At 47.3% G+C, this 144,179-nt stretch overlaps 1 protein-coding gene across 1 annotated transcript; it reads left to right on the top strand.

Moving 5' to 3' along the window:
• The first annotated feature begins 39,908 nt into the window (after positions 1 to 39,908).
• Positions 39,909 to 117,362, top strand: LOC116982597 (fibroblast growth factor 18-like). The gene is made up of 5 exons (XM_033035880.1): positions 39,909 to 40,741; positions 40,895 to 40,931; positions 95,643 to 95,820; positions 110,087 to 110,193; positions 117,028 to 117,362. Exons 1-5 carry the CDS (start codon positions 40,710 to 40,712, stop codon positions 117,298 to 117,300), a joined length of 627 nt encoding a protein of 208 aa, XP_032891771.1. The 5' UTR covers positions 39,909 to 40,709; the 3' UTR covers positions 117,301 to 117,362.
• The last annotated feature ends 26,817 nt before the right edge of the window (positions 117,363 to 144,179 follow it).

Here is a 144,179-nt window from a genome sequence, read left to right as displayed (position 1 = left end):
GGGAACATGTTTCCTGCCTCTAGCGTGTCCAAACCCTTTACAATCTTATTTGTTTCAATGAGATATCCTCTCATCCTTCTAAACTCCAGAGTGCACAAGCCCAGCTGCTCCATTCTCTCAGCATATGACAGTCCCGCCATCCCGGGAATTAACCTTGTAAACCTACGCTGCACTCCCTCAATAGCATTCGGATGACATGGCCAGCCCATCAGGCCATGCTGTATCACTGCTGTTCCTATACTCTATCACTATGCTGAGATCCCATGAGCTAAGAGTGTTGAATTGTCGAAGGTACACAAAAATGCTGGAGAAACTCAGCGGGTGCAGCAGCATCTATGGAGCGAAGGAAATAGGCGACGTTTCGGGCCGAAACCTTTCTTCAGTGTTGAATTGTGGAATGATGAAATTATAGATCCACTAACACAAGAACATAGAAATAAATATTACATTCATTCTCACTCCATCCCATCCCCCACCCAAGTCATACCAGCTTCAAAGTCGTCTCGTTGTGTCTCTTTGTCTGTACTCCTTATCATCTAACACACAGCTAACAATGGCCTGTTTCCTTTCTCATCATTATCTTTTTCCACCTCTTTCATTCATTTCTTCTATAATTCTCTACATCACCGTCTATATCTCTCGATTCCTTTCCCCTGACTTTCAATGAAGAAGGGTCTCGATCCGAAACGTCACCTATTCCTCCTATCCAGAGACGCTGCCTGACCCGCTGAGTTACTCCAGCTCTCTGTGTTTATCTTCGGTTTAAACCAGCATCTGCAGTTCCTTGCTACAAAAAAATCGATAATCTGTATCACTAGGTTGCCAGATCATAATAGCGCAAAACTGAAGACATGGACTCACAGTGATACAGTGTGGAAACAGGCCCCTCGGCCCAACCTGCCCACACCAGCCAGCATGTCCCAGCTACACTGGTCCCACCTACCTGCATTTGGTCCATATCACCCTAATCCTGTCCTAAACATGTATCTTAAATGTTGGGATAGTCCAAGCCTCAACTACCTCCTCTGGCTGCTTGTCCCATGACTTTTGTGAAAAAGTTACCCTTCAGATTCCTATTAAATCTTTTCCCCTTCACTTTAAACCTATGTGCTCCGGTTTTCCATTCCCCTATTCTGGGCAAGAGACCCGATCTATTCCTCTCGTGATTTTATACATCTCTATAAGATCACCCCTCATCCTCCTGCGCTCCAGGGAATAGAGTCGCAGCCTACTGGGACTATGTAGTGTAACCAAAACAAAGTTCATTGTAGATTGGTGCTGAGGTTGGGTTGTGGATAGGGTTGTGCAGTGTTCCAGAGGCTGGGAAGAAGATGTCCTTGAACCATCTCAGGCTCCTGTACCTTCTTCCGGATAGTAATGATGCGATGAGAGCATAGCAGGAGTGGTGTGGGTACGGTATAGACAATAGACAATAGGTGCAGGAGTAGGCCATTCGGCCCATCGAGCCAGCACCGCCATTCAATGTGATCATGGTTGATCATCCCCAATCAGTACCCCGTTCCTGCCTTCTCCCCACATCCACTGACTCCGCTATCTTTAAAGGGCCTGTCCCACTTTCACGACTTAATTCAAAACCTGTGCCGAGTTTAAAGGACCTAAAAAAAAAATCAAGATCGTGCTAATCCCACGAACTCCTATGACTATGTTCACGAACTCCTACGAGTTTGTCTACGAATTCCCACGACTATTTCGATGCCCTCATTACGAGTAAAAAGTTGCAATTTGTTTCATCCCGACCATTTTTTAACTCGTGGATATTTTTTATCGGGCTGGAAAAACCGTCCCGACTTACCTGATGCCACGAGTACCTGCGGCTGGCATAGCGGGTCGCTACGGTATATCTACGAACTCCTACGGACTCATTACGAACATTCTGCGAGTTTGAATCAAGGGGAAAACTCTGGAGAATTCGTGAATAACTCGTGAAAGTGGGACAGGCCCTTAAGAGCCCTATCTAGCTCTCTTGAAAGCATCCAGAGAACCTGCCTCCACCGCCCTCTGAGGCAGAGAATTCCACAGATTCACCACTCTCTGTGAGAAAAAGTGTTTCCTCGTCTCCGTTCTAAATGGCTTACCCTTTATGCTTAATAAGTGACAGAGTCGTTCTTGATGATATTAAGTGCCTTTTTGAGTGTCCCTTCGACGGTGGGGAGGTCAGTACCTGTCATGGACCGGAAAAGGCCCAACAGAGGATGTACTTCCTGCGGCAGCTGAGGAAGTACAATCTGCCACAGGCAATGATGGTCCAATTCTACACGGCCATCATAGGGTCTGTCCTCACCTTCTCCATCATGGTCTGGTTTGGCTCAGCCACCAAGCACGACACCTGGAGGCTGCAGCGAATCGTCCGATCAGCAGAGAAGATTATTGGCTGCAACCTTCCCTCCATTGATGAACTGTACACTGCAAGGGCCAGGAAGCGAGCGGGCAAGATCATCTCTGACCCCTCTCACCCTGGCCACAAACTCTTTCAATCACTTCCCTCTGGAAGGCGACTCCGGACTGTCAAAGCTGCCACAGCCAGACATAAAAACATTTTTTATCCACGAGTAGTTGCTCTACTCAACAGCCAAAAATCTGTAGCCTCCCTTTGATCTGGTATTTTGTTGGTTCACATGCTTGATCAATGGTGTTTTATCATTAATGTTTTATTATTATTAATGTTTAGTGTTTTCTGAGTCATTCGTAACTGTCACTGTATAGAAACATAGACAATAGGTGCAGGAGTAGGCCATTCGGCCCTTCGAGCCTGCACCGCCATTCAATATGATCATGGCTGATCATCCAACTCAGTATCCAATCCCTGCCTTCTCTCCATACCCCCTGATCCCTTTAGCCACAAGGGCCACATCTAACTCCCTCTTAAATATAGCTTTTTATTTATTTATTTATTTATTTTTCTTTCTGAAACACAAGGCCAGGTTATGTTGTTACTTGTGGGCGGAGCACCAAGGCAAATTCCTTGTATGTGAACACTTGGCCAATAAACTTACTTAGTTACTTACTTACTTAAAATGCCCCCCAATTTCTGTATCAGTTTTAGTTTCAGTTTATTTTATTGTCACGTGTACCGAGATACAGTGAAAAGCTTTTGTTGCGTGCTATCCAGTCAGCGGAAAGACAATACATGATCACAGTCGAGTCGTTTACAATGGGTGGTTCTGTGATGAAGGAATCACTTTTATTGCAAGGTGAAGCCTGCAAAGCCCGATCAAAGATAGTCCGAGGGTCACCAATAAGGTACATGGGAGGCCAGGAATGCCCTTTAGTTGTGGTAGGATGGTTCAGTTGCTTGAAACCAGCCGGGAAGAAACTGTCCCTGAATCTGGAGGGGAATCTCTTTCGTTCCGAGGAGTTTGAGTTGTGAACCATTCATAATGCTTTAGAGTTTACACTTTAGAAATACAGCACTGAAACAGGCCCTTCGGCCCACTGAGTCCGCACCGACTTGCGATTACCCCGTACACTAGCACTATCAATAGACAATAGGTGCAGGAGGAGGCCATTCGGCCCTTCGAGCCAGCACCGCCACTCAATGTGATCATGGCTGATCATCCACAATCAGTACCCCGTTCCTGACTTCCCCCCATATCCCCTGACCACTATTTTAAGAGCCCTATCTAGCTCTCTCTTGAAAGTATCCAGAGAACCTGCCTCCACCGCCCTCTGAGGCAGAGAATTCCACACTCACCACTCTCTGTGAGAAAAAGTGTTTCCTCGTCTCCGTTCTAAATGGCTTACCCCTTATTCTTAAACTGTGGCCCCTGGTTCTGGACTCCTCCAATCGGGAACATGTTTCCTGCCTCTAGCCTGTCCAAACCCTTAACAATCCTACACTAAGGACTACCTTACAATTTCACCAAAGAAAATTAACCTGCAAACCTGTACGTCTTTGGAGTGTGGGAGGAAACTGGAGCAGCCAGGGGAAACCCACGCAGGTCACGGGGAGAGCATGCAAGCTCCGTACAGAAAGCACCAATATTTGGGATCGCACCCGGATCTCGGTCACAGCGAGGCAGCAATTCTACTGCTGTGCCACTGTGTCTCCCTGGGAGTGTGTGACAGGACAGAGTAGAGGGAGCTTCACTCTGTATCTAACCCATGCTATCCCAGCCCTTTTTTTTTACAAATGCTTTATTCCAAAAACAAAATCAACATACTAAGTAGTACAGCATTCGTACCAAAAGCTGGCTGTATCGGCAGTTTACAAACAAAACGAAAATTCAACTTAAAATCCCGCCATCCTTGTCTATAATACAATCGACCTCCCGCGGTGACCAGCGTTCACGGAAGGCCCCCAGCGTCCCCGTGGACACCGCGTGTTCCCTCTCCAGGAACACGTGGGCATGGACGTAACCCCGGAAAAGGGGCAGGCAGCCGAGCGCTATACGGCCATCGACTGCCCGCTGCCTCGACCTTGCTATTGAGGGAGTGCAGCGTAGGTTTACAAGGTTAATTCCCGGGATGGCGGGACTGTCATATGCTGAGAGAATGGAGCGGCTGGGCTTGTACACTCTGGAGTTTAGATGGATGAGAGGGGATCTCATTGAAACATATAAGATTATTAAGGGCTTGGACACGTTAGAGGCAGGAAACATGTTCCCGATGTTGGGGGAGTCCAGAACCAAGGACCACAGTTTAAGAATAATGAGTAAGCCATTATTCGGAGACGAGGAAACACTTTTTCTCACAGAGAGTGGTGAGTCTGTGGAATTCTCTGCTTCAGAGAGCGGTGGAGGCCGGTTCTCTGGATGCTTTCAAGAGAGAGCTAGATAGGGCTCTTAAAAATAGCGGAGTCAGGGGATATGGGGAGAAGGCAGGAACGGGGTACTGATTGTGGATGATCAACCATGATCACATTGAAGGCTCGATGTGGCTCGAAGGGCCAAATTGCCTACTCCTGCACCTATTGTCTATTGTCTATTAAATTAAATTAAATTAAATTTCTTTATTTATATAGCACATTTTAAGTCAACTTGCATTGACCCCAAAGTGCTTCACATAATTACATCCACACACACAGGCAAAGGTGGGTGAAGTGTCTTGCCCAAGAACACACACAGGCAAAGGTGGGTGAAGTGTCTTGCCCAAGGACACAACGACAGTATGCACTCCAAGCGGGATTCGAACCAGCTACCTTCCGGTTGCCAGCCGAACACTTAGCCCATTGTACCATCTGTCGACCCACGAATGGCCATCTTGACCTGGCCCAGGAGCAGACCGACAGGGAGATCCCGTCCTCCCTCCCGACCCTCCCCCCCTGTGCTCTCCCAGCCCTGGGAGTGCGTAATGGAATTAAACCTGGGTCTCTTGCGCTGTAAGGCAGCGACTCTATTGCTATGGCCACTATGCTCTCCAACGTACACTTGTGCTTTCAGCGCCAAACCAAATCTCCTCAAAGTTTAGTTTAGTTTAGTTTAAAGATATAGATCGGAAACAGGCCCTTCGGCCCACCGAGTCCGCTCCGACCAGCTAACCCTGCGCATTAACACTATCCGACACACACTATGATCCTACACACACTTGTCTACATGTTCACATATTCTGTTGTGCTGCAGCAAGTAAGAATTTCATTGTCCCATCCGGGACATATGACAATAAAACACTCTTGACTCTTGGCAATTTACACTTACACCAAGCCAATTTACCTACAAACCCGCGCGTCTTTGGAGTGCGGGAGGAAACCGGAGATCTCGGAGAAAACCCACGCGGGTCACGGGGAGAGCGTACACAGACTCTGTACAGACAGTTCTGAGGAAGCTGAAGATTAAAAGAGTTATATAAATGCGAGTAGGTGAGACATTGTGCATAATCCCTTCAAGTTCATTTGATTTGGGTCCCATTCCCTGAAAATGGGAAATTGCATATGTCCCTCTGATATTTAAGAAAAGGTGAAACAGATCAGCCGGGCAATTACAGAGCAGTTAGTCTAACAGCTGTTGTGATGAGATTTCTCCAGTCTATAATTAAGGATGGAACGAGTGAATGCCTTGAAGATTTTCAGCTGATCAGAGGGAGTCGGCATGGATCTGTAAGGAGTCGATTATCCGTGACAAACCTGACAGAACTAAAGTGTCCGGCTGTCGAAAACATTGTTCATACAGAAGGATTTTATTCCTTGGAGTGGCAGGAGGCTGAGGGGTGATGATGTAGAGGTGTATAAAATCATGAGGGCAATAGACTCATAGAGTGATACAGCGTGGAAACAGGCCCTTCGGCCCGACTTGCCCACACCGACCAACAGTGTCCCATCTACTCTAGTCCCACCTGCCCGCGCTTGGTCCATATCTCCCTAAACCTGTCCTATCTGTACAGCTGGGCTTGTACACTCTGGAGTTTAGAAGGATGAGAGGGTATCTCATGGAAACCTATAAAGATTGTTAAGGGCTTGGACACGCTAGAGGCAGGAAACATGTTCCCGATGTTGGGGGAGTCCAGAACCAGGGGCCACAGTTTAAGAATAAGGAGTAAGCCATTTAGAACGGAGACGAGGAAACACATTTTCTCACAGAGGGTGGTGAGTCTGTGGAATTCTCTGCCTCAGAGGGTGGTGGAGGCAGGTTCTCTGAATGCTTTCAAGAGAGAGCTAGATAGGGCTCTTAAAAATAGCGGAGTCATGGGGATATGGGGAGAAGGCAGGAACGGGGTACTGATTGGGGATGATCAGCCATGATCACATTGAATGGCGGTGCTGGCTCGAAGGGCCAAATGACCTACTCCTGCACCTATTGTCTATTGTCTATTGTCTATTGGCTATTGTCTATTGTCTATGCATGGAGTCTGAAGAAGGGTTTCGGCCCGAAACGTTGCCTATTTCATTCGTTCCATAGATGCTGCCGCACCCGCTGAATTTCTCCAGCACTTTTGTCTACCTTCGATTTTCCAGCATCTGCAGTTCCTTCTTAAACACTATCCATGGACCTGCCTGACAAGATAGATCGCTAACAGTCAAAAGAGTCAAATGTGTTTTCTTTTCATACAACCTGAAAAAGAACAATGAAATTCTTACTAAAGATGGACACAAAATGCTGGAGTAACTCAGCGGAACAGGCAGCACCTCTGGAGAGAAGGAATGGGTGATGTTTTGGGTCGAGACCCTTGTTCAGACTCAACCTTGACCTGCAACGTCACCCATTCCTTCTCTGCAGAGATGCTGTCTGCCCCGATGAGTTACTCCAGCAATTTGTGTCTATCTTTGGTTTAATGCAGCATTCTGCAGTTCCTTCCTCCACGATGAAATTCTTACTTGCAGCAGAACAACGGATGTGTGAACATTTGTAAAACCTGTAATAATCAGCACAAATAAATGTCATATATATATATCTCTAACTTCAAGTAACCCCTGCATTCCCTCGTTCTCCGTCTAGACTATTATCTGAATGGTGGCCGATTAGGAAAAGGGGAGATGCAATGAGACCTGGGTGCCATGGTACACCAGTCATTGAAAGTAGGCATGCAGGTGCAGCAGGCAGTGAAGAAAGCGAATGGTATGTTAGCATTCATAGCAAAAGGATTTGAGTATAAGAGCAGGGAGGTTCTACTGCAGTTGTACAGGGTCTTGGTGAGACCACATCTGGAGTATTGCGTACAGTTTTGGTCTCCTAATCTGAGGAAAGACATTCTTGCCATAGAGGGAGTACAGAGAAGGTTCACCAGACTGATTCCTGGGATGGCAGGACTTTCATATGAAGAAAGACTGGATAGACTCGGCTTGTACTCGCTAGAATTTAGAAGATTGAGGGGGGATTTTATAGAAACTTACAAACATCTTAAGGGGTTGGACAGGCTAGATGCAAGAAGATTGTTCCCGATGTTGGGGAAGTCCAGAACAAGGGGTCACAGTTTAAGGATAAGGGGGAAGTATTTTAGGGCAGAGATGAGAAACTTTGTTTTCACACAGAGAGTGGTGAATCTGTGGAATTCTCTGCCATAGAAAGTAGTTGAGGCCAGTTCATTGGCTATATTTAAGAGTGTGTTTGATGTGGCCCTTGTGGCTAAAGGGGGTATGGAGAGAAGGCAAGTACAGGATATTGAGTTGGATGATCAGCCATGATCATATTGAATGGCGGTGCAGGCTCGAAGGGCCAATGGCCTACTCCTGTACCTATTTTCCCATGATTCTATGTTTCTCTATCCTAAGCTGAACTCAACCATGCCAACCAAGATGCTTGTGCAAGCTAGTCCCATCCACACACCATATTCCCCAAAATCTTTCCCACCCAGGTCCCCGTGCTAAATCAGTTTAGTTTATTGTCACGTGTACCAAGGTACGCTGGAGAGCTTTTGTTGCGCGCTAACCAGTCACCGGAAAAACAATACGTGATTACAATCGAGCCATTTACAATGTACAGATACATGATAAAGGGAATAACGTTTAGTGCAAGGTAAAGCTGATCAAAAATAGTCCGAGGGTCATCAAAGAGGTAGGACCACTCTCTGGTTGTGGTAGGATGGTTCAGTTGCCTGATAACAGCTGGGAAGAATCTGTCCCTGAATCCGGAGGTGTGTGTTTTCACACTTCTGTACCTCTTGCCTGATGGGAGAGGGGAGAAGAGGGAGTGGCCGGGGTGAGACTGGTCCTTGATGATGCTGCTGGCCTTGCCGAGGCAGCGTGAGGTGTAGATGGAGTCAATGGAAGGGAGGTTGGTTTGTGTGATGTTCTGGGGGCTCTGGGGGTAGGAGGGTGATGTGGGTTGGACGCTCCAGGTGGTAACTAGGCCTCAGCTCTCGTTGGTTGCGCTGGGCCTCGCTGCTCGGTCCGCGCCCAGCCAGGAGTCAATGCAGTTGGCCTTTGGGTGCTGGGAGTCGAAATACGGACAGTTTAGTTTAGTTTAGAGATACAGCGCAGAAACAGGCCCTCATATTTCACTTGGGTAACTTACAGCCCAGAAGTATGAATATTGATTTCTCTAGTTTAGTTTAGTTTAGTTTAGTTTAGTTTAGTTTAGAGATACAGCACGGAAACGGGCCCTTTGGCTCATCGAGTCCGCGCCGACCAGCGATCCCCGCACACCAACACTATCCTACACACACTACCTTCTGAACCTACTGAATTTTGTAGTCGGCAGGGCAGTACTCTGCATATCTAATTGTGCAGTCTAATTGTAGTCCTGTAGGTCTGTGTCCAAGATGGCTGCCGTGAAGAGAGAGTGGACGCTGGCGCGCTTTGGCTGCCGCTGCTCTCTTTTCACACTGTGTTTTTGATTTTCTGTTTTTGGATTGAATTCTGTTTTTAATTTGTGTCACTGTGATGTCTTTAATTACTTGTTTTATTCCGATTATATGTTTTATTTCGATTACTATGTAAGGTGTCCTTGAGATGTATGAAAGGCGCCCATTAAATAAAATTTATTATTATTATTATTATCACCAACGTGGACAATTTGACATTTTTTTTAATCAAGCCAATTAATCAAGCCAATTAATCAAGCCAATTAACCTACAAACCTGTACGTCTTTGGGATGTGGGAGGAAACCGAAGATCTCGGAGAAAACCCACGCAGGTCACGGGGAGAACGTACGAACTCCGTACAGACAGCACCCGTAGTCGGGATCGAACCCGGCTCTCTGGCGCTGTGAGGCAGCAACTCTACCGCTGCTCCACCGTGACTGCCTAGGGACAATGTACACTTATAACAAGCCAACTAACCTACAAATTAGCCTGTACATCTTTGGATTGTGAGAGGAATCCGAAGGTCTTGGAGAAAACCCACGCGGTCACGGGGATAACGTGCAGACTCCGTACAGACAGCACACGTGGTCGGGATGGAACCCGGGTCTCCGGCGCTGCAAGCGCTGTACGGCAGCAACTCTACCGCTGCGCCACCGAGCCACCGCCCTGTGAAAAGATCTGAAAGGAGTCACAGTTAAAGTAAGAAATGTTGCCGTCGGAGTGGAGACTTAAGAGCGTGGATCGATTGTAATATGTGATCGTAGATCTGCTTCTGTGGCCGGCACGCAAATAGTCACCTGGATTGGGCGCCATCTTGGAGGCAATCTGTTTTCCAAAGTGCTGCTACAGTTTTCGTCCCAAACACCTCTCCCGGCACCTTGCCCCCACCGCCTTCTGAGTGAAAAACTGTACCTGTCCAACTATCTCCTAATTTGAGGAAGGACATTATTGCTATTGAGGGAGTGCAGTTAAGGGCAGTTAAGATTGTTAAGGGCTTGAACACACTAGAGGCAGGAAACATGTTCCCGATGTTGGGGGAGTCCAGAACCAGGGGCCACAGTTTAAGAATAAATGGTAAGCCATTTAGAACGGAGACAAGGAAACACTTTTTCTCACAGAGAGTAATGAGTCTGTAGAATTCTCTGCCTCAGAGGGCGGTGGAGGCAGGTTCTCTGGATGCTTTCAAGAGAGAGCTAGATAGGGCTCTTAAAAAATAGTGGAGTCAGGGGATATGGGGAGAAGGCAGGAACGGGGTACTGATTGGGAATGATCAGCCATAATCACATTGAATGGCGGTGCTGGCTCGAAGGGCCAAATGTCCTGCACCTATTGTCTATTGTCTATAAAGGAGATAAGGAGGAATTTATTTCGTCAGGGGGTGATGAATCTGTGGAATTAATTGGAGGCTAAGTCAATGGATATATTTAAGGTGGAGATTGAAAGGTTCTTGATTAGTCCGGGTGTCGGGGGTTAAGGGGGGAAAAGCAGGAGAATGGGGTTTGGGGGGAAAGTCAGATCAGCCATGATTGAACGGCGGAGTGGACTCGATGGGCCAAATGGCCCATTTCTGCTCCTATGACCTATTGAACATGAGATGGTGGGCAGATAGCTGGACAATCTAACACCCTATTCTTGGGTCTGGGATGGGAGAACATCTGATTGTCCCTCACATCTGTAAACTCCAGGCCAGCCATCATTTGTCAGCTGGGAACGCACTCTCCAACCACCTGGTGCGGGACCACATTTCCAATTTGCTGCATTCCTAACACGGAACAAATTCTTTCCCATCAACAAGAAACAGATGACAGGCCTGCGACATTTATTTAATTTAAAACAATTTTTTAAAATTATTATAGAAATACTTTTATTCAAAAACTTAAAATAGACATACAGAGTATTAACACAATCAAAGACTGCCTATGTTGACAGTTTACAAACAAACAATCATTAGACAATAGACAATAGACAATAGGTGCAGGAGTAGGCCATTCGGCCCTTCAAGCCAGCACCGCCATTCAATGTGATCATGGCTGATCATCCCCAATCAGTACCCCGTTCCTGCCTCTCCCCATATCCCCTGACTCCGCTATTTTTAAGAGCCCTATCTAGCTCTCTCTTGAAAGCATCCAGAGAACCGGCCTCCACCGCCCTCTGAGGCAGAGAATTCCACAGACTCACCACTCTCTGTGAGAAAAAGTGTTTCCTTGTCTCCGTTTCTGAGGCGCAACTTTCATCATTGTTCAACTTCTGTCAAGGAGAAGCTATACTTCACCCTCGTTAGACCTCATTTGGACTACGCAGTTGCAGCATGGGACCCTTACACAAATAAAAACATTTCTTCCATCGAACGTGTCCAAAGACAGGTCGCTCGATTTGTTACTAACACCTATGAGAGAGAAGCGAGTGTCACCAAACTTCTGAATTCTCTGGGGTGGAACCCTCTCCAAGACAGACGTGAAGCTCACCGTTTGTCCTGTTTTTACAAAATGTTAAATGGTCAGCTCGACATAGACTACAAGACCTACACCAAACCCAAACCAATTAGGAGCAGACGAGGGCATTCGATCCAATTTGTGACCCCAGCTACAAAGACAGATGTGTACAGCAATTCGTTCTTCCCCCGCACAATTAAAGCATGGAATAATCTCCACCCAACTATAGTTACACAACCAGATGCAACTACATTTAAAGTAGCTCTTTCTTCCCAATAACCCTTTCTGGCTTAAGCCCTCCCTTCACCACCCCCAGTTTAAATTCCATTTGGAATATTTTGGAGGACCAAGAAACCAAGAACCAAGATTCCCTTTACCATATATCTGTACACTGTGAATGGCTCAATTGTAATCATGTATTGTCTTTCTGCTGACTGGTTAGCACGCAACAAAAAGCTTTTCACTGTACCTCGGTACATGTGACAATAAACTAAGCTGAACTGAACTAAATTAAACCACCCACAATGTACAGATACAGGATAAATGGAATAACGTGAATACTGTTTAATGCTGGGCAAAGTCCGATCAATGATAGTCAGAGGGTCTTATGGTTCTTTGGATACTGAAGGATGGAATAATGGGTCGACTGGGCTCGTATTCACTGGAATTTACAAGGATGAGAGGTGATCTTATAGAGACAAATAAAATTATTTAGCGATTGGACAGGCTGGATTCAGGAAACATGTTCCCGATGTTGTGGGAGTCCACAACCAGGGGTCACACAGTTTAAGAATAAGGGGTAGGCCATTTAGGACAGAGATGAGGAAAATCTTTTTCACCCAGAGAGTTGTGAATCTGTGGAATTCCCTGCCACAGAAGGAAGTGGAGGCCGATTCGCTGGATGTTTTCAAGAGAGAGTTAGATTTAGCTCTTAGGGCTAACGGAATCAAGGGATATGGGGAAAAAGCAGGATCGGGGTATAAGAGCAGGGAGGTTCTACTGCAGTTGGAGAGCAGGGAGGTTCTACTGCAGTTGTACAGGGTCTTGGTGAGACCACACCTGGAGTATTGCGTACAGTTTTGGTCTCGTAATCTGAGGAAAGACATTCTTGCCATAGAGGGAGTACAGAGAAGGTTCACCAGACTGATTCCTGGGATGGCAGGACTTTCATATGAAGAAAGAGTGGATAGACTCGGCTTGTACTCGCTAGAATTTAGAAGATTGAGGGGGGATCTTATAGAAACTTACAACATTTTTAAGGGGTTGGACAGGCTAGATGCAGGAAGATTGTTCCCGATGTTGGGGAAGTCCAGAACTAGGGGTTACAGTTTAAGGATAAGAGGGAAGTCTTTTAGGACCGAGATGAGAAAATCATTTTTTACACAGTGAGTGGTGAATCTGTGGAATTCTCTGCCACAGAAGGTAGTTGAGGCCAGTTCATTGGCTATATTTAAGAGGGAGTTAGATGTGGCCCTTGTGGCTAAAGGGATCAGGGGGCATGGAGAGAAGGCAGGTACAGGATACTGAGTTGGATGATCAGCCATGATCATATTGAATGGCGGTGCAGGCTCGAAGGGCCGAATGGCCTACTCCTGCACCTATTTTCTATGTTTCTATGTACTGATTGTGGATGATCATTGCAGATCATGTTGAATGGCTGTGCTGGCTTGAAGGGCTTGAAGGGCCGAATAGCCCATTCCTGCATCTATTTTCTTTGTTCCCATGCGTCTATGAAGCCAGTGCGTGAATATGTGGCTGGGGGGGAGGGGTGTGGGGGGGGGGGGGGGGTAGATTGGGAGCGAGGGGGGAAAGAGTTGACGGAGACGTTGCTGATTGTTTGTGGTGCGTGAGAAGGAGCCGGGTGCCGTGCCCGTGCCTCCAGCGTCCGGCGATAATGTCCCTCCCGCAGCCCCGTGACAACAGCTGTGCAGCACCATCTCTGCACAGATAGCCTATACTTATGTCAGCAAATCCAGACTCTCCAAACCAGAAACACACTGCTGCGACTGGGTCAACCCGAAACGTCGCCCGTTCCTTCTCTCCCGGAGGTGCTGCCTGTCCCGCTGAGTTACTCCAGCATTGTGTGTCATATCTCCGAAACATCATCTATCCAAAGATGCTGCCCGACGCATGTTGATAAGTGATAGGAGCAGAATTAGGCCATTCGGCCCATCAGGTCTTCCCCGCCATTCAGTCATGGCTGATCTATCTCTCCATCTCAACCCCATTCTCCTGCCTTAGCCCCATAACCCCTGACACCCGTACTAATCAAGAATCTGTCAATCTCTGCCTTAAAAATATTCATTGACTTGCCCTCTACAGTCATCTGTGGCAATGAATTCCACAGATTCACCACCCTCTGGCTCAAGAAATTCCTCCTCATCTTTCCAAAGGTACGTCCTTTAATTCTGAGGCTGTGTCCTCTGGTCCTAGACTCTTCCACCTGTGGAAACATCCTCTCCACATCCACTCTATCCAGGCCTTTTACCATTCGGTAAGTTTCAATGAGATCTCCCCTCATCCTTCTAAACTCCAGCGAGTACAGGCCCAGTGCCGTCAAACGCTCATCATATGTTAACCCACTCATTCCTGGGATTATTCTTGGAAACCTCCTCTGGACCCTCTCCAGCGCCAGCACATCCTTCCTCAGATACGGGGCCCAAAATTGCTCACAATATTCCAAATGTGGCCTGACCAGCGCCTTATAGAGCCTCAGCATTACATCCCTGCATTTACATTCTAGTCATCTCAAAATAAATGCTCGCATTGCGTTTGTCTTCCTTACAAACCGATTCGCCTTGCAGATTAACTTTTTGGGAATCCTGCACCAGCGCTCCCAAGTCCCTTTGCACCTCCGATTTCTGGATTCTCACTCACTGAGTTACTCCAGCACTTGGTGTCCTTTTTATGTAAAGCAGCATCTGCAGTTCCTTGTTTCTTGAACCCAACCCAAGTTGTTTGGTTGAGTTTGTCCCATATTCCTCACCAACCTGTGCCCTCTAATCTCAAATACTAGAGGGCGTAACTTTAAGGCGAGAGGGGAAAAGTTTTAAGGAGATGTGCAGGGCACGTTTCTTTACACATGGGGTGGCGAGTGCCAAGAACACACTTCAGAGACTGAACGGACCCAGGTCTGCACGGTGGCACAGCGGTAGAGTTGCTGCCTCACAACGCCAGAGACCCGGGTTCGATCCTGACTACGGTGCTGCCTGTGCAGAGTTTGTAGGTTCTCCCCGTGACCTGTGTGGGATTTCTCCGGGTGCTCCGGTTTCATCCGACATTCCAAAGACTTGCACTTATCTTCATCTTTATATTGGACTGTATTTTGCCCTAAACGTCATTCCCTTTATCCCATAGCTGTAGACTGTTGATGGCTCGTTTGTAATCATGCATAGAGTTTAGAGATTTAGTTTAGAGATACAGCACGGAAACAGGCCCTTCGGTGAGTCCGTGCCGACCAGCGATCTCCGCACACTAAAGCCCCTGTCCCACTTTCACGACCTAATTCACGACCATTTTTTACTCGTGGACATTTTTCATCAGGCTAGAAAAAACGCCCCGACCTACTTGATGCCACGAGTACCTACGACTAGCATCACGGCCTTCTACCACCTACCTATGACCTACCTACGTCCTTGTGACGACCATGCTGAGAGGATGAGTCAAGGGCAAACTCGGCAGAGGTCGTGAATTAGGTCGTGAAAGTGGGACAGGCTCTTTACACTATCTTACACACACTGAGGACAATTTACAATGATACCAAGCCGATGAACCTGTACGTCTACGGAATGTGGGAGGAAAGCGGAGATCCCGTAGAAATCCAACGCAGGTCACGGGGAGAACGTACAAACTCCGTACAGACAAACACCCGTAGTCAGGATCAAACCCGGGTCTTTGGCGCTTTAAGGCAGCAACTCGGGGAGAAACTTTTTCCAGATTTTTCTCCGTGTCGCATCTACGTCTCGCCCTGCGGCCTACAACGTGGAGTGGTGCGGCCTTTCCTGGAGACCGGCCCGGAGCTTCAAGCCGCGGGCGGGGAGTGGACTTACCATCGCGGAGCCTGGGATCTTTTGCCGGGGATCGCCAGTGTTGGAGCTCCGACCGCGGGGCCTGTGGACTTTAAAACCGTGAAGCAGCGGCCGACTCGGGAGCTCCATCCAATGTTCCGATCCATCCCGACGCCGGAGTTTCGATCATCCCGGATAGTAGGATAGTAAAAGCTTCTTTAGGTATGTGAAGAGGGAAAAATTAGTTAAGACCAAAGTTGGACCCTTGAAGACTGAAAAAGGTGAATTTATTATGGGGAACAAGGAAATGGCAGATGAGTTGAACGGGTACTTGGGATCTGTCTTCACTAAGGAGGACACAAACAATCTTCCTGATGCACGAGTGGCCAGAGGACCTGGGGTGACGGAGGAACTGAAGGAAATCCACATTAGGCAGGAAATGGTGTTGGCTAGACTGATGGGACTGAAGGCTGATAAATCCCCAGGGCCTGATGGTCTGCATCCCAGGGTACTTAAGGCGATGGCTCTAGAAATCGTGGAAGCATTGATGATAATTTTCCAATGTTCTATATATTCAGGATCAGTTCCTGTGGATTGAAGGGTAGCTAATGTTATCCCACTTTTTAAGAAAGGCGGGAGAGAGAAAAAAGGAAATTATAGACCAGTTAGCCTGACATCGGTGGTGGGGAAGATGCTGGAGTCAATTATAAAAGATCAAATAGCCGCACATTTGGATAGCAGTAACAGGATCGGTCCAAGTCAGCATGGATTTACAAAGCGGAAATCCTGCTTGACTAATCTTCTGGAATTTTTTGAAGATGTAACTAGGAAAATGGACAATGGAGAGCCAGTGGATGTAGTGTACCTGGACTTTCAGAAAGCATTTGATAAGGTCCCACATAGGAGAATGGTGGGCAAAATGAGGGTACATGGTCAAGTCAAGTTTATTCGTCACATACACGTACGAGATGTGCAGTGAAATGAAAAGTGGCAATGCTCGCGGACTTTGTGCAAAAATACAAACAGACAAACAAACAAACAAACTACAAACACAATCACATATTCTTTTACATATTAAATATTGTGGGCGGAAGGAAAAAGTTTCAGTAAAGTTAGTCCCTGGTGAGATAGGAGTTTACAGTCCGAATGGCCTCTGGGAAGAAACTCCTTCTCAACCTCTCCGTTCTCACCGCATGGCAACGGAGGCGTTTGCCTGACCGTAGCAGCTGGAACAGTCCGTTGCAGGGGTGGAAGGGGGTCTCCCATGATTTTATTGGCTCTGGAGTTGCACCTCCTGATGTATAGTTCCTGCAGGGGGGGCAAGTGAAGTTCCCATAGTGCGTTCGGCCGAACGCACTACTCTCTGCAGAGCCTTCTTGTCCTGGGCAGAGCAATTCCCAAACCAGATGATAATATTTCCGGACAAGATGCTTTCCACAACCGCTGAGTAGAAGCACTGGAGGATCCTCGGAGACACTCTGAATTTCCTCAATTGCCTGAGGTGGTAAAGGCGCTGCCTTGCCTTACTCACGAGTGCTGCGGCGTGTGATGTCCATGTCATATCCTAAGAGATGTGGACTCCCAGGTATTTAAAACAGTTCACCCTACCCATAGTATCCCCATTTATCCTCAATGGTGTGTACGCCTTCGGATGATGTGCCCTCCTAAAGTCCACGATCAACTCCTTAGTTTTTTTGATGTTCAAGAGGAGGCTGTTGGGGGTAGAGTGCTGACATGGATAGAGAAGTGGTTGGCAGACAGGAAACAAAGAGTAGGGATTAACGGGTCCCTTTCAGAATGGCAGGCAGTGACTAGTGGGGTACCTCTAGGCTCCGTGCTGGGACCGCAGCTATTTGCAATATACATCAACGATTTGGATGAAGGGATTCAAAGTAACATTAGCAAATTTGCAGATGACACAAAGCTGGGTGGCAGTGTGACCAGTGAGGAGGATGCTATGAGATGCTATGAGAATGCAGGGTGAGTGGGCAGATGCATGGCAGAGCAGTTTAATGTGGATAAATGTGAGGTTATCCACTTTGGTAGCAAAAACAGGAAGGCAGATTATTGTCTAAATGGTGTCAAGTTGGGAAAAGGGGAAGTACAACGGGATCTGGGGGTCCTTGTTCATCAGTCAATGAAAGTAAGCATGCATTCTGAGCAAAGAGGTCCTTCTGCAGTTGTACAGAGCCCTAGTGAGACCACACCTGGAGTATTGTGTGCAGTTTTGGTCCCCTAATTTGAGGAAGGACATTCTTGCTATTGAGGGAGTGCAGCGTAGGTTTACAAGGTTAATTCCCGGGACGGCGGGACTGTCATATGTTGAGAGAATGGAGCGGCTGGGCATGCATACTCTGAAGTTTAGAAGGATGAGAGGTTATCATATTTGAATCATGTAAGATTATTAAGGGTTTGGACACGCTAGAGGCAGGAAACATGTTCCCGATGTTGGGGGAGTCCAGAACCAGGGACCACAGTTTGCTACTGTTTCCTCCCACACGCCAAAGACGTACAGGTTTGTAGGTTAATTGGCTTAGTATAAATGTAAATTGTCCCTTGTGTGTGTAGGATAGTGTTAATGTGCGGGGATGAAGTGACAATAAACAATGGACAATAGGTGCAGGAGTACGCCATTCGGACGTTCGAGCCACCACCGCTGGTCGGTGCGGACCCGGTGGGCCGAAGGGCCTGTTTCTGGGCTGTACCTCTAAACTAAACCAAACTAAAAAAAAACGCTTTTCACTGTGCCTCAGTACATGTGACAATAATCTAAACTGAATAACTGAAGACAGACACAATACAAGATACATTTAGTTGTCACATGTGCCAGTTGGCACAGTGAAATGTGATCACCTAAAAACTGATAAACTTATAACTGAAGATAGAGACAAAAAGCTGGAGTAACTCAGTGGGACAGGCAGCATCTCTGGAGAGAAGGAAGGAATGGGTGACGTTTCGGGTCGAGACCCTTCTTGCCAAAGATCCTATAGCGGAGCAATATAGACCACTCCTGCTAAATGCAATGGGCTGACGTGTAGTACGCAACGGAGCGGAACGTGGGCCTTTTTTTCATCCATTTCAGTAACCAGACCCGACCCGACCCGCAGTGTAATCAACGTTGCGGGGGAACAGTTTGTGTTAATAAATTGAAATTCCGAAATTGAGGAGAAGATTTTTACCAAATAACTTTTATTTTTACGAGGATGTTTCCGTAACCGGCTTCCGTCTCCGCACTAGTTATCCTACGGGACCTTTGGTGCAGAGACGGAAGCCGGGTACGGAAATGGGGCCGAAAATTCCCCACGAATCTGCCCATGACCGTACCACGTCTTATTCGTCGAGTGGACCATCTCGCTCGCTATAGGATCTCTGCTTCTTGCTACAAATTTTGACAACCATCTTCACTATCTGCAAAACCACCGTTTTCTGAACCCATTCAGTTTGCTCTCCCCCCCCCCCCTGCTGATCATCATCCGCTGTTGAGTGTCAACCATGCACTAATGGTTATAAGATTGGGCTGTTAAAAGATAAGCCCTTTTCTTATGGGATAACTAGCGTTACAATGCAGGGAGTCTTTTGCTAGCCCCAACCTGCAGCTCCCAATGTATAATACCAGGACCAATCCATTATACCTGTCTAACACCTCCTTTAAAATATATATTAAAAAAAACACATAGCTTTGTTCTGACAATACACAAATAACCGGAGGATGAAGCCCTGTAATCTCCTCAGCACTTGCCTTGGGCGAGCTGATATTCCAAAGGAGAAATCACAAAGTTCTTAAGCTCTCTGTCTGGTTCTCTTGCGGTTTTTTTTTGTGTCAAATTTACAGATGTTAGTTTGTAAACCAGACACCACAATGAAAGTTGGCAGTGGGCAGCTTGCCAAAGACTTGAAAGGGCGATCCATTCTTCTGTCGTTCTGGTTACCTTCAGCTGTGGCTGACACCGACCAGAGTGGTCTTTTTTTTATTTAGTGTCGTTTGTAGTTTGGAGGCACGGCCGGTGCAGAAACAGGCCCTTCTGCCCACCGAGCCCGTGCCGACCGGCGATCCGAGCCCGCGCGCGGCTGACTCTATTCCACACGCACACGTTGGGGACAATTTGCAATTTTCACCAAAGCCAATTAACCGACAAACCTGTGTACCCTCGGAGTTGGGGACGAAACCGGAGCACCCGGAGGAAACGTAGAAACATAGACAATAGGTGCAGGAGTAGAGGCCATTCGGCCCTTCGAGCCTGCACCGCCATTCAATATGATCATAGCTGATTATCCAACTCAGTATCCTGTACCTGCCTTCTCTCCATACCCCCTGATTCCTTTCGCCACAAGGGCCACATCTAACTCCCTCTTAAATATAGCCAATGAACTGGCCTCAACTACCTTCTGGGGCAGAGAACTCCACAGATTCACCACTCTCTGTGTGAAAAATGTTTTTCTCATCTCTGTCCTAAAGGATTTCCCCCTTTATCCTTAAACTGTGACCCCTTGTCCTGGACTTCCCCAACATCGGGAACAATCTTCCTGCATCTAGCCCAGGCAGGTCACGGGGAGAACGTACAAACTCCGTACAGACGCCACCCGCAGTCAGGATCGAACCCGGGTGTCTGGCGTTGTGAGGCAGCAACTCTACCGCTGCGCCACTGTGATGCCCATATTTGTTTTTTATACACTGAACCTTTGTCATTTATTACGGCGTTTACAGAGTACTGTGTTTACATATCTGCTGCAGGTCAGAATTTCATTGTGATGTTTCAGAACATATTGACTTAACTCTTGAGAAAATGGATAAGTGACGTTTCGGGTCAGGAACCCTTCTTCAGACAATGTAGTGCGTGCCACAGACAAGGGATATGGGGGTAAAGCAGGAACGGGGTACTGATTTTGGACGATCACATCCCCCGACGTTGGGGGAGCAGAACCAGGGGCCACTGTTTAAGAATAAGGGGTAAGACGTTTAGAATGGAGATGAGGAAAAACTTTTTCACACAGAGAGTGGTGAGGCTGTGGAATTCTCTGCCTCAGAGGGCGGTGGAGGCGGGTTCTCTGGATGCTTTCAAGAAAGAGCTAGATAGGGCTCTTAAAGATAGCGGAGTCAGGGGATATGGGGAGAAGGCAGGAACGGGGTACTGATTGGGAATGATCAGCCTTGATCACATTGAATGGCGGTGCTGGCTCGAAGGGCCGAAAGGCCTACTCCTGAACCTATTGTCTATTGTCTATTGAATAGTGGTACTGGCTCGAAGGGTCGAAGGGCCTACTCCTGCACCTATTTTCTATGTTTCTCTGGCAATGTAATGCCCAACCTGGGCTGCTTTCTTATAGTAAAACACAAAGTGCTGGAGGAATACAGAGTGCTGAAGTGCAGAAGGTTTGACGTCACTGGGACTATAGTTTAATTCAGTTTAGTTTCGAGATACAGGGTGGAAACAGGCCCTTCGGCCCACCGTATCCACACCACACAGAGATCCCTCCTACGCACACCAGGGACCCTGACCTCCCCCTTTCGGATACGGAATGGTCTGTCCTCACCTTCATTCCTCTCCGCCCCCACCTCAGCGTGTTCTGGTTCCACTTACCTACTCCAACCTCACCCCCTCTCATCGTACAGCTCTCCGCTCACACCTTGTCTATTGTCCATGTCAGCCGTCGCATACAACACATAATCCTCCGAAATCTCCGCCACCTCCAACGTGATCCCACCACTAGCCACATTTTCCCATCTCCACCCCTTTCTCCAACCAGGAAGCGGCCGTTCCAGGTGGCCCAGCCACCGAAAGGACTCTCCCGACGCCGGGGCAAGACCACCCGGTGAGAACGGCCAGGGACATCGGGCCTCCGTAGAGGCAATTGCGGTGGCCTCAATAGGCTTGACTTTGGGGTGAACATGGGGTGGGGACTGGACATTGTGCCTTCCCCCACAGTGCTATCCACTGTGGGGGGATGATTTTTTTGTCTAATTGTAGTCCTGTAGGTCTGTGTCCAAGATGGCTGCCGTGAAGAGAGAGTGGACGCTGGCGCGCTTTGGCTGCCGCTGCTCTCTCTTCACACTGTGTTTTTGATTTTCTGTTTTTGGATTGAATTCTGTTTTTAATTTGTGTCTCTGTGATGTGTTTATTACTTGTTATATTCCGATTATATGTTATTCCGATTACTATGTAAGGTGTCCTTGAGATGTCTGAAAGGCGCCCATTAAATAAAATTTATTATTATTATTATTTCTGACCCCATTGTTCTTTATCTCTCCACATCACCTCTCCACATAGCTCTCGTTTCCCTTATCCAATCAATATCAATATCGGTTTTATTCATCACATTGCACATAAAGTGCAAGTGAAATGAATTTGCCAGCAGCGGTACAATGATAAAAGAACACACAATACACAATAAAAATGTAACACAAACATCCACCACAGCATTCTTCACTGTGGTGGAAGGCACAACATTTGGCCAGTCCTCCTCCACTTTCCCCCCGTGGTCGGGGACCTCCACCCTCAGCAGCCGTCGCTGTGGGCGTCCAGATGTACAGATAAGGTAAAGTCCAAATAAAGTCCAGGTAAATCCTGAACCGTTGCTTCCCCACCGGAGACCGCGGCGTCAGGTTGGTGTAGGCCGCAGGCCGGCGGTCGAAGATTTAAAGTTCCCGCCGTGCCGTAGCCACAAGCACCGCAGACTGCAGGGCCGGCGGTCGAAGCTCCTCTCCAGGGATCCCCGGCGAGGGACCCCACTCCCCAGTCTGAAGATGGGTCTCGACCCAAAACATCACCCATTCCTTCTCTCCAGAGATGCTGCCTGTCCCGCTGAGTTACTCCAGCTTTTTGTGTCTATCTCCAATTTACACCAAGCCAATTAACCAACAAACCTGTAGGTCTTTGGAGTGTTGAAGATCTCGGAGAAAACCCACGGGGCCACAGCGAGAACGTTCAAAATCTGTACAGACTGCACCCGTAGTCAGGATCAAACCCGGGTCTCTGCCGCTGCAAGCACTGTAAGGCAGCAACTCTACCGCTGCGCCACCGTGCTGCCCTGTACACGCTGGAGTTTAGAAGGATGAGGAGGGGACTTCATTGAAACTTACCAAATAGTGAAAGGCCTGCATAGAGCGGGTGTGGAGAGGATGTTTCTACTAGTGGGAGAGTCTAGCACAGCCTTAGAATAAAAGGACGTACCTTTCGAAAGGAGATGAGGAGGAATAGCTTTTCAATGTACCTCGGTCCACGTGACAATAAACTAATCTGAATTTCTTAAGACAGCGGGTGGTGATTCTACGGAAATAGACAATAGACAATAGGTGCAGGAGTAGGCCGTTTGGCCCTTCGAGCCAGTACCGCCATTCAATGTGATCATGGCTGATCATCCACAATCAGTACCCCGTTCCTGCCTTCTCCCCATATCCCCTGACTCCGCTATTTTTAAGAGCCCTATCTAGCTCTCTCTTGAAAACATCCAGAGAACCTGCCTCCACCGCCCTCTTTGGCAGAGAATTCCACAGACTCACCACTCTCTGGGAGAAAAAGCGTTTCCTCGTCTCCGTTCTAAATGGCTTACTCCTTATTCTTAAACTGTGGCCCCTGGTTCTGGACTCCCCCAACATCGAGAACATGTTTCCTGCCTCTAGCCCTTTCCAGTCCAAGCCCTTAATAATCTTATATGTTTCAATGAGATACCCTCTCATCCTTCTATACTCCAGAGTGTACAAGCCCAGCTGCTCCATTCTCTCAGCATATGATGGTCCCGCCATCCCGGGAATCATTGACATAGATGGGTGTGGAGGCCAAGTTGGGGGGGATTTTTAAAGTGGAGATTGACAGGTAAAGGTGTCAAAGGTTACGAGGAGAAGGCAGGAGAATGGGGTTAAGAAGGAAAGCTAAATCAGCCATGATTGAATGGCGAAGTAGGCTTGATGGGCCGACTGGCCTAAATCTACTGCTATGTGGTGTGAGCGTATGATCTCAGCGGATCAGGCAGCATCGGTGGAGCAGTTATCTGGACTACTCCTCCTCCCAACTTGCCTCGTGCAAAGACGCCATCCCTGACTGTCAATATCTCCATCTGCACCACATCTGCTCCCAAAATCAGGCTTTCCAATCTCGGACATCCAAGATGTCCTCTTTCATTACTGAAAGTAGTTCCCCCCCCCCCCCTTTCTGCCATAGAGGGCACCCTCACCGCATCCTGGAGTTCTACTCTCGACAGCGTAACCATAGAGCTCCTCTGGGTAGTGACAGAGTTGGTTTCAATAAAAATTGTAAATTGTCCCTACTGTGTAAGGGGTTCGCTGCTCGGCATGGACTCGGTCACGAGGTCATGATGGTCCAATTCTACACGGCCATCGTAGAGTCTGCCCTCACCTTCTCCATCGTGGTCTGGTTTGGCTCAGCCACCAAGCACGACACCTGGAGGCTGCAGCGAATCGTCCGATCAGCAGAGAAGGTTATTGGCTGCAACCTTCCCTCCATTGATGAACTGTACACTGCAAGGGCCAGGAAGCGAGCGGGCAAGACCATCTCTGACCCCTCTCACCCTGGCCACAAACTCTTTGAATCACTTCCCTCTGGAAGGCGACTCCGGACTGTCAAAGCTGCCACAGCCAGACTAGTTGCTTTACTCAACAGCCAAAAATCTGTAGCCTCCTTTTGTTTGGTTCACATGTTTGATCAATGGTGTTTTAATAGAACAATACAAACATAGAAAATAGGTGCAGGAGGAGGCCATTCGGCCCTTCGAGCCAGCACCGCCATTCATTGTGATCATGGCTGATCGTCCCCTATCAATAACCCGTGCCTGCCTTCTCCCCATATCCCTTGACTCCACTAGCCCCTAGAGCTCTATCTAACTCTCTCTTAAATCCATCCAGTGACTTGGCCTCCACTGGGTGAAAAGGTTTTTTCTCACCTCAGTCCTAAATGACCTCCCCTTTATTCTAAGACTGTGGCCCCTGGTTCTGGGAACATTGGGAACATTTTTCCTGCATCTAGCTTGTCCAGTCCTTTTATAATTTTATATCTTTTCTATAAGATATCCCCTCATCCTTCTAAACTCCATTAATGTTTACTATTAATGTTTAATGTTTTATGTGTCATTCGTAACTGTCACTGTATGTCATGTTGTCAGTTGCGGGCGGAGCACCAAGGCAAATTCCTTGTATGTGAATACATGGCCAATAAACTTATTCATTCATTCATTCATTCATTCATTCATTCATTTATAAGTGACAGGAGCAGAACAAGGCCCAAAGGTTTTCTTCACCAACCTATCTTTGTGTGAATGCCACGTTCAAGGAACTATGTGCCTGCACTCCTAGATCCCTCTCCTGCTCCACAACACTCCCCAGGGCCCAACCATTCACTGCGAAGGCCCTGTCCTGTTTTGACTTCCCCAAAATCTAAATCTATGACTCCATGACTGTATGGCTCCGTGGATTGTCTCCTTGTTGTGGTGGAGAAGCTTGTGTGGTTCTGAGAGTGATGCCGTCTGGAGCTATCTACGCTACTGGTAGGGCCACCCATGGCGGTAAGGTCGAGGGGGAGGTCTCTGACAAAGAGCAATCCAACCAAGACCTCAACGGTGGAACAGGCGGAGGACGATGGCTGACCTTAGTGGAGCGTCACGACGGCTGGGAAGGCGGATGAAGGCAGCGGCAGAAAAGGGTCTCTGGTCGTCTTGGACTCCATACCACTGGATCCTGACCCAGATCTGTCAAGGACCGTGGGGTGGCTGTCTGTGCACCAGTCTCCCCACATTTACTGTTTGTGAGTTCAGGTAATCAGTCAATTTATAGCAGTCAACAGAGAGCTATAATATCAATCAAAGGTTGGCTTAGTTTGCCAACAGGAATTCACGTTTTGCATTGTGTGCAAATGTTTTAAATGTTGCGTTCAATCCACATTCACGCTTTTGATCTTGATGTAAATAGTTTTTTAAGATATCTAAAGTAGGTGAAAATTAAATCTCTGTTGACGTTTGTTACAATTATTGCCACTTAACTTGCAATCTGTTTTGCCACAGTGGAGTACTTTACCCCTTAATGAGACACGGAGACAGATACATGCACGGGGACAGTCACACACTGAGGCACAGACACACACACACACTGAAATATACACACACACACATACATACACAATCACACACACACTCACACAGATACATGCACAGAAACACACACACACTGAGACACAGACACACACACAGAAATACACACACACACTACACACACACACACTCACTTACACACTTACTCACACACACACACTCACACAGATACATGCACAGAAACACACACACACTGAGATACAGACACACACACACTACACACTCACAGTTACACTCACACACACACTACACACTACACACACACACACACACACACACACACACACACACACACACACACACACTTACTCACACACACACTCACAGATACATGCACAGAAACACACACACACACACACACACACACACACACACACACTTACTCACACACACACACTCACAGATACATGCACAGAAACACACACACACTGAGATAGACACACACACACTACACACTCACAGTTACACACTCACACACACTCTACACACACACACACACACACACACACACACACACACACTCACACTTACACACTTACTCACACACACACACTCACACAGATACATGCACAGAAACACACACACTGAGTTACAGACACACACACACTACACACTCACAGTTACACACTCACTACACACACACACACACACACACACACACACACACACACACACACACACACACACACACACACACACACACACACACACGCACACACACGCACACACACACACACACTCACACCAGATTAATAAATAGAGAAGCTTAGAGAATAAACATACAGAAATATGTAGAAACAAAGAACTGTAGATGCGGGTTTATACCAAAGTTTGTGAAAGTGCTGTAAGTGGAGTAATTCAGTGGGTCAGACAGCATCTCTGGAGAAAAAGGGATGGGTGACAATTTGGGTCGGGACCCTTCTTCAGACTGGGGGGTGGGTGAAGAATTAAAAATATATGTGCTGACTGCAGACATAGGTTTAAGCTGAGGGGGGGAAAGATGTAATAGGGATCCGATGGGTAACTTTTTCACACAAAGGGTGGTGGGTGTATGGAACAAGCTGCCAGAGGAGGTAGTTGAGGCTGGGACTATCCCAATGTTTAAGACTGAGGTGAGAAAAAACTTTTTCACCCAGAGAGTTGTCAATTTGTGGAATTCCCTGCCACAGAGGGCAGTGGAGGCCAAGTCACTGGATGGATTTAAGAGAGAGTTAGATAGAGCTCTAGGGGCTAGTGGAGTCAAGGGATATGGGGAGAAAGCAGGCACGGGTTATTGATAGGGGATGATCAGCCATGATCACATTGAATGGCGGTGCTGGCTCGAAGGGCCGAATGGCCTCCTCCTGCACCTATTTTCTATGTTTCTATGTTTCTCGAAACACTTTGACAGATAAATGGATAGGACAGGTTTAGAGGGAGGTGGGCCAAACCCTGGCAGGTGGGACTAGTGTAGTTGGGGCAGGTTGGGCCAAAGGGCCTGTTTTAACAGCTCTAATAACTCTAAGCCTCTATGACAAGAGATACTGTCACATACAACATGAATCGACAGGCAGATATATATGAACATACACACACGCACACACTGAAACAAGTGTTTCACATACAACAACATGTATAATAACTGACACAAAAGTCATCTTGATTAGTACGGGTGTCAGGGGTTATGGGTAGAAGGCAGGAGAATGGGGTTGAGAGGGATAATCTCTGACCCCTCTCACCCTGGCCACAAACTCTTTGAATCACTTCCCTCTGGAAGGCGACTCCGGACTGTCAAAGCTGCCACAGCCAGACATAAAAACAGTTTTTACCCACGAGTACACAAAATTGCTGGGGAAACTCAGCGGGTGCAGCAGCATCTATGGAGCGAAGGAAATAGGCGACGTTTCGGGCCGAAACCCTTCTTCAGACTGATGGGGGGTGGGGAAAGAAAGAAGGAAAAAGGGAGGAGGAGGAGGAGGAGCCCGAGGGCGGGCGGATGGGAGGGTGGGAGGAGACAGCTAGAGGGTGAAGGAAGGGGAGGAGACAGCACAGGCTAGCTAAATTGGGGGAATTCAATGTTGATGCCATAAGGACGCAAGGACCCCAGACGGAATATGAGGTGCTGTTCCTCCAATTTCCGCTGTTGCTCACTCTGGCAATGGAGGAGACCCAGGACAGAGAGGTCGGATTGGGAATGGGAGGGGGAGTTGAAGTGCTGAGCCACCGGGAGGTCAGGTAGGTTATTGCGGACTGAGTGGAGGTGTTCGGCGAAACGGTCGCCCAACCTACGCTTGGTCTCACCGATGTAAATCAGCTGACATCTAGAGCAGCGGATGCAGTAGATGAGGTTGGAGGAGATACAGGTGAACCTTTGTCGCACCTGGAACGACTGCTTGGGACCTTGAATGGAGTCGAGAGGGGAGGTGAAGGGACAGGTGTTGCATTTCTTGCGGTTGCAACGGAAAGTGCCCGGGGAGGGGGTGGTGCGGGAGGGAAGGGAAGAATTGACGAGGGAGTTGCGGAGGGAGCGGTCTTTGCGGAAGGCAGACATGGGGGGAGATGGGAAGATGTGGCGAGTGGTGGGGTCACGTTGGAGGTGGCGGAAATGGCGGAGGATTATGAGTAGTTGCTCTACTCAACAGCCAAAAATCTGTAGCCTCCCTTTGATCTGGTATTTTGTTGGTTCACATGTTTGATCAATGGTGTTTTATCATTAATGTTTTATTATTATTAATGTTTAGTGTTTTCTGAGTCATTGGTAACTGTCACTGTATGTCATGTCATGTTGTTACTTGTGGGCGGAGCACCAAGGCAAATTCCTTGTATGTAAATACTTGGCCAATAAACATACTTACTTACTTTAAAAAAAAGATCAGCCATGATTGAATGGCTTGATGGGCCGAATGGCCTAATTCTGCTCCTAGAACTTATGATCTTATGATCTGTATGTTAACAGATGCGTGTATAAAGACACAGTGGTGCCCACACATGAATACACATACGTGTACACAGGCAGGTCATTGTACTGTGTAGGAAGGAACTGCAGATGCTGGTTTGCACTGAAGAGGCCCAATGCAAATTGGAGGTACACCACCACATATTTCGCTTGGGCAGCTCACACCCCAGCGGTATGAATATTGACTTCCCTAACTCTAAGTAACCATTGCTTTCCCTCTCTCTCTCTCCCTTCCCCTCCCCCACCCTAGTCCTCCGACTACTTTCACTATCCTCCCGATTTATTTTACTGTTTGTAGTGTTGGGCGAGTCCAGAACCAAGGGCCACAGTCTAAGAATAAAGGGGAGGCCATTTAAGACTGAGGTGAGAAAAAAGTTTTTCACCCAGAGAGTTGTGAATTTATGGAATTCCCTGCCATAGAGGGCAGTGGAGGCCAAGTCACTGGATGAATAAGGAGTAAGCCATTTAGAACGGAGACGAGGAAACATTTTTTCTCACAGAGAGTGGTGAGTCTGTGTAATTCTCTCCCTTAGGTGGAGGCAGGTTCTCTGGATGCTTTCAAGAGAGAGCTAGATAGGGCTCTTAAAAATAGTGGAGTCAGGGGATATGGGGAGAAGGCAGGAACGGGGTACTGATTGGGGATGATCATCCATGATCACATTGAATGGCGGTGCTGGCTCGAAGGGCCAAACGGCCTACTCCTGCACCTATTGTCTATTGTCTATTGTCTATTGTAGCTCGGCAGGTCAGGCAGCATCTCTGGAGAACATGGGCAGGTAACATTTGGGGTTGGGACCCTTCTTCAGACCAAGGAAAGACATAAAGTGCAGGGATAACTCAACAGGTCAGGGACAGTTTAAGAATAAGGGGTAAGACATTTGGAACGGAGATGAGGAAAAACTTTTTCACCCAGAGAGTTATGAATCTGTGGAATTCTCTGCCTCAGAAGGCAGTGGAGGCCAATTCTCTGGATGCTTTGAAGGCAGGAACCACGTACTGATTGTGGATGATCAGCCATGATCACAGTGAATGGTGGTGCTGGCTCGTAGGGCCGAATGGCCTACTCCTGCACCTATTGTCTATTGACTATTGTCTATTGTCTACAGCATCTCTGGAAAACATGGATAGGTAACGCTTCGAGTCGGGACCCTTCTTCAGACTGACTCAAACGAACAATAGCTCGGTGACAGGTACACAAAGGCCTACAGCGGTCTTCAAAACCATACATAGAGGCACATAGGGAGAGACTTTAAAACATCCTGATTTAAAGTCAGGTTGATTTGAACCCATAGGTAGAGTTGCTGCCTTACAGTGCTTGCAGCGCCAGAGCCTCGGGTTTGATCCCAACTACGGGCTCTGTCTGTACGGAGTTTGTACTTTCTCCCCGTGACCTGCGTGGGTTTTCTCATCGTCTTCAGTTTCCTCCCACACCTCAACGACGTACAGGTTTGTAGGTTATTTGTCTGAAGAAGGGTCTCGACCCGAAACGTCACCCATTCCTTCTCTCCAGAGATGCTGCCTGAACCCGCTGAGTTACTCCAGCATTTTGAGTCTACCTTCGATTTAAACCAGCATCTGACTTTCTTTCCGACATGGGTTTGTAGGGTAATCGGCTTGGTGTATGTGTAAATTATCCCCAGTGTGTGTGTAGGAAAGACATTTGTTATTCCGATCTAGCTGAATTTGTAAAATGCATGTGTCCTTCCAGACATTAGAATTTCAGATGCAATGTTTCCTGTCAGTTTTAGTTTAGTTTAGTTTAGTTTAGTTTAGAGATACAGCGTGGAAACATGCGCTTCGGACCACCGAGTCTGCAACGGCCAGCGATCACCCCCGCTGAGTTTCTCCAGCATTTTTGTCTGCCTTCGATTTTCCAGCATCTGCAGTTCCTTCTTAATCACCCCATATGCACTAGTGTATTAGTTATAGATCAGTAGGTGGATATATGTTTAGCTCTTCAACCCCCCAACCTCCCCCACCCCCCCCCCCCCCAAACCCTTTACTTGATTCCGACCCTAAACATCATCCATCCTTTTTTTTCCCAGATACTGCCTGACCAGCCGAGCTACTCCACATTTTGTTTCCTATTCTCAAATTGCATTGTGTATGTTGCCGTACATATTGTAGAACGTAGAGCATAGAGATGTACTGGAACAGTCTGAAGAAGGGCTGGATCCGAAACGGCACATATCCATGATCTCCAGAGATGCTGCCTGACCCGCAGAGCTACCTGTCACCTGTCCCACTGAGTTACTCCAGCATTTTGTGTCTATCTGCAGTTCCTTGTTTCTACACAGACGCTGCCTGACCCGCAGAGTTACTCCAGCACTTTGTGTATTTTTTTTTTGTAAACCGACATCTGCAGTTCCTTTTTACTCCACAGATGCTGCCTGACCCGCAGAGTTACTCCAGCATTTTGTGTCTTACTTGTTTGTAAACCAGCATCTGCAGCTGTTTGTATCTCTTTTTTACTGGAACAGGCCCTTCGGCCCACAAAATCTGTGCCGAACATGTTGCCAGGTCAAACTAGTTTCCTCAGCTATCTTGTCTATCTTTCATTCATATTTTCTCCATGTTTTCTGCTCCCTGGTGTTTTTCTCCTTGCACTACTAGTTGTATCTGTGAATTACTTGAGTGGATTAATGTATCACAGAGTCATAGAGTGATAAGTATGGAAACAGGCCCTCCAGCTCAACGAACCCACACCGGCTAACATGTCCCAGCTACCCTAGTCCCACTTGCCTGCGTTTGGTCCATATCCCTCCAAGCCTGTCAGTAGACAATAGACAATAGGTGCAGGAGTAGGCCATTCGGCCCCGCGAGCCAGCACCGCCATTCAATATGATCATGGCTGATCATCCCCAATCAGTACCCCGTTCCTGCCTTCTCCCCATATCCCCTGACTCCATTATCTTTAAGAGCCCTATCTAGCTCTCTCTTGAAAGCATCCAGAGAACCTGCCTCCGCCGCCCTCTGAGGCAGAGAATTCCACAGACTCACCACTCTGTGTGAAAAAGTGTTTCCTCGTCTCCATTCTAAATGGCTTACTCCTTATTCTTAAACAGTGGCCCCTCGTTCTGGACTCCCCCAACATCAGAAACATGTTTCCTGCCTCCAGCGTGTCCAAACCCTTAACAATCTTATATGTTTCAATAAGATATCCTCTCATCCTTCTAAATTCCAGAGTATACATAGAAACATAGAAAATAGGTGCAGTAGGAGGCCATTCGGCCCTTCGAGCCAGCACCGCCATTCATTGTGATCATGGCTGATCGTCCCCAATCAATAACCCGTGCCTGCCTTCTCCCCATATCCCTTGACTCCACTAGCCCTTAGAGTTCTATCTAACTCTCTCTTAAATCCATCCAGTGACTTGGCCTCCACTGCCCTCTGTGGCAGAGAATTCCATAAATTCCCAACTCTCTGGGTGAAATTCTTTTTTCTCACCTCAGTCTTAAATGGCCTCCCCTTTATTCTAAGACTGTGGCCCCTGGTTCTGGACTCGCCCAACATTGGGAACATTTTTCCTGCATCTAGCTTGTCCAGTCCTTTTATAATTTTATATGTTTATATAAGGTATCCCCTCATCCTTCTAAACTCCAGTGAATACAAGCTTAGTCTTTTCAATCTTTCCTCACATGACAGTCCCGCCATCCCAGGGAGCCATGTCAGCAGCGCGTTAGTTTTTTCAACTTTTTTTTATTTTTTAGTATGTTTTAAAGTATGTGTTTGATGTTTCTCGGTGTGTTTTGTGTGGGGGGGTGGTGTGGGGGGGGGTGAGGGGGAAACCGCTTCGGTCGCCTCCTCCATGGAGAGGCGACTTTTTCCAGGTCGCCTCCCCCGTGGCCTAACATCAAGGATCGGCGCGGCCTTTCCACTGAGACACGCCCGGGACTTCAGCGGCGGGCGCAGCGTGGACTCTCGGCGTGGAGCGGGCGAGCCCTCGCTGGGGCTCGCCGGAGGGGAGCGCTCGGTTTAGCAAGCCCGGGGCAGCCGGCAGCCTGAAGCCGCAGTCTGCACAGTTCCAGCTGGTGCGGCGTCTACAGCCCGGGATCCCTCGTGGGGGACCCGGGGGAAGAAGAAGCCATCACTGCCGGCCCGCGGCCAACTTCTACCGCGGGCCCGGCGTGAACTTAACATCACCCCTGGAGGGGAGCTTCGACCGCCGGCCCTGCAGTCTACGGTGCTTCTGGCTGCGGCGGAGACTTTAAATCTCGACCGCCGGCCTGCGGCCTACACCAACTTAAATCCTCCGTCTCCGGTGAGGAAGAGCTGATCCTAGACTGACTCTGGACTCTCGTCCTGTACACGGGGGGGAAATGGAGGAGGACTGGCCAAATTTTGTGCCTTCCACCACAGTGATGAATGCTGTGGTGGATGTTTGTGTTACATTTTTATTGTGGTTGTGTGTTCTTTATTATTGTACTGCTGCAGACAACCCAAATTCCACCGACCCTGGTTGTGTGGCAATAAATTCTATCTATCTAAATTCTATCTATCAGTCTCGTGAACCTACGCTGCACTGCCTCAATCACAAGGATGTCCTTCCTCAAATTAGGACTCGCCCAACATTGGGAACATTTTTCCTGCATCTAGCTTGTCCAGGATGTTGGTAGAAATTGGTAGAGTCATACGGCATGGAAACAGACCCTTGGACCCAACTCGCCAGCTACACAAGTTCCACCTGCCTGTGTTTGGCCAATATCCTTCTAAACCTTTCCTATCCATGTACCTGTCCAAATGTATTTTAGATGTTGATAAATATTGATTTGATTTGACCGGAAAGCAGGTAAACAAAACATTTTCATTGTATCTCAGTACACGTGATAATATTAAACCAATACATATAAATAAACATGTATACATGTGTGTGTGTTTGTAAGAATCTTACACAAATATCATATTATAGAAAACAGACAATACTTGCAGGAGTAGGCCATTCGGCCCTTTGAGCCAGCACCACCATTCTGATCATCACCAATCAGTACCCCGTTCCTGCCTTCTCCCCATATCCCCTGACTCCGCTATCTTTAAGAGCCCTATCTAGCTCTCTCTTGAAAGTATCCAGAGAATCGGCCTCCACCGCCCTCTGAGGTAGAGAATTCCACAGACTCACAACTTCCTGGGTGAAAACGTTTTTCCTCGTTTCCATTCTAAATGGCTTACCCCTTATTCTTAAACTGTGGGCCCTGGTTCTGGACTCCCCCAACATCGGGAACATGTTTCCTGCCCCTAGTGTGACCAAACCCTTAATAATCTTATATGTTTCAATAAGATCCCCTCTGACCCTTCTAAACTCCAGAGTTTACAAGCCCAGCCGCTCCGTTCCCTCAGAATATGACAGTTCCGCCATCCCGGGAATTAACCTTGTAAACCTATGCTGCACTCCCTCAATGGCAAGAATGTCCTTCCTTAAATTTGGAGACCAAAACTGCACACAATACTCCAGGTGTGATCTCACTAGGGCTCTGTACAACTGCAGAAGAATCTCTTTGCTCCTATATTCAACTCCTCTTGTTACGAAGGCCAACATGCCATTCGCTTTCTTCACTGCCTGCTGTACCTGCATGCTTACTTTCAGTGATTGATAAACAAGGATCCCCAGATCCCGTTGTACTTCCCCTTTTCCCACTTGACACAATTCATATAATGTTTTTGCCACCAAAGTGGATAACCTCACATTTATCCACATTAAACTGCATCTGCCATGCATCTGCCCACTCCCTCAACCTGTCCAAGTCACCCTGCATTCTCATAGCATCCTCCTCACAGTTCAAACTGCCACCCAGCTTTGTGTCATCTGCAAATTTACTAATGTTACTTTTAATCCCTTCATTGTGACGAATAAAACTGATTGATTGATTGATTGATTGATATAAATAATTGATGTATATTGTAAATAGCTGCAGTCCCAGCACCGAATATTGCGGTACCCCATTAGTCACTGCCTGCCATTCTGAAAGGGACCCGTTAATCCCTACTCTTTGTTTCCTGTCTGCCAACCACTTCTCTACCCATGTCAGCACTCTACCCCCAATAACATGTGCTCTGATTTTGCCCACCAATCTCCTGTGTGGGACCTAATCAAATGCTTTCAAAAAAAGTCCAGGTGCACTACATCCACTGGCTCTCCCTTGTCCATTTTCCTAGTTGCATCCTCAAAAAATTCCAGAAGATTAGTCAAGCATGATTTCCCCTTCGTAAATCCATGCTGACTCGGACCGATCCTGTTACTGCTATCCAAATGTGCTGCTATTTCATCTTTTATAATTGACACCAGCATCTTTCCCACCACCGATGTCAGGCTAACTGGTCTATAATTCCCTTTTTTCTCTCTCCCGTCTTTCTTAAAAAGTGGGATAACATAAGCTACCCTTCAATCCACAGGAACTGATCCTGAATATATAGAATATTGGAAAATTATCATCAATGCTTCCACGATTTCTAGAGCCATCGCCTTAAGTACCCTGGGATGCAGACCATCAGGCCCTGGGGATTTATCAACCTTCAGTCCCATCAGTCTATCCAACACCATTTCCTGCCTAATGTTCCTGCCAACACCATTATTATCTAAATGGTGGCCGACTAGGAAAAGGGGAGATGCAGCGAGACCTGGGTGTCATGGTACACCAGTCATTGAAAGTGGGCATGCAGGTGCAGCAGGCAGTGAAGAAAGCGAATGGTATGTTAGCTTTCATAGCAAAAGGATTTGAGTATAGGAGCAGGGAGGTTCTACTGCAGTTGTACAGGGTCTTGGTGAGACCACACCTGGAGTATTGCGTACAGTTTTGGTCTCCAAATCTGAGGAAGGACATTATTGCCATAGAGGGAGTGCAGAGAAGGTTCACCAGACTGATTCCTGGGATGTCAGGACTGTCTTATGAAGAAAGACTGGATAGACTTGGTTTATACTCTCTAGAATTTAGGAGATTGAGAGGGGATCTTATAGAAACTCACAAAATTCTTAAGGGGTTGGACAGGCTAGATGCAGGAAGATTGCTCCCGATGTTGGGGAAGTCCAGGACAAGGGGTCACAGCTTAAGGATAAGGGGGAAATCCTTTAAAACCGAGATGAGAAGAACTTTTTTCACACAGAGAGTGGTGAATCTCTGGAACTCCCTGCCACAGAGGGTAGTCGAGGCCAGTTCATTGGCTATATTTAAGAGGGAGTTAGATGTGGCCCTTGTGGCTAAGGGGATCAGAGGGTATGGAGAGAAGGCAGGTACGGGATACTGAGTTGGATGATCAGCCATGATCATATTGAATGGCGGTGCAGGCTCGAAGGGCCGAATGGCCTACTCCTGCACCTAATTTCTATGTTTCTATGTTTCTAATGTGGATTTCCTTCAGTTCCTCCGTCACCCTAGGTCCTCTGGCCACTACTATATCACGAAGATTGTTTGTATCCTCCTTAGTGAAGACGGATCCAAAGTACCTGTTCAACTCATCTGCCATTTCCTTGTTCCACATAATAAATTCAAGGGACCCACATTTATCTTAACTATTTTTGTCCTCTTCACATACCTATACATTATGTGTAATATTTATATTATGAATATAAATTATTCTTGTAATATTATACATAAATGTATATTGAATATAAGTTCATCTTACATCTTATAAATCCAATATGTGTGAGTGTGTGTGTGTGCTGGTTTACACCGAAGATAGACACAAAATGCTGGAGTAACTCAGCGGGACAGGCAGCATCTCTGAAGCGAAGGAATTTGGGTGACATTTCGGGTCGACACCCTTTCTTCAGACGGAGAGTCAGAGGAGAAGGGAACGAGAGATGCAAACGGTGCTTAGGACAAATGAATGGAAGGAATGCCGAAATCAATGATAATCAGGGAAATGTGGTCATATATATGCTTTAGACGATAGGATTGGAATCCACATTACGTACTTATAGCATCAGGTGCAGCAGGCAGTGAAGAAAGCGAATGGTATGTTAGCATTCATAGCAAAAGGATTTGAGTATAGGAGCAGGGAGGTTCTGCTGCAGTTGTACAGGGTCTTGGTGAGACCACACCTGGAGTATTGCGTACAGTTTTGGTCTCCTAATCTGCGGAAAGACATTCTTGCCTAGAGTACAGAGAAGGTTTACCAGACTGATTCCTGGGATGTCAGGACTTTCATTTGAAGAAAGACTGGATAGACTCGGCTTGTACTCGCTAGAATTTAGAAGATTGAGGGGGGATCTTATAGAAACTTACAAAATTCTTAAGGGGTTGGACAGGGTAGATGCAGGAAGATTGTTCCTGATGTTGGGGAAGTCCAGAACAAGGGGTCACAGTTTAAGGATAAGGGGGAAGTCTTTTAGGACCGAGATGAGAAAAAAAGTGGTGAATCTCTGGAACTCCCTGCCACAGAGGGTAGTCGAGGCCAGTTCATTGGCTATATTTAAGAGGGAGTTAGATGTGACCCTTGTGGCTAAGGGGATCAGAGGGTATGGAGAGAAGGCAGGTACGGGATACTGAGTTGGATGATCAGCCATGATCATATTGAATGGCGGTGCAGGCTCGAAGGGCCGAATGGCCTACTCCTGCACCTATTGTCTATGTTTCTATGTTTCTATGCATCCTTTAACTCGATTTCTAAGTCATTGATTTTCAAACAGGGTGTTAACCAATATTTGACAATCGCATAAGAGCAACATTTAAAATGAGACACAGCAGGTGAAACTCCCCCAGCCGCTCTCCCTTGAAAGGGTCCCAACCCGAAAAACATTGTCTGTCCATTCCCTCCACATGGGCTGCCTGTTCCGCTGAGTTCCTCCAGCAATTTGTGCTTTAGACGATATTGTAAAAGGTCTGTTTCCGCGCTGTATGGTTCCATGAAGCTGTCCCCAGAAGCTCAGGCAAACGGCATGTAATATCTGTAGAAAGAACTGTGGCGCAGCGGTAGAGTTGCTGCCTCACAGCGCCAGAGACCCGGGTTAGATCCTGACCTCGGGTGTTGCCTGCGTGGAGTCTGTGACCGCGTGGGTTTCCTCCGGGTGCTCCGGCTTCCTCCCACACGCCAAAGACGTGGAAGGTTTGTAGATTAATTGCCTTCTGCAAATTGCCCACCAGTGTGTGGAGAGTCGATGAGAAATTGGATAGACGTAGAATTAGTGTGTAAAATAGTGTGTAAAATCTTAGAATAAAAGGGAGTTCATTTAAGACTGAGGTGAGAAGAAATTTTTTCACCCAGAGAGTTGTGAATTTGTGGAATTCCCTGCCACAGAGGGCAGTGGAGGCCAAGTCACTGGATGGATTTAAGAGAGAGTTAGATAGAGCTCTAGGGGCTAGTGGAGTCAAGGGATATGGGGAGAAGGCAGGCACGGGTTATTGATTGGGGATGATCAGCCATGATCACAATGAATGGCGGTGCTGGCTCAAAGGGCCGAATGGCCTCCTCTTGCACCTATTTTCTATGTTTCTATGTAAAAAGACACACAGTGCTGGAGGAACTCAGCGGATCAGGCAGCTTCTCAGGAGAACATGGTCTCGGCCCGAAATGTTGCCCATTTCCTTCGCTCCATAGATGCTGCTGCACCCGCTGAGTTTCTCCAGCATTTTTGTGTATCTCCGGAGAACATGGTGGGTGACATTTGGTCCTCCTTCAGACCTCTTTACAACGAATGGGGAAAGATTTAATAAGAACCTGGGGGGCAACTTTTTTACACAGAGGGTGGTGGGTATATGCAACAAGCTGCCAGAGGAGGTAGTTGAGGCAGGGACCATCCCAACGTTTAAGAAACAGTTAGATAGGTATAGGGATAGAACAGGTTTGGAGGGATATGGACCAAACACGGGCAGGTGGGACTTATGTAGCTGGGACATGTTGGCCGGTGTGGGCAAGTTAGGCCAAAGGGCCTGTTTCCACACTGTATCACTCTGTGATTCCATAACTCAAAAGGATCTCTGGAGAAAAAGAATAGGTGACATTTCGAGTCGAGACCCTTCTTCAGTCTGAAGAAGTCCCGACCCAAAAGATCACATATCCATGTTCTTCTGTGATAGAAACATAGAAACATAGACATAGAAAATAGGTGCAGGAGTAGGCCATTCGGCCCCTTGAGCCTGCACCGCCATTCAATATGATCATGGCTGATCATCCAACTCAGTATCCCGTACCTGCCTTCTCTCCATACCCTCTGATACCTTTAGCCACAAGGGCCACATCTAACGCCCTCTTAAATATAGCCAATGAACTGGCCTCAACTACTTTCTGTGGCAGAGAATCCCACAGATTCACCACTCTCTGTGTGAAAAATATTTTTCTCATCTCGGTCCCAAAAGATTTCTCCCTTATCCTTAAACTGTGACCCCTTGTTCTGGACTTCCCCAACATCGGGAACAATCTTCCTGCATCTAGCCTGTCCAACCCCTTCAGAATTTTGTAAGTTTCTATAAGATCCCCCCTCAACTTCTAAATTCTAGCGAGTACAAGCCGAGTCTATCCAGTCTTTCTTCAAATGAAAGTCCTGACATCCCAGGAATCAGTCTGGTAAACCTTCTCTGTACTCCCTCTATGGCAAGAATGTATTTCCTCAGATTAGGAGACCAAAACTGTAAGCAATACTCCAGGTGTGGTCTCACCAGGACCCTGTACAACTGCAGTAGAACCTCCCTGCTCCTATACTCAAATCCTTTTGCTATGAATGCTAACATACCATTCGCTTTCTTCACTGCCTGCTGCACCTGCATGCCTACTTTTAATGACTGGTGTACCATGCCATCCAGGTCTCGTTGCATCTCCCCTTTTCCTAATCGGCCACCATTCAGATAATAGTCTACTTTCCTGTTTTTGCCACCAAAGTGCATAACCTCACATTTATCCACATTATACTGCATCTGCCATGCATTTGCCCACTCACCCAGCCTATCCAAGTCACCTTGCAGCCTCCTAGCATCCTCCTCACAGCTAACACTGCCCCCCAGCTTCGTGTCATCCTGCCCGACCTGTTGAATTGAGTCTGAAGAAGGGTCTCGACCCGAAACGTTGCCTGTTTCCCTTGGCTCCATAGATGCTGCTGCACCCGCTGAGTTTTCTCCAGCAGTTTTTGTCTACCTTTGAATTACTCCAGCACTCTGCGTCTATCTTGGGTACAAACTAGCATCTGCAGTTCCTTCCTATTGCAACCTGATGCAAATTAATTCCTATTTCCACTTTCATCTGTGTAGTTCTGCCCCTTTCCTTAACCACACACATACACACACAAAACCACGTAAGTTTACGATGTTATCGCAGGTACAAATGAACTCACATTCGCAGTTACCTCCCCTCGGGGAAAAAAAAACAGGGACTAATCGCTTTCCATCAGAACAAGCCGCTGCCGAAAGCTTAGAGACAGTCGCCGTCTCCAGTCCCAGCCTTCTAAAGTGGCCCGGCTACAATTCTCAGATGTTATTTGGATGAGAGAGAGAACAAAACAACATACTTCAGAGAGTGAATTTGGTTCATCGGGGGCAATAACAGCAACAACAACAGCAACAGAAAGAAGAGGGAAAAAAGGGGGAAAAAACGAAGCACAATCGGTGCAGAGAGTGCAAGAGGAAAAACTAATAATGACATTTCGTGGGAGATTCGAGTGAGTGAATGGCTTTGCCAGCGCCGGAGAGAGCAGCTTCTTAAATCATCTTTGAAGGAAAAACCCAGGCTAAAACTTGGATTTTTTTTTTTTAGAAAGGGAAACTTAGACACACCAACCAACACTACAGGTTGGCAATTCATCGCAACTAGTTGAACAAATATTTACCCGCTTGTTTGGATAGCTTTTATTATTTTTCCTCCCGCACTTAAGCGAAGCAGCGGCGCTTAACCAGAATGTTATGTGTGTGTGTGTGTGTGTGTGTGTGTGTGAGAGCGTGTTTGTGTGTGTTTGTGTTTTAGTCTCATTTCAACCCCACACATAGATTAGGGAGCAACCGAAAATCTTTTCGGAAGATCTTTCAAACTGGGAGAGGAAAGTTTGGATTTGTGCTTCCAAAACACTAAAGTGAGAATATCTTCCCGATATCTTGGACTTAAAACCTGACACGGATCTTCATTCCCGGGAGATGGCTCGCCTACCCCCGAGAATCATGTGGCTGTAAGTTTGATATTTTCACACATTGCGTGGCGTTGTATATGTTTGTTTTATTTATATAAACATCACTGGTTATTTTGTCTGGGGGCCGGTCTGGGTTTTATTTGAGAAAATGTTGCAATTTTAGTGTTGATACATTTCTCTTCTGCTCTCCAGATTCCTGCACTTGCTTACCCTTTCGTCCCTAATCCAGGTGAGAGGTTATTTGTGTTTTAAAACATTCTTTCTCTGTGTGAGTGTATTTGTTTTTAGTGTTAAAAAGTTAACGCCCGCCTGCGCTGGTATCAAGTGCGTTGTGTAATATTAATCCGGGCAGCATACATAATTCTGGGCAAAGTGTAGGATAGAGACTGCAGATCCTGGTTTAAACCGAAGACAGACACAAAATGCTGGAGTAACTCAGCTGGGACAGGCAGCATCTCTGGAGAGAAGGAATGGGGGTGACCTTCCTTCAGACTGGGCAAGAAGGGTCTCGACCTGAAATGTCACCCATTGCTTCTCTCCAGAGATGCTACCTGTCCCAGCTGAGTTACTCCAGCATTTTGTGTCCATAGTTCTGGGGAACACGAGCGGTCGCTTTTGGCCGTCTTTCGTGTGTGTCAAGGCGCAAGGGCTCTTGTGTGGGAAGGGACTGCAGGTGCTGGTTTAAGCCGAAGGTAGACTCGAGAATGCTGGAGTAACTCAGCGGGTCAGGCATCATCTCTGGAGAGAAGGAATGGGCTGATCTCTGCCTCCTAACCCCATTCTCCTGCCTTCTCCCCATAACCCTTGACACCCTCAAGAATTTGACACCCTGCCTTTTCCCCATAACCCTTGACACCCTCAAGAATCTCTACCTTAGAAATATCCACTGACTTGGCCTCCACAGCCTTCTGTGGCAATGAATCCCACAGATTATGATTAAATAAATTCCTCCTCACCTTTCTTAAAGAGCACCCTTTAATTCTGAGGCTATGAGGGGACGAGAGAGTCTGAAGAATGGTCTCGACCCGAAACATCACTCATTCCTTCTCTCCAGAGATGCTGCCAGTCCCGCTGAGTTACTCCAGCGTTTTGTGTCTACCTTTGTGAAAGCACTTGTCAGTTTACTAATCTGTGGTCAGAACACAAGGACGCAGGGATATATATTCATCCGTTCCTCTGCAATGGGAACGGGCAGCGCGGACCAAACCTTCATTAAAGTTTCCAATCGAGTTTGTGTCGGTCAAAGTGAAAGGGGGGTTCCCCTGACACGGGGAGGTATTAGCAGGTGGATTGGAGCCCAGCTCTCATGACCAAAGATCCAAGGCATTCTCGATGCGTTCAGAGGCGGGATGGAGACACAAACAAGATAGACACAGAAAGCCCGGCACTCTGGCAGAGAGAGAGAGAGAGAGAGAGGTAGATAGGTAGGTAGATAGATAGATAGATAGATAGATAAAAAGAAGGGGTTCGGCCCGAAACGTTGCCTATTCCCTTCGCTCCATAGATGCTGCTGCACCCGCTGAGTTTCTCCAGCATTTTTGTCTACCTTCGATTTTCCAGCATCTGCAGTTCCTTCTTAGACAAATAGACAGACAGACAGACAGACAGACAGGCAGACAGACAGACAGACAGACAGACAGACAGACAGACAGACAGACAGACAGACAGGCAGACAGACAGACAGACAGACAGACAGACAGACAGACAGACAGACAGACAGACAGAGAGAGGCAGACAGAGAGAGAGACAGCGATACAGAGACAGACACAGAGCCAGAGACAGAGGGACGGGGAGAGACAGAGACAAAGAGATAGATAGATAGATAGATAGATAGATAGATAGATAGATAGATAGATAGATAGATAGATAGATAGATAGATAGATAGATAGATAGATAGATAGATAGATAGATAGATAGATAGATAGATAGATAGATAGATAGATAGATAGATAGAGAGAGAGACAATGAGAGAGAGGCAGAGAGAGAGAGAGAGAGAGAGGGGGGGGAATAGAGGGAGACAGACAGCCAGAGAGAGAGAGAGAGAGAGAGGGAGAAAGAGATACAGACAGAGAGAGACGGAGAGTGAGATAGATAGATAGGTAGATAGAGTGAGAGAGAGAGAGAAGAGAGAGCGAGAGAGAGAACGTACAGACACACATAATGACACTTGACTGGCAGAGAGACAGGCATGTACACACACATACATGACACGCGACAGGCACATAGAGGCAGGCATGTACACACACATACATGACACGCGACAGGCACATAGAGGCAGGCATGTACACACACATACATGACACACGACTGGCACATACAGGCAGGCATGTACACACACATACATGACACACGACTGGCACATACAGGCAGGCCCACGGGATTGCGATATAAAGACAGATATGAACACATATACACCGGCATATCGACTCAAGCACAATAAACTGCAGAGTTGCTTACAACAACAAAAAATACAAAGTGCTGGAGTAACTCAGCGGGACAGGCAGCGTCTGTGGAGAACGAATCTATCTGGTGACTGAGTCTAAAGGAAGGGTCCCGACCCGAAACGTCGCCTATCCATATTCTCCAGAGATGCTTGAATTAGACATAAAACGCTTGAGTAGCTCAGCATCTCTGGAGAGAAGGAATGACGTTTCGGGTTGAGACCCTTCATCAGGCTGAGAGTCAGGGTTGTGGGAGTATTTTCCTGATAGTATTTTACTGTGCAGACCAGCCTACAGAGTTCACCAAAGAGACGGGGACACATCACACGGGGTGAATGAGGCATAAAACTCAGATGAAGGTGTAAATAACTAATACACATTTTTTGAGGTTCTGTGGTCCTACCACGACTGGGCGTTTGTGAATATTTAGATTATATTGCCCTCAGAGACGGCAGCAGTGTGTACACGATAACGCAGCTGGTAGAGTCGCTGCCTCACAGCGCCAGAGACCCGGGTTCGATCCCGACCTCAGGTGCTGTCTGTACGGAGTTTGTATGTTCTCCCCGTGACCGCGTGGGTTTTCTCCGGGTGCTCCGGTTTCCTCCCGCACGTCAAAGGCGCGCAGGTTTGTCGGTTAATTGGCTTCTGTAAATTGTACCCTTTTAGATACTCTTAGAATAAAGGGGAGGTCATTTAAGACTGAGGTGAGAAAAAAAGTTTTCACCCAGAGAGTTGTGAATTTATGGAATTCCCTGCCACAGAGGGCAGTGGAGGCCAAGTCACTGGATGGATTTAAGAGAGAGTTGGATAGAGCTCTAGGGGCTAGTGGAGTCAAGGGATATGGGGAGAAGGCAGGCACGGGTTATTGATTGGGGGCGATCAGCCATGATCACAATCGAAGGGCCGAATGGCCTCCTCCTGCACCTATTTTCTATGTTTCTATGTTTCTACCCAATGTGTGGGATCGAACCAGTGTATGGGGTGTTCTGTTCGCTGGTCGGTTTTTCAACACTGTATCTCCAAAGCTGCCGCCTTCCAGCACCGGAGACCCGGGTTCAATCCTGACCTCGGTTGCTGTCTGTTTGTGTGGAGTTTGCACGTTCTCCCCCTGACGCGTGTGAGTTTCTCCTTTCCCCACGCCTGGACCTTGACCAATTGGTTGGTGAAATGACCACTGTTAGTCGCCCATAGTGTGCGGAGTCAGGAGAATTTTTTTCGGGGGGAAATGGTGCAAAACTGGCCTTATGGGGTGGCATGAGGAACTGGAGATGCAGGAGTCTGAAGAAGTGAGATACACAATGTTGGAGTAACTCAACGGGTCCGGCAGCATCTCTGGAGAAAAGGAACAGGAGAGGTTTCGGGTGAAGACCCTTCTTCAGACATTATTAGGTGTTTGATAATCAGTACTTCATGTGTGACTGTGTCTCTATGCGTACAAGGTTTAGTTTAGTTTATTGAGGTACAGTGAAAATCTTCTTCAGACCCAAAACGTCGCCTATCTTTTCCCTCTACAGATTCCCTATTCCCTGACCCGCTGAGTTACCCCAGCCATTTATAGAAACATAGAACATAGAAAAATAGGGGCAAGAGTAGATCATGTCATCATGGTTCCTCATCCACAATCAGTACCCTGTTTCTGCTTTTCCCCCCCCATATCCCTTGATTCCGTTAGTCCTAGGAGCTGAATCTAACTATCTCTTGAAAACATCCAGTGAATTGGCCTACATTGCCTTCTGTGGCAGAGAATTCCACAGATTCACAACTCTCTAGGTGAGAAAGTTTTTCTTCATCTCAGTCCTAAATGGCCTACCCCGTATTCTTATCTTAAACAGTGACCCCTGGTCCTGGACTTCCCCAACATCGGGAACATTTTTCCTGCATCTAACCTGTTCAATCCCTTAAGAGTTTTATATCTTTCTATAAGATGCCCACTCATCCTTCTAAATTCCAGTGAATACAATTCTTTCATCATATGTCAGTCCACCATTCCGGGAATTAACCTGGTTATTCTTATTAATTGTATTTTAGTCAAGTCTTATTTGAAGTTTTGGAGATATAAGAACAGCAGATGCTGGAATCTTGAGCAAAGCACAAAGTGCTAGAGTTATCTAGTAATCAGTGCATTATTGGTGTGTGTTTGTGTCTCTGTGATCAAGGTTTAATTTAGTTACGTTTTGTTCATTGAGGTACAGTGAAAATCTTTTGTTGCGTACTATGCAGTCAGCGGAAAGACTATACATGATTACAATCGAACCATCCACAGTGCACAGATACATGATCAAGGGAATAAGGTGAATAACATTTAGTGCAAGATAATGTTCAGTAAAGTCCGATCAAAGATAGTCTGAGGCGCATACAGTGATAGACACAAAAAGCTGGAGTAACTCAGCGAGTCAGATAGCATCTCTGGAGAAAAGAATGAGGTGGCGTTTCGGGTCGACACCCTTCCTTAGACTGAGAGTCAGGGGAATGGGAAACGAGAGATATAGATGGTGATGTAGAGAGATATAGAACAAATGAATGAAAGATATGCAAAAAGTAACGATGATAAAAGGAACAGGCCATTGTTAGCTGTGGGCTAGGTGAGAAAGAGTTACTGACAACGAGACTCAACAAGACAACTTTGAGACTAGTCTAAACCCAGGATTCCTTCTTCTCCCCGCTCCCGTCCGGCAGAAGGTACAGAAGTTTGAAAGTGCACACCACCAGACTCAGGAACAGCTTCTTCCCCTCTGTTATCAGGCTTCTGAACTGTCCTTCCATAAACATAGAAACATAGAAACATAGGAAATAGGTGCAGGAGTAGGCCATTCGGCCCTTCATAGAAACATAGAAACATAGAAATTAGGTGCAGGAGTAGGCCATTCGGCCCTTCGAGCCTGCACCGCCATTCAATATGATCATGGCTGATCATCCAACTCAGTATCCCGTACCTGCCTTATCTCCATACCCTCTGATCCCCTTAGCCACAAGGGCCAAATCTAACTCCCTCTTAAATATAGCCAATGAACTGGCTTCAACTACCTTCTGTGGCAGAGAATTCCACAGATTCACCACTCTCTGTGTGAAAAATGTTTTTCTCATCCAGGTCCTAAAAGATTTCCCCCTTATCTTTAAACTGTGACCCCTTGTTCTGGACTTCCCCAACATCGGGAACAATCTTCCTGCATCTAGCCTGTCCAACCCCTTAAGAATTTTGCAAGTTTCTATAAGATCCCCCCTCAATCTTCTAAATTCTAGCGAGTACAAGCCGAGTCTATCCAGTCTTTCTTCATATGAAAGTCCTGCCATCCCAGGAATCAGTCTGGTGAACCTTCTCTGTACTCCCTCTATGGCAAGAATGTCTTTCCTCAGATTAGGAGACCAAAACTGTATGCAATACTCCAGGTGTGGTCTCACCAAGGCCCTGTACAACTGCAGTAGAACCTCCCTGCTCCTATACTCAAATCCTTTTGCTATGAATGCTAACATACCATTTGCTTTCTTCACTGCCTGCTGCACCTGCATGCCTACTAAGCTAGGGCACTGTCCGATTCACCTCTACCCCATCGCGGACATTGGACTTTGTCTGTGGAACTGATGCGCTACAATGCTGAGAACTACCTGCTACACCCTGTATCTTCCTCTTTGCTCCACCTATTGTACTGGAGTTTGACTTGATTGTGTTTTTGTATGGTATTATCGGATCGTTGATTTGAGTAAATCTGTTCGCTGTACCTTGGTACACGTGACAATAAGAAATCTACACCAACACACAGATAATATATAATTAACAAAAAATGTCCCCAAATAAATAACCATAATACCAGTAAAAATAAATCTGTACTCTGCAGTGAATCGAATTATTTATTATGTTTAAGAAGGAACTGCAGATGCTGGAAAATTGAAGGTACACAAAAATGCTGGAGAAACTCAGCGGGTGCAGCAGCATCTATGGAGCGAAGGAAATAGGCAACGTTTCGGGCCGAAACGTTGCCTATTTCCTTCGCTCCATAGATGCTGCTGCACCCGCTGAGTTTCTCCAGCATTTTTGCGTACCATTATTTATTATCTTCTTCTGCAGTTGTATAGGGCTCTGGTGAGACCACATCTGGAGTATTGTGTACAGGTTTGGTCTCCTAATTTGAGGTAGGACATCCTTGTGATTGAGGCAGTGCAGCGTAGGTTCACGAGATTGATCCCTGGGATGGCGGGACTGTCATATGAGGAAAGATTGAAAAGGCTAGACTTGTATTCACTGGATTTTAGAAGGATGAGGGGAGAATCTTATAGAAACATATAAAATTATAAAAGGACTGGACAAGCTAGATGCAGGAAAAATGTTCCCAATGTTGGGCGAGTCTAGAACCAGGGGCCACAGTCTTAGAATAAAGGGGAGGTCATTTAAGACTGAGGTGAGAAAAAACGTTTTCACCCAGAGAGTTGTGAATTTACGGAATTCTCTGCCACAGAGGGCAGTGGAGGCCAAGTCACTGGATGGATTTAAGAGAGAGTTAGATAGAGCTCTAGGGGCTAGTGGAGTCAATGAATATGGGGAGAAGGCAGGCACGGGTTATTGATTGGGGACGATCAGCCATGATCACAATGAATGGCGGTGCTGGCTGGAAGGGCTGAATGGCCTCCTCCTGCACCTGTTTCTATGTTTCTATGTATTATCTATGGAACTGATGCGCTACAATGCTGAGAACTATATTCTGCACTCTGTATCTTCCCCTTTGGTCTACCTATTGGTCTGGAGTTTGACGATTGTATTTAGGTATAATATTACTTGATTTGATTGGATAGCTTGCAAAACAAAGCTGCTCTTCACTGTACCTTGGTGCACGTGACGATAATAAACTTAAACATATACACAAATAATCTAAATGCACATTAAAAAAATCAATAAATTATTAACAGCAAGGCGGCTCGGTGGAGCAACGGTGGTGTTGCAGCCTCACAGCGCCAGAGATCCGGGTCTGATGCTGACTATTGCCCCTGTCTGGAGACTTTGCGCCCCACCCAAGGTTTCCGTGCGGTTCCCGGAGGTTTTTGTCAGTCTCCCAACCTGCTTCCACTACCTGCAACCTCCGGCAACCACCTGCAACCTCCGGGAACCGCACGGAAACCTTGGGTGGGGCGCAAAGCCTCCAGAGGTTTCCGTTCAGGTTTCCTAAGTGGGACAGGGGCTTTAGGGTGCTGTCTGTACGGAGGTTTCCTCCCACACTCCAAAGACGTGCAGGTTTGTAGGTTAATTGGTTTGGTTTGAATGTAAAAACTGTCCCTAGGTGGGCCAAATGGCCTGTTTGCACACTGTATCTCCAAACTAAACTAAACTAAACTAAACAATACCAGTGCAAAAGAAAACTATAGTGCAACCAAAGATGAAAAAGTCTGAAGAAGGGTCCCGATCCGAAACGTCGCCTATTCCTTTTCTCCAGAGATGCTGCTTGACCAGCTTTTGTGTCTGTTAAAGATAGTCCATAACGTCTATGGAACTGATGCGCTACAATGCTGAGAATTGTACTCTGCACTCTGTATTCCCCTTCGTCTGTCTATTGAAGTTGAGAATGACGTGATTGTGTTTATATATAGTATTATCTGATCAGATTGGATAGCATGCAAAAACAAGTGACAATTTTGCCACACAAGTGACAATAGTCATAAACCTAACATTGTACCCTAGCCGTGTACTGTACCTCAGTACAAGTGATAATAATAAGCCTAAACCTACAATGGGCCTCGTAATAACAAGGAACTGCAGTTTAGTTTAGTTTATTGTCACGTGTCCCGAGGTACAGTGAAAAGCTTTCATTGCGTGCTAATCGGTCTGCAGAAAGACAATGCATGATTACAATCGAGACACTTACAGTGAATAGAGAGATAGAGTGCAGCGATTGTAACCGCTGATTGTGGATCTGCTTCTGTGGGTAGCACGCAAATAGTCGTCTGGGTTGGGTTGGCTTTCGAATTTTATGCCAAGGACTAGACTAAGTGGGACACGTTGGGAACCAGTCACACGGGAGACCTGGTCCCCCAACGCAAGAAGGGGGTGGTGTGGGGGGGGGGGGAGTGATGGCGTGGGGGCAGGCGGGTGGTGTGGTGGGGAGGGATGGTGTGGGGGGGAGGGATGGTGTGGGGGGGAGGGATGGTGTGGGGGGGAGGGGGTGGTGTGGGGAGGGGGTGGTGTGGGGGGAGGGGGTGGTGTGTGGGGAGGGGGTGGTGTGTGGGGGAGGATATGGTTTGCACGTTCTCCCCGTGACCTGCGTGGGTTTTCTCCGGGTGCTCCGGTTTCCTCCAACACTGCAAAGACGTGCAGGTTTGTAGGTTAACTGGCTTTGTTAAATTGTAAATTGTAACTAGTGTGTGTAGGATCGTGTTAGTTAAAATTTTTAGTTGAGAGATACAGAATTATCTTTAGTTTAGTTTAGTTTAGAGTTAGTTTAAATGAGTTTAGTTTAGTTCAGAAAAAGAGGCCCTTTGGCTCGCCGGGTTCCAGCGATCCCTGCTTGCTAACGCTATCTTACACACACTAGGGACAATTTTTAATTACACCAAAGCCAATTAACCTACAAATCTGCACATCTTGTAGTCTGGGAGGAAACCGGAGCACCCGGAGAAAACCCACGCAGGTCACAGTGAGAATGTGCAAACTCCGTACACACAACACCCGTAGCCAGGATCGAACCCGGGTAACCGGCGCTGTGAGGCAGCAACTCTACCGCTGTGCCACCGTGACATTAGTATATGGGGATCGCTGGTCAGCGTGGACTCGGTGGGCCGAAGGGCCTGTTTCCGTACTGTATCTTTAAACATGATAAATAAAATATAAATATTTATATATATAAATATAATTTAAAGAACATACAAAATAAAGTTCTTCACTGTAGCTCAGCACACGTGACAGTAATGAAACCTCAAGTCAAACCCAATTGCCATACCTTAAATGTTCTGCAGGTAATTAAATAGGCGAGATATTGTCTGGGACATAATGCTCAGTCTGAAGAAGGATCCTGACCTGAAATCATCTGTCCATTTCCCTCCACAGATGCTGCCTGACCCCTTGAGTTCCTCCAATACTTATTGGAGTCATAGAATTATACAGCGTGGAAACAGGCCCTTCGGCCTGGAGTTATAGAAGGATGAGAGGGGTCTCATTGAAACATATAAGATTGTTAAGGGCTTGGACAGGAGACATGTTCCCGATGTTGGGGGAGTCCAGAACCAGGGGCCACAGTTTAAGAATAAGGAGTTAGCCATTTAGAACGGAGACGAGGAAACACTTTTTCTCAGAGAGAGTTCAAGTTCAAGTTCAAGTGAGTTTATTGTCCCTGTATAGGACAATGAAATTCTTGCTTTGCTTAAGCACACAGAAAATAGTAGGCATTTACTACAAAACAGATAAATGTGTCCATATACCATGATATAAATATATACACACATGAATAAATAAACTGATAGTGCAAATAACAGAAAGTGGTTGGTAATAATCAGAGTTTTGTCCGAGCCAGGTTTAATAGCCTGATGGCTGAGGGGAAGTGGTGGTGAGTCTGTGGAATTCTCTGCCTCGGAGGGCGGTGGAGGCTGGTTCTCTGGATGCTTTCAAGAGAGAGCTAGATAGGGCTCTTAAAAATAGCGGAGTCAGGGGATATGGGGAGAAGGCAGGAACGGGGTACTGATTGTGGATGATCAGCCATGATCACAATGAATGGCGGTGCTGGCTCGAAGGGCCGAATGCCTACTCCTGCACCTATTGTCTATTGTCTATTGTCTAATACACTTTAGTACATGTATCGCTATACATAAGCAATTAGATACATCTTAGATCAGCATCTCAGATACAGTACAAGTGTACAGCAGTAGTGCACTGAGTATAGAGTTTGGGCGGCCATTTTGAAGTCCCAGTTGTTGTAAGTGCAGGGATGTTGACCTGACAATGAAGGCCCGTTGTCATGGCGACTTTGCAGGGTCGGCCTGGCCAAGCGTCGCCGTGGTGCCATCCGCCGCTGCTCCACCGCTGTAGGCCGCGTGCGGTCCACGTGCTCGGCCTCTTGGTCCAGGCGAGCCCCAGGCTGCTGCAGGGCCTCCAGCGGCCCACTCCCCTGTCGAGGCATATATATCTACCTTTGACGCCACTTTCAAGGAACTATGTACCTGCACTCTTAGATCCCTCTGCTCCACAACACTCCCCAGAGCCCTGCCATTCTCTGTGTAGGATGCTCTGTGTAGTTACTCCAGCACTTTATAGACAATAGACAATAGGTGGAGGAGTAGGCCATTCGGCCCTTCGAGCCATTCAATGTGATCATGGCTGATCATCCCCAATCACTACCCCGTTTCTGTCTTCTCCCCATATCCCCTGACTCCGTTATCTTTAGGAGCCCTATGTAGCTCCCTCTTGAAAGCATCCATAGAGCCGGCCTCCACCGCCCTCTGAGGCAGAGAATTCCACAGACTCACCACTCCCACTTTGTGGGGTTTTCTTGTAATCCAGCATCTGTAGTTTAAGAAGGAACTGCAGATGCTGGAAAATCGAAGGTACACAAAAATGCTGGAGAAACTCAGCGGGTGCAGCAGCATCTATGGAGCGAAGGAAATAGGCAATGTTTCGGGCCGAAACCCTTCTTCAGACAGCATCTGTAGTTCCCTGTAGCTCAAACTATGATTAGCCTCCACTACTACATTTATAACTTACCAACCCAATAACCTAGTTTATATCGCTTATTGACTTTGCATGCAAATCTTTCGTAAACCCAGCTGACAATTCCACCCCATTGTGCAATGTCTTGAACTATTCAGACTAATTTATAAAAGTCCTCTATTGTTTCAGTGCCTTCCTGTCTAACTTTGATTTAATCGACAAATTGAGATTGTTCCAAATTAATTTTAAGAAACAAATAACTCATATTTCTAAAAAGCCTTAAGTGGCCTTGATGTATCATAAGAAATGATGGGTTTTACAAGTTGTGCCTCTATGCAAGAAATACACCAACCAATCTGTACACAACAAGATACCAATAGCAGTATTTAATATTATATTATTGTTATTATTATTATTATCATCTTCTTACAAGTACCGAGATACAGTGAGAAACTTTGAATGCTAGGGAAGTCAATTCACACCGTACAAAATTCTTAAGGGGTTGGACAGGCTAGATGCAGGAAGATTGTTCCCGATGTTGGGGAAGTCCAGAACTAGGGGTCACAGTTTAAGGATAAGGGGGAAATCCTTTAGGACCGAGATGAGAAAAACATTTTTCTCACTGAGAGTGGTGAATCTGTGGAATTCTCTGCCACAGAAGGTAGTTGAGGCCAGTTCATTGGCTATATTTAAGAGGGAGTTAGATGTGGCCCTTGTGGCTAAAGGGATCAGGGGGTATGGAGAGAAGGCAGGTACAGGATACTGAGTTGGATGATCAGCCATGATCATATTGAATGGCGGTGCAGGCTCGAAGGGCCGAATGGCCTACTCCTGCACCTATTTTCTATGTTTCTATGCTTCTATACTCAGCGCGGCTCTGTGGCGCGGCAGGGAGATAGAGTCACAAGTCATAGACAGACACAAAATGCTGGAGTAACCCAGCGGGTCAGGCAGCGTGTCTGGTGTGAAGGACTCCACAGACTGAAGAAGTTGTCCAACCCAAAACGCCATCTGTTCTTTTTCTCCGGAGATGCTGCCTGACCCGCCGAGTTACATCCAGCATTTTGTGTCTATCTTCGGTTTAAAACAGCATCTACACGTGGAGACATAGAATCATACAGCGTGGAGACAGGCCCTTCGGCCCAACTTACCCACACTTGCCAACATGTCCAATCTACACTAGTCCCACCTGCCTGCGGTTGTCGTATGTGTAAATTGTCCCTAGTCTGTGTAGGATGGTGTTAGTGTGCAGGGATCGCTGGTTGGTGGTGGACTCGGTGGGCTGAAGGGCCTGCTTCCAATAGACAATAGACAATAGACAATAGATGCAGGAGTTGACCATATGGCCCTTCGAGTCAGCACTGCCATTCAATGTGATCATGGATGATCATCCCCAATCAGTACCCCGTTCCTGCCTTCTCCCCATATCTCCTGACTCCGCTATTTTTAAGAGCCCTATCTAGCTCTCTCTTGAAAGCATCCAGAGAACCGGCCTCCACCGCCCTCTGAGGCAGAGAATTCCACAGACTCACCACTCTCTGTGAGAAAACGTGTTTCCTTTTCTCCGTTCTAAATGGCTTACTCCTTATTCTTAAACTGTGGCCCCTGGTTCTGGACACCCCCAACATTGGGAACATGTTTCCTGCCTCTAGCGTGTCCAAGCCCTTAACAATCTTATATATTTCAATGAGATACCCTCTCATCCTTCTAAACTCCAGAGTGTACAAGCCCAGCCGCTCCATTCTCTCAGCATATGACAGTCCCGCCATCCCGGGAATTAACCTTGTAAACCTACGCTGCACTCCCTCAATAGCAAGAAGGTCCGTCCTGTATCTCTAAACTTGCCCACACCAACCAACATGTCCCATCTGTACTAGTCCCACCTGCCTGTTTTTAGCCCATAATCCTCCTAAACCTATCCTATCCATTCCCCCTAAACCTATCCCATCTATCCATGTACCTGTCCAAGTCGCTGCCTCAACTACCCCCTCGGCAGCACGTTCCAATATGCACACCACCCTTTGTGTAAAAAAGTTACCCTTCAGGTTCCTATTAAATCTTTCCCCCCCTAACCTTACACTTGTCTCACCTTCTCACGTTTAGTCCATACCCCTCTTAGGTTCCCTTCGGTCGTGGCTGACCATGGGTGTCTCCAGGGTGCTATTCCCTATATGGAGGACGCCTGTGCGTGACTTTGTTTAACGTGGGGAGACTGGTGCACAGACAGCCACCCCACGGTCCTTGACAGATCTGGGTCAGGATCCAGTGGCATGGAGTCCAAGACGACTGGAGACCCTTTTCTGCTGCAGCCTTCATCCGCCTTCCCAGCCGTTGTGACGCTCCACTAAGGTCAGCCATCGTCCTCCGCCTGTTCCACCGTTGAGGTCTTGGTTGGATTGCTCTTTGTCAGGGACCTCCCCCTCGACCTTACCGCCATGGGTGGTCCTACCAGGAGCATAGACAGCTCCAGACGGCATGTGTTGTCCATGTCAGATTCTCTGTGATGTGGACTCCCAGGTATTTAAAGCTGCTCACCCTATCCACAGTAGTCCCATTTATCCCCAGTGGCATGTACGTCCTCGGATGTTGTGCCCTTCTAAAGTCCACAATCAGCTCCTTAGTTTTAGTGACATTCAAGAGGAGGCTGTTGTCCTGACACCAGAGTGCCAGATCAGCCACCTCCTCCCGGTAGGCCTTCTCATCTTTATCGGAGATCAGGCCCACCACCACAGTGTCATGATGGAGTTGGAGCTGAACCTGGCCACACAGGCATGTGTGTACAGGGTGTACAGTAGGGGGCTGAGGACGCAACCCTGGGGGGGGATCCTGTGGTCAGGGTGAGGGGGTTGGAGGTACGTCTCCCCATCTTGACCACCTGCGGCCTGGCGGTGAGAAAGTCCAGGACCCAGGCACACAGGGGAGTGTTCAGCCCCAGTTCCAGCAGCTTCTCGGCAAATCTGGTGGGGACTATGTTGAAAGCTGAACTGAAATCAATGAACAGCATCCTCACACAGCCCCCCTTCTGGCTGTCAAGGTGAGAGAGAGCGGTGTGCAGAACCTGGGAGACCGCATCGTCCGTGGATACACAAAAATGCTGGGGAAACTCAGCGGGTACAGCAGCATCTATGGAGCGAAGGAAATAGGCAACGTTTCGGCCCGAAACGTTGCCTATTCCCTTCGCTCCATAGATGCTGCTGCACCCGCTGAGTTTCTCCAGCATTTTTGTGTACCTTCGATTTTCCAGCATCTGCAGTTCCTTCTTAAACGCATCATCCGTGGATCTGTTTGGATGGTATGCGAACTGCAGCGGATCCATGGTACGAGGGAGGAAGGCGCGGATGTGGTTCTTGATCAGCCTCACGAAGCATTTCATGACCACCGAGATGAGGGCCATTCAAGTCAGCAGTGGACTATGGCTCCATGATGCCATGGGGCATCTTGATGGACATGGGCAAGTTGGGCCGAATGGATTGTTTCCATGCTGTACGACTCACTCATTTAGTTTAGTTCAGAGATTCAGCGCGGAAACGGGCCCTTCGGCCCACCGAGTCCACCCCGACCAGCGATCCCCGCACACTAACACTATCCTACACACACACACACACACTAGGGACAATTTACAATTTACACTTATACCAAGAGCCAAGAGAGTCAAGGGTCAAGAGTGTTTTATTGTCATATGTAGCAGATAGAACAATGAAATTCTTACTTGCTGCAGCACAACAGAATATGTAAACAGAGTACACTGTAAACAAGATGATAAACAAGAGAGAAAAAAAAGTTCTGTGTGTGTGTACGAACACATACTCACATCTACACATATACAACAGACAATACTCTCTAGAATTTAGGAGATTGAGAGGGGATCTTATAGAAACTTACAAAATTCTTAAGGGGTTGGACAGGCTAGATGCAGGAAGATTGCTCCCGATGTTGGGGAAGTCCAGGACAAGGGGTCACAGCTTAAGGATAAGGGGGAAATCCTTTAAAACCGAGATGAGAAGAACTTTTTTCACACAGAGTGGTGAATCTCTGGAACTCCCTGCCACAGAGGGTAGTCGAGGCCAGTTCATTGGCTATATTTAAGAGGGAGTTAGATGTGGCCCTTGTGGCTAAGGGGATCAGAGGGTATGGAGAGAAGGCAGGTACGGGATACTGAGTTGGATGATCAGCCATGATCATATTGAATGGCGGTGCAGGCTCGAAGGGCCGAATGGCCTACTCCTGCACCTAATTTCTATGTTTCTATGTTTCTAATAGACAATAGGTGCAGGAGTAGGCCATTTGGCCCTTCGAGCCAGCACCGCCATTCAATGTGATCATGGCTGATCATCCCCAATCAGTACCCTGTTCCTGCCTTCTCCACATATCCCCTGACTCCGCTATTTTTAAGAACCCTATCTAGCTCTCTCTTGAAAGCATCCAGAGAACCTGCCTGCATCGCCCTCTGAGGCAGAGAATTCCACAGACTATACGTATGTATATAGATCATATATTAATATATATACACGCACACACACATGCGTACACACAAAAAACAAACTATAAAAGTGCAATAATAACAACAATAGTCTATGTAGCTCAGAGCTTATTTGAGGTTGTCGTGTTTAATAGCCTGATGGCTGTAGGGAAGAAGCTGTTCCTGAACCTGGACATTACAGTTTTCAGGCTCCTGTACCTTCTTCCATGGGTGTACCAGGGGTGAAGTGAGTGCATGGCCAGGATGGTGTGGGTCCTTGATGATTTTGTCTGCCTTTTTGAGGCAGAGACTACGATAGATCCCTTCGACGTTGGGGAGGTCAGAGCCGGTGATGGACTGGGCAGCGATCACCACTTTTTGCAGTCTTCTTCACAGCCAATTAACCTACAAAACCTGTACGTCTCTTTGGGGATGTGGGAGGAAACCCACGCAGGCCACGGGGAGAACGTACAAACTCCGTACAGACAGCACCCGTAGTCGGGATCGAACCCTAGTCGGGGTCTTGAGTGCTGAAAGCGCTGTGAGGCAGCAACTATACCACTGTGCCACCGTGCTGCTCACAATGACTCTATTTCAGCTGTCAGTGGTTATGGGGAGAAGGCAGGAGAATGGGGTTAGGAGGGAGAGGTAGATCAGCCATGATTGAATGGGGGAGTAGACTTGATGGGCCAATTAGCCTAATTCTACTATCACTTCAGATCTTGTGACTGATTCTAAGAAACGAGTTTCACTGTGCATTTACACTTCGCACATGTGACGATAAAAGATCTATTGACTTTTCAGTGAGAAAAAATTAACAATCCATTCTTTGAGATGGTTGGTTCAGGCTTACTGTTAATTGCAATTAAGTTTAGTGAACTAGTTTAGTTTAGTTTGCTATTGCCATGTCTGACGAGGTACAGTGAAAAGCTTCAGATTGCAAGCTATCCAGTCCACAATGTACAGATAAAGGATACATGGGACAACATTTAGTGCAAGATAAAGTCTGAGACAGTCCGAATAAAGATAATCTGAGGGTCACCAACGAGGTAGATCGTAGTTCAGCACTGCTATCTAGTTGTGGGTAGGATGGTTCAGTTGCCTGATAACAGCTGGGAAGAAACTGTCCCTGAATCTGGAGGTGTGCGTTTTCACACTTCTGTACCTCTTGCCCGATGGGAGAGGGGAGAAGAGGGAGTGGCCGGGGTGAGACTGGTCCTTGATTATGCTGCTGGCCTTGCCGAGGCAGCGTGAGGACCCATGGAGGTTGGACGAGGGAGCACGACTGAGAACAAAGAGTGACTATTGGGGACTACGTTGAACACTTTGTAACTGTTGACGGCCTTTACGTGGCAACTCTTTGCATACGCTGTGTGTGGTTGTCAAGACAAAGAATTATACTGTAACATGTGCTAATAAAATATCAACCAATCGATGGATCGATGAATCAATCAATCAATCAATCAATCAATCAATCAATCAATCAATGGTGTAATCAATCAGTCGATGGGTCAATCAATCAATCAATCAATCGATGGAGTAATCAATCAATTAATCGATCAATCGATCAATCATTCAATAAATTAATCGATCAATCATTCAATCAATTAATCGATCAATCATTCAATCAATTAATCGATCAATCATTCAATCAATTAATCAATCAATCAATCAATCAATCAATCAATCAACCTATCAATCAGGCATAAATGGAGTCAATGGAAGGGAGGTTGTTTGAGTAATAATCTGTTCTTTGAGATAGTCTTTGCAGTGACTAGTGGGGTACCGCAAGGCTCAGTGCTGGGACCCCAGCTATTTACAATATATATTAATGATCTGGATGAGGGAATTGAAGGCAACATCTCCAAGTTTGCGGATGACACTAAGCTGGGGGGCAGTATTAGCTGTGAGGAGGATGCTAGGAAACTGCAAGGTCACTTGGATAGGCTGGGTGAGTGGGCAAATGCATGGCAGATGCAGTATAATGTGGATAAATGTGAGGTTATCGACTTTGGTGGCAAAAACAGGAAAGCAGACTATTATCTGAATGGTGGCCGATTAGGAAAAGGGGAGATGCAACGAGACCTGGGTGTCATGGTACACCAGTCATTGAAAGTAGGCATGCAGGTGCAGCAGGCAGTGAAGAAAGCGAATGGTATGTTAGCTTTCATAGCAAAAGGATTTGAGTATAGGAGCAGGGAGGTTCTACTGCAGTTGTACAGGGTCTTGGTGAGACCACACCTGGAGTATTGTGTACAGTTTTGGTCTCCAAATCTGAGGAAGGACATTATTGCCATAGAGGGAGTGCAGAGAAGGTTCACCAGACTGATTCCTGGGATGTCAGGACTTTCATATGAAGAAAGACTGGATAGACTCTGCTTATACTCGCTAGAATTTAGGAGATTGAGGGGGGATCTTATAGAAACTTACACAATTCTTAAGGGGTTGGACAAGCTAGATGCAGGAAGATTGTTCCCGATGTTGGGGAAGCCCAGAACAAGGGTTCACAGCTTAAGGATAAGGGGGAAATCCATTAAGACAGAGATGAGAAAAACATTTTTCACACAGAGAGTGGTGAATCTCTGGAACTCTCTGCCACAGATGGTAGTTGAGGCTAGTTCATTGGCTATATTTAAGAGGGAGTTAGATGTGGCCCTTGTGGCTAAAGGGATCAGGGGGTATCGAGAGAAGGCAGGTACGGGATACTGAGTTGGATGATCAGCCATGATCATATTGAATGGCGGTGCAGGCTCGAAGGGCCGAATGGCCTACTCCTGCACCTATTTTCTATGTCTATGTTTCTATATTGCTTCAGGGAAGTTATTGGAAAGAAACCTTAAGTTTCTTTGCATCCATTCCAGGTGAATCTTTACATACACTTCACAGGGCAGACAGGACGTAAACCACCATCAGTATCTCCAGCAGTGCAGTGCTCCTTCAGTAGTTCAGTCCAGTCCAGTTTAGTTTATTGTCACGTGTACCGAGGTACAGTGAAAACCTGTTGTTGTGTGATAGCCAGTCAGCGGAAAGACAATACATGATTACAATCGACCCATTCGCAGTGTACAGATACATGATAAGGGAATAACGTTTAGTGCAAGGTAAAGCCAGCAAAGTCCGATCAAAGATAGTCCGAGGGTCACCAATGAGGTAGATAGTAGTTCAGGACTGCTCTCTGGTTGTGGTAGGGTGGTTCAGTTGCCTGATAACAGCCGGGAAGAAACTGTCCATGAAGAAGGGTCTCGACCCGAAACGCCACCTATTCCTTCGCTCGATAGATGCTGCCTCACCCGCTGAGTTTCTCCAGCATTTTAGACTACCTTCTGAATCTGGAGGTGTGCGTTTTCAGAACCACACTGAAGTGTCAGCTAGTTATTACTTTTCGTTCACAGGGATGCTGGTGTCTGGGGTCAGGCCAGCGTTTGTGCTCATATCTACCAGTCTTTGGGAATGGAGATGAAGAGGACTTTTTTTCTTCTGGAGGGTAGTGAACCTCCAGATTCAGGGACTGTTTCTTCCCAGCTGTTATCATGCAACTGAGCCATCCCATCACCAACTAGAGAGCAGGCCTCACCCACCATCTCCCAACCATTGAAGACCCTCGGACTATCTTTAATCGGACTTTACTGGACGTTATCTTGTACTAAACACTATTCCCTTTATCCTTTACCTGTACACTGCAGATGGCTTTGTTGTAAACATTTCTAGTCTTTTCGCTAACTGGTTAGCACGCAACAAAAAGCTTTTCACTGTACCTCGGCACCCGTGGCAGTAATGAACTAAACTGTGGAATTAAATGCCACAGACAGCGGAGGAGGCCAAGTCGTTGGATTCTAGTCCACAGCCAACAATGGACCATTGTGGGCTCCACCTTTCTTTGATCATCGCTACTTTTTTGCTCATCTTTCATTCATAGAAACATAGAAAACAGGTGCAGGAAGAGGCCATTCGGCCCTTCGAGCCATCACTGCCATTCATTGTGATCATGGCTGATCGTCCCCTATCAATAACCCGTGCCTGCCTTCTCCCCATATCCCTTGACTCCACTAGCCCCTAGAGCTCTATCTAACTCCCTCTTAAATCCATCCAGTGACTTGGCCTCCACTGCCCTCTGTGGCAGGGAATTCCATAAATTCACAACTCTCTGGGTGAAAAAGTTTTTTCTCACCTCAGTCTTAAATGACCTCCCCTTTATTCTAAGACTGTGGCCCCTGGTTCTGGACTCGCCCAACATTGGGAACATTTTTCCTGCATCTAGCTTGTCCAGTCCTTTTATAATTTTATATGTCTCTATAAGATACCCCCTCATCCTTCTAAACTCCAGTGAATACAAGCCTAGTCTTTTCAATCTTTCCTCATATGACAGTCCCGCCATCCCAGGGATCAATCTCGTGAACCTACGCTGCACTGCCTCAATCACAAGGATGTCCTTCCTCAAATTAGGAGACCAAAACTGTACACAATACTCCAGATGTGGTCTCACCAGAGCCTTGTACAACTGCAGCCCTATAACTGGACCTCTAAACGAAACTAAAAAAAAAGCTTTTCACTTTATCTCTCGTTTCCCTTTCCCTGACTCTCGGTCTGAAGAAGGGTTTCAACCCGAAACATCGCCTATTCCTTTTCACCAGAGTTGCTGCCTGACCCACTGAGTTCGGTTTTTGGTGTCTATCTTCGTATTTTTAAAAGCGTAGGTTCTTGATTAGTGAGGGCATCAGAAGTTACAGGGAGAAGGCAGGAGAATGGGGTTAAGAGGGGAAGATAGATCAGACATGATTGAATGGGAGGAATAGGGACAGACTTGATGGGCCGAATGGCCTAATTCTGCTCCTGCGTTGTATGATCCTATGGTCTTATGGAAGGCGATGGTGAGTTACCATCTTGGACCTCTGTAGTCGTCTGGTGAAGTTGCCCTCAGGTTGCTGTTGGGGTGGATGTTCCTGGAGTTCGAGCCAGCGATGATGAATTCATACAGCATGGAAACAGGCCTGTTGTACAACTAAAATATAACATCCCAACATCTAAGTGTAGGAAGGAACTGCAGATGCTACTTTAAACCGAAGATAGACACAAAAAGCTGGAGTAACTCACCGAGACATAGAAACATAGAAACATAGACAATAGGTGCAGGAGTAGGCCATTCGGCCCTTCGAGCCTGCACCGCCATTCAATATGATCATGGCTGATCATCCAACTCAGTATCCTGTACCTGCCTTCTCTCCATACCACCTGATCCCTTTAGCCACAAGGGCCACATCTAACTCCCTCTTAAATATAGCCAATGAACTGTGGCCTCAACTACCTTCTGTGGCAGAGAATTCCACAGATTCACCACTCTCTGCGTGAAAAATGTTCTTCTCATCTCGGTTCTAAAGGATTTCTCCTCTATCCTTAAGCTGTGACCCCTTGTCCTGGACTTCCCCAACATTGGAAACAATCTCCCTGCATCTAGCTTGTCCAATCAGTTAAGAATTTTGTTTAAGAAGGAACTGCAGATGCTGGAAAATCGAAGGCATACAAAAAAGCTGGAGAAACTCAGCGGGTGCAGCAGCATCTATGGAGCGAAGGAAATAGGCAACGTTTCTGGCCGAAATCCTGCCTGAAGAAGAAAACGAGAAGCTGGTGCGACTTGGGTGGGGGAGGGATAGAGAGAGAGGGCTACCTGAAGTGAGAGAATTCAATATTCATACCACTGGGCTGTAAGCTGCCCAAGCGAAATATGAGATGCGTGTGGGACAGGCCCTTAACACTATCCTACACATGGTCGGGACAGTTTACGATCTTTACCCGCACGTCTTTGTTTCTTTACCCGCACGTCACGAGTGTGGGAGGAAACCGGAGCACGCGGAGAAAACCCACGCAGGTCACGGGGAGAACGTACAAACTCCGCACCCGTGTTCAGGATGGAACCCGGATACGGATAATATATCTGATCAGGCCCAGGGGATTGATCTGCCTTCACACGCACTAGGACGTTCAGCACCTCCTCGACCCTCATACAGTCGATACTCTAGTCCGTAGAATGGACGGTCCCATTTACTGTCCCAAGTTCCCCAGTCTGCATGACTTTCTCCATGGTGAAAACAGAGGAGAGACACTAATTGAGGACCTTGTCCCATCTCCCGTGGCTCCACGCAGAGGTGACCACTTTTGTTGGGTGGCCGATTAGGAAAAGGGGAGATGCAACGAGACCTGGGTGTCATGGTACACCAGTCATTGAAAGTAGGCATGCAGGTGCAGCAGGCAGTGAAGAAAGCCAATGGTATGTTAGCATTCATAGCAAAAGGATTTGAGTCTAGGAGCAGGGAGGTTCTACTGCAGTTGTACAGGGTCTTGGTGAGACCACACCTGGAGTATTGCGTACAGTTTTGGTCTCCAAATCTGAGGAAGGACATTATTGCCATAGAGGGAGTGCAGAGAAGGTTCACCAGACTGATTCCTGGGATGTCAGGACTTTCATATGAAGAAAGACTGGATAGACTCGGCTTGTACTCGCTAGAATTTAGAAGATTGAGGGGGGATCTTATAGAAACTTACAAAATTCTTAAGGGGTTGGACAGGCTAGATGCAGGAAGATTGTTCCCGATGTTGGGGAAGTCCAGAACAAGGGGTCACAGTTTAAGGATAAGGGGGAAATCTTTTAGGACCGAGATGAGAAAAACATTTTTCACACAGCAGTGAGTCTCTGGAATTCTCTGCCACAGAAGGTAGTTGAGGCCAGTTCATTGGCTATATTTAAGAGGGAGTTAGATGTGGCCCTTGTGGCTAAAGGGATCGGGGGTATGGAGAGAAGGCAGGTACAGGATACTGAGTTGGATGATCAGCCATGATCATATTGAATGGCGGTACAGGCTCGAAGGGCCGAATGGCCTACTCCTGCACCTATTTTCTATGTTTCTATGTTTCTGAGAGGTTGGACAATCTTGGATTGTTTTCTCCGGAGTGTTGTCGACTGAGGGGAGACCTGAGGGAAAGATATACAGTTATGAGAGGCACAGATAGCGAGGACAGATCTATTTTCCCCCAAATGGAAATTTCAACCACTAGAGGGCATAGCTTTAAACTGAGAGGGGGAACGAAAAGGGGATGTGCGGGGCGGGTTTTTTACACAGAGGGCGGTGAGTGCCTGGAGCATGCTGCCAGGAGTTACAACAGACAATAGACAATAGGTGTAGGAGTAGGCCATTCGGCCCTTCCAGCCAGCACCGCCATTCAATGTGATCATGGCTGATCATCCCCAATCAGTACCCCGTTCCTGCCTTCTCCCCCAGATCCCCTGACTCCGCTATATTTAAGAGCCCTATCTAGCTCTCTCCTGAAAGCATCCAGAGAATCGGCCTCGATCGCCTTCTGAGGCAGAGAATTCCACAGACTCGCAACTCTCTGTGTGAAAAAGTTCTTCCTTGTCTCCGTTCTAAATGGCTTTCTCCTTATTCTTAAACTGTGGCCCCTGGTTCTGGACTCCCCCAACATCGGGAACATGTTTCCTGAATCTGGGGGTGGTGGAGGCTGATACGATAGTCCTCACGCTGCCTCGGCAAGGCCAGCAGCATAATCAATGACCAGTCACACCCCGGCCATTCCCTCTTCTCCCCTCTCCCATCAGGCAAGAGGTACAGAAGTGTGAAAATTCAGGGACAGTTTCTTCCCAGCTGTTATCAGGCAACTGAACCATCCTATCAACAACTAGAGAGTGGTCCTGAGCTACCATCTAACTCTTTGAAGCCCCTCGGATTATCTTTAATCTGACTTTTTTGGACTTTATCTTGCACTAAACGTTATTCCCTACATTCCGCTTCTGCGCACTGTAAAATGGCTCGATTGTGATCATGGATGGTCTTTCATTTAACTGCATCGCACACAAAACAAAAAGCTTTTCCCTGTACCTCGATGCACGTGACAATAAACTACACTAATCTAAACGAAATCAAACTAAACAAACTAAACTATGAGGAGATATGTAGGATGGAACTGCAGATGCTGGTTTACACCTTCTCTCCAGAGATGCTGCCTGTCCCGTTGAGTTACCCCAGCATTCTGTGCCTGTCCCAACTTCTATACTTGTTACCCTGACTGATGAAGGCCAATGTGCAGAAAGCCTTCTTGACCACAACTATGCTTCTTCAGACTGGTGACGTTTCGGGTCGAGACCCTTCTTCGGACCAAAGATCCTATAGCGGAGCAAGATAGACCACTCCTGCTAAATGCAATGGGCTGACGTGTAGTACGCAATGGAGCAGAACATGGGCCTTTTTTTCATCCATTTCAGTAACCCGACCCGACCCGACCCGACCCGACCCGCAGTGTAATCAACGTTGCGGGGGAACAGTTTGTGTTAATAAATTATAATTCTGAAAATGAGGAGAAGGTTTTTCCCAAAGAACTTTTATTTTTACGAGGATGTTTCCGTAACCAGCTTCCGTCTCCGCACTAGTATCCTATGGGATCTTTGGTGCGGAGACGGAAGCCGGTTACGGAAATGGGGCCGAAAATTACCCATGAATCTGCCCATGTCCGTACTACGTCTTTTTCGTCGAGTGGTCTATCATAGAAACATAGAAACATAGACAATAGGTGCAGGAGTAGGCCATTCGGCCCTTCGAGCCTGCACCGCCATTCAATATGATCATGGCTGATCATCCAACTCAGTATCCTGTACCTGCCTTCTCTCCATACCCCCTGATCCCTTTAGCCACAAGGGCTAAATCTTGCTCCGCTACAGGACCTTTGCTTCGGACTGATATACTTCGGGATAATTCGTACGAACAAGAAATGACATGAGTAAGCTTCACAAATGTAAATAGTTACACAGATGTGTTGATAATGTTGCAGAGGGCAGAGAGTGCTTTTCTGCTGTTTTTGCAAAGTGTATTCTTTGAAACGGACGGACGGGGGGGGCGGGTGGTCTCAGTGCCAAGAGGGAGGGAGACCGTCGAAGGGAGTTCCGTGCGTGCAAGGAATTCCCAGTTTAAGGAAAGGAAGGGATGGCGTTCCTGGTCTCTCTCTCTCTGTTGCCCTGGCGGGTGGGTTTTGTGGCGAGTGTCATGTGCAGTGGTGTGCGACACATTTGCGATCCATTAAGGCCCCGATAAGATCAGCTGCCCTCCCCTGTCCTTCTGTGATCTATCAGCTCAGAAGGCTGTAATTGAGGCTGGTGTTGTGGATGTTTCTAAATGACGGGTGGGGGAGGGGGTTGGGGGGGGGGGGGGGGGCGGGGAGAGGTGTGGGTCGGAGGGTACCAAAGGTCGGTCGGTGACACTAAACTGAACACTGATTTAGTTTGTGTAAGAAGGAACTGTAGATGCTGGTTTAAATCGAAGGTAGACACAAACCTCTGGAGTAACTCAGCGGGACAGTCAGCATCTCGGGAGAGAAGGAATGGGCGACGTTTCGGGTCATAGAAACATAGAAACATAGAAATTAGGTGCAGGAGTAGGCCATTCGGCCCTTCGAGCCTGCACCGCCATTCAATATGATCATGGCTGATCATCCAACTCAGTATTCTATACCTGCCTTCTCTCCATACCCCCTGATACCTTTAGCCACAAGGGCCACACATAACACCCTCTTAAATATAGCCAATGAACTGGCCTCAAATAGGTGCAGGAGGAGGCCATTCGGCCCTTCGAGCCTGCACCGCCATTCAATATGATCATGGCTGATCATCCAACTCAGTATCCCGTACCTGCCTTCTCTCCATACCCCCTGATCCCCTTAGCCACAAGGGCCACATCTAACTCCCTCTTAAATATAGCCAATGAACTGGCCTCGACTACCCTCTGTGGCAGAGAGTTCCAGAGATTCACCACTCTCTGTGTGAAAAAAGTTCTTCTCATCTCGGTTTTAAAGGATTACCCCCTTATCCTTAAGCTGTGACCCCTTGTCCTGGACTTCCCCAACATCGGGAGCAATCTTCCTGCACCCTTCTTCAGACCCTTCTTCAGACTGATGTCAGGGCGGGACAAAGATAGAATGTAGGCGGCGACAGTAAGACTGGTGGGAGAACTGGGAAGGGGGAGGGGATGGAGAGAGAGGGAAAGCAAGGGCTATTTGAAGTTAGAGAAGTCAATGTTCATACCGCTGGGGTGTAAGCTGCCCCCAGCGAAATATGAGGTGCTGTTCCTCCAATTTGTGTTGGGCCTCACCCTGACAATGGAGGAGGCCCAGGACAGAAAGGTCAGTGTGGGGATGGGAGGGGGAGTTGAAGTGCTGAGCCACCGGGAGATCAGGTGGTTAAGACGGACTGAGCGGAGGTGTTCAGCGAAACGATTAGTTTTGTTCAGTTTAGTTTTGTTTAATTTAGTTTAGTTTTGTTAAGTTTTGTCTCAATAGACAATAGACAATAGGCAATAGGCAATAGGTGCAGGAGTAGTCATTCGGCCCTTCAAGCCAGCACCGCCATTCAATGTGATCATGGCTGATCGTTTATTTTAGAGATACAACGCGGAATCAGGCCCTTCGGCCGACTGGGTCCGCGCCGACCAGCGATCCCCGCACAGAAACACTATCCTACACCCACTCGGGGCAATTTTACATTTACACCAAGCCAATTAACCTACAAACCTGCACGTCTTTGGAGTGTGGGAGGAAACTAAAGATCTCGGAGAAAACCCACGCAGGGCACGGGGAGAACGTACAAACTCCGTACAGACAGCGCCCGTAGTCGGGATCGAACCCGGGTCTCGGGCGTTGTAAGCGCTGTAAGGCAGTTACTCCTGCATTTTATATCTGTCTTCAGTAGTCAGTGTAGGGTACAGTTTAGGGGTCACAGTTTAGGGGTTACATAGGGGTCACAGTTTAAGGATAAGGGGGGAAATCTTTTAGGACCGAGATGAGAAAAACATTTTTCACACAGAGAGTGGTGAATCTGTGGAATTCTCTGCCACAGAAGGTAGTTGAGGCCAGTTCATTGGCTATAATTAAGAGGGAGTTAGATGTGGCCCTTGTGGCTAAAGGGATCAGGGGGTATGGAGAGAAGGCAGGTACAGGATACTGAGTTGGATGATCAGCCATGATCATATTGAATGGCGGTGCAGGCTCGAAGGGCCGAATGGCCTACTCCTGCACCTATTTTCTATGTTTCTAACTCTACCGCTGCGCCACCGTGCCGCCTTATTGTTTCGACTTAATGTGTAGGAAGGAACTGCAGACGCTGGTTGACACCGAAGATAGACACAAAATGCTGGAGTAACTCAGCGGGTCAGGCAGCATCTCTGGAGAGAAGGAATGGGTGACGTTTCCATGTCACGAGCAGATTAGATGAGCATGGATGGGGTATCTGGTTGACACGGACAAATTGGGCCAAAGGGTTTGTTACAATCAGCTAACAATGAACCATTCTACATTTCCTTGATCATCGTTCCCTTTGATCTGCCGTTTTCACACCTCACCCTTCCATATCTCTGCGTCTTCCTCTCCCCTGACTCTCAGTCTGAAGAAGAGTCTCGACCTGAAACGTCACCCATTCCTTCTCTCCAGAGATGCTGCCTGTCCCGCTGAGTTAAGGGCCTGTCGATCTTGGCCGTCATTTGCGCGCCATTTACGCGACCTGGTAGCGTGTGGGTAGCGCGGGACGGGCGCATGGAGTGGCGTGGAGGAGTGTGGAGTTGCGCGCGGTACTGCGCAGCGTGACAGGATTTCATCACAGGAACACTTTTTCTCACAGAGAGTGGTGAGTCTGTGGAATTCTCTGCCTCAGAGGGCGGTGGAGGCAGGTTCTCTCGATACTTTCAAGAGAGAGCTCGATAGGGCTCTTAAAGATAGCAGTCAGGGGATATGGGGAGAAGGCAGGAACGGGGTACTGATTGGGGATGATCAGCTATGATCACATTGAATGGCGGTGCTGGCTCGAAGGGCCAAATGGCCTACTCCTGCACCTATTGTCTATTGTCTATTGTCATTGTGTGCAGTTCTGGTCGCCCCATTACAGGAAGTATGTGGAGGCTTTGGAGAGGGTGCAGAGGAGGTTTACCAGAATGCTGCCCGGAATCATGCATTTCAGCTACAAGGAGAAATTGGATAAACTTGTATCATTTTCTCTGCAACGTCAGATGTTGAGGGGAAAAGTTGATAGAAGTATATAAAATTATGAGAGGCGTAGATAGGGACGAGAGTCACAAACCTTTTCCCAGGATGGAAATGTCCCCACACTAGAGGGCATAGCTGTAAGGTGAGAGGGGGGAAATATCATGGCGGTGTGGGGGCTTGGAACACATTGCCAGGGGTGAAGGCAGATACGAGAGTGGTGTTTAAGAGGCTTTTAGACAGGCACATGGAAGTGCGGGGAATAGAGGGATGTGGATCACGTGCAGGCAGATGAGATGAGTTTAACTTGGCATCATGTTCGGCACAGACAGTGCGGGTCGAAGGGCCCGTTCCTGTGCTGTACTATTCTCTGTTCTGAACTAGTATCTAAACTAACCTGCTTAACTAACTAGGTTTTATTGAGCATTGGTTTTGATTTTGTGTTTTTGCACTATTATTGTTTGTTTGCTAGTTTTATGTGTATGTATGCGTGTATGTATGTGTGTATGTATGTGTGTATGTGTGTGTGTATGTATGTATGTATGTATGTATGTATGTATGTATGTATATATGTGTGCATGTAAGTATGTGTGTATGTACGTATGTGTGTGTATGCATATGTGTGTGTATATATGTGTGTATGTATGTATATGTATATGTGTGTATGTATGTGTATGTATGTGTGTATGTATGTATGTATATGTGTGTATGCATGAGTGTATGCATGTATATATGTAAATATGTATATATGTATGTATGTACGTACATTATGTATGTATGTACATATGTATGTATCTACGCATGTATGTATGTATATATGTATGTATGTATGCTTTTGCGTGTGTATGTATGTATATATGTATGTATGTATGTGTGCTTGTGTGTGTATGTATGTATATATATATATGTGTGTATGTGTGTATGTATATATGTATGTAGGTGTGTATGTATGTATGTATGTATGCATGTATGTATGCGTTTATGTGTGTATGTATGCATGCATGCATGTATGCATGTATGCATGTGTGTGTGTGTATGTATGTGTGTGTGCGTGTGTATGTATGTGTGTGTGTGTGTGTGTGTGTGTGTGTGTGTGTGTGTGTGTGTGTGTATGTATGTATGTATTTATTTATGTACCAAGAGTCAAGAGTCCAGAGTGTTTTATTGTCGAGTGTCCCAGATAGAACAATGAAATTCTTACTTGCAGCAGCACAACACAATATGTAAACATAGTACACTGTAAACAATGTAATCACCTAGAACAATGTCCCGTGTACAGTGTGTATCTACATAGAAACACACCTATACATACATACAGTTTCAGTTGAGTTTATTGTCCCGTGTACCGAGGTACAGTGAAAAGCTTTTGTTGCGTGCTAACCAGTCAGCGGAAAGACAGGACATGATTACAACCGAGCCATTCACAGTGTACAGATACAGGATAAGGGAAAAACATTTAATGCAAGGTAAAGCCAGTAAAGTCCGATCAAAGATTAGTTCCAGGGTTACCAATGAGGTGTATTGTAGTTCAGGACCGCTCTCTGGTTGTGGTAGGATGATTCAGTTGCCCGATAACAGCTGGGAAGAAACTGTCCCTGAATCTGGAGGTGTGCGTTTTCACACTTCTGTACCTCGTGCCTGATGAGAGAGGGGAGAAGAGGGAGTGGCCGGGGTGAGACTGGTCCTTGATGATGCTGCTGGCCTTGCTGAGGCAGCACGAGGTGTAGATGGAGTCAATGGAAGGGAGGTTAGTTTGTGTGATGGTCTGGGCTGCATCGACAAGTCACATACATACACGCACACGCATGCACGCGCAGGCCCATTACAGAGCTTACAGCGCCAGGGACACTGGTTAGATTCTGACTACAAAAGCTTTTCACTGTACCTTGGCACACGTGACAATAATAAACGAAACTAAAATAGACTAAACTAGACTACGGGTGCTGTCTGCACGGAGTTTGCACGTTCTCCCTGTGGCCTGCGTGGGGTTTTCTCCGAGATCTTCGGTTTCCTCCCACATGCGAAAGACGTACTGGTTTGTAGGTTAATTGGCTTGGTGTAAATGTAAATTGTCCCTAGTGTGTGTAGGATAGCGTTAGTGCGCGGGGATGGCTGGGGGACGCGGACTCGGTGGGCCGAAGGACCTGTTTCCACGCTGTATCTCTAAACTAAACTAAGGTAGCTTCTAACGATGAATATATTTGGTGAAAGCACTAGGAAGCCACAGTTTGAGGTAGATATAGAAACATAGAAATTAGGTGCAGGAGTAGGCCATTCGGCCCTTCGATTCACAACCAGTGGTCTAGCAAACACCCTACAACCTCAGCATGTTTACAAATGTTTATTTAAAGAGCAAAACACAAAGTGCTGCTGTAACTTGTCATGAAATGCTTTGAGAGGCTGGTGAAGAAACACATCTGCGCCTTCCCCCCTCGCAACATGGACCCGTTGCAGTTCGCATACCGTCCGAACAGATCCACGGACGATGCGGTCTCCCAGGTCTTGCACACCGCTCTCTCCCATCGGGACAGCCAGAAGGGGGGCTACGTGAGGATGCTGTTCATAGACTACAGTTCAGCCTTCAACACGATAGTCCCCACCAGACTGGCCGGGAAGCTAATGGAATTGGGGCTCAACACCTCCCTGTGTGCCTGGGTCCTCGACTTTCTCACCGCCAGGCCCCAGGTAGTCAAGATGGGAGGAAATACATCGGTCCCTCACCCTGAGCACAGGATCGCCCCAGGGTTGCGTCCTCAGCCCCCTATTGTACTCCCTGTACACACATGACTGTGTGGCTAGGTTCAGCTCCAACTCATTAATTAAGTTTGCTGATGACACTGTGATGGTGGGCCTGATCTCAGACAACTACGAGAAGGCCTACCAGGAGGAGGTGGCTGATCTAGCACTCTGGTGCCAGGACAACAGCCTCCTCTTGAACACCAAAAAAACGAAGGAGCTGATCGTGGGCTTTAGGAGGGCACATCATCCGGGGACGTACACACCATTGAGGATAAATGGGGATCCTGTGGATAGGGTGAACTGTTTTAAATATCTGGGAGTCCACATCTCCGAGGATATGACATGGGCATCACACGCCTCAGCACTCGTGAGTAAGGCAAGGCAGCGCCTTTACCACCTCAGGCAATTGAGGAAATTCAGAGTGTCTCCGAGGATCCTCCAGTGCTTTTACGCAGCGGCGGTGCAAAGCATCTTGTCCGGGAATATTACCATCTGGTTTGGGAATTGCTCTGCAAAGGACAAGAAGGCTCTGCAGAGAGTAGTGCGTTCGGCCGAACGTACTATGGGAACTTCACTCGCCCCCCTGCAGGAACTATACATCAGGAGGTGCAACTCCAGAGCCAACAATATCATGAGAGACCCCTTCCTTCCACCCCTGCAACGGACTGTTCCAGCTGCTACGGTCAGGCAAACGCCTCCGTTGCCATGCGGTGAGAACGGAGAGGTTGAGAAGGAGTTTCTTCCCAGAGGCCATTCGGTCTGTAAACGCCTATCTCACCAGGGACTAACTCTACTGAACGTTTTTCCTTCCATTATTTATTATGTAAAAGAATATGTGTGTTATGATTGTGTTTATAGTTTGTTTGGTTGTTTGGTTGTTTGTCTTTTTGCACAAAAGTCCGCGAGCATTGCCACTTTCATTTCACTGCACATCTCGTATGTGTATGTGACAAATAAACTTGACTTGACTTGACTTGACGAACTAAACGATTCAGGCATCGTCCGTGGAATGAATGAACAGGCGATGTTTCGGGTCAAAACTAGGCTGACTGTCCATTTCCCACCACATTGTGAGTCACAGTTACACAGCACGGAAACAGGCCCTTCAGCCCAACTCATCCGAACTAGATCCCCGTCTAAGATAGTCCCATCTGCCTGCCCGCGTTCGGCCCGTATCCCTCTATAACTCGCTAGTACTCGGCTTGTACTCGCTAGAATTTAGAAGATTGAGGGGGGATCTTATAGAAACTTACAAAATTCTTAAGGGGTTGGACAGGCTAGATGCAGGAAGATTATTCCTGATGTTGGGGAAGTCCAGGACAAGGGGTCACAGTTTAAGGATAAGAGGGAAGTCTTTTAGGACCGAAATGAGAAAAACATTTTTCACACAGAGAGTGGTGAATCTCTGGAATTCTCTGCCACAGAAGGTAGTTGAGGCCAGTTCATTGGCTATATTTAATAGGAAGTTAGATGTGGCCCTTGTGGCTAAAGGGATCAGGGGGTATGGAGAGAAGGCAGGTACGGGATACTGAGTTGGATGATCAGCCATGATCATATTGAATGGCGGTGCAGGCTCGAAGGGCCGAATGGCCTACTCCTGCACCTATTTTCTATGTTTCTATGTAACCTTTCCTTCCATGTGCCTGTCCAAGTGGCATGGAGTCACAGCGAGGAAATAGGCCCTTCGGCCCAACTTGCCCATGATGCCCCATCGGCCGAGCCCGGCCACTGAAGACAGATCCGGTCCCTCCCTCTTCTCCCCTCCCCCATCCAACAAGAGTTACAGAAGAGTGAAAATGCACACCTCCAGATTCAGGGACAGTTTCTGCCCAGGCAACACGGTGGCGCAGCGGTAGAGTTGGTGTCTTACAGCGCTTTCAGTGCCAGAGTCGCGGGTTCGATCCCGACTACGAGTGCTGTCTGTACGGAGCTTGTATGTTCTCCCCGTGACCTGCGTGGGTTTTCCCTGAGATCTCCAGTTTCCTCCCACACTCCAGAGACGTACAGGTTTGTACAGTGGCGGACTGGGTCTAACAATATTGGTTGCCAGGAGACAAAGGGGGCCCACTTCATCAGAGGCCATCGGGCAAGCTGACACCCTGGCCAGTCCGCCACTGGGTTTGTAGGTTAATTGGCTTGGTGTAATTGTAAATTGTCCCCAGTGTGTGTAGGATAGTGTTAGTGTGCGGGGATCGCTGGTCTGTACGGACTCAGTGGGCCGAAGGGCCTGTTTCCACTCTGTATCTCTTAACTGAACTAAACTCAGGCAACTGGACCATCCTACCACAACTAGAGAGCAGTCCTGAACTACTATCTACCTCATTGGAGACCCTCGGACTATCTTTGATCGGACGTTACTGGCTGTATCTTGCACTCAACCTTATTCCTTTATCATGTATCTGTACACAGTAAACGGCTCAATTGTAATCATGTATTGTCTTTCCGCTGACTGGTTAGCACGCAACAAAAGCTTTTCACTGTACCTCGGTACACGTGACAATAAACTAAACTGAGCTGAACTGAACAGAAGTGAACCAGAGAGGAGGGAACCTGATCTAGTCTAATCTGTCCGTGTTTGGAAACATAGAAACATAGAAAATAGGTGCAGGAGGAGGCCTTTTGGCCCTTCGAGCCAGAACCACCATTCATTGTGATCATGGCTGATCGTCCCCTATCAATAACCCGTGCCTGCCTTCTCCCCATATCCCTTGACTCCACTAGCCCCTAGAGCTCTATCTACAGTAACTCTCTCTTAAATCCATCCAGTGACTTGGCCTCCACTGTCCTCTGTGGCAGGGAAATCCACAAATTCACAACTCTCTGGGTGAAAAAGTTTCTTCTCTGGGTGAAAAAGTTTTTTCTCTGGGTGAAAAAGTTTGGCCCATATCCCTCTAAACTTCTTCGATCAACGTATCTGTCCAAATGTCGTTTAGATGTTTAGTGTATTTTAGTATATTTTTGTTTAGTTTAGTTTAGTTTAGTTTAGAAAGATGGACATGTTTACAGCGTGGAAACAAGCCCATTGGCTCAAAGAGTGTACACCAACAATCGAGCACCCGTTCACACTAGTTCTATGTTATCCCACTTTCTCACCCACTCCTTACACAACAAGCAATTTTACAGACACTCAATTAACCTACAAACCCGCACCTCTTTGGAGTGTGGGAGGATGTTGGGGGAGTCCTGTACCAGGGGCCACAGTTTAAGAATAAGGGGTAAGCCATTTAGAACGGAGACGAGGAAATACTTTTTCACACAGAGAGTGGTGAGTCTGTGGAATTCTCTGCCACAAAAGGCAGTGGAGGCCTATTCATTGGATGTTTTCAAGAGAGAGTCAGATTCAGTTCTTATGGCTAAAGGAATCAAATGATATGGGGAAAAAGCAGGAAGGGGGAACATTCTAGTAAATCTCCTCTGTACTCTCTCTATTTGTTGACTTCCTATAATTAGACGACCAAATTTGTACACCTAAGTTGTGAGTGTGAGTGTGGAATTCTCTGCCTCAGAGGGCGGTGGAGGCCGGTTCTCTGGATGCTTTCAAGAGAGAGCTAGATAGGGCTCTTAAAGATAGCGGAGTCAGGGTATATGGGGAGAAGGCAGGAACGGGGTACTGATTGTGGATGATCAGCCATGATCACAGTGAATGGCGGTGCTGGCTCGAAGGGCCGAATGGCCAACTCCTGCACCTATTGTCTGTTGTCTATTGACACCGAAGCACCCCTCGGTCACAGGGGGAACGTTCAAACTCCACCCATTGTCAGGATCGAACCCGTGTCTCTGGCACGGCAAGCGCTGCAAGGCAGCAACTCTACTGCTGCGCCACCGTGCCGCTCGAGTTACTCCAGCTTTTCGCATCTCTATCTTTTTGTCGAACCAGCATCTGCAGTTCCTTCCTGCACCAACCAACCTCATTTTTAAGCTTGTTAACGCAGCGAGACGTGTAAACGCTCTAACGTCGTGATGGTTAGCGGTCAGCCAACATTTTCAGAAGCAGCTAAAACTTACATGAAAACTAAAGTGGGTTATGAGAGTAAACGAGTTGTAAAAACATTAACAGAGCATAAGAGCTTCTGTATCTTTATAAACATGAAGAGAGGAGCCAAGGTAAATGTTGACTCCTTGGAACAAGGGATGGGGGGACCTAATTGCTGGGAGTTATGGAAATGGCAGGGAGTTTGGATAAATATTGTGCCTTGCGAAAGATATAAAAGAATTCCAACTCCTGTTCTGCCCCAATATCCCAATATCCACCCAGTATTCCAATTAAGGTGGCACGGTGGTGCAGCGGTGGAGTTGCTGCCTCACCGTTCGATCCTGACCACGGGCGCTGTCTGCACGGAGTTTGCACGTTCTCCCCGTGACCGTGTGGGTTTCCTTCCGGCTGCTCCAGTTTCGTCCCACATCCCAAAGACGAGCAGGTTTGCAGGTCATAGAAACATAGAAACATAGACAATAGGTGCAGGAGTAGGCCATTCGGCCCTTCGAGCCTGCACCGCCATTCAATATGATCATGGCTGATCATCCAACTCAGTATCCTGTACCTGCCTTCTCTCCATACCCCCTGATCCCTTTAGCCACAAGGGCCACATCTAACTCCCTCTTAAATATAGCCAATGAACTGGCCTCAACTACCTTCTGTGGCAGAGAATTCCAGAGATTCACCACTCTCTGTGTGAAAAATGTTTTTCTCATCTCAGTCCTAAAAGACCTCACCTTTATCCTGAACTAGTGTATGGGTGATGGGTGGTCAGCGCAGACTCGGTGGGCCAAAGGGCCTGTTTCCTCGCTGTTTGAACTAAACTAATCTACCTGTTCTCTGGATGTTTTCAAGAGAGAGCTAGATAGGCCTCTTGAAGATAGCGGAGTCAGTGGATATGGGGGGGAAGGCAGGAACGGGGTACTGATTGGGGATGATCAGCCCTGATCACAGTGAATGGCGGTGCTGGCTCGAAGAGCTGAATGCACCCATTGTCCTGCACCCATTGTCTATTGTCTATTGTTGTACTTGTGCCTTACTTGACTGTGTACATGCAGTATATTATCTCATTTGATTGAAATATACAGCATGGAAACAGGCCCTTCGGCCCACCGAGTCCACACCGTGCCCACGTCATCCCACTTTCACATCCCTTCGTTCCACGCTCGGGACAATTCACAAAGCCGCACATCCGTGGGACGTGGGTGGAAACTGGAGCACCCGGATGAAACCCAGAAATGTCACGTGGAGAACGTGCAAACTCCACACTGTCAGCACCCGAACAGGTCATGATGGAACCCGGGTCTCTGGCGCTGAGAGGCAGTGGTTCCACCTGCTGCACACTGTGCCGCCTCCTAATTTAATTGGATTTAGACAATAGACAATAGACAATAGATGCAGGAGTAGGCCATTCGGCCCTTCGAGCCAGCACCACCATTCAATGTGATCGTGGCTGATCATCCCCAATCAGTACCCCGTTCCTGCCTTCTCCCCATATCCCCTGACTCCGCTATTTTTAAGAGCCCTATCTAGCTCTCTCTTGAAAGTATCCAGAGAACCTGCCTCCACCGCCCTCTGAGGCAGAGAATTCCACAGACTCACCACTCTCTGTGAGAAAAAGTGTTTCCTCGTCTCCGTTCTAAATGGCTTACCCCTTATTCTTAAACTGTGGCCCCTGGTTTTGGATTTAATTGGATAGCACACACACACACAAAAGCCTTTCACTGTATGAATTCCACTTGCTGCGGAAATCAAGTCATTGGGTATATTTTAAGCGGAGATTGACATATCCTTCATTAGTAAGGTTGTCTAAGGTTATGGGGAGAAGGCAGGAGAATTGGGTTGAGAGGGAAAGATAGATCAGCGGAGTAGACTAGATGGACTGAATGGCCTAATTCTGCTCCAATAACTTATGAACATGTTTAGCTTAGTTTAGAGATACAGCGCGGAAACAGGCCCTTCGGCCCAACGAGTCCGCACCGACCAGCGATCCCCGCACACTAACACAATCCTACACACACTAGGAACAAATTACAATTATACCAAGACGATTAACCTGCAAACCTGTAGGTCTTTGGAATGTGGGAGGAAACCGGAGCACCCGGAGAAAACCCACGCAGGTCACGGGGAGAACGTGCAAACTCCGTACAGACAGCACCCGTAGTCGGGATCGAACCCGATATTGTATCTCGGTACATGACAATAATAAACCAATCCAATAATTGAACAGTCCAAAAGGAGGAAGTATCTGAAAACAATTTCAGTCAAGGAAAGGTTGTAATTTGTTTAAGAAGGAACTGCAGATGCTGGAAAATCGAAGGTAGACAAAAAAGTGCTGGAGACACTCAGCGGGTACGGCAGCATCTATGGAGTGAAGGAAATAGGCACTGTTTCGGGCCGAAACCCTTCTTCGGAGTGGATTTTGGCCGAAAAGTTGCCTATTTCCTTCGCTCCATAGATGCTGCTGCACCCGCTTGGTTTCTCCAGCACTTTTGTCTACCAAGGAAAGGTTGTAAGTGATCTAATGTCCGAGCACGTATGAAAGATTATTTGTTACCTTACAGAAGGATAAGGAGGGAACGGAGGGAATGAGATCATGGGCTTCAGATTATTGAGGGTAGTCTGAAGAAGGGTCTTGACCCGAAACAACACCCATTCCTTCTCTCCAGTGATGCTGCCTGTCCCGCTGAGTTACTCCATCTTTTTTATGGCTACATTTAGGGTAGAAGTTGGGAGGTCATGTTGCAGTTGTATAAGATGTTGTTGAGGCCGCATTTAGAGTATTGTGTTCAGTTCCGGGCACCATGCCATAGGAAAGATGTTGTCAAGCTGGAAATGGTGCGGAGAAGATTTACGAGGATGTTTCCAGGACTCGAGGGCCAGACCTCAAATTTCACTCCACCAATTGGTGTATGTGACAATAAATGTCCTTTGTCCTTTGTCCTTTGGGGGGGATCTTATAGAAACATATAAAATTATAAAAGGACTGGACAAGCTAGATGCAGGAAAAATGTTCCCAATGTTGGGCGAGTCCAGAACCAGGGGCCACAGTCTTAGAATAAAGGGGTCATTTAAGACTGAGGTGAGAAAAAATGTTTTCACCCAGAGAGTTGTGAATTTGTGGAATTCCCTGCCACAGAGGGCAGTGGAGGCCAAATCACTGGATGGATTTAAGAGAGAGTTAGATAGAGCTTTAGGGGCTAGTGGAGTCAAGGGATATGGGGAGAAGGCAGGCACGGGTTATTGATAGGGGACGATCAGCCATGATCACAATGAATGACGGTGCTGGCTCGAAGGGCAATGACAATAAATGGTATTGTATTGTATGTATTGTATTGTTGAAGGGCCGAATGGCCTCCTGCACCTATTTTCTATGTTTCTATAGAGAGAGGTTGAGCAGGCTCAGATTTTATTCCTTGGAGCTCAGAACGATGAGGGGTGATCTTATTGAGTTGTACAAAATTATGAGAGGAATAGATCGGATAGATGCACAGAGTCTCTTGCCCAGAGTAGGGGAATCGAGGTTTAAGATGAGGGGGGAAGGAATTAATAGGAACCTTACAGGTAACTTTAACACAAAGTGTGGTGGGTGTATGGAATGAGCCGCTGGAGGCAAGAGTGTTTTATTGTCATATGTCCCACATAGAACAATGAAATTCTTACTTGCAACAGCACGACAGAATATGTAAATACAGTACACTGTAAACAATACAATAAATGCTACTGAAAAAGTTCAGTGTGTGTGTAGATACACATACTCACATATACACATATATATATATATATATAATAGATAATAGACAATAGACAATAAGTGTAATAGGCCATTCGGCCCTTCGAGCCAGTACCATAATTCAATGTGATCATGGCTGAATCAGTACCCCTTTCCTGCCTTCTCCCCATACCATCTGATTCCACTATCTTTAAGAGCTCTATCTAACTCTCTTGAAAGCATCCAGAGAACTGGCCTCCACTGCCCTCTGAAGCAGAGAATTCCACAGACTCAGAGTCTGTGTGAAAAATATATATACACGCGCACATAAAGATAACATAGAAACATAGAAACATAGAAATTAGGTGCAGGAGTAGGCCATTCGGCCCTTCGAGCCTGCACCGCCATTCAATATGATCATGGCTGATCATCCAACTCAGTATCCTGTACCCGCCTTCTCTCCATACCCTCTGATCCCCCTAGCCACAAGGGCCACATCCAACTCCCTCTTAAATATAGCCAATGAACTGGCCTCGACTACCTTCTGTGGCAGAGAGTTCCAGAGATTCACCACTCTCTGTGTGAAAAAAGTTGTTCTCATCTCGGTTTTAAAGGATTTCCCCCTTATCCTTAAGCTGTGACCCCTTGTCCTGGACTTCCGCAACATCGGGAGCAATCTTCCTACATCTAGCCTGTCCAACCCCTTAAGAATTTTGTGAGTTTCTATAAGATCCCCTCTCAATCTCCTAAATTCTAGAGAGTATAAACCAAGTCTATCCAGTCTTTCTTCATAAGACAGTCCTGACATCCAAGGAATCAGTCTGGTGAACCTTCTCTGCACTCCCTCTATGGCAATGATGTCCTTCCTCAGATTTGGAGACCAAAACTGTACGCAATACTCCAGGTGTGGTCTCACCAAGACCCTGTACAACTGCAGTAGAACCTCCCTGCTCCTATACTCAAATCCTTTTGCTATGAAAGCTAACATACCATTCGCTTTCTTCACTGCCTGCTGCACCTGCATGCCCACTTTCAATGACTGGTGTACCATGACACCCAGGTCTCGCTGCATCTCCCCTTTTCCTAGTCGGCCACCATTTAGATAATAGTCTGCTTTCCTGTTTTTGCCACCAAAATGGATAACCTCACATTTATCCACATTATACTGCATCTGCCAAACATTTGCCCACTCACCCAGCCTATCCAAGTCACCTTGCAGTCTCCTAGCATCCTCCTCACAGCTAACACTGCCCCCCAGCTTAGTGTCATCCGCAAACTTGGAGATATTGCCTTCAATTCCCTCATCCAGATCATTAATATAATAACGATAACAGTGCACTAATAACAATAATCCTTAGGCCCCCTTCGGTCGTGGCTGACCATGGGTGTCTCCAGGGTGCTATTCCCTATATGGAGGACGCCTGTGCGTGACTTTGTTTAACGTGGGGAGACTGGTGCACAGACAGACACCCCACGGTCCTTGACAGATCTGGGTCAGGATCCAGTGGGGTGGAGTCCAAGACGACCGGAGACCCTTTTCTGCTGCAGCCTTCATCCGCCTTCCCAGCCGTTGTGACGCTCCACTAAGGTCAGCCATCGTCCTCCGCCTGTTCCACCGCTGAGGTCTTGAATAACAATAATAGTCTACATTAGATAATTATAAGCAGTTGAATAAGGGGTTGGAATTAATAAGCATTGGCTTCTTCCTGCTTCTTTTCGGACACATACGATTCATATATTTATAAATATTGTTTAAAAAAAATAATTCAGAGCTTATTTGAGGTTGTAGTGTTTAATGCCCCTGTCCCACTTATGCCCCTGTCCCACTTAGGAAACCTGAACGGGAACCTCTGGAGACTTTGCGCCCCACCCAAGGTTTCCGTGCGGTTCCCGGAGGTTGCAGGTGGTTGCCGGACGTTGCAGGTAGTGGAAGGTAAGAGCTTCCACTACCTGCAACCTCCGGCAACCACCTTCAACTAGCATCGTAACCGGCTTCAACTAAAAAATTACCGATTTTCAAAACGACAACCTATTTTCAGTCGCGGCCGGTTTTTAATTTTTTTAAATAGTCGGCGGAACATAGAAGAAGCGGAAACCACTTTTGACCATTAGGGAGACTGACAAAAACCTCCGGTAACCTCACGGAAACCTTGGGTGGGGCGCAAAGTCTCCAGAGGTTTCCGTTCAGGTTTCCTAAGTGGGACAGGGGCATTAGGGCCGAATGGCTGTAGGGAAGAAGCTGTTCCTGAACCTGGACGTTACAGGTTTCAGTCTCCTGTACTATCGCAATGTTTAAGAGACAGTTAGACAGGTACATTGATAGGACAGGTTTGGAGGGAGATGGACCAAACGCTGGCAGATGGGACTAGTGTAGTTGGGACAAAGGTACACAAAATTGCTGGGGAAACTCAGCGGGTGCAGCAGCATCTATGGAGCGAAGGAAATAGGCGACGTTTCGGGCCGAAACCCTTCTTCAGACTCGTTTCGGCCCGAAACGTCGCCTATTTCCTTCGCTCCATAGATGCACCCGCTGAGTTTCCCCAGCAATTTTGTGTACCTTCGATATTCCAGCATCTGCAGTTCCCTTTTGAACAGTGTAGTTGGACATGTTGGTCGGTGTGGGCAAGTTGGGCTGAAGGGTCTGATTCCACACTGTATCACTCCATATAACAACATTTAAAAGACATTTGAAAGCTCCCCTTCAAATCTCCTCTGGGCTCCATCCTGATATCCCATCATCATAGAGTATTCAGACATTTGCATGATCTCATATTAGGATCGGCAGCTTAAACCCTGCGATTTTATTTATTGGAGCGCAGAATGATGAGGGCGATCTCTTTTGATGTATTCGAGAGAGAGTTATATATATATCTTAGGGTTAATGGAATCAAGGGATATGGGGAGAAAGCAGGAACGGGGTACTGATTATGGATGATCACAGTTTAAGAATAAGTAGTAAGCCATTTGGAACGGAGATGAGGAAACACTTTTTCTCACAGAGAGTGGTGAGTCTGTGGAATTCTCTGCCTCAGAGGGCGGTGGAGGCCGGTTCTCTGGACGCTTTCAAGAGAGAGCTAGATAGGGCTCTTAAAGATAGCGGAGTCAGGGGATATGGGGAGAAGGCAGGAACGGGGTACTGATTGTGGATGATCAGCCATAATCACATTGAATGGCGGTGCTGGCTCGAAGGGCCGAATGGCCTACTCCTGCACCTATTGTCTATTGTCTATTGTCTCTACCTATGCCTTTCACAAATAAGTACAACAGATAGTGCAAAGAAAAAGAATAGAATATATATTTACACAGTGCTGCAGTTACAGACAATATACAGGTAATGAAAACTGCATAGTCTGCAAAGAGGTAGGTTGGAAGATCGGGACCACACCCGAGCTGGTGGGATGACCGTTCAGAAGTCTGATAACAGGGTGGCACAGTGACGCAGCAGAAGAACTGCTGCCTTACAGCAGCAGAAACCCGGGTTCCATCCCGACTACGGGTGCTGTCTGTACAGAGTTTGACCGTGACCTGCGTGGGTTTTCTCCGGGATCTCCGGTTTCCGCCCACACTCCAAAGCAGTTAATTGGCTTGGTATTAATGTAAATCGCCCCCAGTGTGTGTGTGTGTGTGCGGGGATCACTGGTCGGCGCGGACTTGGTGGGCCTGTTTCCGCGCTGCATCTCTGAAGTAAACTGAAGATAATGTTATAGTCATACAGCATGGAATCAAACTGGCCACTCCAGCCACTGAATCGGGAATCATTTTCTGACAAGTCCAGGTGCATCTTGCCACAGAAGGCTGTGGAGGCCAAGTCAATGGATATTTTTAAGGCAGAGGTAGATAGATTCTAAACTTTATTCCCTTGTCTTGTACCTATTCACCGTATATGGCACGATTGTAATCATGTATTGTCTTTCTGCTGACTGGATAGAACGCAACACAGGTTTTTCACTGCACCTCGGTACACGTGACAACAAACTAAACTGAAACCGAACTGAGATTTGTGACTTGCTAGCATTTATTTCCAGAGGAGCAGAATACACAAACAGGGATGTAATGCTGAGGCTCTATAAGGCGCTGGTCAGGCCACATTTGGAGTATTGTGAGCAATTTTGGGCACCGTATCTGAGGAAGGATGTGCTGGCTCTGGAGAGGGTCCAGAGGAGGTTTACATCCCAGGAATGAGTGAGTTAACCTGTGATGAGCGTTTGTCGGCACTGGGCCTGTACTCGCTGGAGTTTAGAAGAATGAGGGGGAACCATATTGAAACGTACAGGATAGTGAAAGGCTTGGATAGAGTGGATGTGGAGAGGATGTTTCCACTAGTGGGAGAGTCTAGGACTAGAGGTCACAGCCTCAGAATTAAAGGACGTTCTTTTAGGAAGGAGATGAGGAGGAATTTCTTTAGTCAGAGGGTGGTGAATCTGTGAAATTCTTTGCCACAGGAGGCTGCAGAGGCCAGGACAGCGGATATTTTTAAGGCAGAGATAGATAGATTCTTGATTAGTGCGGGTGTCAGAGGTTATGGGGAGAAGGTAGGAGAATGGGGGTAGGAGGGAGAGATAGATCAACCATGGCGGAGTAGACTTGATGGGCCGAATGGCCTAATTCTGCTCATCATTTATGAATCTTATGATCTTATGATCAGTACGGGTGTCAGGGGTTATGGGGAGAAGGCAGGAGAATGGGTTTAAGAGGGTAAACACAGAAACATAGAAACATAGACAATAGGTTCAGGAGTAGGCCAATCGGCCCTTCAAGCCTGCACCGCCATTCAATATGATCATGGCTGATCATCCAACTCAGTATCCTGTACCTGCCTTCTCTCCATACCCTCTGATACCTTTAGCCACAAGGGCCACATCTAATTCCCTCTTAAATATAGCCAATGAACTGTGGCCTTAACTACCTTCTGTGGCAGAGAATTCCACAGATTCACCACTCTCTGTGTGAAAAATGTTTTTCTCATCTCGGTCCTAAAAGATTTCCCCCTTATCCTTAAACTGTGACCCCTTGTCCTGGACTTCCCCAACATCGGGAACAATCTTCCTGCATCTATCCTGTCCAACCCCTTAAGAATTTTGTAAGTTTCTATAAGATCCCCCCTCAATCTTCTAAATTCTAGCGAGTACAAGCCGAGTCTATCCAGTCTTTCTTCATATGAAAGTCATGACATCCCAGGAATCAGTCTGGTGAACCTTCTCTGCACTCCCTCTATGGCAAGAATGTCTTTCCTCAGATTAGGAGACCAAAACTGCACGCAATACTCCAGGTGTGGTCTCACCAAGACCCTGTACAACTGCAGTAGAACCTCCCTGCTCTTATTCTCAAATCCTTTTGCTATGAATGCTACAAGCCGAGTCTATCAGTCTTTCTTCATATGAAAGTCCTGACATCCCAGGCATTAGGATACATCCCAAGTGAGCAGATTGTTGGTGATGTGTAGGGGCTCACAGCCCGTTTATACCATGTGTGTGCCCGGTGTCTTCCTTGGATCCATGCCCAGTCCTAAATGCAGGGAGCAGTGGGGAGAGTGGCACCTTGCTTTGGAGTGGCTTCAGTCACTTGGCACAGACACAACAGTCCTGAAACACTTGCAGACGTTGTAAAGAGCTGCGGCCCAATGTAAAGCACTTTGGTCAACGAGAGTTGTTTTTAAATGTGCTATAGAAATAAAAGTGACTTGACTTGAATCTCATCTAATTGTTTTGGATTGCTTGGGTGGTTGATCAAATGCCAGAAGGACTCAGTTCACGTTTGTCTTGAAAATCATGAGAGGAATAGATCGGGCAAATGTACAGAGTCAGAGACAATAGACAATAGACAATAGGTGCAGGAGTAGGCCATTCAGCCCTTCGAGCCAGCACCGCCATTCAATGTGATCATGGCTGATCATCCACAATCAGTACCCCGTTCCTGCCTTCTCCCCATATCCCCTGACTCCGCTATCTTTAAGAGCCCTATCTAACTCTCTCTTGAAAGCATCCAGAGAACCTGCCTCCACCACCTTCTGAGGCGGAGAATTCCACAGACTCACCACTTCGAGAAAAAGTGTTTCCTCGTCTCCATTCTAAATGGCTTACTCCTTATTCTTAAACTGTGGCCCCTGGTTCTGGACTCCCCCAACATCGGGAACATGTTTCCTACCTCTAGCGTGTCCAAGCCCTTACTAATCTTATATGTTTCAATAACATTCCCTCTCATCCTTCTAAACTCCAGAGTGTACAAGCCCAGCCGCTCCTTTTAAGAATAACGGGTAAGCCATTTAGAACGGAGATGAGGAAACACTTCTTCACACAGAGAGTGGTGAGTCTGTGGAATTCTCTGCCTCAGAGCGCAGTGGAGGCAGGTTCTCTGGATGCTTTCAAGAGAGAGCTAGATAGGGCTCTTAAAGATAGCGGAGTCAGGGGATATGGGGAGAAGGCAGGAACGGGGTACTGATTGGGGATGATCAGCCATGATCACATTGATTGGTGGTGCTGGCTCGAAGGGCCGAATGGCCTACTCCTGCACCTATTGTCTATTGTCTGTTCTATCAGCATATGACAGTCCTGCCATTCCAGGAATTACCCTGGTGAACCTACGCTGCACTCCATTAATGGCAAGAATGTCCTTCCTCAAATTGACCAAAACTGCACACAGTACTCCAGGTGTGGTCTCACTAGGTTCCCTGTACAACTGTAGGAGGACCTCTTTGCTGCTAGACTCAGCTTGCTGGCACCATGCGTAAGGCTGGGTGTTCAGGGAAGTGGCACTGTGCCATACTGCTGCCGTTGGAGTTGTAGGGGGGTGTGTGTGAGTACACACGGGGAAGACCAGAATAGATAGGCCATCGGGCAATGGTAACGCATTCTGTCCAGCGTAGCAACTTTGTACACAACATCTCTCCAACCACCCAGAATGGCAACTCCCAGAGGACCTACTGCAACCAAGGAAAAATACACCAACATGGCCAAATTCAACACCATTTTAGAGGAATTCTTGTCCAAGTCGCCTAAAGCAATAAAACGCATAAAAACAACAGCAGGCTTCAAAACATCAAGTCAATTCATGACAAATTCATTGGCTAGTACTCGCTAGAATTTAGAAGATTGAGAGGGGATCTTATAGAAACTTACAAAATTCTTCAGGGGTTGGACAGGATAGATGCAGGAAGATTGTTCCCGATGTTGGGGAAGTCCAGAACAAGGGGTCACAGTTTAAGGTTAAGGGGGAAATCTTTTAGGACCGAGATGAGAAAAACATTTTTCACACAGAGAGTGGTGAATCTGTGGAATTCTCTGCCACAGAAGGTAGTTGAGGCCAGTTCATTGGCTATATTTAAGAGGGAGTTAGATGTGGCCCTTGTGGTTAAAGGGATCAGGGGGTATGGAGAGAAGGCAGGTACAGGATACTGAGTTGGATGATCAGCCATGATCATATTGAATGGCGTTGCAGGCTCGAAGGGCCGAATGGCCTACTCCTGCACCTATTTTCTATTTTCTATGTTTCTAAATTATCAGAACTTAAAACATGGGTGAAATCTTTTCCAAGTTAGTTGAGACAGGTACAACAACAACATTTAAGTGTAGGTTGAAGGTGAGGGGGGGAAAAATTTAATAGGAATCTGAGGGGTATCTTTTTCACAGGAAGGTTGGTGGGTGTATGGAACGAGCAGCCGGAGGAGGTAGTTGAGGCTGGGACTATCGCAACGTTTAAGAAACTGATAGGTGCATGGAGAGGACAGGTTTTGAGGGATTTTGGCCCCAATGCAGGCAGGTGGGACTAGTGTAGAAGGGACACGTTGGTCGGGGCATGCGTGGGCAAGTTGGGCCGAAGGGCCTGTTTCCACGCTGTTTCAATCTATGACCCTATTTAAAATACATTGGACAAGTGCATGGATAGGAAAGGCTTGAAGGAACATGGGGTAAACGTGGGCAGGTGGGACTATTGTAGATGAGGCATTTTCGTCGGCATGAGTGAGTTGGGCCGAAGGACCTGATTCCACTCTATGAATCTCTAACTCCTTGTTGCAGCAAACTAACCTCTTTGGACTTTAAAGATACAGCGTGGAAACAGGCCCTTCGGCCCACTGAGTCCGCCCCAAACAGCGATCACCCCGCACACTAGTTCTATCCTACACACAATTTACAATTTTACTGAAGCCAATGAACCTACAAACCTGCACGTCTTTGGAGTGTGTGGGGAAACCGGTGCACCCGGAGAAAACCCACGCGGTCACGGGGAGAACGTACAAACTCCGTACAGACAGCACCCGTAGTCCGTTCATAAGGTCATAAGATCATTAGTTCATAAGTCATAGGAGCAGACTTAGGCCATTCGGCCCATCAAGCCTACGCTGCCATTCAATCATGGCTGATCTATCTCTCCCTTCTAACCCCATCCTCCTGCCTTCTCCCCATAGGCCCTGACACCCGTACTAATCAAAAATCTAACTAACTCTGTCTTACAAATATCTATAAATATAGCCAATGAACTGGCCTCAACTACATTCTGTGGCAGAGAATTCCAGAGATTCACCACTCTCTGTGTAAAAAATGTTTTTCTCATCTCAGTCCTAAAAGATTTCCCCTTTATCCTTAAACTGTGACCCCTTGTCCTGGACTTCCCCAACATCGGGAACAATCTTCCTGCATCTAGCCTGTCCAACCCCTTAAGAATTTTGTAAGTTTCTATAAGATCCCCCCTCAATCTTCTAAATTCTAGCGAGTACAAGCCGAGTCTATCCAGTCTTTCTTCATATGAAAGTCGTGACATCCCAGGAATCAGCTAGATAGGGCTCTTAAAAATAGCGGAGTCAGGGGATATGGGGAGAAGGCAGGAACGGGGTACTGATTGGGGATGATCAGCCATGATCACATTGAATGGCTCGAAGGGCTGAATGGCCTACTCCTGCACCTATTGTCTATTGTCTAATCAGTACACCGTTCCTGCCTTCTCCCCATATCCCCTGACTCCGTTATCTTTAAGAGCCCTATCTAGCTCTTTTTTTAACCTCAAGTATTAGTCCAATGGTTTCTGACCCCTTGCATTGACCTTGTGAATCACACTGCCCACTTTCCATGCTTTTAGTTTTTCTTTCTATAACGGGACGGCTAAGTCTGTACTCTGGTCATTGACCAACCAATAGTTTATACAAATGATTCATGCTCCCTCCACCCACTTGCAAGGTCTCAAATGCAGCTGGTGTTTCTTTACACAAAGGGGCACAGAGTGGTAGAGACCCTGGTTCGATGCTGACCACGGGTGCTGGCTGTGCAGAGAGGATGATCAGCCACGCTCACATTGAATGGCGGTGCAGGCTCGAAGGGCCGAATGGCCTACTCCTGCACCTAGTGTCTACTGTCTGTTGCCCCTAGTGTGTGTAGGATAGTGTTAGTGTACGGGGTGATCGCTGGTCGGTGCGGTAGGCCGAAGGGCCTGTTTCCACGCTGTATCTCCAAGCTAAACTAAACTAAACTCAGCAGGTCAGGCAGCACACCGGGAGAACATGGATAGGCGACGTTTCGAGTCGGGACCCTTCTTCAGACTGATTGTAGAGGAGGCGAGAGGACAGCTGGGATAGGGAAGAGGCAGGACAAAGGGTGGCAGCTGATAGGTTGACATAGGAGGGGGGTGAGGGTTGATAGGCAGATGGATGGAGCAAGGTTCAGAGATAAGAAAGAAAGGTGTGAGACAGGTTGTGGAGTTGCGAATTGTAAAGACAGAGGGAGGAAATTGGCAGGAGACTGGGGGTGAGTGGAGTGGAGAAATAGGTGGGAGTACCCACCTATACAGTTGTACAGGGCTCTGGTGAGACCACATCTGGAGTATTGTGTACAGGTTTGGTCTCCTAATTTGAGGAAGGACATCCTTGTGATTGAGGCAGTGCAGCGTAGGTTCACGAGATTGATCCCTGGGATGGCGGGACTGTCACATGAGGAAAGATTGAAAAGACTAGGCTTGTATTCACTGGAGTTTAGAAGGTTGAGGGGCGATCTTATAGAAACATATAAAATTATAAAAGGACTGGTCAAGCTAGATGCATTAAAAATGCTCCCAATGTGGGGCGAGTCCAGAACCAGGGGCCACAGTCTTAGAATAAAGGGGAGGCCATTTGAGACGGAGGGGAGAAAAAACTTTTTCACCCAGAGAGTTGTGAATTTGTGGAATTCCCTGCCACAGAGGGCAGTGGAAGCCAAATCATTGGATGGATTTAAGAGAGAGTTAGATAGAGCTCTAGGGGCTAGTGGAATCAAGAGATATGTGGCGAAGGCAGGCACGGGTTATTGATAGGGGACGATCAGCCATGAAGAGGATTTCCAAAGTCTACAGAGTGATTTAGGCCATTTGGAAGAATGGGCTGAAAGATGGCAGATGGAGTTTAATGCTGATAAATGTGAGGTGCTACACCTTGGCAGGACAAATCAAAATAGGACGTACATGGTAAATGGTAGGGAATTGAAGAATGCAGTTGAACAGAGGAATCTGGGAATAACCGTGCATAGTTCCTTGAAGGTGGAATCTCATATAGATAGGGTGGTAAAGAAAGCTTTTGGTATGCTAGCCTTTATAAATCAGAGCATTGAGTATAGAAGCTGGGATGTAATGTTAAAATTGTACAAGGCATTGGTAAGACCAAATCTGGAGTATGGTGTACAATTTTGGTCGCCCAATTATAGGAAGGATGTCAACAAAATAGAGAGAGTGCAGAGGAGATTTACTAGAATGTTGCCTGGGTTTCAGCAACTAAGTTACAGAGAAAGGTTGAATAAGTTAGGTCTTTATTCTCTGGAGCGCAGAAGGTTAAGGGGGGACTTGATGGAGGTCTTTAAAATGATGAGAGGGATAGACAGAGTTGACGTGGACAAGCTTTTCCCTTTGAGAATAGGGAAGATTCAAACAAGAGGACATGACTTCAGAATTAAGGGACAGAAGTTTAGGGGTAACATGAGGGGGAACTTCTTTACTCAGAGAGTGGTAGCGGTGTGGAATGAGCTTCCAGTGGAAGTGGTGGAGGCAGGTTCGTTGGTATCATTTAAAAATAAATTGGATAGGTATATGGATGAGAAGGGAATGGAGGGTTATGGTATGAGTGCAGGCAGGTGGGACTAAGGGAAAATAATTGTTCGGCACGGACTTGTAGGGCCGAGATGGCCTGTTTCCGCGCTGTAATTGTTATATGGTTATATCACAATGAATGGTGGTGATGGCTCGAAGGGCCAGCACCTATTTTCTATGTTTCTATGTTTCTATTACAGATGTGGCTCAGGGGAGGTAAGGGGGGGGGATGGTGTTTGTGAGAGAAAAGGGAGGGTAATGAGTTTTTTTGCACACTTACCTTGGCTTAGCTTAGCTGAAAATGTCATTAGGTCATAAGGAATAGGAGTGGAATTAGGCCATTCAGCCCATCAAGTCTACTCCGCCATTCAATCATGGCTGATCTATCTCTGACACCCGTACTAATCAAAAATGTATCTATCTCTGCCTTAAATATATCCACTGACTTGGCCTCCACAGCTTTCTGTGGCAAAGAATTCTACCGATTCACCACCCTCTGACTGAAGAAATTCTCTCTCATTTCCTTCCAAAAAGAAGATCCTTTAATTCTGAGGCTGTGGCCTCTAGTCCTAGACTCTCCCACTAGTGGAAACATCCTCTCCACATCCACTCTATCCAAGCCTTTCACTATTCTGTATGTTTCAAATGAGGTACATGGAAAGGACAGGTTTGGAGGGATATGGACCAAACGCAGGCAGGTTGGACTAGTGTAGTTGGAACATGCTAGCCGGTGTGGGCAAGTTGGGCTGAAGGGCCTGTTTCCACACTTTAACACTCTATGACCAGAGGGGACAGCCTCAGAATAAAGGGAAGTACCTTTGGAAAGGAAATGAAGAGAAATTCATTCAGAGGGTGGTGAATCTGTGGAATTCATTGCCGCAGAAGGCTGTGAAGGCCAAGTGGAAAGAGGAAAGACATTGTTGCCATAGCGGGAGTACAGAGAAGGTTCACCAGACTGATTCCTGGGAAGTCAGGACTTTCATATGAAGAAAGACTGGATAGACTCGGCTTGTACTCGCTAGAATTTAGAAGATTGAGGGGGGATCTTGTAGAAACTTACAAAATTCTTAAGGGGTTGGACAGGCTAAATGCAGGAAGATTGTTCCCGATGTTGGGGAAGTCCAGAACAAGGGGTCACAGTTTAAGGATAAGGGGGAAATCTTTTAGGACTGAGATGAGGAAAACATTTTTCACACAGAGAGTGGTGAATCTCTGGAATTCTCTGCCACAGAAGTCAAGTCAAGTCAAGTCAAGTCAAGTTTGTTCGTCACATACACATACGAGATGTGCAGTGAAATGAAAAGTTGCAATGCTCGCGGACTTTGTGCAAAAAGACAAACAAACAAACAACCAAACAAACTATCAACACAATCATAAACACACACATATTCTTTTACATATTAAATATTGGAAGGAAAAACGTACAGTAAAGTTAGTCCCTGGTGAGATAGGAGTTTACAGTCCGAATGGCCTCTGGGAAGAAACTCCTTCTCAACCTCTCCGTTCTCACCGCGTGGCAACGGAGGCGTTTGCCTGACCGTAGCAGCTGGAACAGACCGTTGCAGGGGTGGAAGGGGTCTCCCATGATCTTGTTGGCTCTGGAGTTGCACCTCCTGTTGTATAGTTCCTGCAGGGGGGTGAGTGAAGTTCCCATAGTGCGTTCGGCCGAACGCACTACTCTCTGCAGAGCCTTCTTGTCCTTTGCAGAGCAATTCCCAAACCAGATGGTAATATTCCCGGACAAGATGCTTTCCACCGCCACTGCGTAGAAGCACTGGAGGATCCTCGGAGACACTCTGAATTTCCTCAATTGCCTGAGGTGGTAAAGGCGCTGCCTTGCCTTACTCACGAGTGCTGCAGCGTGTGATGCCCATGTCATATCCTCAGAGATGTGGACTCCCAGATATTTAAAACAGTTCACCCTATCCACAGGATCCCAATTTATCCTCAATGGTGTGTACGTCCTCGGATGATGTGCCCTCCTAAAGTCCACGATCAGCTCCTTAGTTTTTTTGGTATTTAAGAGGAGGCTGTTGTCCTGGCACCAGAGTGCTAGATCAGCCACCTCCTCCTGGTAGGCCTTCTCATCGTTGTCTGAGATCAGGCCCACCACCACAGTGTCATCAGCAAACTTAATTATTGAGTTGGAGCTGAACCTAGCCACACAGTCATGTGTGTACAGGGAGTACAGTAGGGGGCTGAGGACGCAACCCTGGGGGGATCCTGTGCTCAGGGTGAGGGACTTCGATGTATTTCCTCCCATCTTGACTACCTGGGGCCTGGCGGTGAGAAAGTCCAGGACCCAGGCACACAGGGAGGTGTTGAACCCCAATTCCATTAGCTTCCCGGCCAGTCTGGTGGGGACTATCGTGTTGAAGGCTGAACTGAAGTCTATGAACAGCATCCTCACGTAGCCCCCCTTCTGGCTGTCCAGATGGGAGAGAGCGGTGTGCAAGACCTGGGAGACCGCATCGTCCGTGGATCTGTTCGGACGGTATGTGAACTGCAACGGGTCCATGTTGCGAGGGAGGAAGGCGCAGATGTGTTTCTTCACCAGCCTCTCAAAGCATTTCATGACTACCGAGGTAAGGGCCACCGGACGGTAGTCATTCAGACAGGCTGGGGAGGCATTTTTTGGTACTGGTACAATGATGGATTATTTGAAGCAGGCAGGGACCACGGACTTGTCCAGGGAGAGGTTGAATATTGTAGTGAGCACCGGAGCTAGCTGCGTAGCACAGGACTTGAGTACTCGCCCCGAGATGCCATCGGGGCCTGCAGCTTTCCTCGTGTTCACCCGTGTCAGAGCCCTCCTCACGTCGTGCTACATTCCTCCCTTCAGCTTCGGTAGCCAGCCATGCTGGATCAGTAAGTACAGAGTTTAAAAAGTCTCCGTTTGCCCTAGAGTTTAGATTTAAGAGGGTTTCCCTGCCATACTTTGTTAGTACTAGGGAGTTAGAACTTAGAAATAAGTTAAAAAGGAACATGAAAGTTAAAAACACAGACACAGAAGGTAGTTGAGGCCAGTTCATTGGTTATATTTAAGAGGGAGTTAGATGTGACCCTTGTGGCTAAAGGGATCAGGGGGTATGGAGAGAAGGCAGGTACAGGATACTGAGTTGGATGATCAGCCACGATCACATTGAATGGCGGTGCAGGCTCGAAGGGCCGAATGGCCTACTCCTGCACCTATTGTCTATGTTTCTATGTTTCTAAGTCATTGGATATTTTTAATGCGGAGATTGACAGATTCCTGATCCGTGCGGGTGTCAGGGGTTATGGGGAGAAGGCAGGAGAATGGGGTTAGGAGGGAGAGATAGATCAGCCATGATTGAACGGCGGAGTAGACACGATGGGCCGAATGGCCTTAATCTGCTGCTATGACATGAATATATTTTAAGATTAGTAGTTCCTTAACTTTAGAGATACAACGCAAAACACGTCCTTGGGCCCAGTGATCACCCCGTACACTAGCACTATCTTACACACTTTATAGTTCCTATTTACTGAAGACAATATATATTTACTGAAGAAAAATACGTGTTCAGCACGGACTTGAAGGGCCGAGATGGCCTGTATTCCGTGCTGTAATTGTTCTATGGTTATATGTTTTATCGTTACAATTAACCGACAAACCTGTACGTCTTTGGAGTGTTGGAGGAAACGGGAGCACCCGGAGAAAACCCACGCAGGTCACGGGGAGAACGTACAAACTCTGCACAGACAGCACCCGTAGGCAGGATGGAACCCGGGTCTCTGGCGCTGTGAGGCAGCAACTCTACCGCTGCGCCACCGTGCCGCCCCAGTGGGTGTTATAAGAATTCTATACAGACTGGGGCACGTTGGGCCTGATGTCTTTGGTGTGTTTTTGCATTGTGTCTATAATTCAGTGAATACCAGACGCAGCGTATTAATCATAGTACTAGCGGTTGCAGAGGCGACTCAGCCGAGATTAAAGGGAATGAGAATCGGGGCAACGAAATGTCCCATCGATCAGGAGCTGTAAATACCTCCACAGATGGTGGGCAAGGAACAAGCCCAGTTACATTCCAACCAGCAAAATAATGAGTCGAGATTTTCATGGATAAGATGAGAATGGATTTGATTTAAAAAAAATTTTTTTTTAAAGCAATTACTGCACATAATAATCACGTTCAAAAATCCATTATTAACATTTGATAAATGTACAAATTCCACCGCACGCTGGACACGTCCGAAATTGCCCATTTTTTAATCTGTTAATCATCTGTCAGCGACTTTCAAGAGAGAGCTAGATAGGGCTCTTCAAGATAGCGGAAGTCAGGGGATATGGGGAGAAGGCAGGAACGGGGTACTGATTGGGGATGATCAGCCATGATCACATTGAATGGTGGTGCTGGCTCGAAGGGCCGAATGGCCTACTCCTGCACCTATTGTCTATTGTCTCTTGTTTTCGGGTCGGGCCCCTTCCTCAGACTGTACTACGCTATGTTCTATGTTACATGCCACCCAAATGCTATTCCAAAGACGTGAATTAGCTTGCTATAAATGTTGGGCGGCACAGTGGTGCAGCGGTAGAGTTGCTGCCTCACAGCGCCAGAGACCATGGTTCGATCCTGACTACGGGCGCTGTCTGTACGGAGTTTGTACCTTCTCCCCGTGACCTGCATGGGTTTTCTCCGAGATCTTCGGTTTCCTTACACACTCCAAAGACGTACAGGTTTGTAGGCTAATTAGCTTGGTGCAAATGTAAAATTGTCCATATGTGTGTGGGGTAGTGTTAACGTGTGGAGATCGCTGGTCGATGCGGACTCGGTGGGCCTTAAGGCCTGTTTCCGGGCTGAATCACTAAATTAAACTAAACTAAACTAAACTAAACTAAACTACGCTATACTTGGATGAAGGGATTCAAAGTAACATTAGCAAATTTGCAGATGACACAAAGCTGGGTGGCAGTGTGAATTGTGAGGAGGATGTTATGAGAATGCAGGGTGACTTGGACAGGTTGGGGGAGTGGGCCGATGCATGGCAGATGAAGTTTAATGCGGATAAATGTGAGGTTATCCGCTTTGGTAGCAAAAACAGGAAGGCAGATTACTATCTAAATAGTGTCAAGTTGGGAAAAGGGGAAGTACAACGGGATCTGGGGGTCCTTGTTTATCAGTCTATGAAAGTAAGCATGCAGGCACAGCAGGCAGTGAAGAAAGCGAATGGCATGTTGGCCTTTATAACAAGAGGAATCGAATATAGGAGCAAAGAGGTCCTTCTGCAGTTGTACAGAGCCCTAGTGAGACCGCACCTGGAGTATTGTGTGCAGTTTTGGTCCCCTAATTTGAGGAAGGACATTCTTGCTATTGAGGGAGTGCAGCGTAGGTTTACAAGGTCTCCCGGGATGGCGGGACTGTCATATGCTGAGAGAATGGAGCAGCTGGGCTTGTACACTCTGGAGTTTAGAAGGATGAGAGGAGATCTCATTGAAACATATAAGATTGTTAAGGGCTTGGACACGCTAGAGGCAGGAAACATGTTCCTGATGTTGGGGGAGTCCAGAACGAGGGGCCACAGTTTAAGAATAAGGAGGTAAACCATTTAGAACGGAGACGAGGAAACACTTTTACTCACAGAGAGTGGTGAGTCTGTGGAATTCTCTGCCTCAGAGGGCGGTGGAGGCAGGTTCTCTGAATGCTTTCAAGAGAGAGCTAGATAGGGCTCTTAAAATAGCGGAGTCAGGGGATATGGGGGGAAGGCAGGAACGGGGTACTGATTGTGGATGATCAGCCATGATCACATTGAATGGCGGTGCTGGCTCGAAGGCCAAATGGCCTACTCCTGCACCTATTGTCTATTGTCTAAACTAAACTAAACTAAACTAAACTCTACTAAACTAAAGTAAACCTCCATGCTTGCCCAGATTGTGAATGTAACTGGTCGATGGTCTTTCTGAGTTTCCAGGACTCCAGGCAGACCACGGCCCACTTCAGGACGTACGTGGAAAACCACACCAGACACTCGGACGACTTGAGCCGTAAACAAATACGGATCTACCAGCTATACAGCCGGACCAGCGGCAAACACGTCCAGGTGCTGGGCAAGAAGATCAACGCCAACGGGGAGGACGGTGGCAAATACGGTAAACCACTTGCCCAGTGAAGCGATAAGGTCACAACGTCATAACTGATAGGAGCAGAATTAGGCCATTCGGCCCATCAAGTCTACTCCACCATTCAATCATGGCTGATTTATCTCTCCCTCCTAACCCAATTCTCCTGCCTTCTCCCCATAACCCCTGACACCCGTACTAATCAAGAAGAAGCCCGAACAGTGTGGGTTAGCAGAGGCCTGTTACTTTAACACAAAATGCTGGAGGAACTTAGCAGGACAGGCAGCATCTCTGGAGAGGAGGGTGGGGATGACTCTTCTTCAGGCTGAGCTTCAGTGTAAACCAGCATCTGCAGTTGCCTCCCGCACAGCCATTCTTAGTTTAGTTAGTATGGTTTTAGTTGAGTTTTGTTGAGTTTAGTTTAGTTTAGTTTAGTTTAGTTTAGTTTAGTTTAGTTTAGTTTAGTTTACTTTAGTTTAGTTTACTTTAGTTTAATTTAGTTCAGCTAGTTTCATTTAACTTAGGGTTAGGGTGTATCATTAGTTTAGTTTAGATTAGTTTAGATTAGTTTAAATTAGTTTAGTTAGATAGTTTAGTTTAGATTAGTTTAATTTAGTTTAGTTTAGATTAGTTTAGATTAGTTTAATTAGTTTAGTTTAAATTAGTTTAGTTTAAATTAGTTTAGTTTAAATTAGTTTAGTTTAAATTAGTTTAGTTTAGATTAGTTTAGTTTAGTTTGTTTAGTTTAGTTTAGTTTAGATTAGTTTAGTTTAGTTTAGTTTAGTTTAGTTTAGTTTGGTTGGTTTAGTTTAGTTTAATTAAGTTTATAGTCACGTGTAACGAGGTACAGTGAAAAGCTTTGTTGTGTGCTATCCTGTCAGTACAAAGACAATCCATGACTACAATCGAGCCAGAATCGAACCCGGAACTCTGGCGCTGTTAGTCAACAACTCTACCGCTGCGCCACTGCGCTACCCTGCATTAACCTCTGACCTTTAGTTAATCTCTGACCATCTGCCTATCAACCACGCCCCCCTCGCCTATGTCCACCTATTACCTGCCATGCTTTGTTCTGCATTTTCTCTCTAACAGCTTTCTTCCCACCCCCCCAACCCCCCCACCAACCCCACCACAATCAGTTTGAAGTGGCGTCCCGACCCGAAATGTCACCTATCCATGTTCTCCAGAGATACTGCCTCACCTGCTGAGTTACTCCAGCACTTACAAAACTTACAAAATTCTTAAGGGGTTGGACTCCCTGCCACAGAGGGTAGTCGAGGCCAGTTCATTGGCTATATTTAAGAGGGAGTTAGATGTGGCCCTTGTGGCTAAAGGGATCAGGGGGTATGGAGAGAAGGCAGGTACAGGATACTGAGTTGGATGATCAGCCATGATCATATTGAATGGCGGGGCAGGCTCGAAGGGCCGAATGGCCTACTCCTGCACCTATTTTCTATGTTTCTATGTTTCTATGTTTGTGTCATTTCTTAGCTAAATCAACATGCACTCAAGATAGACACAAAATGCTGGAGTGACTTAGTGGGTCTGACCGCACCTCTGGAGAACCTTTCCAGTCTCGACCCGAAATGTCACCCATTCCTTCTCCCCAGAAATGCTGCCTGTTCCGCTGAGTTACTCCAGCTTTTTGTGTCTATCTTCGGTTTAAACCAGCATCTGCAGTTCCTTCATACACTCAACATGCACTCAGATGGATCCCATGGTTGATAGGTTATCACAGCAGCCTGGAGGTGAAGCCGTGATCATGATCTAGTAACATAGAAACATAGAAAATAGGTGCAGCAGGAGGCCATTCGGCCCTTCGAGCCAGCACCGCCATTCATTGTGGTCGTGGCTGATCGTCCCCTATCAATAACCCGTGCCTGCCTTCTCCCCATATCCCTTGATTCCACTTGTCCCTAGAGCTCTATCTAACTCTCTCTTAAATCCATCCAGTGACTTGGCCTCCACTGCCCTCTGTGGCAGGGAATTCCACAAATTCACAACTCTCTGGGTGAAAAAGATTTTTCTCACCTCAGTCTTAAATGACCTCCCCTTTATTCTAAGACTGTGGCCCCTGGTTCTGGACTCGCCCAACATTGGGAACATTTTTCCTGCATCTAGCTTGCCCAGTCCTTTTATAATTTTATATGTTTCTATAAGACTTCCCCTCATCCTTCTAAACTCCAGTGAATACAAGCCCAGTCTTTTCAATCTTTCCTCATATGACAGTCCCGCCATCTCTTTGAAAAGTTGCGATCTCTTTTTATTGGCATACCTTTAAAGGTAGCTTTAACGTTCATCCATAAACACGGTGTCCTGTCAAATCTCATAACCTTTGTAATTGTTTCTCATTCACACAAAGGGTGGTGGGTGTGTGGAACGAGCTGCCAGAGGAGGTAGTTGAGGCTGGGACTATCCCAACATTTAAGAAACAGTAAGACAGGTACATGGATAGGACAGGTTTGGAGGGATATGGACCATACGTGGGCAGGTGGGACTGGTGTAGCTGGGACATGTGGGCGAGTTGGGCTGAAGGGCCTGTTTCTAAGCTGAATCACTCTATGACTATGTGACCTACAAACAACCCCCCATTTTCTTTCCTGACCCCTTTCTTCTTTGGGTCCCACCTGGAAGTGTATTCTCCCCTTCCCCCTACTCTCTCTCCTTCCTCTTCCACCTATCTTCCTTTCTCTGGCTTCACAATTCGCAACTCTTCAGTCATGGTCAATAGACAGTAGACAATAGGTGCAGGAGTAGGCCATTTGGCCCTTCGAGCCAGCACCGCCATTCAATGTGATCATGGCTGATCATCCCCAATCAGTACCCCGTTCCTGCCTTCTCCCCATATCCCCTGACTCCGCTATCTTTAAGAGCCCTATCTAGCTCTCTCTTGAAAGCATCCAGAGAACCTGCCTCCACCGCCCTCTGAGGTAGAGAATTCCACAGACTCACCACTCTCTGTGAGAAAAATTATTTCCTCGTCTCCATTCTAAATGGCTTACTCCTTATTCTTAACGTTCTTAGTCATAGAGTGATACATCGTGGAAACAAGTCCTTCGGCCCAACTTGCCCACACCGACCAACATGCCCCATCTACACTGGCCTCACCTGCCTGCGTTTGGCCCACATCCCTCCAAACCTGTCCCATCCTATCAACAACTCGATAGCAGTCCTGAGCTACCACCTACCTCATTGGAGATCCTCGGACTATCCTTGATCGGACTTTACTGGACTTTACCTCGCACTAAACGTTATTCCCTTTATCTGTACATTATCTGTAGCTCGATCGTAATCATGTATAATCTGGTTCCTCTGACTGGTTAGTACACAACAAAAGCTTTTCACTGTACCTCGGTACATTTAACATGAAGGGTCTCGAATCCGATTCCTTTTCTCAAGAGATAATAATAATAATGGATGGGATTTATATAGCGCCTTTCTAATACTCAAGGCGCTTTACATCGCATTATTCATTCACTCCTCAGTCACACTCGGTGGTGGTAAGCTACTTCTGTAGCCACAGCTGCCCTGGGGCAGACTGACGGAAGCGTGGCTGCCAATCTGCGCCTACGGCCCCTCCGACCACCACCAATCACTCACACACATTCACACACATTCACACACAGGCAAAGGTGGGTGAAGTGTCTTGCCCAAGGACACAACGACAGTATGAACTCCAAGCGGGATTCGAACTGGCTACCTTCCAGTCGGTTATGTGTCTGACCAGAGATGCTGTCTGACCCTCTGAGTTGCTCCAGCATTCTGTGTCTATCTTCAGTGTAAACCTGCATCTGCATTTCCTTCTGATAAACTATCCGTGTACCTGTCCATGTGTTGATTAAATGCCTCAACTACCTCCTCCGGCAGCTCGTATTAATACTCCCACCACCCCTTGTGTAAAAAAAGCTACCCCTCAGATTCCTAGTACATCTTTCCCCCCTCACCTTGATCCTATGTCCTCTGGTTCTCGATTCCCAAGCTCTGGGCAAAAGACTGTGCAGTTACCCAATCTATTCCTCTCATGATTTTATACACTTTCGTCTAGTTTAGTTTAGAGATACAGCGCGGAAACAGGCCCTTTGTTCTCCGAGTCTGCGCCGACCAGCGATCCCCGCACACTAACACAGAGCCCTAGTGAGACCACACCTGGAGTATTCTGTACAGTTTTGGTCCCCTAATTTGAGGAAGGACATTCTTGCTATTGAGGGAGTGCAGCGTAGGTTTACAAGGTTAATTCCCGGGATGGCGGGACTGTCATATGCTGAGAGAATGGAGCGGCTGGGCTTGTACACTCTGGAGTTTAGAAGGATGAGAAGGGATCTCATTGAAACATATAAGATTGTTAAGGCCTTGGACACACTAGAGGCAGGAAACGTGTTCCCGATGTTGGGGGAGTCCAAAACCAGGGGCCACACAGTTTAAGAATAAGGAGTAGGCCATTTAGAACGGAGACGAGGAAACACTTTTTCTCACAGAGAGTAGTGAGTCTGTGGAATTCTCTGCCTCAGAGGGCGGTGGAGGCCGGTTCTCTGGATGCTTTCAAGAGAGAGCTAGATAGGGCTCTTAAAAATAGCGGAGTCAGGGGATATGGGGAGAAGGCAGGAACGGGGTACTGATTGGTGATGATCAGCCATGATCACATTGAATGGCAGTGCTGGCTCGAAGGGCCGAATGGCCTACTCATCCCTCTCATCCTTCTAAACTCCAACTGATGCTGGGTAACAGTCGTTAGTCCATCACTTTATTTTATAGAGCCTTTCTATTTTTTATTGTGCAAGCTCAGCACTTTAAAGTACCAAGTATGTACTTTGATCCCGACTGAGTGTAAGTCAGCCTGCCCCAATAATATTGCATCAGTGCTTATTGAATGACCCGACTGTATCTATCTGGGAGCCTAAGGGGAGAGTGAGGCGTGTATGCTGATTTAATTTACATGCACAGAGCTCTTTATATTTACACTGGGCCAATTAGTCTTATTATGTAAGCATCTGTCCATGAATTAAATAGGAATGTGTCGGAAGAAACTGCAGAAACATAGAAACATAGAAAGTAGGTGCGAGAGTAGACCACCAGGTCCGTCGAGCCCGCACCGCCATTCGCTCATGGCTGAACACTAAACAGACACACTTACCCACGAACAGTAGACACAAGACACAGAACACAAGACACTACCCTCCCCTTTATACCGCTATCACCCCTCTCCACCCCAAGAACCTCGTGATCTCCTGGGGGAGGCAAAAAACCGGATAAAAACCCAGGTCCAATTCGGGAAAAAAATCCGGGAAATTCCTCTCTGACCCCAATCCAGGCGATCGACACTTGTCCAGGAGATCACTCAGGTCTTACTATACTAACCATACCTAGGTCCATATCCCTGCCCTCTCCCCGTAGCCCCTTATCCCCTTGGCAGCTAAAAAAACATCTATTTTAGTCTTAAATATATTTAAAGTTTCTGCTTCCACTGCTCCCTGGGGCAGTGAATTCCATAAATTAACCACCCTCTGGGTGAAGAAGTTCTTCCTCATCTCAGTTTTAAAAGAGCCCCCCCTTATTCTGCAACTATGTCCCCTAGTTCTAGTTTCCCCGATCATTGGGAACATCCTCGGTGCATCCACCCGATCAAGGCCCCTCACGATCTTATATGTTTCAATGAGATCGCCTCTCATTCTTCTAAACTCCAAAGAGTAGAGTTCCAGCCTACTTAACCTTTCCTCATATGTCAATCCCCTCATTGCAGGAATTAATCTTGTAAACCTTCGCTGCACTGCCTCCAGGGCTAGTACATCCTTTCTTAAGTATGGACCCCAGAACTGTACACAGTATTCCAAATGTGGTCTCACTAATACTGTGTACAGCTGCAGCAAGACCTCCGTGTTTTTATACTCAATCCCCCTAGCAATAAAGGCCAAAACTCCATTGGCCTTCCTGATTGCTTGCTGCACCTGCATACTAACTTTTAGTGATTCATGTACTAATACCCCTAAATCCCTTTGCGTTGCATTACAACGCAGCTCCTCCTCATTTAGAAAATAACTTGCCCTATCATTTTTTTTCCCAAAGTGAATGACTTCACATTTATTAGTATTAAATTTCATCTGCCAAGTTGTTGCCCACTCACCTAGCTTATCTATATCCTTTTGCAGACTCTTCCTATCCTCCTCATCCCCTACTTTTCCTCCCATTTTTGTATCGTCCGCAAATTTTGATATATTACACTTGGTTCCCTCCTCCAAATCATTTATATAAATTGTGAACAACTGGGGTCCCAGCACCGACCCTTGCGGAACCCCGCTAGTTACCGGTTGCCATCCCGAGTATGAACCATTTATCCCCACTCTCTGCTTCCTATTTGTTAGCCAATCCTCTACCCATGCTAATATATTACCCCCAATCCCATAATTTTTATTTTTAGCAATAGTCTCTTATGTGGCACCTTGTCAAAAGCCTTTTGGAAGTCCAAGTATACCACATCCACCGGTTCCCCTTTATCCACCCGGGTTGTTACTTCCTCAAAGAATTCGAGCAGATTCGTTAAACAGGACTTCCCCTTCACAAAACCATGCTGGTTCTGTCCGATGAAGTCATGTTTATCCAAGTGCCCCGTTAGTGTTTCTTTAATAATTGTCTCTAACATTTTACCCACCGGTTAGACTAACCGGTCTATAGTTACCCGCCTTCTGTTTACTTCCTTTTTTAAATATAGGTGTTACATTGGCCATTTTCCAATCCACTGGGACCGTTCCTGCCTCCAGGGAGTTTTGGAAAATTATCACCAATGCATCCACAATCCCCACCGCTATCTCCCTCAAGACCCTTGGATGTAATCCATCAGGCCCAGGGGATTTATCCTCCTTCAGTCTCATTAATTTCCCTAATACCACCTCCTTGGTGATCTTAATAGTATTTAGCTCCTCCATTCCTACCGCCCCCTGTTTATCCAGCGTTGGAATATTTTTTGTGTCTTCTATGGTGAAGACTGATACAAAATACTCGTTTAATGCCTTTGCCATTTCCATGTTCCCCACCAACAACTCTCCAGTCTCACCCTCCAATGGACCAACGTTCACCTTAGCCACCCTTTTTCTTTTTATATAGCTATAAAAACTCTTACTATTAGTTTTTATGTTGTTCGCTAAATTCCTTTCATAGTCTATTTTCCCCGTCTTAATTAATCTCTTAGTTATTTTTTGCTGACCTTTAAATGCTTCCCAATCCTCTACCCTCCCACTATCTCTGGCTACCTTATATGCCCTTGCCTTCAGCCGAATACTATCCTTTATAGTTTTACTGAGCCATGGCTGACTGTTCTTACCCTTACCCCTTTTTTTCTTCATAGGAATAAATTTTTCTTGAAGGTTATACAGTATACCCTTAAACGTACACCACTGCTCATGTACCGTCTTATTCTTGAGTCTGCTATCCCAGTCAACTTTGATCAGCTCAGTCCTCATACCTTCATAATCCCCCTTATTTAGACTAAGCACCCTAGCCTGAGTTTCAACCTGCTCCCCTTCTATTTGAATATGGAATTCGACCATATTGTGGTCACTTGTTCCCAACGAGTCCCTAACTATGACATTTTTAATTAATCCTGCTTCATTACACAGGACCAGATCCAAGATTGCCTCCCCCCTTGTCGGTTCTGTGACATACTGTTCGAGGAACCCGTCTCTAATACATTCTATAAACTCTTCCTCTAGTCTACCCTGCCCAGTTTGGTTTGCCCAATTAATATGAAAATTGAAGTCCCCCATGATTACAGCAGTTCCCTTTTTACATGCGTCAACTATTTGCAGATTTATGTTCTGACTAACAGCGTCACAGCTATTTGGAGGTCTATAAATTACACCCACTAGTGTTTTTTTTCCCCTTATTATTCTCTATCTGTACCCAAGCTGTTTCACTATCCTGATCCTTCAACGCAATATCCTTCCTCTCTATTGCCGTTATTCCCTCCCTTATTAAAAGGGCCACCCCTCCTCCCTTTCTTTCCTGTCTATCTTTCCTAATTGTCGAGTACCCCTCTATATTTAACTCCCAGTCCTGATCCCCTTGCAGCCATGTCTCCGTAATGGCCACGATATCATAACTATATATACTTAATTGCACCGTTAATTCATTTATCTTATTACGAATACTCCGTGCATTTAGATAAAGCACTTTCAGATGATTTTTACTACCCTTCCTTTCCGTTTTTGCCCCTTTTACATCTAGAGCTTTATCTTCACACATTCTGTCTCCTGTCACATTTTGACTTTCCGCTTCCCCACTGATACCCTGCTCTATTTCCTCTACCCCTGCCGTTATTACCCCCCTTGATACCTCCCCCCCGCTACTTAGTTTAAAGACCTCTCTACTGCCCTAGTTATATGATTTGCCAGGACCCCAGTCCCAGCACCGTTCAGGTGAAGTCCGTCCTTACAGAACAGATCCCCCCTGTCCCAGTACTGGTGCCAGTGGCCCAAGAAACCAAACCCATTATTCCCACACCAGTCTTTGAGCCACGCATTTAGCTTTTTAATTTTACGTACCCTCGCCGATTTGGCCCGTGGCTCAGGTAGCAATCTGGAGATCAGTACCCTCGAGGTTCTGCTTTTTAATTTATTCCCTAACTGCTCAAACTCCTTCAGCAGATCCTCCTTCCTCGTCCTTCCTATGTCATTGGTCCCCACATGGACCACGACCACTGGATCCTCCCCCTCCCACTGCAAATTTCTCTCCAGCATCGCAGAGATATCCTTAACCCTAGCACCGGGTAGGCAACACAGCCTTCGGGACATGTTCTGCTGGCCGCAGAGAACCTTATCTACCCCCCGAATAATACTATCCCCTATCACTACGGCATTTCTTCTAACTCCCCCCTCTTGAATGGCCTCCTGATCCACGGTGCTGCAGCCAGGTTGCTCATCCCTCCCACAGCCCCTGATCCCGTCCTTACATTGAGTAAGAGCCTCGGTCATGCTCGTCAGGGACAAGGGCTGTGGCTCCTGCCGCATCTCCTCCTGGTTCCCCCTACCTGCCTCGCTTATGGCCACACCTTCCTTTCCTTGCTCATTGCCTACTGAATTAGTTAAACTGGTCGGTGTGACCATCCCCTGGCACAAAACATCCAGGTAATACTCCCCCTCCCTGATGTACCGCAGCGTATGAAGTTGGGTCTCCAGCTCATCAATGCGGAGCTGGAGTTCCTCTAGCCTCAAACACTTACTGCAGCTGTAGGGATCTTCTACATCAATGGTGTCGACAAATTCCCACATCTCGCAGTATTGGCACATCTCCTGACCGCCCATCTTATATAAGTAATTAACTGGTCCTATTTAAGAATCCCCTACTGTATTGATACACCCCTTATTTATATAATCCTACCTCCTATAAATGGGAAAGTACTCACCCCAGCCGTAAATTACCTACTGGTTTGGCTGTCTAGTGGTAATTCCGTCCGCTCTTCCTGTCTGGTCCACTGCTCCCTTGCAGTGCGTGGCAAACCTCTTTGCCTCTGTTAGTCTCTGTTAGTCTCTCGAGTCTCTCGAGCCGCGGCTCCGTCCGTCCTCCCTCGGCGACAGCACCTGTGGCACCGCGGTCGTGACGTCCCTTCCGTTCCTGCAGAGCCTTCCTGTCCTGGGCGGAGTCTGCAGCTAACTGTGTGCTCTCTGCAGCTAACAGTGATTTGGCCTCCACTGCTCCCCAGCCTATCCAAGTTACCTTGCAGGTGTTGGTTTAAGCCGAATATAGACAGGAAAAGCTGGAGTAACTCAGCGGGTCAGGTGGCATCTTTGGAGAGAAGGACAGGTGACGTTTCGGGTCGAGACCCTTTGTACTGTGGCACTTAAAGGCAGCTTACAACCCTTATTGAAGATAGACACAAGATGCAAGATGCTCAGACTGGTCATAGAGTCAGAGAGTGATACAATGTGGATACAGGCCCTTCGGCCCAACTTGCCCACACTGGTCCCAGCTACACTAGCCCCATCAGCCAGCGTTTGGTCCATATCCCTCCAAACCTATCCTATCCATGTAACTGTCTAAATGTTTCTTAAATGTTGGGATAGTCCCAGGCTCAACCACCTCCTCTGGCAGCTCGTTCCATGTCACTGAATCTGGAGGTGAGGGTGGTGGATCTGTGGAATTCTTTGCCACAGAAAGCTGGGGAGGCCAAGTCAATGGATATTTTTAAGGCAGAGATAGATAGATTCTTGATTAGTACGGGTGTCAGGGGTTATGGGGAGAAGGCAGGAGAATGGGGTTAGGAGGGAGAGATAGATCAGCCATGATTGAATGGTGGAGTGTGCGTGATGGGCCGAAATGGTCAGATTCTGCTGCTATCACTTATGAACTCATAAACTTGTCAACTAAACTCAACTAAGCAAAACTCCACACACCTGCCGAGGTCAGGATTGAACCAGGGTCTCTGGCACTGTGAGGCAGCAGCGTTACCAGCAGGGCTAGTGCTAAACACTGACCATAACATCGCAGGTCAGGCAGCCTTTGGCTGTTTACAGTGGGAAAGAGGAACATACCACTGAAGCAGTTGCCGTGCTGTTTATCTAGTGAGGCTTCGGTACAGAAAACAGAACTCAGACCAAGGTAGCCACAAGCACTGGCAGTGGAGGCCCTGCAATGTTCTCATCTGTACACGGCAGGTGAGAGGTCACATCAGAGGCAGAATCGAGCTTGCATCTCCCAAGCTGAAGGCAGACACAAAACGCTGGAGTAACTCGAAGATAGACACAGAAGGCTGGAGTAATTTGAGTATAGGAGCAGGGAGGTTCTACTGCAGTTGTACAGGGTCTTGGTGAGACCACACCTGGAGTATTGCGTACAGTTTTGGTCTCCAAATCTGAGGAAGGACATTATAGCCATAGAGGGAGTGCAGAGAAGGTTCAACAGACTGATTCCTGGGATGTCAGGACTTTCATATGAAGAAAGACTGGATAGACTTGGCTTATACTCGCTAGAATTTAGGAGATTGAGAGGGGATCTTATAGAAACGTACAAAATTCTTAAGGGGTTGGACAGGCTAGATGCAGGAAGATTGTTTCCGATGTTGGGGAAGTCCAGGACAAGGGGTCACAGCTTAAGGATAAGGGGGAAATCCTTTAGGACCGAGATGAGAAGAAACTTTTTCACACAGAGAGTGGTGAATCTCTGGAACTCTCTGCCACAGAGGGTAGTTGAGGCCAGTTCATTGGCTATATTTAAGAGGGAGTTAGATGTGGCCCTTGTGGCTAAAGGGATCAGGGGGTATGGAGAGAAGGCAGGTACAGGATACTGAGTTGGATGATCAGCCATGATCATATTGAATGGCGATGCAGGCTCGAAGGGCCGAATGGCCTACTCCTGCACCTATTTTCTATGTATCTATGTAACTCATAAGGTCATAAGTGATAGTAGGATTAGGCCATTCGGCCAATCAGGTCTACTCTGCCATTCAATCACGGCTGATCTATCTCTCCCTCCTAACTCCATTCTCCTGCCTTCTCCACACAACCTCTGACACCCATAATAATCCAGAATCTATCTATCTCTGCCTTAAAAATATCCACTGACTTGGCCTCCACAACCTTCTGTGGCAAAGAATTCCACAGATTCACCACCCTCTGCCGAAAAATGTCTCCTCATCACCTTCCCAAAAAAAATCCTTTAATTCAGTACTGAGGTACAGTGAAAAGTTTTTGTTGCGTGCTAACCAGTCAGCAGAAAGACAATACATGATCACAATCGAGCCGTTTACAGTGTATAGAGATACATGATAAGGGAATAAATGTTGCTGTAGAGATAAAGATTTAAGAGTACTATTGAGGGAGTGCACCTATTTTTCTATGTTTCTATGTTTCTAGCCCATTCGGCCCATCGAGTCTACTCCACCATTCAAACATGGCTGATCTATCTCTCCCTCCTAACCCCATTCTCCTGCCTTCTCCCCATAACCTCTGACACCCGTACTAATACAGAATCTATCTATCTCTGCCTTAAAAATATCCACTGACTTGGCCTCCACAGCCGTCTGTGCCAAAGAATTCCCAGATTAATAATAATAATAATAATAATAATACATTTTATTTAATGGGCGCCTTTCAGACATCTCAAGGACACCTTACATAGTAATCGGAATAACATATAATCGGAATATAACAAGTAATAAAGACATCACAGAGACACAAATTAAAAACAGAATTCAATCCAAAAACCAAAAATCAAAAACACCCTCTGACAAAATAAAGTTCTCCTCATCTCCTTCCTAAAAGAACGCACTTTAATTCTGAAGCTATGACCTTTGGTCCTAGACTCTCCCACTAGTGGAAACATAGAAACATAGAAAATAGGTGCAGGAGTAGGCCGTTCGGCCCTTCGAGCCTGCACCGCCATTCAATATGATTATGGCTGATCACCCAACTCAGTATCCTGTACCTGCCTTCTCTCCATACCCCCTGATCCCTTTAGCCACAAGGGCCACATCTAACTCCCTCTTAAATATAGCCAATGAACTGGCCTCAACTACCTTCTGTGGCAGAGAATTCCAGAGACTCACCACTCTCTGTGTGAAAAATGATTTCCTCATCTCGGTCCTAAAAGATTTCCCCCTTATCCTTAAACTGTTAACCCTTAAACATCTCTTAAACATCCTCTCCACATCCACTCTATCCAGACCTTTCACTATTCTGTATGTTTCAATGAGGTCCCCCCTCATTCTTCTAAACTCCAGCGAATACAGGCCCAGCGCCGACAAACGCTCATCATATGTTAACCATGTCTTTAGGGATGTGGAAGGAAACCTCAGCACGCCCAGGAAACTCGAGTGTATCTGGAGATGCTACCTGACCCACAGGGTTACTCCGGCACTTTGAGTCCACCTTCGGCGTAAACCAGCGCCTGCAGTTCCTTCCTGCACATTTTGCCCAGCTCCACATGCCAAATCTCCTCAAGGTATGCCTACTTTGAAGAAGTTCGCCAGAGATGCTGCCTGGCCCGCTGAGCTACCCCAGACACTTTGCTCTTACCTTCCAAACTAAACATCGGGTGCTGGGAATGAGAGAAATTCCGCAACCCCACATGCTTGGGAGGTCAGAGTCACAGCATGAAGGATCTTGGAGCTGGTTGATGAAATGGGTTATAGAATCATAGAGTCTAGATTGTGGTGGAGGGGGAGGGGAGAGAGCTGGAAGAGAGGTGGGGAAAGGACAATTGACAATAGACCATTGGTGCAGGAAGGAGTAGGCCATTCGGCCCTTCGAGCCAGCAGCGCCATTCACTGTGATCATGGCTGATCATCCACAATCAGTTCTCCGTTCCTGCCTGGAGTGAGTGATAGGTGGATGCAGGTGAGAGGTGGGATTTTTGATGGGTCGATGCTTGGACAAGTTCCAGAGACGAAAAGACAAAGATTGCGACAGAAGAACTGAGAGGAATAGATCGGTTAGACGCACAGAGTCTCTTCCCCAGAGGAGAGGAATCGAGAATCAGCATAGCTTCAAGGTGAGAGGGGGGAATGATTTTATGGGAACCTTAGCGGTAACCTTTTTCACACAAAGGGTGGTGGGTGTATGGAACGAGCTGCTGGAGGAGGTAGTTGAGGCTGGGACTATCGCAACAATTAAGAAACAGTTAGACAGGTACATGGATGGGACAGGTTTGGAGGGATATGGGCCAAGCGCAGGGAGGTGGGACTAGTGTAGATGGGACCTGTTGGTCGGTGTGGGCAAGTTGGGCCAAAGGGCCTGTTTCCACGCAGGTGGGACTAGTGTAGCTGGGAAAGTTGGGCCGAAGAAATAGAAACAGAATGTGGTTGAGAGGGAAAGATAATTTGGTTCTTATGATTATGGTCTTATGATGTTTACTAGGCCTGTTTCTGCACTGTATCACTAAAGTAGATGAAACTGAACTAAAACTAGTGGGCTGTCAGGGTGGTGCAGCGGTAGAGTTGCTGCCTTACAGCACTTGCAGCGCCAGAGACCCGGATTCCATCCCAAACTGTACGGGGTTTGCACGTTCTCCCCGTGACCGCGTGGGTTTTCTCCAAGATCTTCCGTTTCCTCCCACGCTCCAAAGACGCACGGGTTTGTAGGTTAATTGGCTTGGTGTCAGTGTAAATTGTCCCCTGTGTGTGTAGGATAGGGTCAGTGTGCGGGGGATTGCTGGTTTGTGCGGACACGGTGGGCCGAAGGGCCTGTTTCCGCGCTGTATCGCTAAACTAAACTGAAACGAGTGTATGGGTGATGGTTGGTCGACGCGGTGGGCCGAGCCTGTACTCATGTTACAGGCACTTACTCCATATTTTCTTCTTCTGCTCACGTTACAGCTCTTCTGGTGGTGGAGACCGACACCTTCGGTAGTCACGTGAGGATCAAGGGGAAAGAGACGGGCCATTATATCTGCATGAGCAAACGTGGGAAGATTCTCGGCAAGGTAACGGCTGTAGTCTGAGCACTGGGCCCACACAAGCTCTGTCTCGCCCTACCTTCTCCAGTATAGATTGGAGATACAGCGTGGAAACAGGCCCTTCGGCCCATCCAGTCCGCGCCGACCAACGATCACACCCCCCCCGTGCATTAGTTTTGGTGTCGATTAGTTTGGTTTAGAGATACAGCATGGAAACAGGCCCTTCGGCCCACCAATTCCACACCAGCCAGCGATTATATGATCATCCCTCAATCCACCTGCTCTCATGGAGTCCCAGCCTGCTCAACCTCTCCCTGTAGCTCCGGCCCTCGAGTCCTGGCAACATCCTCGTAAAACTTCTCTGTACCTTTTCCAGCTTGACGACATCTTTCCCAGAACACGGTGCCCAGAACTGAACACAATACATCCTATACAACTGCAACATGACCTCCCAACCTCAATACTCCAGTAATGGCCCTACTTTTCTCCACTCGAAATTCCGCCGGCTATCCCTTCTCTCCAGAGACGCTGCCTGTCCCGCCGAGTCACTACAGCATTTTGTGCCTGTCTTTGGTTTAGACAATAGGTGCAGGAGTAGGCCATTTGGCCCTTCGAACCAGCTCCGCCATTCAATGTGATCATGGCTGATCATCCACAATCAGTACCCCATTCTTGCCTTCTCCCCATATCCCCTGACTCTGCTATTTTTAAGAGCCCTATTTGGCTCTCTCTTGAAAGCATCCAGAGAACCAGCCTCCACCGCCCTCTGAGGCAGAGAATTTCACAGACTCACCAGGCTCTGTGAGAAAAAGTGTTTCCTCGTCTCCGTTCTAAATGGCTTACTCCTTATTCTTAAACTGTGGCCCCTGGTTCTGGACTCCCCCAACATCGGGAACATGTTTCCCGCCTCTAGTGTGTCCAAGCCCTTAACAATCTTATATGTTTCAATGAGATCTCCTCTCATCCTTCTAAACTCCAGAGTGTACAAGCCCAGCCGCTCCATTCTCTCAGCATATGACAGTCCCGCCATCCCGGGAATTAACCTTGTAAACCTACGCTGCACTCCCTCAATAGCAGGAATGTCCTTCCTCAAATTAGGGGACCAAAACTGCACACAATACTCCTGGTGTGGTCTCACTAGGGCCCTGTACAACTGACAACTCTGTTTAAACCTGCACCTGCAGTTCCTCCCTACACAAGGCAATGGAAAGGTTGATTTATCTCCCATTCAGATCAGTGCTGTTCTTCGTGAGAGCATGCAGTGGCCAGGCAGAGCTGGAAATTGTGGATGGCCTCAGGCATTTCCCTGGGGCCCAGTACAGTCATGCTAGGTGGAGATGTTCGCCCAGCCTGCCAACCAACACAAACCTTGGCATCAAACCAAGCCCAGAACCAACAAAGGCCTTTTCCACCACTGCCCCACTGATAATTAGTACGGCCTACACAAGCCTGACTCACCTGGAGTATCCAGGGAAAACTGCTGTCGTATGTTTAGTTTAGTTTAGGAAAGAACTTCAGATGCTGGTTTCAAGAGAGAGTTAGATTTAGCTCTTAGGGCTAAAGGAATCAAGGGATATAGGGAGAAAGCAGGAACGGGGTACTGATTTTAGATGATCAGCCATGATCCAAGAAACATAGAAACATAGAAAATAGGTGCAGGAGTAGGCCATTCAGCCCTTCGAGCCTGCACCGCCATTCAATATGATCATGGCTGATCATCCAACTCAGTATCCTGTACCTGCCTTCTCTCCATACCCCCTGATCCCTTTAGCCACAAGGGCCACATCTAACTCCCTCTTAAATATAGCCAATGAACTGGCCTCAACTACCTTCTGTGTCAGAGAATTCCACAGATTCACCACTCTCTGTGTGAAAAATGTTTTTCTCATCTCGGTCCTAAAAGACTTCCCCCTTATCCTTAAACTGTGACCCCTTGTTCTGGACTTCCCCAACATCGGGAACAATCTTCCTGCATCTAGCCTGTCCAACCCCTTAAGAATTTTGAAAGTTTCTATAAGATCCCCCCTCAAAAATTCTAGCGAGTACAAGCCGAGTCTATCCAGTCTTTCTTCATATGAAAGTTCTGACATCCCAGGAATCAGTCTGGTGAACCTTCTCTGTACTCCCTCTATGGCAAGAATGTCTTTCCTCAGATCAGCTGGCTCAATAGGCCGAATGGCCTACTCCTGCACCTATTTTTCTATGTTTCTATGTTCTATGGTTAGATCGGAGTAAATCAGCTGGAGTAAATCAGCAAGACAGGCAGCATCTTTAGAGAGAAGGAATGGGTGACGTTTAGGATCGAGACCCTTCTTCGAACTGAAGACTGAAGAAGTCTGAAGAAAGGCCTTGAACCGAAACGTCACCTCCAGAGATGCTGTACGTCCCGCTGAGTAACTCCAGCATTTTGCATGTTTAATTTAGTTTAGATATACAGCGAGGAAACAGGCCATTCGGCCCACTGAGTATGTGCCGACCATCGATCCCCGCACATTAATATTATCCGACACACACGCCCGGACAATTTTATCTGGACTCAAAACGTCGCCCATTCCTTCTCTCCTGAGATGCTGCCTCACCCGCTGAGTTACTCCAAGCATTTTGTGTCTACCTTCAATTTAAACCAGCATCTGCAGTTCTTTCTTACACGGGACAATTTTATACTCACACCAAGCCAATTAGCCTACAAACCTGCACGTCTTTGGAGTGTGGGAGGAAACCGGAGATCTGGGAGAAAACCCACGCAGGTCACGGGGGAGAACGTGCAAACTCCGTACAGACAGCACCCATAGTCGGGATCGAACCCGGGTCTCTGGCGCTGTGTCACCGTGACAGATTCGTAGTTAATGATGAGGGAGGTTCGAGTGACCAAGGCACACGGTGTTGGCACGAGCCTGAGGGTGTGGTGCCACTTGGCACAGCATAGGAAAAATAAAGAAAGCAAAAATAAAAATAAAGCCCGGTGTATAAATAGTTTAGGCAGTTTAGTTTAGTTTAGTTTACATCAGTTCAGTTTAGTTTATTGTCACGTGTATCTAGGTACAATTAAAAGCTTTTGTTGCGTTCTATCCAGTCAGCAGAAAGACAATACATGATTACAATCGATCCGTTTACAGTGTACAGATACATGATAAGGGAATAATGTTTCGTACAAGGTAACGTCTGATCTAAGATAGTTCAATAGTAGTTCAGCACCGCTCTCTAGTTGTTGGTAGGATGGTTCAGTTGCCTGATAACAGCTGGGAAGAAACTGTCCCTGAATCTGGAGGTGTGTGTTTTTACACTTCTGCACCTCTTGCCCGATGGAAGAGGGGAGAAGAGGGAGTGGCCGGGGTGAGACTGGTCCTTGATGATGCTGCTGGCCTTGCCAAGGCAGCGGGAGGTGTAGATGGAGTCAATGGAAGGGAGATTGGTTTGTGTTTGGATTTAGTGTATAATTTAGCTTGTTGTCACGCGCGCCGAGGTACAGTGAAAAGCTTTTGTTGCTTGCTAACCATTCAGCAGAAAGACAATACATGATTACAATCGAGCCACCCACAGTGTTCAGATACAGGATAAAGGGAATAATGTTTAGTGCGCCATGGACCAGGTTAGAATCTACAGTGGAAACAAGGAATTGCAGATGCTGGTTTATCAAGGGACGTCACAAAGTGCTGGAGTAACTAAAGACAATAGACAATAGGTGCAGGAGGAGGCCATTTGGCCCTTCGAGCCAGCACCGCCATTCAATGTGGTCATGGCTGATCATCCCCAATCAGTACCCCGTTCCTGCCTTCTCCCCATATCCCCTGACTCTGCTATCTTTAAGAGCCTGCGAGACTGTCATATGCTGAGAGAATGGAGAAGCTGGGCTTGTACACTCTGGAGTTTAGAAGGATGAGAGGATATCTCACTGAAACATATAAGATTGTTAAGGGCTTGGACTCGCTAGAGGCAGGAAACATGTTCCCGATGTTGGGGGAGTCCAGAACCAGGGGCCACAGTTTAAGAATAAGGGGTAGGCCATTTAGAACGGAGACGAGGAAACACCTTTTCTCACAGAGAGTGGTGAGTCTGTGGAATTCTCTGCCTCAGAGGGCGGTGGGGGCAGGTTCTCTGGATGCTTTCAAAAGAGAGCTAGGTAGGGCTCTTAAAGATAGCGGAGTCAGGGGATATGGGGAGAAGGCAGGAACGGGGTACTGATTGGGGATGATCGGCCATGATCACATTGAATGGCGGTGCTGGCTTGAAGGGCCGAATGGCCTGCTCCTGCACCTATTGTCTATTGTCTATTGTCTATCTCTAAACTAAACTAAACTAAGCTGGAAAGGGTTCAGATTTACGGGGATGTTGGCAGGACTCGAGGACCTGAGCTACAGGGAGAGGTTGGGCAGGCTAGGATTCGGAGCGCAGGAGGCTGAGGGGTGATCTTCCAGAGGTGTAAAAAGGTTTGGCATTAAGTTTATTATTGTCACATGTACCGAGGTACAGCGAAAAGCTTTGTTTTGCATGCTGTCCATCTCGGATCAGTTAACAACGTATACAAACACAATCAAGTTCCAACTGACAGGCGCAGCGGTAGAGTTGCAGCCTCACAGCGCCAGTGACCCGGGTTCCATCCCGACTACGGGCGCTGTCTGTACAGAGTTTGTGCGTTCTCCCCGTGACCTGCGTGGGTTTTCCCTGAGATCTCCGGTTTCCTCCCACACTCCAACGACGTACAGGTTTGTAGGTTAATTGTCTTGGTATAAATGTAAATTGTCCCCAGTGTGTGTAGGACAATAGACAATAGGCAACAGGTGCATGAGTAGGCCATTCGGCCCTTCGAGCCAGCACCCCCATTCAATGTGATCATGGCTGATCATCCACAATCAGTACCCCGTTCCTGCCTTCTCCCCATATCCCCTATCTTTAAGAGCCCTATCTAGCTCTCTCTTGCAAGTATCCAGAGAACCGGCCTCCACCGCCCTCTGAGGCAAAGAATTCCACAGACTAGTCCACAGAGAGTGGTCTACAGAGCACAGATAGTGTAAGTGTGCGGGGATCACCGGTCGGTGCAGACTTGGTTGGCCAAGGGGCCTGTTTCCACGCTGTACCTCTAAACTAAACTAAAAATGGCCAGGAACAGCCTTAAAAGAGACTTTCTTTAGCACCTTCCATTGAGAATGTTCCAGTGAGCAGTTGAAGGTTGTTCCAGCGTTAAAACATGGTAACGGAGCAGTGAACAAACTCTCACAAACGGATAACGATCAGACTGAATGATAAGGATCGGATAATATGATTAGTGTTAGTGTGCGGGGATCGCTGGCCGGCGTGGACTCGGTGGGCCGAAGGGCCTGATTCCACACTGTATCTCTAAACTAAAACTATACTTAACTACAATATACAGAGCCAAGTCAAGTCAAGTCAATTTTATTTCTATAGCACATTTAAAACCAACTCTCGTTGACCAAAGTGCTTCACATTGGTGCAGGTACTAGCATGCTCCATACAGTGGTACATAGACCTAACACTACATACATAAATACATACATACATACAGCGGTCCCTCAGAGGACCTCAAGAAACGCTTGTGAGTAGAAGTAGGTTTTAAGTCTTGACCTAAAGTTGAGTCGATGGAGGGGGCAGTTCTGATGGGAAGAGGGATGCTGTTCCACAGTCTAGGAGCTGCAACCGCAAAGGCACGGTCGCCCCTGAGCTTAAACCTGGACCGCGGGATGGTCACTAACCACAAGTCGGCTGATCTGAGGGACCTGGAGGTAGAATGGTGGGTTAGAAGATTTTTGATGTATGTGGGGAGGGGGGGGGTAAGCCCGTTAAGGGCTTTGTATATGTATAGGACAAGCTTGAAATTGATTCTGTACCGTACTGGGAGCCAGTGGAGAGAGGCCAGGATCGGGGTGGAGATCATACAGAGTGCAGAATATAGTTCTCAGCATTGTAGCGCACCAGGTCCAGAGACAATGTCCAATGTCCGCAATGGGGTAGAGGTGAATCGGACAGTGCCCTAGCTTACGGCGTCTGAAGTGTGGTGACTGTAATAATGGGGGAGTATAGAACTCAAAAGTTGCTAGCTAAGAAGCTGACAGAGAGGCAATGCACTGAGTGCCAAACCTCAGTAATGTCATGCCCAATATGCGAGCTATTTATGAAGCTTGCAAATGTCAAGGACTAGAAGGTAAAACTTTGAGGTCAGAGGGTGGAAAGTATAAAAGAGTCCCAAATTTAAAAGCTTTCAGCACATTTACCTTCATCAATAGACAATGGGTGCAGGAGTAGGCCATTCGGCCCTTCGAGCCAGCACCACCACTCACTGTGATCATGGCTGATCATCCCCAATCAGTACCCCGTTCCTGCCTTCTCCCCATATCCCCTGACTCCGCTATCTTTAAGAGCTCTATTTAACTTTCTCTTGAAAGCATCCAGAGAACCGGCCTCCACCGCCCTCTGAGGCAGAGAATTCCACAGACTCACAACTCTCTGTGAGAAAAAGTCGAGGTACAGTGAAGTGGATGATCAGCCCTGATCACATTGACAATAGACAATAGACAATAGGTGCAGGAGTAGGCCATTCGGCCATTCGGCCCTCCGCCATTCAATGTGATCATGGCTGGTCATCCCCAATCAGTACCCCGTTCTTGCCTTCTCCCCATATCCCCTGACTCCGCTATCTTTAGGAGTCCCTATCTAGCTCTCTCTTGAAAGCATCCAGAGCTGAATGAGGTGAAGGCATGAACGGGGTACTGAATGTGGATGATCAGCCATGATCACATTGAATGGCGGTGCTGGCTCGAAGGGCCGTATGGCCTACTCCTGCACCTATTGTGTGTTGTCTCTCTGTGTGTGTGGGCCCTGCTGACCGCCTCGTCTCTCTTCACGCAGCTGAACGGGAAGAACCGCGAGTGCGTGTTCGTGGAAGAGGTGCTGGAGAACAACTACACCGCCCTGATGTCGGCCAAGTACAAGGGCTGGTACCTGGGCTTCACCAGGAAGGGGCGCCCCAGGAAGGGCTCCAAGACGGAGCAGAACCAGAGGGAGGTGCACTTCATGAAGAGGCTGCCCAAGGACAAGGAAGGCCACCACAAGCCTTTCAAGTTCACCACGGTGACGAAAAGAACTCGCAGGACCCGTCACCAGAGGCGAGGCAGAGGCTGAGGGAACCTCTGCCGACCAACCACCACTGACTGTCTTGGGATAAATATTTGCGTTTGTTTTTTTTTTTAAATCAAAACCTAAAGATGCTTTATTTTTATACTCGTGGAAGGGACTGTTCTCAGCTGACCTCTATTTAAAGGGAAACTGGGCGTGTTTGTGTGTGCGTGTGTGGGTGCGTGAGCGTGCGTGTGTGTTTCAGTCTGCGTCCAGGTTATTTATAAGATGGACTATTTTGCCACAGGGTCAATAGACAATGGGTGTAGGAGGAGGCCATTCGGCCCTTCAAGCCAGCACCGCCTTTCAATGTGATCATGGCCGATCGTCCCCAATTTCGCATTCACTCCCTACACATCAACACCAATTTAGACAATAAACAATAGGTGCAGGAGTAGGCCATTCAGCCCTTCGAGCTAGCACCGCCATTCAATGTGATTAAACGGGTCCTTTTCACAATGGCAGGCAGTGACTAGTGGGGTACCGCAAGGCTCAGTGCTGGGACCCCAGCTATTTACAATATATATTAATGATCTGGATGAGGGAATTGAATGCAACATCTCCAAGTTTGCAGATGACACAAAGTTGGGGGGGAGTGTTAGCTGTGAGGAGGATGCTAGGAGACTGCAAGGTGACTTGGATAGGCTGGGTGAGTGGGCAAATGTTTGGCAGATGCAGTATAATGTGGATAAATGTGAGGTTATCCACTTTGGTGGCAAAAACAGGAAAGCAGACTATTATCTAAATGGTGGCCGATTAGGAAAAGGGGAGATGCAACGAGACCTGGGTGTCATGGTACACCAGTCATTGAAAGTAGGCATGCAGGTGCAGCAGGCAGTGAAGAAAGTGAATGGTATGTTAGCTTTCATAGCAAAAGGATTTGAGTATAGGAGCAGGGAGGTTCTACTGCAGTTGTACAGGATCTTGGTGAGACCACACCTGGAGTATTGCGTAGTTTTGGTCTCCAAATCTGAGGAAGGACATTATTGCCATAGAGGGAGTGCAGAGAAGGTTCACCAGACTGATTCCTGGGATGTCAGGACTTTCATATGAAGAAAGACTGGATAGACTCGGCTTATACTCGCTAGAATTTAGGAGATTGAGGGGGATCTTATAGAAACTTATAAAATTCTTAAGGGGTTGGACAGGCTAGATGCAGGAAGATTGTTCCCGATGTTGGGGAAGTCCAGGACAAGGGGTCACAGTTTAAGGATAAGGGGGAAATCCTTTAAGACCGAGATGAGAAAAACATTTTTCACACAGAGAGTGGTGAATCTCTGGAATTCTCTGCCACAGAGGGTAGTTGAGGCTAGTTCATTGGCTATATTTAAGAGGGAGTTAGATGTGGTCCTTGTGGCTAAAGGGATCAGGGGGTATGGAGAGAAGGCAGGTACAGGATACTGAGTTGGATGATCAGCCATGATAAGATTGACTTGCGGTGCAGGCTCGAAGGGCCGAATGACCTACTCCTGCACCTATTTTCTATGTATCTATGTGATCATGGCTGATCATCCCCAATCAGTACCCCGTTCCTGCCTTCTCCCCATATCCCCTGATTCTGCTATCTTCAAGAGGTCTTTAAGAGATTTCCCGGGTTAGGATCGAGGCCTCTTGTTGTTTGCCTGTCCCTCTGGCTACAGTTTAAAGGCTTCATTCGATGAAACACCCTGAGAGAATTCGTAAGTTCTGGGAGTGGAATTAGGCCAGTCGGCCCCTCAAGTCTACTCTGCCATTCAATCATGGCTGATCTATCTTTCCCTCTCAGCCCCATTCTCCTGCCTTCTCCCCATAACCTTTGACACCCGTACTAATCAAGAGGCTATTAATCTCCACCATTAAAAAAAGCACACCGTCTTGGTCTCCACAGCCTTCTGTGTCAATGAATTCCACAGATTCACCACCCTCTGGCTAACGGTGACGTTTCGGGTCGGGACCCTTCTTCAGACTGATTGTAAGGGTGGGGGGAGGAGAAAGCTGGAAAAGGAGAGATGCAGGAGAAAGCGTGGCTAGGTTATAAGTCGGCATAGGTGTAGGTTTTTGTTTCGACAGGCAGATGATGGAACAAAGCCCAGAGATAAGAACAGGAGCTGTGAGACAGGTTTGAGGAGTTGTGGATTGTGAAGCCAGATGGAGGACAATAGCAGGAGGAGGTGGGGGGGGGGGGGGGGGGGGGATGACAAGGATACATTGGGGGGAGGGGGGATAGGAGACATGGGTTGGCGGAGTTAGTTAGAGGTTACCTCAAAATGTAGAATTCAAGGTTCATACCATTGGGTTGTCAGCTACCCAAGTGGAATATGGGTTCCACGGAAGAAGTGACATCAGGCTTCTGCCCAATTCTCTCGGACATAACTTGGGGCTAGAGAGGATACTAAGCTTTCTTGAGTTTTAGTTTAGTTTAATGTCACGTGTACCGTGATACAGTGAAAAGCTTATGGGTTTAAGAAGGAACTGCAGATGCTGGAAAATCGAAGGTAGACAAAAATGCTGGAGAAACTCAGCGGGTGCGGCAGCATCTATGGAGCGAAGGAAATAGGCAACATTTCGGGCCGAAACCCTTCTTCAGCTTATGTTGCGGGCTATCCAGTCATCGGAAAGAAAATACCTTATTACAATCGAGCCGTCCACAGTGTACAGATAAACAATGAAGGGAATAGCGTGTAGAATGGTTAGTGCAGGATAACAGCCTTTAGGTGGTGGCGCAGTGGTACGGCGCCAGAGACCCGGGACCTGGTCTGCACGGACTTGATGGTCCGAAGGGCCTGTTTCCACGCCTTAAGTCTAAACCTAAAAAAAAAACTAAAACTAAATCTCTGCAAGATGGCTCATCTTTGTGGTCCTAGCCCAACCTCTCCCTATAGCTCAGACCTTCGAGTCCTGGCAACATCCTCGTAAATCCTATCTGCACCCTTTCCAGCCTGACACCATCTTCCCGATAACGTGGCGCCCAAAACGGAACACAATACTCCCAAGTGCGGCCTCAACTTTCCTCTCCCGGCTTGTCCCCCTCGCTTAGAATTCCTTTGTGTCTTTCCTTTTTACTTCGTTTTACGGCAGGGGTTCCCAACCTTTTTCATCCCGTTTACTCCGGGCAACTTTAAGAGCGCATAACAATGTTACTTCACTTATTTATGAACAACTAACGATGAACAGATACCGGTATACCAGAACCAAACACAGTCAGTCAATGAGAAAAAAAATGTACAAATCCAGAATCAACAAATGTACCCCCTAGAATCTACAAATCTACCCTAGGGGTAAATTCACCCCAGGTTGGGAACCCTTGATTTACGGGATGTGGCAAGGATAGAATTCTAGATTTGACATCCAGAATTGACCCGAAAAGATGGTGTCCTGCTCTCTGACCTTTGAACCTTCACCCTGGGTTTTGCCAATGGCAAATAATGACACTGGCGTTTGCCAATTGTTGAAATGTTCTGGCATCTTCTGCGACTTTGTTCTGCTTGATAATGTGTGCACTTAATTCAGGAAAACCCATTGTACAGAATCTGTAAAAAAAAATGTGTATAATTATTATTGTAGCTATTATCTCGTTTGGATTATTTTTATTTACCTTCTTTATTATGAACGACGAGTTAAGGCTGGACTAGGACACCGACCAGGAGCATTGGGGAGGCACGGTGGTGCAGTGGTAGAGTCGCTGCCTCACAGCGCCAGGGACCCAGGTTCGATCCTGACCACGGGCACGGTGTTTGCGCGTTCTCCCCGTGAACTGCGTGGGTTTTTATCCGGGTGCTCCGGTTTCCTCCCACACTCCAAAGACGTGCAGGTTTGTCGGTTCATTGGCTTCGACGAAATTGCAAATTGTCCCTAGTGTGTGTGGGATAGCGTTAAAGTACGGGGCGATCGCTGGCCGGCGCGGACTCGGTGGGCCGAAAGGCCTGTTTCCTCACAGTATCTCTAAGGTCTAGAGTAAAGAGATGCCTGCGTGCCTTCCCAATTTCCTTGAAAAGCCTTTATTTACCTCAGAGATTTCTCATTGCGTTCGCGACTTTCAAGCTTTCCTGCTTATGGAAGAACTGTGGAGTTTGAGAGGAATTTGGGAGGACAGTTCGGGCAATGGACAAGGGCTTCCCTACAAATTCAGATGCTTCTGACCTACTTGTCCTGGATGTGTTGGCAATGGCTCGATAGAATCGCCGCCTGTGATCGGTGTTAAAGAAGACAAACGCAATGCTAGCATTTATTTCAAGAGGGCTAGAATACAAAAAACAGGGATGCTGAGGCTCTAGGCCGCATTTGGATCATTGTGGACAATTTTGGACCCCGTATCTGAGGAAGGATGTGCTGGCCCTGGAGAGGGTCCAGAAGAGGTTTCCAAAAATGATCCCAGGAATGAGTAGGTTAGCATATGATGAGTGTTTGACGGCATTGGGCCTGTACTCGCTGGGGTTTAGAAGAATAAGAGGGGGAACCTCATTGAAACATACAGAATAGTGAAGGCTTGGAAAGAGTGGATGTGGAGAGGATGTTTCCACTAGTGGGAGAGTCTAGGACTAGAGCACATAGCTTCAGAATTAAAGGACGCTCCTTTAGGAAGATAAGGAGGAATTTCTTTAGCCAGAGGGTGGTGAATCTGTGGAATTATTTGCCACAGTTGCTGCCTTACAGCGCCAGAGACCCGGGACCTGGTCTGCATAGACTTGGTGGGCCGAAGGGCCTGTTTAAACACTGTACGTCTAAAACTGACAAACAAAAACTAAATCTCTGCAAGGAGGAATTTCTATAGCCAGAGGGTGGTGAATCTGTGGAATTCTTTGCCACAGAAGGCTGTGGAGACCAAGTCAGTGGATATTTTTAAGGCAGAGATGGACAGATTCTTGATTAGTACGGGTGTCAGGGGTTATGGGGAGAAGGCAGGAGAATGGGGTTAGGAGGGAGAGATAGATCAGCCATGATTGAATGGAGGAGTAGACTTGATGGGCCGAATGGCCTAATTCTGCTCTTATCACACAAGGCTGGGAACGGATTTCCATTGGGGAAAGATGTGGCCAAGATTACCCAAACATGAAAGGCATTGATGAGCCGCTGTGAGGGCAGGTTCCACCATAGACAGCTGAGAAGTTGGTTCACTGATATTTTATTGTCACGTGTACAGTGAAGTTCACTTTTGCGTACAGCTCAGTACAAGTATTACTGCACCTAAGCACATCTTAGATACAGTACACGCGCAGTTCAGTTCAGTTTAGTTTATTGTCACGTGTGCCGAGGTACAGTGAAAAGCTTTTTGTTGCGTGCTAACCAGTCAGCGGAAAGACAATACATGATTACAATCGAGCCGTTTACAGTGTAGAGATACACGATAAGGGAGTAACGTTCAGTGCAAGATAAAGCAAGCAAAGTCCGATCAAGGATAGTCCGATGGTCACCAATGAGGTAGATAGTAGTTCAGCACCGCTCTCTGGTTGTGGTAGGATGGTTCAGTTGCCTGATAACACCTGGGACGAAACTCTCTGATTCTGGAGGTGTGCGTTTTCACACTTTACCTTTTGCCTGATGGAAGAGGGAGTGAATAGCAGTGTACAGCAGTAGTACACTGAGACAGTATACAGAGTCGCCAGTTTGGCAGCCACTTTCAAGTCCCAGTTGTTGTAAGTGCAGGGATCTTGACCTGACCATGTAGGCCCGTTGTCATGGCGACATTGCAGGTTGGGCCTGGCCAAGCGTAGCCATGGTGCCCTCCGCCGCTGTAGGCCGCGTGCGGTCCACATGCTCGGCCTCTTGGGAGGGGCCCCCGGTCCAGGCGAGGCCCAGGCTGCCAGCGGCCCACTCCCCCGTCGAGGCTGTCCTCTCCCTCCTGCAGCCCATCTGCTCACCGTCGGCCCCCCCACCCCGGCTCCGACTGCTTCCTCTCAGGGCCACGGGTGTGAGCAGGGGCCTGGATCACCGGGTTTCCTCTCCAAGGGCGTTGCTTGAAGAACTACCTGTACTTTGTGAGCAGTTTTGGGCACCATTTCTGGGGAAGGATGTGCTGGCTCTGGAGTTTTACAAGAATGATCCCAGGAATGAATGGGTTATCTTTGACGGCACTGGGCCTGTACTCGCTGGAGTTTAGAAAAATGAAGGGGGATCTCATCGAAACTTACCGAGTAGTGAAAGGCTCGGATAGTGTGGATGCGGAGAGGATGTTTCCACTAGTTGGAGAGTCTAGGACCTGAGGTCACAGCCTCAGAATTAAAGGACGTTCTTTTAAGAAAGAGATGAGGAGGAATGTGTGTGTGGGATAGGGTTCGTGTGCGGGGACTGGTCGGCGCGGACTTGGTGGGCCGGAGGAGCCTGTTTCCGCGCTGTGTCTCGAAACTAAACTAAACTAAAACCATTTCTGTTTGGGAGTCGGTTCTGTGGTAAGCGACTGAGTTGAAGGCGACTATAGCGGAGATGGAAGGGGTTTGAACAGTTGGTTTGGAACTGGACTTGTCTGGCAGCTTGCCGGCATCGAAGGCCGAGATTGACGTAATGTTTCGCCTCTCTCTCCTCGTTCATCACTCTTCAACCTGGACTCGGAAAATGGTTTCCAGCAACAGCTTGATTCGTTTTATATACAGTGTAAAGTGTATGAAAATAATTTTTTAGGACTATTATAAAGATCGCTATTTATTGCATCTGTATGTAAAATACAATGTGGAGATGAGTGTGTGCCCTCATGATTAAAGGATGAGGATTATACAGAAAAGGGGGATTTGTTGTTTATCTTTCATTAGGGAACATTTAAGAGACATTTAGACAGGTACATAGATCAGACAGGTTTAGAGGGGTATGGGCCAAACATGGGCAGGTGGGACTACCTTTAGTGTAGATGGGGCATGTTCAGTTTAGTTTAGAGATAGAGCACGGAATCAGGCCCTTCGGCCCACCAAGTCCGTGCCGACCAGCGATCCCCCATGTACTAGTTCTATCCAACACACAAGGGACTATTTACAGAAGGCAATTAACCTACAAACCTGCACGCCTTTGGGATGTGGGCGGAAACCCGGAACACCCAGAGAAAACCCACGTGGTCACAGGGAGAACGTACAAACTCAGTACAGACATCACCCGTAGTCGGGATTGAACCCGGGTCTCTGGTGCTGTGAGGCAGCAACTCTACCGCTGCACCACTGTACCACCCTGTTTGGTGTGGGTAAGTTAGGCCAAAGGGCTTGTTTCCACACTGCATAACTCCATTAACACTCAGGCTATAACACATTGGCGGCACAGCGCCAGAGACCCGGGTTCGATCCTGACAAGGTTAATTCCCGGGATGGCGGGACTGTCATATGCTGAGAGAATGGAGCAGCTGGGCTTGTACACTCTGGAGTTTAGAAGGATGAGAGGGCATCTCTTTGAAACATATAAGATTGTTAAGGGCTTAGACACGCTAGAGGCAGGAAACATGTTCCCGATGTTGGGGGAGTCCAGAACCAGGGGCCACAGTTTAAGAATAAGGAGTAAGCCATTTAGAACGGAGACGAGGAACATTTTTTCACACAGAGAGTGGTGAGTCTGTGGAATTCTCTGCCTCAGATGGAGGCAGGTTCTCTGGATGCTTTCAAGAGAGAGCTAGATAGGGCTCTTAAAAATAGCGGAGTCAGGGGATATGGGGAGAAGGCAGGAACGGGGTACTGATTGGGGATGATCAGCCATGATCACATTGAATGGCGGTGCTGGCTCGAAGGGCCAAATGGCCTACTCCTGCACCTATTGTCTATTGTCTATTGTCTATGGTCTATTGTCTATTACTGGTGTTGTCTATATGGAGTTTGTACCTTCTCCCCAGGACCTGTGTGGGCTTTCTCCGGGTGCTCTGATTACCTCCCACACATCCCAAAGACTGTTTAGTTTAGTTTATTTGCACATGTACAGAGAAAAGCTTTTGTTGCTCACCATCCAGTCAGCGGAAAGGCAATACATGTTCAAGAAGAAACTGCAGATGCTGGAAAATCGAAGGTGGACAAAAGTGCTGGAGAAACTCAGCGGGTGCAGCAGCATCTATGGAGCGAAGGAAATAGGCAACGTTTCGGGCCGAAACCCGTTTGAAGAAGGGTTCCGTCCCGAAACGTTGCCCATTTCCTTCGCTCCATAGGTGCTGCCGCTCCCGATGAGTTTCTCCAGCAATTTTGTCTACCGAAAGACAATACATGATTACAATCAAGCCATCCACAGTGTATAGATACATGATCAAGGGAATACTGTTTAGTGCATGTAAATCAGTAACTTGCCCCTAGTTTGTAATTTAGTTTAGTTTAGTTTAGTTTAGAGATACAGCACGGAAACCGGCCCTTTCGACGTACCAGGTCCGCGCCGGCCAGCGATCCCCGCACATTAACACTATCCTATACCCACTCGAGACAATTTTTACATTTTAACATTTATACCAAGCCAATTAACCTACAAACCTGCACGTCTTTGGAGTGTGGGAGGAAACTGAAGATCGCGGAGAAAACCCACGCAGGTCGCGGGGAGAACGTACAAACTCCGTACAGACAGCACCCGTCGTCAGGATCGAACCCGGGTCTCCGGCGCTGCATTCGCAACACTACCGCTGCGCCACCATGTAAGATAAACACACTATATTATCCTACATAAAAGTGGGATATTACACCTAGTGTGACGGGGTGGTCATTAGTCAGCATGGACTCGGTGGGCCCAGGTACCTGCAGTAATTTCAAACACTCATTCAAAAATACTAATGTACAAAATCATGAGAGGAATAGACAACAGACAATAGGTGCAGGAGTAGGCCATTCGGCCCCTCGAGCCAGCACCGCCATTCAATGTGATCATGGCTGATCATCCCCAATCAGTACCCCGTTCCTGCCTTCTCCCCATATCCCCTGACTCGGCTATTTTTAAGAGCCCTATCTAGCTCTCTCTTGAAAGTATCCAGAGAACCGGCCTCCACCGCCCTCTGAGGCAGAGAATTCCACAGACTCACCACTCTCTGTGTGAAAAAGTGTTTCCTCGTCTCCGTTCTAAATGGCTTACCCCTTATTCTTAAACTGTGGCCCCTGGTTCTGGACTCCCCCAACATCGGGAACATGTTTCCTGCCTTTAGCGTGTCCAAACCCTTAACAATCTTTCAATGAGATCCCCTCTCATCCTTCTAAACTCCAGAGTGTACAAGCCCAGCCGCTCCATTCTCTCAGCATATGACAGTCCCGCCATCCCGGGAATTAACCTTGTAAACCTACGCTGCACTCCCTCAATAGCAAGAATGTCCTTCCTCAAATAGATCGGCTGGGCACACAGAGTCTGTTGCCCAGAGTAGGAGAATCGAAGACCAGAGGACATAGGTTCAAGGCGAAGGGGAAAAGATAAAGGGTGGTGGGGGCAGGGCCGGCCTTAGGAGGTGCGGGGCCCAATTGGGAACTATTTTGGTGAGCCCCAGGTTCCCAGCCAAGGTCTGTAGATTCATAGAAATACAAATAAAGTCTATTATAGACTTTATATCTCGATGGTAGAATGGAAAGTAATCAAAATGTGCGCTTAAATGGACATAGAAACATAGAAACATAGAAAATAGGTGCAGCAGTAGGCCATACGGCCCTTCGAGCCTGCACCGCCGTTCAATATGATCATGGCTGATCATCCAACTCAGTATCCTGTACCTGCTTTCTCTCCATACCCCCTGACCCCTTTAGCCACAAGGGCCACATCTAACTCCCTCTTAAATATAGCCAATGAACTGGCCTCGACTACCTTCTGTGGCAGAGAATTCCACAGATTCACCACTCAGATCTGGGCCAAACAGATCTAAGCTACATTTTAATATAAGATTGCATACATGTAAGCCGACAAGTAACAAACAAAATGTGTAGATCACCTCTGAAAAGTACATAGTTACAATACCACTTGTTTTAGTGACTGTGAAATGAAAAAAAAGTAATTTAATTAAATAAATCCTGGTAAACCAATAACCATTGTTGGAAAACCAGTCCAGGCATTACACATTGAGCTTCAGCCCCATCCTACCCTTTGGGCTTCTACCCCATCCTAACTTAGTTGTGTGTGTGAGTGTATGTGTGTGTTAGTTGTGTGTGTGTTAGTTGTGTGTGTGTTACGTGTGTGTGGGGGGGAGGGAAGGAGAGAGGGGAGGGAGGGGAGGGAGGGAGGGAGAGAAGGGAGGAAGGACAGAAGGGAGGGAGGGAAGTAGAGAAGGGAGGGAACGAGAGAAATGCCATGAGTGAACGACCCACCTCCACCTCCCCCTTCTCCATTCCCCCTCACACCCCCCTCCACGTCTACCCCTTTCTTCCCCTCCACCCCTCTACTCTCTCTCCGCCCCTCTCTCCCCCCCTCTACCCGGGGTAGATCCACCCGAGCCGAGAGTAGATTACTCTAGCGCGGGGCCCCCTTAGGCGCGGAGCCCAATTGGGAGCAATCGGTCAAATCGGCTTAAAGCCGGCCCTGGGTGGGGGTATGGAACAAGGTTCAAAAAAACATCTGATGGAACCAAGGTCTCTGCTGCTGTGAGGCAGTGGCTCTACCAGCTGAGACTCTGTGCCACTCCCATTTATCTACTGTGGATATTTAGTTTAGTTTAGCTTAGCTTACTGTCATGTGTACCGAGGTACAGTGAAAAGCTTTTGTTACGTGCTAACCAGTCAGCGGAAAGACAATACATCAAGATTCAAGAGAGTTTATTGTCATGTGTCCCTGATAGGACAATGAAATTCTTGCTTTGCTTCAGCACAACAGAACATAGTAGGCATTGACTACAGAACAGATCAGTGTGTCCATATACCATTATATAAATATATACCCATATACGCCATCTTGGGTAGAATTCATATACACATGAATAAATAAACTGATAAAGTGCAAATAACAGATAATGGGCTATTAAAGTTTTGTCCGAGCCAAGTTTAATAACCTGATGGTTGTGGGGAAGTAGCTATTCCTGAACCTGGATGTATAATGAATACAGTATACAGCTACATGATAAAGGGAATAACGTTTAGTGCAAAATAAAGTCCATTGAAGTTTAATTAAAGATAGTCCGAGGGTCTCCAATGAGGTAGATGGGAGGTCATGACTGCTCTCTCGTTGGTGGTAGGATGGTTCAGTTGGTGATAACACACCTGGAGTATTGAGACCACACCTGGAGTATTGCGTACAGTTTTGGTCTCCTAATCTGAGGAAAGACATTCTTGCCATAGAGGAAGTACAGAGAAGGTTCACCAGACTGATTCCTGGGATGTCAGGACTTTCATATGAAGAAAGACTGGATAGACTCTGCTTGTACTCGCTAGAATTTAGAAGATTGAGGGAGGATCTTATAGAAACTTACAAAATTCTTAAGGGGTTGGACAGGCTAGATGCAGGAAGATTGTTCCCGATGTTGGGGAAGTCCAGAACAAGGGGTCACAGTTTAAGGATAAGGGGGAAATATTTTAGGAACAAGATGAGAAAAAAAAAATTCACACAGAGAGTGGTGAATCTGTGGAACTCTCTGCCACAGAAGGTAGTTGAGGCCAGTTCATTGGCTATATTTAAGAGGGAGTTAGATGGCCTCTACTCCTGCACCTATTGTCTATGTTTCTATGTAACACCAAAGTTCAGACATTGTGATGTAATAGATGAGATATTGGTGTGCAGAAAGACTGGACCATGGTGTAGGTCGGAACTGCAGCTGTTGTTTCACTGCAAAGATGGATGCTGAAAGCTGGAGTAACTCAGCGGGTCAGGCAGCATCTCTGGAGAAAAGGGACAGGTGACGCCCTTCTTCAGATCGACCCATTAAGCTGCAAAGAGATACCATTAAGAGGATGTTGCCAGGACTCGATGGTCTGAGCTATAGGGAGAGGTTGGGCAGGTTGGGAGTTCATTACTTGCAGCGCAGGAGGATGAGGGGTGACCTTACGGAGGTGGATAAGATCACGAGAGAAATAGAAAGGGAAGATGCGCAGAGTCAGAGGGGAAAAAAGAACCAGAGGGCAAATGGTTTAAGTGACGGGTATAAATAGGAACCAGAGGGGTAACTTTTTCACACAACCCATCTTGAGAGCGGCAATGTCCTATAGATCGGCGAGACCAAGCGCACCTCCGCTGAACACGTCCATTCAGTCCACATAGACCTGATCTCCCCCTCCCATTCCCACACTGACCTTTCTGCCCTGGGCCAGCATTTTGTGTCTATTTTCTTGTGACTGTGACAGGCATGCAGACAAATCAACTACCCTCTCACTAGATTGGTGAAATACCAACAATTTTACATATCCACGAAGAGGTTTCACCGACAAAAACAATAGACAATAGACAATAGGTACAGGAAGGAGTAGGCCAGCGTTGGGAGTTTAGGGTTGCAGTATAGGGTTGCCAACTAAGAAACTAGGTCCTACACAAAAGCGTTGCAGTATAGGGTTGCCAACTTTCTCGCTCCCAAATAAGGGACAAAAGGTCAAAATACGGGACAAATTCCCGACGGCAATTCATTAACCGACTCGGCCCGTGGCTGGGTGAATGATGAGTTCGCCCGGGTGCTGGACTGCACACAAAGCCCAGCCGGCGGGCCAGCTGTGGGGTTTTGGCCCGGGCGGCTGGGCTTTGCGCAAATTGCGACACCCCATCCAACTGGTGAACCGATGATCAGCCGTGACAAGGTGGTGGTGTCGGCGGTATGCGAAGGTCTCCTGGACACTGCACACGGGCACAATAACAAAGTAAGCCCGCCAGCGGCTCTTTTTCCTGAGAAGACTGAGGAAGTTTACCACCGTAGCCGGGGACTTCAACAAAACGAACCTGAAGAAATCACTCCCTAACTTCCACCAACATGTCTCCTGCTGCACCAGATGATCAAACCCCCCTCGACCACTGCTACACCACCATCAAACACGCCTATCACCCTATCCCTCGCCCTCACTTCGGTATATGCAACCATACCGCGGTGCTGCTTCTTCCTGCCTACAGGCAGCAATTGAAGAGCGCACCCCCAGAGATGAGGACTGCACAGAGCTGGTTGGGGGGGGTGGTCAGAGGAGCAACTGTTTGGAGTCTGTAGACTGGGCAATGTTCAGGGACTTGGCAACGGACCTGAATTAATTTGACGTGGATAAGCTTTTCCCACTGAGAGTAGGGAAGATTCAAACCAGTCTGACAGTCCTTCTGATTCAATTTTATCTCTGTTTGCTTCGTTGTCACCTTACCCGAGCTAACAATGACATTTTCCATGATCCACAATTCCTTTGATATCTCGTTTTCACGCCTTGCTGTTCCATATCTCTGTGTTGATAGACAGAGTTGACGTGGATAAGCTTTTCCCACAGAGAGTAGGGAAGCTTCAAACAAGGGGACATGACTTGAGAATTAAGGGACAGAAGTTTAGGGGTAACATGAGGGGGAACTTCTTTACTCAGAGAGTGGTAGCTGTGTGGAATGAGCTTCCAGTGAAGGTGGTGGAGGCAGGTTCGTTTTTTATCATTTAAAAATAAATTGGATAGGTATATGGACGGGAAAGGAATGGAGGGTTATGGTCTGAGCGCAGGTAGATGGGACTAGGGGAGAATACGTGTTCGGCACGGACTAGAAGGGTCGAGATGGCCTGTTTCCGTGCTGTAATTGTTATATGGTTATATATGGTTATATGGTTAATTCGCCACAATCATTACACACTTCATAAAGAAATGTGTGGAGGACTGCGTTCCAGCAAAAACCTTCCAAATGTTTCCTAACCGGAAGTCTTGGATGAACCACGAGATCCGCATTCTTCTGAAGACCAGATCCCGGGCATTCACGTCTGGAGATATTGAGGTCTACAAGAAGTCCTTATAGGACCTTGGTAAGGCAATCAAAAAGGCCAAAAGGGACTTCTGCTCCAAGCTGGAGGATGAGACAGATGTTCGGCAGCTGTGGCGGGGCCTGAATGACATCACCTCCTACAAGGCGAAACCAGGAGGCAGCTCGAATGTCAGCGAAACATCACTCCCTGATGAGCTCAATGCGTTTTATGCACGTTTTGATAGGGAGAATACTGATGTGCCTTCCCGAGCCCCCATTCGCTGTGATGGTATTTCAATCTCAGTCACGGAGGCCAACGTCAGGAAATCCTTCAGGGGGGTGAACCCTCGAAAAGCAGCTGGACCTGATGGTATACCCGGCCGTGTTCTAAAAACCTGTGCGGACCAACTTGCTGGACTTTTTACGGACATTTTCAACTGCTCACTTCTGAAGTCTGAGGTCCCCACCTGCTTTAAAAGGGCATCAATTATACTAGTGCCCAAGAAGAGTAAGGTGACGTGCCTCAATGACTATCGACCAGTGAAACTAACGTCAGTGGTGATGAAGTGCTTTGAGAGGTTGATCATGGAGCAAATCAACTCCTACCTCGACAAAAACCTGGATCCACTGCAGTTCGCTTACCGCCACAACAGATCAACGGTGGATGCAATCTCGCTGGCCCTCCACTCCGCTCTGGACCACTTGGACAACAAAAACTCATATGTCAGGCTGTTATTCATCGATTACAGCTCGGCATTTAACACAATCATCCCCTCCAAGCTGGTTACCAAACTCGCAGAACTGGGTCTCTGCGCATCCCTCTGCAATTGGATCCTCGACTTCCTCGTCCACAGACCACAGTCTGTTCGTATTGGTGGAAATGTGTCATCCTCGATAACAGTCAGCATGGGAGCTCCTCAAGGATGCGTGCTCAGCCCCCTGCTGTACTCACTCTATACTCATGACTGTGTAGCCGGACATAGTGTGAACTCCATCATCAGGTTAGCCGACGACACCACTGTTGAGGGACGTATCACTGATGGTGACGAGTCAGTATAGTAGTGAGATTGACCTACTGACCAAATGGTGCCAGCACAATAACCTGGCTCTCAACACCAGTAAAACCAAGGAACTGATTGTGCACTTTGGAAGGGGTAGGATAGGGACCCACAATTCCATTTACATGGTGGAAAGGGTCAAGAACTTCAAATTCCTGGGCGTGCATATGTCCGAAGATCTTTCCTGGTCCGAGCTCACTGGTGCAATTATATAGAAAGCACGTCAGCGCCTCTACTTCCTGAGAAGATTACGGAGAGTCGGTTTGTCAAGGAGGACTCTCTCTAACTTCTACAGGTGCACAGTAGAGAGCATGCTGACCGGTTGCATCGTGGCTTGGTTCGGCAACTTGAACGTCCAGGAGCGGAAAATAATGCAGAAAGTTGTGAACACTGCCCAGTCCATCATCGCCTCCGACCTCCCCACCATCGAAGGGATTTATCGCAGTCGCTGCCTCAAAAAGGCTGCCAGCATCATCAAGGACCCACACCATCCTGGCCACACACTCATCTCTCTGCTGCCATCAGGTAGAAGGTACAGGAGCCTGAAATCTGCAACATCCAGGTTCAGGAATAGCTGCTTCCCCACAGCCATCAGACTATTAAACACAACTTCAAACAAACTCTGAACTATAACAGCCTATAGGCACTATCTGTTTATTTATGTGTGTATATGCTCTATGCTATATGAACACATCTGTATTCATGCCTACAATATCCTGTTGTGCTGCAACAAGTAAGAATCTCATTGTCCTATTTGGGACACATGACAATAAACTCTCTTGACTCTTGACTTGATGAACGGCAGCATCCTCACAAACATCTACAGATGCACCATCGATAAGTCTGCTGATGGGCAAGATGGCGGCGCTGGCTTAACAGCTGCGGCCCACCTGCAGTCCGTCTGGTTTTTTTTTTCTTTCGTTTTGTTCCTTGTCATGTTTTAGTTAATTTTGTTTTATTAAGTTGTGTATGTGTGTGGGTGGGGTGGGAGAAACATGCTTTGGTCTCTTCCTTCGGGGGATGCGACTTTTTCTTCGGTCGTATTCCCCGTCCCCGTCTCCGTCTGCGCCGAGGCCTAATGGCGGAGCTGGCGGCATCGGAGCTGTAGCAGCGGCAGCGGCAGCGGAGACCCGACTCGGCCCTGGAGCTGTAGCGGCGGCAGCGGCAGCGGCGACCCGACTCGGCCCTGGAGCTGTGGCGGCGGCAGCGGCTGCAGCAGCGGTAGCGGAGACCCGACTCGGCCCCGAAGCTGTGGCGGAGGCGGCGGAGACCTGACTCGGCCCCGAAGCTGTAGCGACGGCAGCGGCAGCGGCAGTGGGGACCCGACTCGGCCCCGAAGCTGTGGCGGCAGCGGCTGCAGCAGCGGTAGCGGAGACCCGACTCGGCCCCGAAGCTGTGGCGGTGGCGGCAGCAGCAGCAGCAGCGGAGACCCGACTCGGCGTCGGAGCTGTGACGGAGGCAGCGACCACCCGCGGAGTTTGAACCGTCACCTCGGCGCAGAGGGAGAACAAAGAGGGAAGAGACAGAGACTTTAAGATTTTGCCTTCCACCACAGTGAGGAGGTGTTTGGTGAACTCACTGTGGTGGATGTTAAATTTGTGTTGATTGTGTGTTTTTGTCATTTTTTAAATTATATGTATGACTGCAGGGAGACGAAATTTCGTTCAGACCGAAAGGTCTGGATGACAATAAACGAATCTAATCTAATCTAATCTAATCTAACAGTCTGGTACGGGAACTGTTCTGCCCACTACAGAGAGTGGTGAAGGCAACACAGCACATCACTGGCAACTGTCTCCTGGCCATTCAGGACATTTGTCACCGGCGGTGCCTGCGGAGGGCACACAGCATCATCAAGGACCACAGCATCATCAAGGACCACAGCATCATCAAGGACCACAGCATCATCAAGGACCACAGCATCATCAAGGACCACAGCCACCCAGCACACAGACTGTTCTCCTTGTTACCGTCAGGCAGACGATATAGGCTGCACGTACCACCAGACTTAAGAACAGTTTTTACCATCAGGCCATCAGGCTTCTGAACTGATAAACACATTTCACATCATATACAGTGGCTTGCAAAAGTATTCATACCCCTTGAACTTTCCACATTTTGTCACGTTACAACCACGAACGTAAATGTGTTTTATTGGGATTTTATGTGATAGACCAACACAAAGTGGCGCATAATTGTGAAGTGGAAGGAAAATGATACATGGTTTTCAAATTTTTTTACAAATAAAAAACTGAAAAGTGTGGCGTGCAAAAGTATTCAGCCCCCCTGAGTCAATACTTTATAGAACCACCTTTTGCTGCAATTACAGCTGCAAGTCTTTTGGGGTATGTCTCTACCAGCTTTGCACATCTAGAGACTGAAATTTATGCCCATTCTTCTTTGCAAAACAGCTCAAGCTCAGTCAGATTGGATGGAGAGCGTCTGTGAACAGCAATTTTCAAGTCTTGCCAAAGATTCTCAATTGGATTTAGCTCTGGACTTTGACTGGGCCATTCTAACACATGAATATGCTTTGATCTAAACCATTCCATTGTAGCTCTGGCTGTATGTTTAGGGTCGTTGTCCTGCTGGAAGGTGAACCTCCGCCCCAGTCTCAAGTCTTTTGCAGACTCTAACAGGTTTTCTTCCAAGATTGCCCTGTATTTGGCTCCATCCATCTTCCCATCAACTCTGACCAGCTTCCCTGTCCCTGCTGAAGAAAAGCATCCCCACAGCATGATGCTGCCACCACCATGTTTCACAGTGGGGATGGTGTGTTCAGGGTGATGTGCAGTGTTAGTTTTCCGCCACACATAGCGTTTTGCATTTAGGCCAAAAACTTCAATTTTGGTCTCATTTGGCCAGAGCACCTTCCTCCACATGTTTGCTGTGTCCCCCACATGGCTTGTGGCAAACTGCAAACGGGACTTCTTATGGCTTTTTTTCAACAATGGCTTTCTTCTTGCCACTCTTCCATAAAGGCCCGATTTGTGTGTGCACGACTAATAGTTGTCCTGTGGACAGATTCTCCCACCTGAGCTGTGGATCTCTGCAGCTTCTCCAGAGTTACCATGGGCCTCTTGGCTGCTTCTCTGATCAATGCTCTCCTTGCCCGGCCTGTCAGTTTAGGTGGACGGCCATGTCTTGGTAGGTTTGCAGTTGTGCCATACTCTTTCCATTTTCGGATGATGGATTGAATAGTGCTCCGTGAGATGTTCAAAGCTTGGGATATGTTTTTATAACCTAACCCTGCTTTAAACTTCTCCACAACTTTATCCCCGATCTGTCTGGTGTGTTCCTTGGGCTTCATGATGCTGTTTGTTCACTAATGTTCTCTAACAAACCTCTGAGGCCTTCACAGAACAGCTGTATTTATACTGAGATTAGATTACACACAAGTGGACTCTATTTACTAATTAGGTGACTTCTGAAGGCAATTGGTTGCACTGGATTTTATTTAGGGGTATCAGAGTAAAGGGGGCGGAATACTTTTGCACGCCACACTTTTCAGTTTTTTATTTGTAAAAAAATTTGAAAACCATGTATCATTTTCCTTCCACTTCACAATTATGCGCCACTTTGTGTTGGTCTATCACATAAAATCCCAATAAAATACATTTACGTTCGTGGTTGTAACGTGACAAAATGTGGAAAAGTTCAAGGGGTATGAATACTTTTGCAAGCCACTGTATGTTGATTATTTTATTATTGTTTTTTTGCCTTAGTAATGTCATTTTTATCTTAATTTTATCCTTGTAATATCATTGCTGAGGTGACCCATTGTCTTGTCAAACGCATTACATTGTACCGTTGACCCTGTGTTAACCTACATATGTGCTTGTTTTCACTGGTGTTTAGAAGGATGAGGGGGGTATCTTATAGAAACATATAACATTATAAAAGGACCGGTCCAACTAGATGCAGGAAAAATGTTCCCAATGTTGGGCGGGTCCAGAACCAGGGGCCACAGTCTTTATTCAGTCTTAGAATAAAGGGGAGGTCAGTTAAGACTGAGGTGAGAAAAAACTTTTTCACCCAGAGAGTTGTGAATTTGTGGATTTCTCTGCCACAGAGGGCAGTGGAGGCCAAGTCACTGGATGGATTTAAGAGAGAGTTAGATAGAGCTCTAGGGGCTAGTGGAGTCAAGGGATATGGGGAGAAGGCAGGCACGGGTTATTGATAGAGGATGATCAGCCATGATCACAATGAATGGTGGTGCTGGCTCGAAGGGCCGAATGGCCTCCTCCTGCACCTATTTTCTATGTTTCTATGTTTCTATATGACAAATAAAACTGAATTGAATTCAATTGATTTGAAGGTCCGAAGGTCGGACAGCTGGCCGGGCTGCCGACCGACGGGGCCAGGGGCAAGGCTCTGCTGCTGCACTCCATGGGCTGCACTACGTCGGGACGGGTGAGGCGGGGCCGGACGCGGCGCTCCGACCCGACAGTCCCCTCGACCCGAGTAGTAGCTGTCAAATACGGGACAAGTGCGGTCCCGTACGGGACAAACCAATTTTAGCCCAATAATACGGGACATAGAAACATAGAAACATAGACAATAGGTGCAGGAGTAGGCCATTCGGCCCTTCAAGCCAGCACCGCCATTCAATATGATCATGGCTGATCATCCAACTCAGTATCCTGTACCTGCCTTCTCTCCATACCCCCTGATCCCTTTAGCCACAAGGGCCACATCTAACTCCCTCTTAAATATAGCCAATGAACTGTGGCCTCAACTACCTTCTGTGGCAGAGAATTCCACAGATTCACCACTCTCTGCGTGAAAAATGTTTTTCTCATCTCGGTCCTAAAAGATTTCCCCCTTATCCTTAAACTGTGACCCCTTGTTCTGGACTTCCCCAACATCGGGAACAATCTTCCTGCATCTCGCCTGTCCAACACCTTAAGAATTTTGTAAGTTTCTTTAAGACAGTTGGCAACCCTAGCTACAGTACCTTAGCAGGTTAGGCAGCATCTCTGGAGAACATGCTTCAATAGTTCTTTATTGTCATGCATGCACAGCAGAGTGAAATTCTTTTTGCCTAACCACCAGTGCACAGTCCCCTCAATTTTTGCACAATTTAAAATATAAAAAATAGAGGTGAGTAAAAACTATGAGATGAATAGATCAGGTTGGCGCACCGAGTCTGTTGCCCAGAGTTGGGCCGAAGGGCCTGTTTCCACGATGCATGACTCTATTCTACGACTCTGTGACAGGTTTACAGGGTTATGGACCAAACGCAGGCCAGGGTAGATGGGACATGTTGGTGGGTGTGGGCAAGTTGGGCCGAAGGGCCCGTTTCCACGCTGTATGTCTCTGTGAGTTAAGGGCCTGTCCCACTGTACGAGGTAATTCAATTCTCCCGAGTTTCCCCTGATTCGAACTCGGAGAATTACTCATTGAAACATATAAGATTGTTAAGGGCTTGGACACGCTAGAGGCAGGAAACATGTTCCCGATGTTGGGGGAGTCCAGAACCAGGAACCACAGTTTAAGAATAAGGAGTAGGCCATTTAGAACGGAGACGAGGGAACACTTTTTCTCACAGAGAGTGGTGAGTCTGTGGAATTATCTGCCTCAGAGGGCGGTGGAGGCCGGTTCTCTGGATGCTTTCAAGAGAGAGCTAGATAGGGCTCTTAAAAATAGCGGAGTCAGGTGATATGGAGAGAAGGCAGGAACGGGGTACTGATTGGGGATGATCAGCCATGATCACATTGAATGGCGGTGCTGGCTCAAAAGGCCGAATGGCCTACTCCTGCACCTATTGTCTTTTGTCTATTGTCTAATTACAGTAATAGACGCTTGTCGGTACTCGGGGCTCTCGTGGACATTTTTTTCAACATGTTGAAAAATCTTCTCGAGTCTTCACGAGCTTACCGCGTTTCCCGAGTACCTGCCGTTAACGTTACGAGCCGCTAAGAGACGTCCCCGAGCTCCGACGTACCCGCTACGTACGTACATTCTCCGTGCTTACCACGAGTTTGATTTTTATTTTAAACTCGGGAGAGCTCTTGGAATGAACACGTACGGTGGGATAGGGGCCTTCACCTGCGGTGTGAGTCAGACAACACGGACGGTCTGCAGATGCCTGGAATGTTGTGACCTTACCACGGCTGGATGGAGACAAAGAATGTGACGTCTGCAAAGTGGGCCTTGCCTCACAAGCAGGCGTTCCCCGCCACCCCTGTCGATGGGAACGCCGCATATTTCCAGTGCACCCTGCCAGAACCATCGAACTCTTTTGTGTGCTGGGCCTCTGTCACGGTGACCGCTTTGAAATAGGTGCAGCCCTCTGTCTCCCTCATTAGGAGATAACCAGGGTGAAACTTGTCCCGTCCCCAGTACCACCTGCACTGTGAGGCTCCCCGACAGTGCAACAAGCCACAAGCACTCAACAATCGAATCGGATGCAACAATTGAATCGAATAGAATTGAATTGAATTTATTTGTCATTCAGACCTTTCGGTCTGAACGAAATTTCGTTTTCCCTGCAGTCATACATATAATAAAAATGACAAACACACACACAATCAACACAAATTTAACATTCACCACCTCCTCACTGTGATGGAAGGCAAAATCTTAGTCTCTGTCTCTTCCCTCTATGTTCTCCCTCTGCGCCGAGGCGATCCAGGCTCCAGATGTTGTGACCCCACCGGGTGATGGTAAGTCCCGCGACTCAACTGTGCTCCGCGAACGGGCCGGTTCAAACTCCGCGGGTGGCCGCTGCTGCCACCACAGCTCTGAGGATATAGGAGCAAAGAGGTCCTTCTGCAGTTGTACAGAGCCCTAGTGAGACCACACCTGGAGTATTGTGTGCCGTTTTGGTCCCCTAATTTGAGGAAGGACATTCTTGCTATTGAGGGAGCGCAGCGTAGGTTTGCAAGGTTAATTCCCGGGATGGGAGAGTGGTGAATCTGTGGAATTCTCTGCCACAGAAGGTAGTTGAGGCCAGTTCATTGGCTATATTTAAGAGGGAGTTAGATGTGGCCCTTGTGGCTAAAGGGATCAGGGGGTATGGAAAGAAGGCAGGGATGGGATACTGAGTTGGATGATCAGCCATGATCATATCGAATGGCGGTGCAGGCTCGAAGGGCCGAATGGCCTACTCCTGCCCCTATTTTCTATGTTTCTATGTTTCTATGGTGGGACTGTCATATGCTGAGAGAATGGAGCGTCTGGAGTTTAGAAGGATGAGAGTGGATCTCATTGAGACATGGAAGATTGTTAAGGGCTTGGACACGCTAGAGGCAGGAAACATGTTCCCGATGTTGGGGGAGTCCAGAACCAAGGGTCGGTGCTGAGGCCGCTACTCTTCACGTTGTATATCACGTTGATTTGGACAAGGGGATTGAAGGTTCACTACGCAGGTAGTGCAGAGAAAGCAGGGACTCTGCAGAAAGATTTAGACAGGTTGGGAGAGCGGGCAGAGAAGCGGCAGATGGAATATAGTGTAGCAACGTGTGGAGTCATGCATTTTGGTAGTAGGAATAGAGGCGTAGACTATTTTCTAAATGGGGTGAGAATTCAGAAATTGGAGGTGCAAAGGGACTTGGGAGCGCTGGTGCAGGATTCCCAAAATGTTAATCTGCAAGTCAAATCGGTAGTGAGTTTAGGCAAATACAATGTTAGGGATGTCATGCTGAGGCTCTATAAGGCGCTGGTCAGGCCGCATTTGGAATATTGTGAGCAGTTTTGGGCCCCAGATCTGAGGAAGGATGTGCTGGCTCTAGAGAGGGTCCAGAGGAGGTTTACAAGAATGACCCCAGGAGTGGGTTAACATATGATGAGCGTTTGATGGCACTGGGCCTGTACTCGCTGGAGTTTAGAAGAATGAGGGGGGACCTCATTGAAACTTACCGAATAGTGAAAGCCTTGGATAGCGTGGATGTGGAGAGGATGTTTCCACTAGTGGGAGAATCCAAGACCAGAGGCCACAGCCTAAGAATAAAAGGATGTACCTTTCGAAAGAGGATGAGGAGGAATTTCTTTAGGCAGGGGGTGGTGAATCTGTGGAATTCATTGCTGTGGAAGTCAGTGGATATTTTGAAGGCGGAGATTGACAGATTCTTGACTAGTACGGGTGGCAGGGGTGATGGGGAGAAGGCAGGAGAAGTGGGTTTGGAGGGAGAGATATATCAGCCATGTTTGCATGGCGGAGTAGACTTGATGGGCCAAATGGCCTAACGATGCTTTTATGACATGAACGAACATATCCTTCCATAGGCAGAGTAGATAAGAGGCATGGAAAGGATAGATATACCAAATCTTATTTCCATGGTCGAAGTATCATTAAGAACAAGATACACGTTTAAGTGAGAGGAAGGAATTCATGGACTTATGGTCTGAAGGTAGCCCAGAGAAAGGAAAATGTGCAAAAAGTAAAGAGTGCAGAGAAGATTTACAAGTTCACGTTAAAGGAGTAGAATTACGCCATTCGGCCCATCGAGTCTACTCCGCCATTCAATCATAGCTGATCTCTGCCTAATCCCACTCTCCTGCCTTCTCCCCATAAGGGTTTCGGCCCGAAACGTTACCTATTTCCTTCGCTCCATAGCTGCTGCTGTACCCGCTGAGTTTCTCCAGCACTTTTGTCTACCTTCTCCCCATAACCCTTGACACCCGAGTATGTTGCATAGAAACATAGAAAAATAGGTGCAGGAGTAGGCCATTCGGTACTTCAAGCCAGCACCGCCATTCAATATGATCATGGCTGATTATCTAAAATCAGTACCCTGTTCCTGATTTTTCCCCCCATACCCCTTGATTCCTTTAGCCCTAAGAGCTAAATCTAACTCTACTGTTGCCAGGACTCGAGGGCCCGAGCTATAGAGGGAGGTTGAACAGGATCGTTCTAGAAACATAGAAAATAGATGCAGGAAGAGGCCATTCGGCCCTTCGAGCCAGCACCACCATTCATTGTGATCATGGCTGATTGTCCCCAAATCAATAACCCGTGCCTGCCTTCTCCCCATATCCCTTGATTCCACTAGCCCCTAGAAACATAGAAACATAGAAAATAGGTGCAGGAGTAGGCCATTCAGCCCATCAAGCCTGCACCGCCATTCAATATGATCATGGCTGATCATCCAACTCAGTATCCTGTACCTGCCTTCTCTCCATACCCCCTGATCCCTTTAGCCGCAAGGGCCACATCTAACTCTCTCTTAAATCCATCCAGTGACTTGGCCTCCACTGCCCTCTGTGGCAGGGAATTCCACAAATTCACAACTCTCTGGGTGAAAACGTTTTTTCTCACCTCAGTCTTAAATGACCTCCCCTTTATTCTAAGACTGTGGCCCCTGGTTCTGGACTCGCCCAACATTGGGAACATTTTTCCTGCATCTAGCTTGTCCAGTCCTTTTATAATTTTATATATGTTTCTATAAGATCCCCCTCATCCTTCTAAACTCCAGTGAATACAAGCCTAGTCTTTTCAATCTTTCCTCATATGACAGTCCCGCCTTCCCAGGGATCAATCTCGTGAACCTACGCTGCACTGCCTCAATCACAAGGATGTCCTTCCTCAAATTCGGAGACCAAAACTGTACACAATACTCCAGGTGCGGTCTCACCAGAGCCCTATACAACTGCAGAAGAACCTCTTTACTCCTATACTGAAATCCTCTTGTTATGTTCTTTATTCTTTGCATAGCAGGAGGATGAGGGGTGATCTTATAGAGGTGTACAAGATCATGAGAGGAATAATTGGATAAATGTACAGTCTTTTGCCCAGAGTAGGAAAATCGAGTACCAGAGGACATTGGTTTAAGGTAAGGTGGGGGGGGGGGGGAATATTTAATTGAAACCTGCTGGATACCATTTTTACACAAAGGGTGGTGGGTGTATGGAACGAGCTGCCGGGGGAGGTAGTTGAGGTAGCTACTAGTATAACATTTACGAGATATTTGAACAGCTATATGCCTAGATTAGATTTAGAGGGTCATAGGCCAAGCACAGGCAGGTGGGACTAGTGGAGATGGAGCATGTTGGTCAGCCTGAGCAGGTTGGGCCGAAGGGCCTGTTTCCACGCTGTATGTCACCAGAACTCAGAGATTAATCATCATCAGCGGTCACTCGAAACGTGTGTGACTGTCCGCCCTCTCATGGAAGACACCTGTGCGTGACTTTGTTTAACGTGGGGAGACTGGTGCACAGACAGCCACCCCACAGTCCTTGACAGATCTGGGTCAGGATCCAGTGGCGTGGAGTCCAGGACGACCGGAGACCCTTTTCTGCTGCAACCTTCATCCGCCTTCCCAGCCGTTGTGACGCTCCACTAAGGTCAGCCATCGTCCTCCGCCTGTTCCACCGTTGAGGTCTTGGTTGGATTGCTCTTTGTCAGAGACCTCCCCCTCGACCTTACCGCCATGGGTGGCCCTACCAGGAGCATAGATAGCTCCAGACGGCATCGCTCTCAGGATCTCAGGACCACACAAGCTTCTCCACCACGACAAGGTGACAATCCACGGAGAAGATAGATGAATAGATTCTTGATAAGTACGGGGTGTCAGGGGTTATGTGGAGAAGACGGGAAAATGGGGTTGAGAGGGGAACTAGGCCACCCGTGATTGAATGACGGATTGGTCTCGATGGGCCGAATGGCCTCGTTCTGCTCCTATTTCATATGGGCTATGGTCTGAAGCAAGCCCAGAGCAGGGGAAATGGGCATGCAGGAACGAATAATGCAAATAGTTATTTGTTCCTGCAGAACCGTGGAAATAATACCAGCTGATTTATGGCTTTACAGGTCCTTCTTATCAGCAAATGGAATATGTGCATTATTGTGGTGTTTGTTATGAAGAGTTTTGACAGAAGAAAATGTTTCTCCTGGTAACTAACAGATAGAGATGTAAGATAATTGGCACAAAGCCCAGGCAGTAAAGGATGAGAAATACGATTTACGCAACAACTGCCAGGTAGTGGAGTGGTGACAGCGGATTTAAAAGCAGCAACTTTCAAAATGAGTTGTGAGTTGTGAATCTGTGGAATTCTCTGCCACAGAAGGCAGTGGAGGCCAACTCAGTGGAGGCCAACTCAGGGTCTTGGTGAGACCACACCTGGAGTATTGCGTACAGTTTTGGTCTCCTAGTCTGAGGAAGGACATTCTTGCCGTCGAGGGAGTACAGAGAAGGTTCACCAGACTGATTCCTGCGATGTCAGGACTTTCATATGAGGAAAGACTGGATAGACTCGGCTTGTACTCGCTAGAATTTAGAAGATTGAGGGGGGATCTTATAGAAACGTACAAAATTCTTAAGGGGTTGGACAGGCTAAATGCAGGAAGATTGTTCCCGATGTTGGGGAAGTCCAGAACTAGGGGTCACAGCTTAAGGATAAGGGGGAAATCTTTTAGGACCGAGATGAGAAAAACATTTTTCACACAGAGAGTGGTGAATCTCTGGAACTCTCTGCCACAGAAGGTAGTTGAGGCCAGTTCATTGGCTATATTTAAGAGGGAGTTAGATGTGGCCCTTGTGGCTAAAGGGATCAGGGGGTATGGAGAGAAGGCAGGTACAGGATACTGAGTTGGATGATCAGCCACGATCATATTGAATGGCGGTGCAGGCTCAAAGGGCCGAATGGCCTACTCCTGCATCTATTTTCTATGTTTCTATGAATGTTTTCAAGAGAGAGTTAGATTTAGCTCTTATAGCTAACGGAATCAAGGGATATGGGGAGAAAGCATGAACGGGGTACTGATTTTGGATGATAGACACAAAATGGTGGACTCAGCAGGACAGGCAGCATCTTTGGAGAGAAGGAATGATGGAGAGAAGGAGAGATGCTTTCGAGAGAGAATTAGATAGGGCTCTTAAAAATAGCGGAGTCAGGCGATATGTGGAGAAGGCAGGAACGGGGTACTGATTGTGGATGATCAGCCATGATCACATTGAAGGGCCAAATGGGCTCGAAGGGCCAGATGGGCTCGAAGGGCCAAATGGCCCACTCCTGCACCTATTGTCTATTGTCTATTGAATGGGTGAAGTTTGGGGTCGAGACCCTTCTTCATACGGCGGTTCTGGCTCGAAGGGCCGAATGGCCTCCTCCTGCACCCATGAAAACGTCACCCATTCCTTCTCTCCAGAGATACTTGCCTGTCCCGCT

This window comes from Amblyraja radiata, chromosome 1 (genome assembly GCF_010909765.2).
Source record: "Amblyraja radiata isolate CabotCenter1 chromosome 1, sAmbRad1.1.pri, whole genome shotgun sequence".
NCBI lineage: Eukaryota > Metazoa > Chordata > Chondrichthyes > Rajiformes > Rajidae > Amblyraja > Amblyraja radiata.
This window is presented reverse-complemented; position numbering and strand designations above follow the sequence as displayed.

Excerpts from the sequence above, each read along its gene's own strand:
- LOC116982597 (XM_033035880.1), top strand. The coding sequence starts at position 40,710 with ATGGCTCGCCTACCCCCGAGAATCATGTGGCT. Across the intron at positions 40,742-40,894 it reads CCCCCGAGAATCATGTGGCT|ATTCCTGCACTTGCTTACCC; the intron begins GTAAGTTTGATA and ends TCTGCTCTCCAG. Across the intron at positions 40,932-95,642 it reads CCCTTTCGTCCCTAATCCAG|GACTCCAGGCAGACCACGGC; the intron begins GTGAGAGGTTAT and ends CTGAGTTTCCAG.